The 141,963-nt window shown below is 38.6% G+C and overlaps 1 protein-coding gene across 1 annotated transcript; it reads right to left on the bottom strand.

Moving 5' to 3' along the window:
• Positions 1 to 28,058: 28,058 nt before the first annotated feature.
• Positions 28,059 to 132,887, bottom strand: LOC121877288 (mucin-5AC-like). The gene is made up of 8 exons (XM_042382966.1): positions 132,796 to 132,887; positions 131,318 to 131,384; positions 130,801 to 131,083; positions 130,027 to 130,391; positions 101,407 to 101,538; positions 50,161 to 50,399; positions 48,868 to 49,990; positions 28,059 to 28,229 (listed from the first exon to the last, which is right to left on the bottom strand). Exons 1-8 carry the CDS (start codon positions 132,885 to 132,887, stop codon positions 28,059 to 28,061), a joined length of 2,472 nt encoding a protein of 823 aa, XP_042238900.1.
• Between the last annotated feature and the right edge of the window lie 9,076 nt (positions 132,888 to 141,963).

Below are 141,963 nucleotides of genomic sequence, written 5' to 3'. Positions count from 1 at the left end.
TTTCTGCATTCAGTTCTGGTTTTTGTTTCTGGTTGTACTTGCTGTTACCAAACATACTATTATTCATGTTTCGAAACATATGATAGTCTCAAAAAGCAATAGATTTTAAAATCGTTTTTTAGAATCGACCAACTTTCATCCGTGCTCATTTGTTTGAAAAAGGCGACTTTTTTCTGATTATAGAGAGTTGTGTTTGTTTTTGTTCCAGTCATGATCTTGTGTCACCATGGAGAGTTCCGAAACATTGTGCACAACCATAATAATAGCTATGGTATTAGTACATAGCATATAAGTCATAAATCACTGCTTATAAACTATACATACATTTCGTCCTCAATGAAATGTATATCCATTTCGTTTTGTTTACATATACGCCACAAAACATCTTCTACCACTGTTCCATAAATTAGTAAATTATTGATAACATTTGTTCCTTTATAATACAGGTGAGTGTGAAAATGAGATTATGGTAATTATACTTATATACAAATAGGGATACAGAAGATTTGAGTTACTGGCATATTCATTTTCCCAAATACTGAAGTGTCCACAGCTACTACCATGACACGATTTTTTGTTCCATCTTTCGTCCATTTGTCATTTATATAATACCGTAATTATGAAACAGTAATAATATGTTTTTTTTTGAATGTAGGTATCAGCATTTTAAATGACTCGGAAGTATTAATAGGTCCAATATAATGTCTGAGAAAACATAGATGTCTGATTAAGACGCTATTATTACAGGTAATGCTCCAGTATTGCTTCTGTTGCTTTTTACTTATTACCATGTATTGTCGGGGGGAATTATGTCATGTCAACCTCTCATGTCTTTTCCACTATATGATGTAAATATTTAAATCGGTTAAGGCCGCCCACAATTTTGAAGTAATGGACCTGCATTACTGTGGTCTGAAAATTTCTAGCATTCTCTCCATACCATACTGCTGTTATATGAGTATTATGTTGAAATAAATTGATTTATAACCTTTCTTTGTTCATTGTTCAATTTGATTGATTTAGTGCGAGCTTTTTGTAAAATTTACTAGTACGATAAATAAATAAAAATTTGCACGTCTAATGAGATGTTTTCAAGATCTTTTATGAAATTGGCGAAGGTTTGGTAGAAGGAATAACTAAGAGGACAGACGATCTGTTGATACTGTACTTCAAAGAGTTAGTTTGACCCTCTCTTCTTACCTTTAAAAGGGTGAGGATAATCCCAGGACTTTGATTTACTGCTGAATTTTCTGACCGATGTTTGCTCGAATGATATATACAAGTAGTATTCAGTGACCATTATATAAAAGACAGAACTTGTTTTGGATTAGTCCTAGTCGACACAGAAAGGTATATTTCACACTTCAGTATTTAAGGAAGGGAGGAAACCTGCAACAGGAATAAGGGATGTCATCCTTAAGAAATTGTCATTTTAAACGTATTTCGTATTAGAACTTTTCTGGGAAAAATGTAATTGTGCTCCCCATAACCTAAATACATTTAACCTAATCCTACCTTTCCTAGCTTAATGCATCAGGTTACTTTTACGAGTGTTATATTACCCATCGCAGAGTACAGTTCAGTATGGTTGTGTGATATCAGAAAGTGGAGACGTGAGTTCAAAAATCACAAATGAACTGAACATAGAGCATCACAACCAGAGAACTAGTTTGCTGATTATCACGTTTACACTTTGGCACTGATTTTCAATTTGATTATGTAAGTACCTCACCGTAAAATGTAGCTTAACCCATTATTCTAGTTGTCCTATAAACAGAAGCCCTCTTATTCAGCAATAATGTGTTGATTAATGAATCTTCCTCATATCTGCAAACCCGGAGTGTTGCAGCACGTGATGCACCAGAGGCAGCACTTGAATAATTACATGTTAGTACTTCCTAAATCCGTGGAGTATATTTTTCGCTTTTGCAACTTATATTGAGTAACAAAGGTTAATATGGACACAGATAATCAATAATTTTCTTGAAATTGGTAGATGCTGTTTCGGTTTGTAATATAAAATCTCAAGTGTTATATAAAATGCAGAAGAGATTCAGTAAATCTTTTATTTTTTGTAATTTGAGGCTAAATACTTAGGTAACTAAGAACTCCAACAGTAGAAGATATCTTCGTCCCTCAGGAGTAATTATTATATCCGTAAAATATGTGATGAAGTTGAGCCGAGTTAAAACGGCAGGTCAGCAGGTGCGGAACGGACTACTACCATCCTTTGATCTTGGTCACAAAAGGCCAAACACCAGCACCTCACTTGATGGTGTCGTTACTCAAAGTGCCCTCCTGCTGAAGAATCTCTCTCTCTCCTTTGAACCTTATACTCCACATATACACACTTCTGTCTATATCTTTTACACACACACACACACACACACACACACACACACACACACACACACACACACACACACACACACACACACACACACACACACACACACACACACACACACATACACACACACACTCCTTATCTCCCGTCTGTCTCTTAATCAATCTATGTATTTTGGCTTTGCATCTATAAGTTTGTTGAAGATACAAAGCATTTACAGATTCGTGGTTCTGGTATGCAATACTGTAAGGTGAAATTACTTCAAGTGATGAGTAATTATAGTATATATTGCTCATAGTTAAAACTCTAATCACCAATCTGAACTTTTCCTGAGAGAATTACATTAAAACTTACAATAAGTATTGTTGATGTAATTGTTATAACACCTAAGTACGATTCAACAACACGAGATGAGGATTTGTTCGTGTGTTTGTAGTTTGATGTTATGAACTATTGCTAGAAAACCGCATTGTGCTTTGTATTTGGCGATTAGTGAATCATATACGATGATAACATAGGCAGGGATATTCATGGGTATCGTTGGTGTTACCCAACTTTGTTACTAACTGTATACAGCAGCCTTTGTACACACACACACACACACACACACACACACACACACACACACACACACACACACACACACACTACTATTACTACTACTACTTTGCTGTCACTCGGAATCGAGTATGACGATTATCCAGCATTGATACAATGATATGAGTTATTAAGGATGTCACCTTCGTTGGTGAGCTTTGAGGTGACTAGAGAGGCCGATACGGAACCGGCAGGGTCGTTCAAAGATGTTACGCATGTGGAGGGCTGCATCTAGTGTGGGAGGGGCGGCGGCAGCGTCTTTCACGGTTGGAGCTTCTCTGCCTCGGTTTGCAGTCGGACTAACCGAAATATTGACACCTTTATGTGTGGTGCTCCTCCAAGCGTTACGGTGTGGAGTAATCGCCTCCCAGGTGAGTGGGTCGATTTGCTTTTCAGGTTTGTCTTAAAGACTACCTTATACCTTTTCAGTTCTCCTCACCAACGTTACGTTTATTATTCTTTGGTGACTGTAAGTAGCTGCCACGACAGTCTACTTTTGTCCATGCAGGTAACATGCCCCAGTCAACGTAGTTGTTCATGTGGATAATATGGTAGCCTCCAGTGCTCTTGTTCATGGATAATGGTAGCCTCCGGTGCTCCCTACGGTTGGTGTCAGCGAGAATACTGGCATTTGTTCTCTCTTGTCTTCCCAGCGAACTCGGAGGATGGAACGTAAAGCTACGTTGGTGCGAAAGTTTTCAAGTGCTTTGAGTGCCTCCTGTATGTGACCTATGTTTCGCTGCCATATAGCAGGGTGGGGAGGACCACTGCTCGATATGCGTACAACTTTGTAGATAATTTCCAGTTCCTTACAGCTGAAGAACTTGGGTACAGAGTTTGCCAAAGACTTGGAATGCATGTTGATCGTATGTTGAATATTTTCATCGATGTCGGCAGTGGTGAACTGGTGGAGCCGAGATACTGAAAGTGGGTAACATTAGAAAGAATTAGTACCGTTAAGATGGATGGATGGTAGGGTGTGGCTGAACCAGGGCAGGTTGAAGAGAATATAGGTCTTACATACATTCACCTCAAGACCGGAAATTATTACGCACGCATCTTCGTAGGTGTTCAGGATCTCCTATAGGTTGCGTTCGGTGTGTGCGACAAAGGGATATTCAGTAATGGAAGCCTGCCGACACTTTGTTGTTCCCTGTTTGGAGTCTTATGTGTTGAAAAAGACCCTCCATCCTGTACTGGATGTCCACCCCGCAGGCTAAATTGGCCATGGTATTTTTAGTAAGAAGGCACCCAAGAAAATGGAAAAGGGGGGTTGGTGTGTGTACACATCCTTGTTTTTACCCCCATTCGGAAGGAAAGAACTCAGACTGGGTGCCCTGTGCAGGCCTGCCGTTCATGCCATCGTGAAGTTGCCTCACAATGGAGATGAATTTTGGTGGGCAGCCAAAACGTCTGAGGGTCTGAGGCCACGTACAGGTCACGAAGTTGTTCTCTGCACTTTTCCTGCCTGATGGTCTATAGCCACAGTGAGATTGTTGGAGGAAGTTTTCCGCCTCAGGATGGGGAATTCGCTTGGAGGACTCAGGCTAATCTTGCAGCTACGGACAGCAGTGAGATCACGCGGTAGTTGCCACAGTCTGACCGGGCTCCCTTGTTCTTATAAATATTGACAATGGAGGTGTTTTTAAGAGCAGGGGATTACCTCACTTTTCCATATATTCTCCACGAGAGAGTGAAGATGGCTGGTAAGCAGAGGTCCTCCTGTTTATACACCTCAGCTGTGTTTCCATCAGGCCCTAAGGCTTTGTTATTTTTCATCTGTTTAATGGCAGTAACTACCTCATCCAGGGATGGAGAATTGCTGAGATGGGTCAGCTCTGGATGGTGAAGGACCTGCTGGAGTGATTGGGACATCCATATCGATGTTTCGGTTGAGCAGCAAATGATGGTGCTCTTTCCAGCACTGAAAGATGCCGTCTTCGTTTTTAATTAGGGAGTTACCATCGGATGAGTGGAGGGGGGCTGCGCTATGAGTGATTGGTCCATAAAATGTTTTAGTGCATTTAAAAAAATTGCATATCATGTGTTAATGTGCAAGTTTTTGCATTTCATATGCTTTATTTTTAAACCAGTCGTTCTTTAGTTTGCGAAGTTCACGCTGGGCAGCCGCTTTTTTCTTGCGGAAGGTATCAGCTTTGGTCCGAGACTGAGAATTGTTCAGCCAGTCAGTTAAAGCAGCAAGTTTATCCTCGACAAGTACATTGATTTCCGGAATCATTTTCATCAAACCAGTCCCGGTGTATTCTTCCATCGTGAGAGTCTCTCTGCAGATTTTTTGTCATGACAGTGTCGAGAATATGTCATTCAGCACTGGAATTTGGGTTGTTTGTCAGCCAATGTTCGAGCTGCTCTCTGAAAGCATTTGCTACGCTTAGTGTTAAAACCTCTTCTGGAGGCTTGTTGCCTTCAACCGTTCTGGAGCGACGTGAAGTGAGGGGTTGGCTCTGAAGAGCCGATGATCAGTTTCGCAATGGTCAGAGCCACGCATGGCTCGGGTGATGAGGACATCTCGGCGATCTCTTTCTCTGACAATGATGTAGTCAATGAGATGTCCGTGTTTGGATCGTGGGTGCTACCAAGAACCCTTGAACTTGTCGTCCGATCTAAACAAAGTATTGATGATAGTGAGGTTGTGTGCAGCACTCTAGCTGAGGAGGAGTAGGCCGTTGGAATTACACCTGTCTAGTCCATTTCTCCCTATGGTTCCCTGCCAAATGTCAGCATCTCTGCCAACTCTGACACTGAAGTCACCAAGGAGCACAACCTTATCTTCTCTTGGGATAGAGGTTAGAGAACTCTGTTGAGGTCGGCGTAAACGATCTCCTTGATGTCATCTTCTGCATTCAGTGTTATGGCATTGGTGAAAGAGGCATGATGTGAGTGATTCACTGGGACTCTGAGCGTCATGAGGCGCTCGTTGATCCCAACAGGCATATCAGTTAGCCTGAATAAGATACGTTGGTGGATGGCAAAGCCAACTCCATAAATGCAGTTTCTCTCCACAGCAGGCTTACCCTTCCAGAAGAAGGTATAGCCACACCCTTCTTCTGTTAGTCGGCCTTCGTCTGGAAGACGGGACCCACTAATGGCTGCTATGTCGATGTTCTTCGTTTAGGATACTCATTTGTACCAGTGTCCAGAAGGGTTCTGACATTCCATGCAGAGACCATAAGAGGTTGTATAGTATGTTTTGTTTGATCTGTGATTATGATTGGGTTTTCGACCACATAAGGATGACCTTACTGGGTGCGGTTGCCCAGTCAGGTTGTTTTAGAACACCTTTAGCCCTCCCCATGTGGGGTGAGCAGAGTGGCTCCTCGAAAGACTGCTCAGTCACATATAGGACAGGTGCACTGCTGCCGAGATCTCAGTGTGTAAACGACCATCTTATCTGTGCTGCCCGTGTGCAGAGTTGTGACTAGAGATTCCCGGCAGTCATCTCTACCTGTCCCCGTTGCCACTCATCATCGCCCATAGGACTTTTGGGGGTATAGGGGCTTTGATCGTGATGAGCTGGTTGATGGCTGCGTGTGAGTTGATCTATGTGGTGAGGCAGGAGCGCAGGTTACAACCATACATCTTGACTGTCCTTTTCCTGATCCAGTGGTGCAAGTGTTGCAACGACTGGAGAGAGAAAGAGTTGCAATGGAATGCCTATAGCTCAGTTTATTGGGTTTTGCCTTGGTAGCCTGCTTATCATGCATTTCCTTCGTCTGTCGTATACAGTTGTTGGGTTCCCATGGTGGTCACCTTATCCGCCGATATCGCCGTTGGGGTCTTATTTGGAGCTCTGTAAGCATGTGTCTGCCTGGAAGCAGCGCTCAACCACAGATTTTACACGTTTGTTTATTCCCGTAGCCTTATACTTACCAGGGTTAATCTGCAAGGCAGTGGGCAGTCATTGGTATGAGCCAGAACGTCCACACACGCCAGTGAGCTTCGCCGTCCTCCACCAGGGGCCCACTGCTGCTCGAGATCCCCAGCTGGTCTGGCCTGGGCCTGAGTCTTACTTGCCGTGTGTTGTCACGGGAGGCACAGCAGGAGTCTTGATGGTGAAGAGGCTGTGTATTGGCAGGAAGACTTATGCAAGTTGCTTACCTGTTCGTCCCGGTGCTAGCCAGCGGCGGCGGCTGAAAGCGAAATGGAGAAGCAGTGCCTGCACCTTAACACTAACATGCTGCTTGACTAGACATTATACCATCACACACACACACACACACACACACACACACACACTTTCCTCTTCCTCTCACTCCATTCACACACATATACCCCACTTTTATGACTCCTTGTCTCTGTCTCAATATCTCTTCAGTTCTCTCTCTCACTTCTGTCCCCACCTCTACATTCCCTCTCAAACTTGAAACAGCATCTCCCAAATCTCCTGCTATTCTCGTTTTCCCCCTTATCTTTCATCTCCCGTTTTCGCCCCCTCCACTTTTCTTCCTTCCTCCTCGCTGAATCAGGAACAGACGGAGGGTTATAAATATCACAGTGCACACACTCAAGGGGAGCGACTCTCGGTATACGTCCAAGTGGGGGAGAGTGTATGACAGGGAAGTCTTGCTGAGGCCAGGCAGTCGCTCCCTAGCCTCTGCTGTTGATGTGGTTTGATGTTGTTGAGAATGTTTATGCTGTCGGTATTAGCGATATTGATGTTGACACTAATGTTATTGATGTTGCTAATATATTTTTTTTAAAACCAATACTGTATTGATGATTTTGATAATGATGCTGAGATTGGAGTTATTATTGTTTCTGACGATGATGCCCAGTGGATGTTGATGTGTCACTGATGTTGATATTATGAACATTGAGTTGAAGATGATGACGACTTTGATACTGATTTTATTGTTGATTGCATAGCTTCCTCTTTCTGGAGCTGCTACTGTTATGGTGTCGCCACTGCGACACATATTTAGCTTCCATGCAGTTACTACTACGACTACTACTACTAGTACTACTGCTACCACTACTACTGCTACTATTACTACTACTACTACTACAAAAACAACAACAACAACAACAACAACTACTACTGCTACTACTACTACTGCTTCTTCACCTGCTACAAAAACAACAACAACAACTACTACTATACTACTACAAAAAGTAATAAACAATTACAACAAAACAACAACACAAACTATTGTTGCTACAAAAACAACAACTACAACAACAAAAACAGCAAACTACAACAAGCAAAACAACAACAACAACAACTACAACAGCAAAAGCTTAACAACTACAACAACAAAAACAACAACAACTACTACCAGCAACAAAAACAGCAGCAACTACTACAACTTAACCAAAAGCAACAACAACAACAACAACAACAACAACAACAACAACAACAACAACAACAACTTAACAACAACAACAACAACAACAACAACAACAACAACAACAACAACAACAACAACAACAACAACAACTTAACAACAACAGCAACAACAACAACAACAACAACAACAACAACAACAACAACAAACTTAACAACAACAACAACTACTACTACTACTACCCAACAACAACAACTGCTGCTACTACTACTGCTACTGCTACTTCGCTTACTACTACTACTACTGCTAGCACTTATTTTAATAAAATGGTCTCCAGCCTCTGTGTGCGTTCATGCATACCGTTTTTGTGCCTTAATATTAAATGTCCTGTACATGCTGTGGTAGCTATCTGAAAGCTGTGTTGGGTTGGTTGAATTCTGCAGATCTATGCATTTTACCACCGTTACACTCTTAGCACGGCGAAACTACAACTATCATGGGTGAAACTGCGATTTCTTCTATTGCATGTCATTATTGACTGTTTTTATTATGGTCGTTGATACCGAGAAAAAATCTCCAACAGTATAAAGGATAGATAAAGCAATCGCTCTTTGTGTGTGCGTGTGTGTGTGTGTGTGTGTGTGTGATTTTTGTCTTTCGTTTAGATCTTTTCCTCTGTAAATAGCTATAGTAAACGGATAAAACTTGCTCTGTATGATCATTAGTCGGGGTGCTATTGCCTCTCTCCTAATTCCGGCCAAATTGAATTTACCACTCAGGCGTCATGCTGGGAGGAACAGTGTTCAACTTTGACTCGAGGAGGATTTGCTGCACTCCACTCTTGTCCATGCTGTACTGCTGTTCGTGCTTCGGTTTCACTCTACTAGAATTATTGACTTTTTGCTCCCGGTGTCGCTACTACTTACTAGTGTGGCTGGTGGAGTTTGTGTATTGCTATTTCCACTGTTGTTACTGCTGCTAGTTCTGTTTCTGCTATTTTGGGGGAGATGTGATATTTATGAAATGGAAGTGTTGGGTGGGAACCGATGGAGGTAGTGGTAGTATTGAGGTTGTCGTGATGCTGAGGGAGTGGTAGTTTTGAGTTAGTGGTAGATTTGAGGTGATGTTGATGTTGGGGGTGGTGAAGACATGTTCTATTCTATCATGAAGTTCGGGTTAGATTCCTGGGTCAGCATCCATAATCCATTAACTCTTAACCACCATATGTAGTACAGCTGGTTCCGCTTTCGTTTGCCAGCTGTGCAAGACGGTTAATAATAATAATAATAATAATAATAATAATAATGATAATAATAATAATAATAATAATAATAATAATAATAATAATAATAATAATAATATTGTTTCTTCATTTCACTCACATTTCAGTTCTCTATTTTCTTAAGGAACGACTATTGCTTCAGGCAATTTCCGGGTGCCTGTCCGAATTCTTGAATATTAGAACACTCTATACATTAGGTTTAGAAGATTTTAGACAAACTAAGTATACAAAATTCAACATCTCGATTTATCTACACCTATGAGTTTATCTGAAAAAAGAGAAGTTATTGATCACCAGAGGTACACATACTGAAAGATGGAATAAGGTTTGTCTTGCATATAGAGAGGGATTACCAGTTGTTTGTGTGGTGTTAACAGAGTTAGCTTGGCCACAACCACTCTCAATATTAAACCATATTTTAGCTTAAACATACATCGGCGTGAAGTAGTATTATAAGGGAGCTGTAGAGGGAGAGAAAGAAGTATGACAGTCACATTAAAAAAACAGAGAAGCAGATGTGGAGAAATAAGCAAGTACTGAGAAAAAGAGAGAAGGAGAAAGCATAAATGAAAAGAGATGAGAGACTAGACTGGCCGGTAAATTAAAAGAAGCAGAGAGAGAGAGAGAGATAGATGTTTGATTATAGTGTCATACTACATCTTATATAAAATGTAAAATTAAGCTAGTGATGCTAATTTAATCTCTAAAGGCAAAGAAAACCTATGTTCATGTATATTCACACACGCACACACACACACACAAACACAGTTCATCTCTCTGTGTATATATTTCTAATTCATATTACTGCATCTGTAATATGTTATTTTACACGCTTTCATTTCCTTGCATATAACATTTCATATCTCTTCATCTCACCTTATGTAAATATTTACTTGGAGCAACGAAACACTTTGCAAAATTATAAAACCAAATGTGAGATTTTCTTTAAGCAGTGTTCTAAATCACCTCACCTACAGTTTCCTTTGCCATTGACAGTGATACTCTCGGAGGGCCATTCATCACTTTCCATTACAACACTAAAAGACTTTATTGGAAATGTGTGTGAATACAGGTTAAGCGGTTCTAGCGGATATAGATATAAGTCTATCAGGTGTGTTAATTCAATATATTAATAGGAGAAACCAGCACGACCAAAATTAACAGGAAATTTTAATGTGTGGTAATGCACTTCTGAGAGTTTCGGTACATTTTCTCAATGAGGAAGAACAAGTTTGCCGATTTACATCCTTTTGATGTACCAGGAGATTGGGTCTGCCCGCCCAAAACTCTCTGGTGACAAAGTTGGTTCGGCCTCCTGTTGCTGGAGTTGAGGAAGTGAGGTTGATGTTGGGGAGATGGTGGGTGGTGGTGGTGGTGTTGGGGAAGTGATGGTGCTGGGGAAGTGGTGTTGGGGAAGTGATGGTGCCGGGGAAGTGGTGGTGTTGGGAAAGTTGTAGTGTTTAGGAAGTTATGGCGAAGATGGTTGTGTTGGAGAAGTGGTGGTGTTGAAGAGGTGGTCGTGGTGGTGTTAGGGAGGTTGTAGTGATGGTGATGTTGAGGGGGATGGTGGTAGTGATGTTGGAGAGGTAGTGGTGGTGATACTGTGGAAGTGGTGTTGGTAATGTTTGGGAGATGGTGGTATTGATGTTGGGAGGTGATGGGTGGTGATATTATGGAAGTGGTGGTAATGTTGGGAGCGGTGGTAGTGGTGGTGATATTGGGGATGTGGTGGTGGTGATGTTGGGAAGGTGGTGGTGGTAGTGATGGGGAGGGGATGGCGGTGTTGAAGAAATGATAGTGGCGTTGGGGAATTATCTGGGGAGTTGGTGGTGATGGGGAACTGTTAGCCTGTAACATAGAATGAGATGCATAACCTTATTAACTTGTGATAGTTGTTATATATTGTATGGGTTAACTTAGTATACGAGCTGTATCCTGGACAACTAATTGTTCAGGATACAAAATTATATTATAAATACAACTCTCTGTGGGTCACACCATACTCAACACACAAGCACAGAATATAACCAACAGAAAATTCCCCTCCCACCGATACTCGTGTGTGTGTGTGTGTGTGTGTGTGTGTGTGTGTGTGTGTGTGTGTGTGTGTGTGTGTGTGTGTATTGACTTGACATCGTGTGTATGTGCTTTCCTACGTATTTTTCTGGATGTTAGTGTGTTTACCTGTGTTTGCTTATATACATGCCTGTGTATTTGTATGCTTGTATGAGCACGCGCGAGTCAGGCCTTTAGTAGGGAATAAGAAAGTAACTTGGAATGCTTAACATCATTTTCTGCTGGGATGCACCGTAACAAACCAAGAAATTCTTCCTCCGTCTTAAGACAATACAGTAATATGCAAAATAAGAATAACAACTTCATAGCTAAAAACTCACACACCGTTTTATCCTCAGACTTTGACGGTAAGATCTTGAGACGTAAACATTTTTGTTTCTCTTGTTTGTAGTTGTAATGTACATATAATAATATTTTTGGTTTAAAGCCAAGTTTCTTGAAATTTCTAAACTCTGTGCTTTAGGAGTTGTTAGTTAGCACATTTACTGAAGTTAGTGAACAAGTATCTACCATCAGCGTTATCATCATTCTTCTTATGCTATCTTATAAGATTGAATGCCTTATCCGAAATGTTCTGCCGTCGTCCGAAATTTGCATATCGTCAAAATGAAAAGTACAGAACAACAACTTGTTGTATTTAACGGGTGAATGAGCCTTACCTGGAAACTCTGTACATGAATAATGCACGCTGTCAAATTGATATTAAATTAGGTCATTATAACGCCATAGAATTAATCGAACGTTAAATTAACTCATTATTACGATATCAATCTAGATGTATCTGAGTCTGTCAAAATATCACCAGGTTTAGAAATTAACCTAAACAATATTGTTATTTTATTTTCCTGGACTGTTTGCGTGTTAACATCTCAAATTATTTTTCCTCGTGTTAATCATGATAACATAAATGACTATAACTGCAGAGTTAATATGGAGAACCACAAGAGAAAATGAGAAAATATTTTGTAATAATCTTTTTACTGTTGGTCAAGTTTACGTACAAGTATATATATATATATATATATATATATATATATATATATATATATATATATATATATATATATATATATATATATATATATATATATATATATATATATATATATATATATATATATATATTTGAACGTTGATTTACTTTTTCCTTAATATTTCATAAAATTTATTAAATCTGTTCTTTTTTAGTCTTTATATTTGATTTTACTGATAGTTAAGTTAAATATGAAGACCAAAAGGCAAATGTTATAGTGTTAATAGTATTTTTTATTAATATAATTATCTGCTACGAAGATTTACCTAAGTAAAGAAAATAAATTTGCCAAATATTGTTGGTCTTTCCCTGGGTTGGAGGACGTGTATCTTCGGTATTATCAGAGTGTGACGACAAACTGTCACCTCAGCCGTAGCAACATATTGATTATTGCATGTTAGTGTCCAAGTTGTGGTGTCAGAGTTTGTAAGTACAGTAATACACGTTGGACATTATATCACTCTTAATAATTGACTCGTTAAAATTTACAGCCGAACAAACCTCGCGAGTTACTGTACAGTACATGCTCTAAAACGTAGACACTGAATCTCTTATACAATCCTTTACCTTGGTAATCACTTCATTACTGAGAACCAATATACACTGAGAAATGTGCATGTTTGTTTCTCTCACGGCAGTTGTGTTTTGCATAACGTATCTCACGCGTCTTCAGTCACAGTCTGCAACAAACTGGTTGTTATCTTCTACTAACGTCTTCATCACGTTAGGGCGTGTGACATGTTGCCTAAGTGGAGTGCCAGACTGATGCAATGTTTATGTTTCGTAAAATACGGATAAAAACGCAATGCATGGAGAACTTGTTTTTTAATATGATATAGTTTCAAAATTAAATCAGTTTATAATATTTGAATTGGAGGTCATTGAGTAACTTTATATGAATGTAATCCCGTGGACAAAAATATCTGATACTTGACTCTGGCTGAATAGTATTGCAGAAAACCTGAAAACGACAGGAGGAAAACAAATAATTCTTGCCAACGATCCTGGCTACAGACTCGTAGAAGCACCACGGAGTCTGGTGAAGCCAAGTGACCAGGGCAGTTCTCCAGATGCTGGGTCACGCTCTTCCCCCACACCACCTTTCACCTCTCATCCCTTAATCTTACCTTACAGTTATTTCTTATTTTACCTTCCTCATTCTTCGCTTCTCTGCCTTTTCTTCTCATTCAACATTCGTTTATACTCAGTCCTCATATACTAAAACACGGTTCCTTTGTCATAACTGCTCTCTCAGTCCTTTGTGTCTCATCCCTCTCTCCCTTCACTAACAGCATCTATTACTACACATCTAATGTCGCTACGTACTGTGAGACGGTGTAAGAATTGTTGTTTATTGTACTTGTGACCCTTACCTGGATTATATGTGATGTTTGTGATCTGTCTAGTGTTTGGTTTGGTATGTGATGTTTGTGTCTGTCTAGTGTACCCGTATGCGTTGGTGTGTGATGTTTATGTCTGTGTGGTGCATATGATGGTATATGATGCTTGTGTCTGTGTGGTGCATATGTTGGTATGGTCAGCATGCTCGCCTCGCAAGCGAGCGAACCCGGGCTCGATCCTGGGCAGGGTGAAACTATGGGCAAGTTTCTTTACGCCATTTGCCTCTGGCTACCCAACAGTAATTGGGGACCTGGATGTGCAGTTGGCGAGTTGTCCGATCTTCTCGGACTATTCCTTGACACTGGGTCATGCAACTCGTTAATTTAGGGTGTGGTTGTTGTGTTGGCGACAGCTTCTACACCTTAAACAAATTCACGCTTAGGTGGCTCTTGGACCGGCCATCCTCGTACACGAGGGGCAACCATTAAACCATTATTATTATGTGATGTTTGTGTCTGTCTGGTGTATGTTTTGGTATGTAATGTTCGTGTCTGTGTGGTATGTGTATTGGTGTGTGATGTTACATGATGTTTGTGTCTGTGTGGTGCATGTGTTGGTATATGATATTTCTCTTACCTGTAATATATGTAAAGGTATAGTGTATATAATGATGCGAGAAGCTAACATTTCATTAATGATTTTTATGATACCTAATGTCTGTATTCGTGTGGTGAACTGTGGCGGTTCGTGGTAGTCAGCATTAATCCCATTTTGTACTGTGACGGTTCGTGGTAGTTAGCATTAATCCTGCGTTATATTGTGACGGTTCGTGGTAGTCAGCATTAACTCCATGGTGTTTTGTGACGGTTCGTGGTAGTCAGCATTAACCGTGTTGCCTGTAGTAGTGGTGTGTGATAGGCGATAGTGGTGTTGAGGTGCCGTGGGGTGGGGAAAGTGTTGCTCTGCTCTGGCTCTTATCCTCGCTACCTTAATGGACTCTGAACTTATGGCCATAACCGTTGAGGGCTAAAAAGATTCAGCCTTAACCTCCACACGGCGTTAGCGTCTGAAAAAAAAATTAGTATTTAATATTTTTTTTAAATTGCACGACGATTAATTTGGCGTTAATATTCTGGTGTATGTGTAATATTATGCTTAAATTAGTACTTATTCAGAATATCTGCGTTAATTTACATAAGTTAACAAAGGTAATGCAGCGGCTTTTCTTTTGTTGGCTGAAGTTTGAATTATTTAATGATGTACGTAACAAAGTCGTATTTTGTAAAAGTTTTTGTTTTTATTCTACATTGCAGACGAGATATTTTTCATTAGACAACGAAGACAAGAACAGAGAAGTAGAGAAAAAAAAATGTTTATTTTACTCTTGTTTATGATTCAGTTGTAGCGATCACCAATAAACGGTTATGACACGAAAAGAGGAAATTATGGTGATTGTGGTACAACACTGACCTTTTATATTAGCCCACGGTTATGTGTGTGTGTGTGTGTGTGTATGTGTGTGTGTGTGTGTGTGTGTGTGTGGTTTTGTACATCAATCTGAAATTTGTCATCACAGTTAGTGTTACAATATCACATGGTTCAATTTATAGCTTAATAACCATCATATGTATCTGTCGAAAATATATACAGATTCAAGATTAAAGGTCTCTAGGTTACAAAAAATAAGACTGACCGAGTAGTATATTGCAGCGGCACTAAAAATATTGCCCTCCCAAAGCTTTGCTCCATAGCTCACAGCTTACAAGTTATAGGATTGAAAATATCTTAACGTGCATTGGATAATTTAGCATACCCATTTACCTCTTTATGCTGGTACAGATTCGTATTAATATTATTATTATTATTATTATTATTATTATTTATTATTATTATTATTATTATTATTATTATTATTATTATTATTATTATTATTATTATTATTATTATTATTATTATTATTATTATTATTATTATTATTATTATTATTATTATTATTATTATTATTATTATTATTATTATTATTATTATTATAATTATTATAAGAACATAGAACATAAGAATGGAGGAAACTGCAGTGGGCCTATTGGCCCATACTGGGCAGTCCCGTTTACACCCAACCCCTATTGCTCATATGAGCATCCAACCTATGTTTGAAGCAATTCAGTGTATTCGAGTTAATGATGATATTTGGTAACTTGTTCCATTCATCCACTACTCTGTTTCCAAACCAGTGTTTACCTATTTCACGCCTAAATCTAAATTTGTCTAATTTAAAACCATTGTTACGAGTTCGCTCCTGGTTGGATAGTTTGAGTACCTTTGTAATGTCCCCTTTGTTTAGCCCTGCCTTCCACTTATACACCTCTATCAGGTCGCCCCTCGCTCTACGTCTCTCGAGGGAGTACAAATTAAGATGCTTTAACCTGTCTCTGTACTCAAGGTTCCTAATGCCCGGGATTAGTCTTGTCATTCTCCTCTGAATTCTTTCCAAGGATTCTATATCCATTCTGTAATACGGTGACCAGAACTGAACTGCGTAATCCAGGTGTGGTCTCACAAGAGCAAGATACAGTTTTAGGATGACCTCGCTAGTCTTGTAACTAACACTCCTTTGTATGAACCCAAGTACTTTATTAGCCTTGTTACGAGCAAAAACACATTGTTTACTTGGCTTAAGGTTCCTACTTATCATTACTCCTAAATCTCTCTCGCAGTCGGATTTCTCTATGGCATCGTTGTTCATCTGATATCTGGTTTCCTGTTTACATCTCCTATACTGAGTACTTTACATTTGTCCACGTTGAATTTCATCTGCCATTTTTCCAGACCATTCGAAAAATTTGTTTAGATCTTTCCTGTAGTTTTGCCGAGTCCTCGTCAGATTTGAAACACGTCCTATTTTAGTGTCATCAGCAAATTTACTTATGTTGCTGTCAATGCCGATATCTATGTCGTTTATGTATATAATAAATAATAATGGTCCAAGTACTGAGCCTTGGGGAACTCCACTTGTGACGTTGCTCCAATGGGACTTAGTGCCGTTAATGCTCACTCGCTGTTTCCTGTCCTGTAACCACGCCCTAATCCATTTAAGGATGTCACCTTTGATGCCATGAGCTTCTACCTTTCTAATTAGTCTTTCGTGGGGAACTCTGTCGAAGGCTTTGCTAAAGTCGAGATATACCACATCATAATTGTGCCCCTCGTCCACCGATTCGAAAACTGATGAAAAGAATGTTAATAGATTAGTTAGGCAAGAACGTCCGCTTGTGAAGCCATGCTGGGAATCATTGATCAATCCGTGCTTCTCCAGGTGATTTCGAATAGAGTTTGAAATGATTGCTTCCAGTAATTTGCCTACTATTGATGTTAGACTGATTGGGCGGTAGTTAGAGGATAGTGATCTATCCCCTTCTTGAAAATCGGTATTACATTCGCTATCCTCCAGGATTCTGGTACTACACCTGTTTTTAAGGACATGTTAAACAACTTTGCTAAGGGCATACTAAGCTCTTCCTTACATTCCTTTAATACTCTGGCAAATATCTCATCGGGACCAGGTGACTTATTAGGCTTTAGTTTGTCTATTTGCTTACTAACATCGTTACTAGTCACTACTATCTCCCACTATTATTATTATTATTATTATTATTATTATTATTATTATTATTATTATTATTATTATTGTTATTATTATTGTTGTTGTTGTTGTTGTTGTTGTTGTTGTTGTTATTTTTATTATTTTTATTATTATTATTATTATTATTATTATTATTATTATTATTATTATTATTATTATTATTATTATTATTATTATTATTATTATTATTATTATTATTATTATTATTGAAAGTTTTTGGCTGCAATCAAATTCTTGTTACAGTAACTGTGCGAACAAATTAAACTCCCTGGATTATTTTATCATTTAATGCATTATGCACAAGTGCGTTGACTACCTCTTCCACTTTGTATCAAGTTATGTGAAAAAGATCGTAAATATATTTTTGTGGCGGTAATGCAGACCATCCGGAGCTGGAGGGACCAGTTGGGGAGGAATCTTCAACGAAATGAATCAAGAGAAACTATTATATAACGCTTCAGATTTTTAAGTTTTAATCTTTATCTGTGGATTGAGTTTGTTATTGTTATCACTTGTTGTATTGGTCTTTAAAAAGTGTTGTGGTAGTAAATAGCTTGACTGTTAACAGAGTCTGGTCCCGTATAATACCTCAGCTAAAGGTATTTAGTATTTCTGAAACAGTTCATCTGAGAAAGTAGTTTACATTTGTTTACTTATTTTCAAGGGTAGTTTAATTTTATTACTGGTGCTGGAAATAAGTTCTTAAATATATCCCCTGAACCTTTAGAACAAGTGTTAATTTTTAAGATTTTTCTATCGTGTAACATGTTGAAAGTATGGAAGTGAGTGAAAGTCCACTACTCTAAAGATACATTCTTGTAACCTCATTCTATAATATGTACCCCAAAATTAGTAACACTTTAAAGTTAATTACCTAAAGTGCGAGAGAAGAATGGGTGATGTAACGTATGAACCGCTGTTATGTACAAGTTTGTCACACTACTGTACACACACACCACACACACCACTGTATAATTATTGTTGTGTGTGTGTGTGTGTGTGTTCGTTCTAGTTAGATAATGGACTTGTTTCTTTTTCTAAGCCATTTATACTTAGGTGGAATAAGGACGAACTTGGTGTAATTGTAAATGTAATTACGTAGAGTGGAGTTTTCTATTTGGGTGGTAGTCCAGGACGAGAGGCTGTACGGCTCCCTCGCCACCACGCCTACTGCTCGTGCAAACTTTCTACCAATCGAATTCTGAGAAAGTTTTATGCGATATCCGGGTAACAAGAGGGGAAGTGTTACGTGATGTCTGAAATCTGATATGTAACAGTTTTTTTTAGTTTTTTTATTTTTATCTCTGCTAATTTCAAGTTATCAAAATTTATTGAGTAGAGATATTTCTGTTTATTATTCACTCTGTCATTCTTCCCTCCTTCACACACACACACACACACACACACACACACACACAACGTGCATATATAGAACCCCTTATAAAAACGGGAAAATATCTTGCATTTAAAAATACTAAGCTGCTGTAGAAGTAAGACGAGAAATAACTCGTTCAACTCCTGCGTGAGGTTGGTGGAGTCGCAGGGAAGAGAAAAACAAACCCCTCCGTTACACTATCGACTGTGGTGCTCCTAATGATGATCCCCTCACGACCCTCACCCACTACCCTCCCCAGCCTACCTTCCCCACTCCCTCGTTTGCAAATTGTGTAGGTGGAGGGAGCGTGGCGTGCAGAGATAGCGTGGAGGGAGGGAGGAGGGATACTGGAGGGAAAGAAATTGTTGACAGATAGTGAGAGAAATGTGGTGTAGGAAGAAGGAAGGGAACAACATGAGAAGGAACGGGGAGAGGGCGCAGGAGTAAGGAAGAGGAGGTGAGGCACAGGAAAGAGAGCACGAAAAAGGGAGGGGTGGGTGGAGAGTGTGTACATAACTGACATAGGATAAGGAAAGGGGTATAAGAGGAAGGGATACACAAGAGAGGCAGGTAGTAGATGTGAGGGGTGGAGGGGAGGGTAATGTGAGGCGTCATGGTGCCGTCTCCGTGACACGCGACGTTCGTCCGCCTCTCACGACCGATCTCCTGTGGGCGTGTTTGTTGCACACATTGTACGTCTGCTGTAATTTATTATATGTTTCCCTATAATTCAACCTCGGTGTTATTATATCTTTAGTTACCTCTTCCGCTTTTGTTGCCACTGAATATTGTATATAGCTTTAGTAATATATATATATATATATATATATATATATATATATATATATATATATATATATATATATATATATATATATATATATACACAGTTTAGTATTTTTTCCCATGATATAGCCTCATTTATCACGCACATGCTAAGTTTTATTAAAATCTGAGGGCCTATTTTCAAGATCTGATCAGTACATGCAACGAGACAGACACACAGACAAACAGTGGCATTTAATAATCCTCTTCCTCTCCAGGCTGGGGTTAAATGCAGGTGACATACATGCTCCGGGAAGGGTGTTTGTATGTGTGGTTTACAGTAACATAATCAATTTGGGATTGACATTATGCAAAGTAAGTGATTTTCTTCAGCGAAATTGTGATGATTTTAAATGTTTTTTTTTATTCCCTTTTGCTTATATGATCCCATCAAAAGGTCATTTGCCTGAGTATATCAAAGTGTGGGTGGAGGAGGAGGCCAGTAGGTAACAATTATGTAATTCGGGTAAATTTCAATTCTAAAACATTCTCAATGACTTTAAATACTACATGTTAAATAGAAATTTGTACACTTGTGTTTACTTGGAAACTCATAACTATTCTTGTTTTTAGTTTTAATCCTTGGTGTTGTCATATTATGTACTACTGACCTGTCCAGTGAGGTTCTTCTATAAGAGCGACCTTACTACGCGCATCACAAGGCATCTCGTAAGATATCGCATCATATACTGGAGGGTCATAATAACCTCTTTAAATGATAATAATTTCCATCAGTGGGAACAAATGTTTTCGGGACATCTTTCTCAATATTCACATAGTTTTGTTACTGCAACATTATCTCCGAGTATGAGAATAATAAGATGATGTTACTGTGGCAGGAACCCACCCAACACTTTCCTCATTTTGTGTCCGCGGCGGCGTGTGAGTAAATCAACAACAGTCCTCCTAACACTACCAGTACTGACTATGGTGAAGCAGTCCTCAGCATTCCGGCCTGCACTTATTCTCATAGTATTGGTTATGATGAGACGACTACCACACTCTTACCCAAGATACTAGAAATCAAAACGACCTCCCTCATGCAGCGGACAGTGAGGAAGGTACGGAACACTTAAACTGGCGGTGGTGTGGCAGTTGCACAACTCTCAACATTATTGACGTCCTGTCGTTACGATACACTTCTCGTACTGTATGGTAGTTACTTTCTTTACAGCGTCATTCTGGCTACCGTAAATAGTGATGATTTCCCCGGGGTCATGCCTCCAGCGGCCGCACTATCGAGTTCGTATTTTTTGGCCAGGTTTTTGCTCACTCCCGGTAATACTCGCCCGCATCTTCTTTGCATTGGGATACTAACCCAGGGAAGTATGTCATTACATATTTGGCGAGGTGTTAGTATAATTACCTTTTTTTACTGTAAATCAATGGAGCTGTGACGTAAAGGGGGAAATTAATCATTTCTTAATTTTACCTCCTAAGCAAATATTACTTTGGACACTTGAAATATTTTTCTCGTTATGGAGCAGTCCGGTTTATAGCGTATTTATTCCATATAACGGATCATTACTTTACAGCCGAGTTGTTCTTCTCAGTACTCAGGTAGCAACACAAGTAACATATTGAATTATAAGTGAAAACTTTAAAGAAAATGATTAATGTTCATATTTCATGAGTTGATTTCGTTAATGAAGGTTACATATAGTTAGTATGTATAACTTGTGTGCTGAAGCTAACACAGACGGAGTATAGACCAGTAAATAATACGTCTTCCACCATGTATAATTATATGGCTGGTGTTGTAATGTAGCTGCAGTGTTATAGATTACACTAATACTGGTAATGGAAAGGACAACAATGGTAGTGAAAGGAAAAATAATTGTCGTCATATTGGTAACATTAGTTAGGAAAATAAAGCCTTTGTTATATCATCAATAATATCATTAAGAATAATAGCGCTAATAGTGTGTGTGTGTGTGTGTGTGTGTGTGTGTGTGCGCGTGTGCGCGTGTGTGTGTATGCGTGTGTGTGTGTGTGTGTGGCGCCCCGTATTCTTAATAAGTTTATAATGCCCTAGAGAAATTAACCAGGTATACTGTTGGAAATTAATACTAGGATTCGTTTAGTTCTAAAGAAAAATCCTCATATCAAATTCACGATTGATGGAAGTAATCTCCCCCCCTCCCCCATCACACACCACTTTTTTTATATTATTATTACGACCTTGTTTTGTCTGTTACATTCTCATTCACTCACCTTACATCTCCAGAACCAAATTATTTGAAAGAAACATATTTAGTGATTTAGACTACATATATTCTTTTAGATAAAGGTACAATGTTAGAGAATTTACTTAAAATTTTATATAACACCAGCTTGTAGTTTTTCACCCATGCTTTTCGTAAACCTTGCGAGTTAATATGCGTGAGCAATATGGCCTTCGGGAAGCTTTGTTCTATGATAAATAATATAAGCAAACCTTTGATGAACACATTTTCAAGCATTTAAAAGTTCATTCTTGATTATCAATTCTGAAATAATGAAAATAAATCGCAATTTTCCCTGAGGATGTAGATAATTAACAAAATACTCGTGTTTGAATGCACACATTACAATCACAAAATTATAACGTTATATACTGCATAGAACCTGAAGTAAAAGATGAAAGTGACTTTATATAAAATACCGGTGATTCATTTATAAACTGGAAATATAATTGATAAGTGATATATGAAAACAAGCTAAATGCAGTAGTATACAAAATTTGCTCTAATAAACTATTAGATAAGACCAACAGTTAGTAACGTTGAAATTGAATCGCCCCCCCCCCCCCACAAAAAATATATATGAATTCTGAAATATATAGAACCCATATCAAATTGATTTACTTGCCACTGAAATGACTTATGTACCGCCATATAGGTCGTTACTGGGGGAAGATTGAAAGTTCGGACATTGTGTTGTTGAGTTCCGGCTTCATTCTCTCTCTGAACAACAATCAGGAGATGAAAAGTTAGAGCCCCTAGGTGGAGGAGGTCAGTTGTCTGAAATTTCCACACGTGAAAGGTTTATCTTCTCTCGTAAATGTTCATGGACAACAGAGGTAAGCGACTTTGTGAAGAACATGACGATCCGTATTACTTTCATCATATGTTCACAAACAGTTGAAAACGTGAGGAACTGTCCACATGTCATCAATTAAAACACCAACAAGTGAAAATATACACAACGTAGCATCGTGGTTCATATGGGAGGACAGCTGTGTTTCGGAGAACCAAACCAATAGTGAAACTGTTTCGGAACACAATCGAAACAAAATACGTGAGGATGAACTTGACAAAATATCTTCACGCTGTTATCAGCAATTGAATCTTACATGTACCAGGTAAAGGGATGTAATATATTTGCCTCTAGTCAACGTTAAATTATGGTTGAAAATTAAGAAAAATAAATTTATTGATTGTTTGGAAAAATAGAATACTAGGGTAACCAATTTAAACGATAGAGTTCAATAAATGTTTAATTACTCATCAAGCTGAAAAAAGTATAAACATACAATAGGTTTTACAGTGTGTTCGATTGTTTATTGTGTTGAGGTTAATCTTGCTAAAGCCGAGTCTTACACCTATGACCGAAGATTTGTGGAAATCGTGCGGAGTAAAACAACCGTATGATTTTGAGACGAGAGGAAAGTAAGTTTTGAATCTTGCTCTTGCTTCGAAATTGAATTTGATATCTGAATGTTTTAAATCTAAATAATCTTAAATTGGTTGGATGTGAGTCCGGGTGGTGGGAAAAATCAAAGCCTCTGTTCTATTACTTAGTAAATACCGCAACTAATACATCAAATTACTGTATTATCTGTTTGGATGTATTTTTCATAATTTTGGGGATAACTGACTTTAACGATTGTTTCATGAGATTTCGAATATAATGAACGAACTTTTGTACACATCAACTCGCGTCTGCTGCTTAAATATGAAAATACAACTAATGTTAAGACGACAAGATGTACTTATTGACAGCTGATTTAAAGAAAGGATTTGTGTGTGTGTGTGTGTGTGTGTGTGTGTGTGTGTGTGTGTGTGTGTGTTGGGTAATTCATAATCCAAAAATATTCCTTAGTAACATTAGTATAGTAATGAAAAATTAAGAGGACTTTAATCTTGTTTCCAAATTTTATAGAAGAATTATTGTTTTCTTCCCGAGTGAAATATTTAGCTGCCTCTCTGCCAGTTGGTTACATTCTTTTTAATATTATACCGAAAACCATAAAGGCAGGACGCGTGAGCTGGAGCGAAGCGAGTTTGCAATTTATTGCTTTTATCACTGGGGGCAGTGGCGTGCTGATTTTTTTCTTTTTCTTTTTATTCATACGATTTTCTATTCCTAGCAACCTCTCGATACCTGTATATTGCAAATATATGAAATAAATTCTTCAGTTAACATGATGTGTTCCGCGAGTCACTTCTCAAATACCACCAAGCCGACGGTATATTGTAGGGGCCTTCGTCTTAAGGGACCTACTGTTACTACATCCCCATCAGTGTTTAAGGCTGTGACGGAGGTGGCCTTGGGAAGATTCTCGGGACTGTCTCTGCTGGCATCTTTGTCGTTAAAGTGGAATTCCTCAAAGCCACGTAGAATGAAACTTCAGCGGCCGCATAAACAGGATGTCTAATATCAGTAATGTAAATGTTAAAATTCTATTACTATTATTACTCGCTAAGACAGTCACTGACCCACATCGGGCCTGGGGTACGAAAATTTAATAATAATAATAATAATAATAATAATAATAATAATAATAATAATAATAATAATAATAATAATAATAATAATAATAATAATAATAATAATAATAATAATAATAATAATAATAATAAAGAACCATAAAGAAATACAAAAAGGAAAAAAAGATCAATAGTGAGAAATTATATACTGTATGTCTGTTGTGTTGTCAATAATAAGAGAAACAATTGAGACCCTGTAAGTGTGTGTAAATGAGGCAGAAAGACAGATTAGCAACCTGGGACTTGGTCACAATTTTTGTGATGCCATATGACAGCAGGGTCTACCATTAGACAATACATTATGCTTCCAATTTCTTCCCAGGTGGTAGTACCTCCCTGTTTGGTAGCTGCCTACTACCTACTACCTCAGATATTGAAGGAAAATGTCACCCAAACGGTATAAGGGTGACTGTGTTGGGAATTAAAGAAGAAAATAAAAGTGTGTGTGTGTGTGTGTGTGTTTACATATATAGAATGTGTAAGAAAACAGAAAAGATAAACAAGGGATATAACATACAGGGACGGTAACAAGCATCTGATACACTTTGAGTCTCATCTGTCGACTCACGGTGAGAGACTCACAGGTCTCTAACCTTTGACTTAAAAAAAAAGGAATCACCAAGACATCTATCTATTCAATATGTCACTGATATATTATTATAGATGTATTTTTAAGGTTTGTAGAACTTGAAAGTATTGTCCATCGATTATTTTATTTTAGATTTGTTAAGTGATGGAGTTAATTTCGATATTTCATCAGCTTAAACGAAATTATAAGAGGCATACAACACACAAAGTAAACACTAACTAACAGTAACCCAAATCATTACATAGTAAAAACGACATTGATTTCTGGGCAGAAAAGCTGAAGGTACCGTCGATAACCACATGACATTAATGTGGAAATATGATCTTTAAAGCGGGAGCGTGAAATCCAAGGAAACGATGAATATATGATTAGACGGGTGTGGTGGTGAGGTGCGTGAGGGAGTTGACAGATGAGCTGTGGGGAAGGACGCCATAAATACATATCATTATGTTGGCAGCGGGAGTCGAGGGAGGTGTAAGAGAGGCAAGTGCTGGTGACAAGGAAATAGGAATAGAAAATATAGGCTACGCTGTCAGTGGTTTCACGTGGCAGGGGTGTTGGGAGGAGGAGGCGGAGGGAGGAGAGACGCGGTAAAGAACACGATTGATGAAAAAGATTGGGCCAAAGATTATACCTGAAGAGGAATTTAAAGCTAAAAGTATCATCAGCTATAAACAGGATACATGTATGATTAAATTGTTGTATATCAGTGTTAGTTAGATACATGTTGAAGATGTATACAGAAAAAAAATGATAAATGAAACAGAATGATAGATGCAATAGCAGTGTGTAAAATGAATCATAGTTACCTTAAATAACTCATAACAACGTAACATTAATATCTTGATTACATACTGAAAATAAAAGGTTCTTCGAAAAACAATTAAAAGGATATGTGGAAATGTTGGACACAGGTTGTCAAGACAGTAGGACACGTGTATTGCTGGCCATGGGTTGGTCACTACAATGTCAGAAGGATGAAGGGCGTCGTGTCAAGAAGCAAACCCTGTTACCCAAATCGCTCACCAGGTAACTGTAATAAATTATTTTATTTTGGGATAACAAACAAAGCCTTATCCTTGTGCCTCCGTCAGTATAAATATCTTGTTACATTTGTATTCCGAATGAAGAGAAGAATTTCAGGTATATGTGGAATTCAGGGACACCATTACCCCATTGAAGTTTTCCAGCCGAAATCTTACACACAGGTTTTAAATCTTGTTCAAGTTCATTTATTGGTGGAAATATATCTCCTCTATATAACAACGCTCTTAGAAAATAGCTGTGACAGTGACACGTCGCTTCACAAAGAGGAGACTGAGAGACAAATATGATGAATTGACAGAAGTACGTACAGTATAAGGGCATTTTGATCAAGTCTTAAAAATACTACTTAAAGTATTAAAGTCCACAAAATTATGAATCGGGAAAAAAACTTAAATCGAGGAGATACATTATAGAACACAATCACATCTGATGAAAAGGGAGGAACCTGTCGACAAAAAGATTTGAAGTTAGAGATGTCTGTTGAGAGAAGCAGTATAGTGTGTGTGTGTAGCCCAAGTGGGTCATGTTTTGAATTAAGTGACGCATCATCAACACTAGCCACAGGAGTTAAGAGTGGTACTTGAGTTTAGTTTTGGGAGTAGTAGCGGTAGTGATATCCAATATGGATGATGGTGGATGTTGCATTAGCTAACAGAAATGGTGGCAGAAGTAGCACCCTATTATTATTATTATTATTATTATTATTATTATTATTATTATTATTATTATTATTATTATTATTATTATTATTATTATTATTATTATTATTATTATTATTATTATTATTATTATTATTATTTATTATTATTATTATTTATTATTATTATTATTATTATTATTATTATTATTATTATTATTATTATTATTATTATTATTATTATTATTATTATTATTATTATTATTATTATTATTATTATTATTATTATTATTATTATTATTATTATTATTATTATTATTATTATTGCATTTCGCCCTCCCCCAGAGGTACGATGTGGGTCAGTGATCTGTGCCCGGGTGGGCTAATCCCCCGTAAAAAAAAATTATGTACACATTGATCAGTTTCAGAGAACGACAGTTTCAGTAGTAGCAGTTATAGATCCGGTAGTCAGCAGAAGACTGTTAGAAATACTACTATAGTTGTATCAGAGGGTTGACTAACAAGTTATACCGACAGTGAAATAAAGTGAGGCAGCATGGCTGGGTGTACTGGGAGCGCCCGGGAACTGGAGGCGAGCACTGTATCCATTGGACCTGTGCTCTACACGTACCAACGTTAACACTTAAAAAAAGAAATACATTATTATTATACTAATTGAAATAAAAGGTTTTCAAAGTCTTATAAGTCACTGTAAAATGGAACTAACTCTTAGTGAACGGTGATTAAAAATTGTGCAATGGCAACTTCTAAGTACGAAAATTAGTTTGCAACAAGTTGTAAATATATTCATACTCTGCGTGAAAAATACTTATACCATATCCAGAGTAACAGTAATAGTGTCAGTTATATTAATAGTAACAGTAAACCAGGCGAACAAATCGTGAAAAATGTTCAGCTGGGCAAAGAAAAAGAATGATTATCCCAACATAGGAATGTGTTAAACTTCCGCGAAGTTTTAAAATCACAACCATTTGTATTCGCGTATTTACTATGTTTTTTGTATGTAAGACATTTCGCAACCACATGTCACTGACTCTGATTAATAGTGTATGAGTCTGAAGGAGTCATGTCCCAGTGTTCAGTGTATTGTATTTTGTATGTTATCAGATAATGTTCTTAGTTGTAGTATTCTGTTATTTATCATTACTAATAATTGTTTTAGAATTGACTATGGTAATGTAAACCCTTTATTTAGTATTCTTCAATAGATCGCAATGGCAGCTTTAAGTAGCCATCGATATAGTCAATTTCAGAAGTCGAAAATCCATTAGAAGGGTAAATTGTAACCTTAATAGCACTCTGTAGACTCGGCAGACTTTCAACAAGGTCTCGTTCATCTTTACGACGGAGATTTGGAAAAGTCTGGTGCATTGAAAATAAACTGAGAGAGTATTATATAACGTGAACTAATAACTTTCAGTGTTTAGAAATAAGAGTTTGGGTGATGTGACAACTGATTGATATATTTATCACAGTTTAACACGACATAATGTTTTTTCTGTATCCAACACGTCATCTCTGTCAACATTTAGCGTCGTATTACGAATTTGATATATTTTACCGTAAACCATTGACAGCAATGTTCTATAGCATATACAAATTTTGAATGCATGTGTTGTGTTGTCACAGAGTTATGGATGAACACTTTTGACTCTTGTTTCCATTATTAGAGTTGATTGTTTTCACAAACTGACATGTCCTTTTTTCACTATTTTGCAAACTCGGAGTTCATAGTATTCAGAATTGTTTCATGATTACACTGTATTTACTTTCTGACGTATCGAAAAACTAATTTACTTACCCTCGTCTAAAGTTTTTAATGTTGTGTGTATACAGGGGGTGTTTTAAATTTTTAAGAGATTCTGACCTACATTTTCACTTTGCGTAACTATGGTCAGCCACCCTCATAATGTGGTGGTAACTCGTTGGTTATACACATCAGCGAATCGTCTAAAGGTTTTAGTTATTATTTGATTTTAAGAACCGATGTACAGTATAAGTCTAGGTCAAGTCTGCTCATTAAAGAGGTCAATTATTAATCTTGACATTATGCAGTGAATCTTAAACATTTAAAGAATGTACAAATAAAATTTTTGGGTGAAATGTTAAATAATAAGTACAGTGAATTCGTTTAAGCTTTTTGAAAACTTCAAAGGCTGACTCTCCTAAATAAAAACAAGAATGACCAAGAATTCAATATTGTGTTCGTTGAGCCCCACTAGAATAAAAGGACCCTCACGAGCTAAACATTATCAGTCACATCATGAAGGTGCGGATACAGCACACTGAATAATAAGCCTTGAGACAGAGTTGCCGGCACTGCACTCGACTGTTTTCACTTTCCTAACTAAAGTCAGGTTTTTTATTCCAGTTGGATCGACTGGGGGCGCCTTGGGCTCGATCGAGCAGTCCATTGGACAGGAGACGAGCTCTGTATCCACTCGGTCGTTGCCCCGCACCCCCCCCCAAAAAAAAAAATTATATATATATATATATATATATATATATATATATATATATATATATATATATATATATATATATATATATATATATATATATATATATATATATATATATATACATATATATATATATATATATATATATATATATATATATATATATATATATCTATATATATATATATATATAAATTCGTGACAACAGGGAAAATTTAATCATCCGAATTCCAATGAAACGTTTATTAGGGGACTTTCCTTCACAAGCTAAACTAAATTACTGTTCCCTTTCTGTTCCACTTTTTCATATTGTATCTGTTTCCCTCTTTCTCCTCCACTTTTCATGTCTATTCCCTCTATTCTCCCCACATTATTCTACTACTCTCATCTCTTCATCCACGCTCCTCTATATTCCCTCGTCCATCAGTCGCCCCTTCATCTATCGCCCTCAGCCTCCCCTTCCCTCCTCTTCAAGGCCGGTGGTCCAGGAGCCGCCTATGGTGCCTCCTTTATATGCCGAGCGGTTTTTATGAGACCAAAGAGCGTGCGAGTATTTTATCCCGACAGTGGAGAAGCTCAAATTGTCTTTTCTCCTGGCATAGTCTGCACTTTTCTTTCGTATTATGAAAAGTGAGAAGAAAAAATAAAAAGATGAGAATTATTCCATCTTGTGTCAAGGAGGGAGAAAAGGGGGAAATGGGGCTCTAATTTTCTATTTTCCTCAGAGGATGACAAAGGATTGTGTAATGTAATTTGATGGTTCTCTCTTTTCTTTATTTGTGATTCGTGTAGGGGAAAAACTGTTTAATTGTATTTTTAAGGGAAAATTCTTCTTGCGCATTTCCTTTGGAGAGAATATTCTGAATCGTAGTATTTTCGTTTGAATATAGTTTTTGAGTCCTCCGAGGCAACCAAAATACTTTTAAGAGTTTAAAGATGCACATATGAAAGATATGTTTTCTCTGAGTATATTCCATTACAATTCTTTAACGTTTGTGGATATCAAAGTGACTCACATTTAGTTATGGACGATTGAAGCGATCTTCCTCTGTTTGGTATGCCTATGCCTCCGTAATATGTTGTAATGAATTCCCTTCACTGGAATGCAAATGATGTACTCTTACATATTCTTCAAAGATATTCTGCCGACCATAAGCTTTCCCTCCCCACCGAGGATCTGTAAAATTTTTATGTTTACCATGAGTTAGTTAGTTAGTCTTGTGGGTAACTTTATATCTCTTGTGGGATAAATTTAAAAATTTCTTAGATACCTTTATGATTTGTGATATACAATTATCCGTATGCCTGAATGTTACAGTCTTCGGGCATACCACTTCACTACTAGTCGTTCACGGTTGATGGCATTGTATATAGTGGTATCTCTTCTGGCTGGTGTGCCTTGGTTCGAGTCCTGGATTAGGTGTTTTGTTCTGGAGAGAGAGAGACGGTACAAATCACCCTGTCTAGACTCCTGCTTGGCCAACATTCCACGGCTGTCATCTTGAACATTTGAATCCACGGAGAAGTATGAAGTGACGATTTTAGAAGAAGAATGTTATGGTCAATAGTTCCTCGCCCTTTCTCTACGTTTCTTTTTTTCCCATCATTCTATTATCATTCACTTTCCAGTCCATCTACCTGGTTTATTCCTGTCATAATATTTTCCTTATTCATACTTTATTCATCCTTCACTTCCTGTCTTTTTTTCTTCTTCATATATTGTTTTTGTTATTATTAGTTTCGACAATATAATTTACATTTCCAGTTCTGTACCTCGAGGGATGGATAGAGAGACAGAAAAAATAATGATGAGAGATTTTTTAATTTCTCTTGGAATATATAATCTGAATCACGAAACTTTTAAGGTTAAATTTTATGAACTACTGTATTTCAATATCAGCAATGAGAAAAATGTTAAGCTTACAGATAAGAATCTAAGGAGCAAGATGAAGATGTATAATGATACATTGGACACCTCATTAACCGCTCCAATGGTGATCAACGGGTTTCCTTTTTATACGTATACTGTGCTGTACCTGCGTTATCTATCAGAGGTAAAGATACAGGTGAGGAAGGGTAGTAACCGGTAGCCTCTTAAGGAGTAACTTCTTTTCATCTTTTGTCTCAATCGAAAAAGACAAACAGATTATTTCACGAAGTAGTTTATCTGATTGCAGCTGAAACATATTTACACAATTTCTTGAAATACTCCAATCTGTCAAACGTAGCTCCTTATCTTTCTGGAATATGAATTGCTAATCCATCTTATTCTACTTTACAAACTTGTAAAATTTCTGAGTCGTGATACGTTAAGCGTTTTTTCAGTGTATGATTCACCACGACAAGGCAGGATATGTTTCCCGTCCTGAGGGAAATTAATGAATGTTTCTATAACAACTGAGGAGTGTTGAATATTGCAACCCAGGAGAACACTCCGGTGAATGTGACTATAAAGAGTGATGATGAACAACATACATCTTCAAACGAGAACAAACACCAACACAACAAGTATACGTATTTGTGGGGAATATCTAGAGGACACACACCACACACACACTACAATTAGAGGTTGTTCTTGATGTACGTACATTGCAGTCACTCATCCTTTGCTGTCACATAAGATTCGAGTTACAAATTGAAATGGGTTCATTCCAGATAGGAACACATCCAGGAGTTATGATTAAGAACAGGAACTAAGAATGATTAAACAATGAAATTTGTGTTATTATAGAGATTCAGAGAAGAGCTGTAAATGTATAATGATAAGTAGTGCCATTGCACATATCTGATCATAATTCTTTATATATGTGAAGCGATAAAATATTCAGTATGCTATAAATTAATGTACAATAGATGTGTGATTTATGAAGCATGAAACAGTATTGTCCTAGTTCTCGGTCTGATTATTCCGTAATAGATGCAGTCCATATTGTAGATTCAAAATTATAAGTCTCTCGATAATATTGTAAAAGATCATTGTTGTTAAGTTTTAAATTTGTATTCAAATCTCAGGAAGCGGACGACCATTCAGATAAGTATAGTAAATATATATTGTATATTTATGGCTAATACTTATATAATGGGAGACCTCAATAGCCTAATTTTGCGTAATAATACATGTAATTATTGTAGTGTATTCTTTATTGGAAAAAATACCTTTCAAACCTCCTCTGTCAATATACATGTGAAGTAAGTTATGAATTATTACCTAATTACATGGCAAATATTCAAGAAGGATCTCAATACCCACAGTCACCTTACAGAGGCTTCTCTAGTATGGGGGCTGAACCTGTGTAAATATTCACTCACTAATTTATGTCACCCGTCATGGCATTCCCTCTTGGCACCCCCTCACTCTCACTGACGGTATCATGTGTCTCAGTCCAGTATGTCATCGTAAGTGTTGGAATAAGAGTGTTCAGGTGACACATAACATTGTTGATATTCCATTTTCTTCTCTATTTTCAATTTCTTTCTGTTCTTTTTTTTTTCGCCACCAGGCCCCGTTGTGGGTCGTTTGGCCTGTGCCCGGGTGGGTTAATTCCCGTAAAAAAAAAGATAGCTATCACCTTTTTTTTTTCTTTTGCATTCGTTTCATTAATCTTTGTCATCCTATATTATCGTCCGCTTGACTAACTTCCTATAATATCTGACTATAAATTAACCAATACATAATTTCTCTTATATATTCAATCGTTATAAAAAAAATATTTTGTTAAATTTGGTAAGATATTAAATTAGTCTCATTATTATCACATATATTCATGTTATCACAGCTACTATCATCTTTATCATCTTCTTTACCTTCACAAACTTCCCCATATCTCCATCACCACCACCATCACCACCACCATCATCATCATCATCATCATCATCATCATCATCATCATCATCATCATCACCTTTTCCCTCCTCACCTCCAACATCACCATCTTCGCCTCCATCACTACATTTAGCATCACCATCATCATTACCATCATCATATATTTTTTTCATTCCCCATCAACACCTCCATCACCATCCCTCACACACCACTAACCCTAAGGGCTTTAAACCCCATAACAATAAAAACCACACAAACCAATATTAATAGAGGGAGTGTGTATGAGTTCTAGCCTTGGCCCCTTCTGCTCCCTAGCCCTGATGACCTGCCAGTGAGGAATGACTGTGTTATTCCAAAGTACAGCTTCCCCTCTAATTTAGCTGATAATTCATTTTGATGTAGTGACTTTGTTATTTTTTTCTTTACTTGTTGCTCTCGTGTATACAAAGGAATTCTCTGTTGATCTGTTGGAAAGATAATATTTTTGTTGTGTTTGTTCCATAATTTATGATATAATGTATGTATTGTATATTTAATGTCACTGCGGGGTTCGTGTTATCTTTACGCTTTGTATTTTCTTTGCAGAATTGGCTCTAGTTCTGTGCTATATATTTTGATAATTATAAACAAGATCAGTTTCAAATAATTCGGTACATAAATCATTAGATTTTAGTTCACATTGTGCAATAAGACATGACGTAACACAATAGAACTTATAGCGACAGACGTCTATTATCACATGAAACACACCAAACTTACAATGCAAACCCGACAGTGACTACACATCAGTGAAACATCTGGACAGTGTGAGAGGATAACATTAAATATGCTGACAGATGATAAATTGAACCCAAACATTACAATTCATTAATTAGGCGTCTTAGAAAAGAGGTTGTTGAGTTATTGTATCGAGTAGTTGAGAAAGTTGACTAGACCAGCAGTTGTAAGTGACGTGAGTTACGTTCAGCTGTACTGTTAGTGGTGGGTGGAAGGCTGTCAGTATCTGGAGGGAGCTAGACCTGTTCACCCAAACTAAGGCACTGGTCTACCCGTGTGGGTAGCTTCTAGTTATTTGTATTCTTGTGCCACAATGTTACTTGTGTGTGTCTCTTTAGGCCTATATCTTTTGTTGAGAGTCCAAGATCATCGTCATCTATAGTGATGATCCCAGCATACAGAGACCGTCACGTCACGCCTCGAGTCTACTTGCAGGTCTTATAACACCAGACGCTTTAAATAGTGCAGACATGTAACTGTTAAGTCCATGTATCGGAAAAGGTCATCATCAATATTGCTCATCGGCTGTGACAACACACCGGCAGAGGAACTAAGACTCAACCTAATCTTTTTCATTGATCTTGAAGCAGCCTCGATTATTTACTGTGACTGCTGTTACATATGTCTATGTATTTACATAATATTAAGATGCGTGCTGTATATTCATTTTGTATCAGTCAACGTTGTGGGAGCGGTTTTCTATGGAGTAAATATGAAAGCTGTACTTATATCCTTTGTAATAATTATTTTATTTTTGCATTGGATGTGATTTTTTTTATAAATTATAATATTTTGTAATCATATAATATTGTGTACTTATATAAAGAAGTTATGAGTTAAGAATTATGAGTTATGAATTGTAAAAGATGTACGATACCTCTTTGCATATTTAAGGTACCCTCTTCCCGGGTTCTACACCATGCAGCAGTGGGATCAAGAAAGTGACTGCAATCTTATTCCATCCATTATATTATACATCTTATGTTTTGGCAATAATTTACCCATCAGTATTATGAGTAAATGTTAGGTGATACTTTAGTGAACGGAGGAGGAGCCGTATTATAGGATTAAGATAGTGTTAATTGTTTTAAGTCGGTATTTCTTTGATAGCCTGATCATTTTGCACACTTTATTGGATGATTTCCATGATGTAGCTCCACAGATAGGAGTTGTATTAAATAATTATCATCCTCAACTGTCAACCGAAGGTAGCAAGGATTGTGTACATGATTCTGGTCTGTTAACCGAAGGTTCATGTGCCTAGGAATTGAGGAGCGGCTGAGAAGAGTGCTATTCAGTAGCGGCCGTGACGCTACACATTTCTTCCTCTTGGATTTATATCATGTGTTTCAGCCAGATTTTTCACGTGTTCCATTCATGTTGAGTGAACAGTACTATCTGTCGTTACTTAATGGTTGTTGTCATTGAGATACTTCAAGATTTATTCTGTATTTCCGAAGTCATGATTTTGACGCACTTGAGTTGCTGCTCGCATTGTTCTGTTGTTGTGTATTTCACTGTCTGCACGACACTGCTTATTTCTGAACAAGGAGCTATAGCCAACAAAGTATCTGTACCTCGCTGGTCAGTCATCTTATTTTCGTAAATCACATCAAAACTGAAACTTGCTCAGGTAAAAATACAACCTGATCACGACCGCTTGCGTGGATAAAATAATGACCTCCTTATCCTTAACACAGCACATTACGTTGTGCAATATTGCATATTTTCCCTTTGTTATACCTGTAAATTTATGCTCGATATTCTCTGAATTTTTTTAAAGTTAAAGCTAAACACAATTGCCCGGACTATGGTCATAATTCACAATAAATCACATGAAAAAAAATTATATTCCACCAAATTTATTGCGGTGGATTTTTATCCCGTGAAAAATAAATATTTATAAATTATACTAACCTAGAAATTGACAACTAATTATAATGTGTTCTTGGTTACCCTGTATATTGACTGGGTTATATACAACCCTTAACCTCACTATTACTTGCGTTTCCATATATACCTGTACAGTGTACAGTGCATTATTAACCTTAACTCGGTTGTCTGTCTACCACTGGGCCTCTCACTTACTTGGTGTAAGACTCTACCATTGTTTTCTATGACTCCCAAGAGCAATTGTATAAATTTCACTGATGAGGGACATATGGAAAATAACACTGGATGGAGATAAATTACTCTGAAATGTAAATTTTTGCAAGACTGTAGTGGTCAAGTTTCGAGAGGGATTAAGAAGTGTAACCAACGTTTCTCTCCTTTAACCAACGTTTATCTCCTTAAACCAACGTTTATCTCTTTAAAGAAATGTTTCTCTCATTTAAAAAAAACGTTTCTCTCGTTTAACCAACGTTTATCTCTTTTAACCAACGTTTCTCTCCTTAAACCAACGTTTCTCTTTTTTAACCAGCTCTTCTCTCTCTTAACCAACGTTTCTCTCCTTTAACAAACATTCCTATCCTTCAATCAACGTTTCTTTCTTTTAAACAGTGTTTCCCTCTTTACTTTACACACACACACACACACACACACACACACACACACACACACACACACATACACATATATTGTTACGTGCAACCAATTACTAAATGAGCTGTATGCCCCTGCCGGACGTACTGCTGGAAATGAGTATGTATTCTTGATATATATATTGTATAATTTTATATTTTTCCAGACTAGAATTACTTTGTTTTGTTTTTGTGTTTGTGAATAGTTTATATTCTTAAAGCCAGTAACACTGTAAAAACATTAAGATTGAGACGTTATGTCAAGTATGATGTTTGGGTCAGTCAGCAACCCATAAAAGCCGAGGGTCTCAGAGCCGGCTTTGAGTTAGGACACAAGCTTGGGTAGTCTTCTGACCTCCACCACTGGCCTGTGTTGTCAGTTGACTTCTGTCTTCGATCGATCGGGTGATGTACTTATGGTATTCATTGTTGAGGCTGGCTGGCTGTGTAGTACAGTGTTTTATGTATTTTTGTTCTTGAATCGTGTATTGATTTAGTTGTCAGTGATATTGGCAGCCTTAAAGTAATCTAGTATGTTCATGTGATGAGCTGTATGTCTTTGTTATTAGTGGTAAGCGTTTGTAAATATAGTTATACAATTTATTTAAGTTCCTTTACTCCAATCATCAAGTCTTCAGTTATTAAAAGGGGTTACATTCAACCCATACATTACACCGTAGTTGGAGTTGTTCTCGATACAAATTTAAGAACCATATATTGTAATTCTCTTTAAATACCTTCACTTACCCCTTTGACACGTAATTTTATCAAGATATATATATACGTATATATTTATTTACTTGTGTTTAATGTTATCCTTTTTCAGGGACTTTTTGAAGGGTGTGGATGAATGTAAAATATATAATCATCGAAATTTAAAATGTAATATCACAGGACAGGGAGTATGTAGATCTTGTCGTTTACAGTTAATTAAATGACAGATGTTATATGAAACTGGAACAAATATGGCAAGAGTAAGCGTTCCATTCTTTAAATTAGCCTTTAATAGTAAATTCTAATCACTTAGCGATAAAATTAAAATAACTAGAAATATCAAACAAGAATTTAATTATTATACTATAAATACACACCACTTGAAGACAAAGTTCTCATGGTGTTATCTTCAATATAAAACACAAAATGAACATCCTCAGTGTTTTTTCTACAAACAACAATAGTTTCTTGAGGGAAAATCCTCACAAAAACTAATATTTTCAAGAGAAAAAAATCGCTATACCGTAAACAAAATAATTTCTCCCGGAAGTGTCTTTTAAACGAAAACTATTGTGTTCTCAACAATGGTGCCGTAACATAACTCTCCCGGGTGCCAAGAACCCAAACTTTTGTATGTGTGTTCCATCCCTTAGTTTTCCCGAGTAGCTTGGAACATTTGTGGGAGTGTATATAGGCAAGGTACTGGTAATTTCAAATCTAAATGTGAGATTCTCGGTTAAAGTTTAATGCTGGGAGGAGGAAAGTTATGGGGTCTGAAAGGAAAGGGGGATCTCAGTAAAATGCTCGGCTGAATACAGAGGATCGAACGGGAGAGAACGAATTCAAATATTTGGTGAACAATGTTTAACAAGTGGAAATTTAAAAAAAAATAACAAAAGCGTTAAAGCAAGTAAGAGAGAAGAACAAGTGGAGCCCAGTGGACATTAACGGATGAGAAGAGTTTAACTTTTAGAGTGTGTAGGAAACCAACACCGAGGAGTATGAGTATGGTAGTGGTTCGTGGAGTGATAGATAGACTCTGAGCAGTAGAGACGGATAGACTGTGAAGTATTACGGGAGTTTGGAGGATTGATAGGGAAAGGAACGAAGAAGATGTGAGAGATGAATGTGTGGGGTTTGAAAAGTTTTTGGGAGATGAGAGTGCATTTAGGTGATACGGGAGAAGTGCAGGTAAGAGATTGGGAAGGATGATGATTTATGACAGTAATAGTGGAAGGTATGAGAACAGGAGAAACACCAAGTTGTTTCGTGTATCTTATATGTTTTAAAGGTCAGAGTCTTATTGCCAAGTTAATTAGGGCATTTATATCTTTCTTTTGTTGTGGAGCCATATGTTGCTTCACACGACTGTGAAAACGAGAGAATAATTTTGTGGGTATGAAAGATATATACAATAAAATAATCACAAATTGAATTGTATGCTAAAACTATGATTAAGCAAAGCATATATATATATATATATATATATATATATATATATATATATATATATATATATATATATATATATATATATATATATATATATATATATATATATATATATATATAAATGCAAGAGATATGATAATATGCAAAGCCATGCAGTAGTGAGTAAAAACACACAAGCAGTAACTTTCAATGGGCATTGACATGGCCAAATGTGCAGTAGCGAGATATAAAATTCCGACTTAGGTAATAAAAACGACAGAATACCTCTGGTCTGGAGCTACCAGAGGGTCGGTGCTCTTCTTTATGATTATGGGAAATGAAACTAAGACTGTGAAACTAATGTGCATCAGCCCTCAGACTGTGTGGGCGGTGGCGGGGATTTATTCTGTTTTCCAGGGAGGAAAAATTACGAGCGTGCTTGTGTCTAGTTACGGGGAGGAGGAGAGGCTCGCATTCCTGGTTTTGATTTCATCTTGTGGTTGATGTTTTTGTGTCTGGATATTCTATTTTGCTTCCCAGAGTTAGTGAAAGACTACCACGATATTGCTTTTGCTCTGTAATTTGTTTTCCAGTGTTATTTTTGTTTACAGTTGTGACAAACCGACTTTGTCTGACAATTATTTCCACTTTTCTCCTTTTTGTTATTTACTAAAATTAATCTATCGTTCCTTAGTTTGAAGCGTCTTTTCCTATTGATTTTCTTATTGATTTAATTAAATTTTCATTTTTCTTTTATTGATTAAAGGAAATTTAACATAATTTAACCTAAAGTTTATGTGTATATTAGTGAAAGAATATGATATATACAGCTGGTAAACATGAAGTAATTTTACTATATCTTTCTCAAACAAGTAGTGAGTTCATATTGTATCTACAAATTAAAGTGATTTATTACTGCCCTTCAAAAGGTAATGTCTTTAAACGCGACCTTTAAATTAAAACATACATCCACTTGGCATCAACTATTAAAAGTTAAAGAGGCACTGCTCTCTTGGTCGGTCGGTTACGTTGATTTCTATCATGTTGTTTGAGGAGCCGAATGTCAAGTGTCCAGGTGGAAGAACACACAAAGAAGATTACAGGATTCTCACAAATTCTGTTAACATTGAATCTAAATCCTTAAAATAAATGCTTAGTTCCATCAGACAAATTTACACGGTATATATTACATTTTCTCCTTCACTTCACCATTATGTTTTGCAATTCATTTTCTGTTATTAGTAATTTTTTTTAATGGCTGATCTACTTTATATGTTCCTAGGGATTGTCTCTTTTTTTTTAATCTGAAGTTAAGTCTGGTACCATGACTTTGATGTTTAAAGTAACGAAGTACAGAGAAAGGAGTTGTTATTTTCAGCTTGAGAGAGTGACAAAGCCTGTTAGGAGACCAGAACCGTGTGTGTGTGTGTGTGTGTCAGGGAAGAATCTTACCCAGTGATGAATAAAAGTCACTCAGGCGAGAAAATTTAAATCGGCAATAGAACATTATACGATAAAAGTGATGTGCCGTAAACTTTTGATCCCTAAAAAATCTATCTTATTTAAAGGTTTGGCTTATCGTATGGTATTGAAAGTCTTACTGAAGACAAAATAATGTCTAGACTCAGTTTACTGTGTGGGTCAGTTATCTATCATGAATAATGTATGTATATCCTTAGTAAAACAATTCTATAAGAAAAATCACTTAAGAGAAAACAGAAAGGTAAACTTGTACAAAATATTTTATTAAATATCCTGTGACATTCAGAAATTTTGTGACCACACACACACACACACACACACACACACACACACACACACACACACACACACGCACACGCACACGCACACGCACACGCACACGCACACACACACACACAAATAAACAGGACAGATGGAAACACAATATCACTTGGCTATATTGCTCGTTATAATAAGACCATGACAGAACTTTACTCGTCTCCTGGACGTTGAATACTGTTTCTTTTTTATTTACGCTAGACTGTGACACTCGGCAACCTGGAGCAATATTGCAACACGCCACTGGTCAGTTAATTTAATTAGTGCACTTCCGTCACCTGGAAAATTGGAGCAAAGAGAATATGACTTAAAAAGAAACATTTGTTAAATTTAAACATATCGTTCGAAACTGTACAGAGTAGATGCACTTATATTTATATATATATATATATATATATATATATATATATCCTTCACTAATTGTCTTTTTTATTCATCGTTTTTTGTGAGTGTGAATGAGGAAGAAAACACAAGATAAGTCATTGCAGTAAAGCCACCATTGCTCTCCGTTCTAATTTCCATAGTGTATGAAGGGCTTCAACTTGGTTCTAACTTGGTGTGTTATTTGATAAGTTTGGTAACAAGGCCCGCAGCGTCTTCTCGCTCGTAAGTTGCGGTTCCTTCATTTGTGATGCATCAAATTGGTATGTAAGTATGTATGTGCTTTTTACTCGCTAAAATTTCTCATAGGTTGTCTCACTATGATGGTTATTGGTGATTCCTCAATTATTACGGAGGGAATTGGTTGTAAATCAGTTAATAGTGAATTAATAAAGGTTATGTCTGTATTTTTGGGTTATGCTGTAAGAAATTGCAGGAAAATTTTACCTTATATTTCTTATTCGTGTTATAAAAATAGAACTATCTTTGATAAGCAGGTAGGTGGGTATCTTGTGGTAGTGACTTAATGAACACCTCCGCTTTCCTGGACGAGTCAGTGGATGTCCTTTGGGATTCATGTTGATTCGGACAGTTCGACTTGTGTGATCATGCTAGGATCACTCCCGACCAATTGGCGAGAGCTGTTAGGTCTTTTTTTTCACTTTTTGATCATGAATTCTCTAAAATTTATGCGTCTTAATCCTTAGAATTTTACGGATTGGAGCTTAAATCATGAATTCATAATGAAATATTTACCATTCGATTCCACTGAAAGCCGTTTCGCTTTGTTAAACAAGATGCAGTTCAGTTCTATGGTAACTCGGTACTACAAGAATGATAAACTGCACACGTGCCATCTATGACAAGCAGAAAATATCTTACAGTATCTTCTGCTTGACTGAGAAACTCATGAGGTGGATGATCCAGCCCATGTATATTTATGACAATGAAACTAGGGCGTAAAATCGTCATAATACGAGCCTAATGCATAGTTACGAGGGATAATTGAGGAGCGGATGGCAGATTAGCGTAGCTGACATAGTCTGGAGTGGAGGATATGCAAGAGAGATTTGGAGCAGTGGAAAGCTTATGGTGGAAGAAAGACAGACGCCATGGTAGGGTACAGACCATATATGAAGACCTGAAGCAAATATTCAAAAGAAAGAAGAGACGAAGAGAATTCCTAGAGTGTGTGATCATAGAGATAATCATAATGTACTGTACATGAGACTGAATTGTAACTGAAGGGGGGGGGGGTAAAGAAATGATGTGCCTGATGCAAAGTGACAATAAACTCAAAAGTAAAAAGCTGCTCATCCAGTATATTTATGTGTGTACAGAGAGGGAGGGACACGAGTGTATGAGACAGGGACATTGTGAGGGTTTTGACACAAAGTCCTGACGAGATTATGTTGGTGGTGGAATTCACACTTTTAATGTCTTTTGTATAGGAGATGATTAAACCGAAACAACATACGGTGACCGATCGCCCAAGTGGCTAACAAGCCGATTAGTGGTGAAAAGGATAAAAGTAAAAGTAAGGTATATCAAATACCAAACCTGAGCATTGTAATAATACACTAATCACTGCTTCCTTAATCCCCATTTGTTTTCGTTCAAAAAATTATATCTGCAAAACATCCTTTCTCTTTATTGGTGAATGATAACGAGATTACAAAAAAAAAAATATCATTATAAAACATGAACTGCAGTGACTGGTGTATACGAATACGAAAATGAAAAAAAAAACACTGATGAATGGTAGCGTGACTAATCCTTTTAGGTTTATGAGCAAGTCGTAACCATTTCAGTTTATCAACATATAATTGTCATAATAACGAGATAAATTAGAGAGATACGACCACTATACGACTGACAGCTACAGATTGACCTTGTGGGTGCATACTGCTCTCACTTGTTTGCTTGCTATGTTCTCGAGCGTGTAATGAACAAGGGGGCCTGGAGGTTCATGTTGGTAAGAATGTCCGTGTTACTTAATTGTATTACGGAACAGTTAGAGTTAAATTGATATTCTGAAGTTATGTTGTTGAGGACTTCATTATTTTGATATGTTGTTTTTATTCGATTCCCTGAGCTATTATTTCTACACACACAGCAATAAACACACACACACACACACACACACACACACACACACACACACACACACACACACACACACACACACACACACACACACACACACACACACAGCAATAAACACGTCCAGTACCTTTATATTTGGTTTAAAAATATAAATTTTCTGGGAGTATTTACTAACCTCTAAAATGAGTCGCAGGAAACAAGAGAGCTGTTCCCAAGTAATTTAAACTGTGGAGAGTGAAGTAGTAGTTCCAGGCAAAGCTCTGATCATGGGGGATGAATAGACAATAAGAGAGAAATTTGGTCCACGAAGCAGAGTGCAGTGTTTTGTGTGGGGAAACAAAGAATGAAGAGAGAGAGAGAGAGAGAGAGAGAGAGAGAGAGAGAGAGAGAGAGTGTGTGTGTGTGTGTACTCTTGTTCGAATATTTTGTATGCATGACTGAATTTGTGTGTGAGTTTGTGTGTCTGTGTACAATTTGGTGTAAGTTCCTGTTTATGGAGATTATGTACTTGCTTTTAAATGTATGTGTATGTGTTTATGTGTGATTTGTTTCTCGTGCCAGAGACAGAGAGAGCGCGAGAGGTATTCAATAAACTGCAAATCACCATAATTATACAGTGAGGGACTTTGTGTCACAGTTTGTCTGTTAATAAAACGAAAAATTTCACGCAACATTTACATCAGCGACTGTAAAGATTAAGGTTACATTGATGGTTTGTATACGAGTATATCTTATACTGAACATTATTCAGTAATTTTTGGACCACTTAAAAGTGCTCGCTGGAGATTTTCCTACAAGAGGAAATATGATATAAATTATAGAAGACTTTTTTTATTAGTGAGAGTGACAGGATACTACAGTAGATATGACATGAATATAAATCTATGAAAAATATGCTTTGGAATAAAAAAAAAATAATAAACTTGACTCCTTGTAATCAGGGAAGTTAAGAATGTCTCAGTATAGTTGGTGTTATAAAACAATATTTGTGCACTTATACTTTTATTTTAACATGTAAAGCGTTGTAAAAGTGGCGATGTTTATTTAACTTGGTTTGTTCGTGCATCAAGGCGCTCTTGCAGAAGATTTTGAACCCATTTGATTGGTATTAAATTGAGATATAGCTTCATATGTTACCACCTCCCTCAATGGATCTTCCCTGCACAGCGCTGACACATGAAACAAATCACTGTCAGACTTACAGACAGCCACTCATGAAGGGTGAATTTTGTTGTAAGAAGGGGGTTTAGATGTTGTACTTTGTGTTGGTAGGAGTAAATTATACTTTGGGACATATTCAGAGTAATATGATGGTCTTATTATATCCCCATCCAGGACATTAATTACTCCGCTAAGTTCTATAGAAATCGGTCTCGGTAGATTAAGTTTGACGTTGCTCCCTGGTATAACATATGCCCTTAGGTGTGTACATGTCGTGTTAATCTTCCCAGAAAATAATTAGTTGCTATTTGTTGCTATTTCTTGAGACATTAATATTTTCACCTATAGACACCATTGAGGCACATCGGTCAGGTTTATTGTGTTCACGTGCAAGATGACTGCACCTAAAACCGAGTATTATTGTTACATTTTTGGTCAAGTGGAACGACTGAAGGACAGCATAACCATCTTTGATTCATGTCCTGAGAGCATTCAGTCAGTGTCTTATTTGTTACTGATACTTTTTAAAACAGATATATTTACCCCGACTTATCAATCACGTTCAATCTATTGTGTTGCCAGATTATTTTCCTGTTGTAATTAAATTCGTCATTTACAGATATTTTATAAATAGGTAACAAAGTACAGTACTAATGACCAAATTTAGAGGTAATTGGCTCATATGTATACACAAAACAAGAGACCGATGCGCCACAATGGTCGGTGTGGGAACAATTCTAGAGAATAAATGACTTATCTCAAAAGGTAAGGAAAATTAGAAGGTAAGTTTTTGAAAATATGTTAAGAGACATAAATCTATTTGTGAGAAAAAAAAAAGTTACTACGTGGAACAATTCTTGACGGGGTCGATTAAGAGGATTTTTTTCCCGAGAGAAAAGTAAATGTCGTGGGAAAACTGTAGAGTATTGGTGTCATATTAATCTGGGATAAATTTCACAGTAGAATCGCTTTCACAAATATAGAGTGATTTGTAAGATGTGTCAACGCAGTACTGGAAAGGTTAGTGGAGTGATTTTGTATAATACGATAGAAAATGTGAATCTGTATTCCAGTTTAGCAGAAACGGTAAATATCAATATTATTTGAAATACTGTAATGGCGAAGGGGAGCCTTTAGTGCGCTACAATAGGGGAAATGTAAAACTTTAGGGTCACGTGAAGAAGAGACACCCTAACTTATATCATGTGGTAATTAAACACTCCATCACTTCCTTGGGGAAGTAGGTCAGGTTACGTCAGCGTTAGGTTACGTATTCACAAGGGGATATATATGCTTGGTTGTCTAAAGTTCAGGTCAACCTAACTTTATATTCAGCATTTTGATGTGTGTGTATTTCTGGGGATGACAATCGCAAATTCAGTTGCGTAGGTTGATGTGTATTGCTGGTGTAATGAAGGCATTAAAAGAAGCCAACTAGATGAACGTCAAGGAGGTTGTTGTGGAGGAGCAGCCCCATAGCAGACCATATTCTTATAAGGTAGTCAGAGAGAAGAAATAACAGCAAGTGACGGGAAATTGTTTGTCTTGATTTTGGGCGCCTTGGGCATAGAGAGTTAAATTTCACGAATCAAGGAATTTCATGAATCATATATGAACACACAACCCTACATCTTCGCCTTATTACAAATAGAAATATGGTTATATAATATTATTTACGCTGGTGGCAGCGAAACAATGCTAGACAATTAGTTAGATTGTTAAGAAACGCGTAATTGGTCTAAGAATTTCCTCCTTAGTCAGGCAGGCAGAACTTGCTACTCATTATTTAGGCCAATAAATGTTATACACGACTCTGGCACAATAGAATTAAAACACTTAACTGGTTGGATTCAATACACCTGTATCTATTAAAACAACATGAATTTCCACTTTACTAATTTATTGGAAAAATGCTCTCTCAAATTGCCTTTTTCCTCGTGTGCCCTGTAAATGTAAATTGCGCCACCACCAACGTGAATGGTTTAATAATGTAAATACAGCGGTAATGAGAACGTTTTCATAATGGAGATGGCCACTAATGAAAAAAGTCTCCTGTATCAGAATGGGACGATTACCCGCCAGTCGCGTTTTCTTTTCAATGAGATAAAAGTGGCTGAGTATTGACGCTGCTTCCTCGCTCATATTTTTTTCCTTTCAGTTTTGTTGCGTTTAATTGTGATGTTATCCTACTGCATATTTATGTGTTTTCTATTTTTGATATCGTGTAAATAGGAAAAATGTATAGTATAGGCCTACTGTATATAAACCCCAGAACTTTAATGTTAAGAGCAACAAAAAATACTCTACGTGTTATGTCGATGATAAACTATTTGCATTTGCTAACAACTCACTATAGAAAAAGATACCTTCACAGAACTGACATATTCCTTCATTCGTTCTGGTCTCTAGAAACCCCATTACTTATATAGTCACATATACTATTACATGTATACTCACACACACACACACATAGTTTTCTCTAGGTTTATGTGTCCAAGAGTCCAATAAGGTAATAACAGTGCCGAGTTATTCACCTCCTTAATCAACTCGATGATATAGCACGCCATAAATGCAGACAAAACTTCCTTCCAATGCAATAAACTTAAGTGAGTCTCCCTGGAAAAACTCTGTAAGGTCCTACGTCCAATAATGCCAAAGGATCAGAGTTTCATTGCCTGATATAGGAACATCGACTCTTGGGTATTCTACTGAAGAGGTAATTTGGGGAGATTTGTTGGGTTTTCCGTGATGAGCCACTTGGAGCCCCCTTGTTCTGCTACGTTTAAATTTCTTGATGCGAAGATCCTCCCTAACTTACGGCTCAGCACTAAATTAGGATTGTACACAGGCATCTTTTCTGGTCAAAGAGATCATATGTATTTTCGTAAAGAGGGTCTCGTGTGACTCTCAAATTGGGGTGGGGAGTGTAACTCAGATGCTGGCAAACGTACCGAAAGTTCATTACTTATTCAGGGAACATAGGCTTAATATTCTTAAACGAAAAGTGTGTGTGTGTGTGTGTGTGTACTTTGGGGTGTGTATGGGTGTGAGTGGGTTTAGTTTGGGGTGTATGCGTGTTTGTGATGCGTGTATTTGTTTGTATAAAAGACACACACACACATACACCCACACACACACACACACACACACACACACACCTACACACACACATACACACACACCTACACACACACACACACACACACACACACACACACACACACACACACACACCTACACACACACATATACACACACACACACACACATCTAAACACACACACACACACACACTCGCCACCTCCTGCCACCGGCAGCCCCCTACCCACCTCGCGCAGTCCGCCACTACAACAAAATTCAGCCCATAAGAGCCCCCGCACCGATAGATATAAGAATAGCACTATTCCATCTATTGTTAAAATAATAAACAGCTCCTGATTTATGTACTGTACAGCCCTGTAAATGTGTTCAACGCATATTATATCATTAAGTCTAAATCAAATGTAAGTCTGTATATTTTCAGCCACCGGCTGCAACTCTATTAATTAACCGTTTAGTATTATTATTACACACACACACACACACACACACACAGCCTGCCATGATTTACAGATTCATTATTTCAACGATTATTTTATTTCCCAAATACCAACACAATAGAAATCTTTTATACACACTGATCAATGTGTTATATAACCCATAACGTTAATATAATGATCTGGGATTGTGGAAGTGGGTCCCGTAGGATCAGTGTTAATATCGCACACTATAGACTAAGGCTTTGTTCGGTACTATTTGTCTGACACTGCACTTAACCGCCTTCACTTCTCCAACTGTAAAATTAGGCACCATTTACAGCTGGGTGGACTTAGGGAGCCGCGGACGCCGATCAGTTACTCTTACAAAAGAGGACGAGTACTGTAATTAATGTGAAAAAGGTTCAGAAGAATATCTGTTATATCCTCACGTGAAAAAGGAAAATTCGTAATGTCTAACATGTACTGTATATACAATACGTTAGTGTAAGCTTTCGAATAAATGTCTGTGAGTGTTCAACCCACTACCGGAGTCTCTGCAGCCAAACTCAGATGAGTTCTAAACTAACCACAGATATATTTGAAAATTCGTTCCCAATTTACTTCCTAACAGTGTTTACGGTGGACAACTTTGATTAATTGTCATCAATTTACCCGTTAACGAAATATAATATTTTCATTGTGTTAAGCATAAGTTTGTTTTATTGTGAACATATAATTACCATCTGTATCGAAATAACAGTATACGGTAATGTGTGTGTGTGTGTGTGTGTGTGTGTGTGTGTGTGTGTGTGTGTGTGTGTGTGTGTGTGTGTGTGTGTGTGTGTGTGTGTGTGTGTGTGTGTGTGTGTGTGTGTGTGTGTGTGTGTATATGTGTGTGTGTGTGTGAACGTATTAGTCTTATGAATAAAATACATTATTACATGATTATTATTTCTAGGTCCTAAAGAAATCTTGGAATGCGGGGAATAAATTTAAATACTTAAAATGCGAAATTAGCCTGGATGATTGAAGTGTCTTTCCGAGGAGTTGAGTTTGGGACGCTCAGATAAGGGAAGAAATCATCCGACCCTTGTCCCCACTTCCAGCAAACTTAAGACTTACCCAATTTAACTTTGTTATTGTCCACATTATTGCTTAAATAACACGCAAACTAAGGAAGAACTATTCTATAAATCAAGTCTTTGGATTTTCCTTAAATTTCAACGTCATATTTTTGCCACAGCCATTAATTAATGATAAGAGAAAAGGCGACTCATGTTGACTTTATATCTGTGTGAAATTTACCCGCGGTACACTGTGTCCCGCAGGGTGCTGGTGCGGGCGGTACACTGTGTCCTGCAAGGTGCTGGTGCGGTACACACTGTCGTGCAGGGTGCTGGTGCGGTACACAGTGTCGTGCAGGGTGCTGGTGCGGTACACAGTGTCGTGCAGGATGCTGGTGCGGTACACAGTGTCGTGCAGGGTGCTGGTGCGGTACACAGTGTCGTGCAGGGTGCTGGTGCGGTGCACAGTGTCGTGCAGGGTGCTGGGTGCGGAACACAGTGTCGTGCAGGGTGCTGGTGCGGTACACAGTGTCGTGCAGGGTGCGGTACACAGCAACCTGCAGGGTGCTGGTGCGCGTGTCCTGCAGAGTCCTGCGGTACACAATGTCCTGCATATGCTGGGATGCGGCACAGTATCGTGCAGGTGCTGGTGCACACAGTGTCGTGCAGGGCGCTGTGTGGTACACAGTGTCCTGCAGGGTGCTGGCGTGGTACATGTGTCCCGTAGAGTCCTGGTGCGGTACACAATGTCCTGCAGGCTGATGCGGTACACAGTGCGGTGGGTGCTGGTGCGGTACACAGTGTCGCAGGGTGCTGGTGCGGCACAGTGTCGTGCAGGGTGCTGGTGCGGTACACAGTGTCGTGCAGGGAAGTTGGTGCGGCACACTGTGTCCCTGCAGGTGCTGGTGCGGCACACACAGTGTCGTGCAGGGTGCTGGCGCGCACACAGTGTCCTGTGCAGGGTGCTGGTGCGGTACAGCAACCTGCAGGGTGCTGGTGCACACACAGTGTCCCGGTGCTGCGGTACACAGTGTCGTGCAGGGTGCTGGTGCGGCACACAGTGTCGTGCAGGGTGCTGGTGCTGTACACAGTGTCGTGCAGGGTGCTGGTGGTACACAGTGTCCTGCAGGGTGCTGGTGCAGTTCACAGTGTCCTGCAGGGTGCTGATGCGGTACACAGTGTCCTGCAGGGTGCTGGTGCGGCACGCAGTGTCCTGCAGGGTGCTGGTGAGGCACACAGTGCCTTGCAGGGTGCTGGTGGCACACAGGTAACCCGGCGGGCGCGGCGTGGTACACAGTAAAACGTGGTGGGTGCTGGTGCGGTACACAGTGTCGTGCAGGGTGCTGGTGCGGTACATTGGTGTCCTGCAGGGTACCGGTGCGGTACACAGTGTCCCGCATGTTGATGCGGCACATGGTGTCCCGCAGGGTGCTGGTGGCAGCCACAGTGTCGTGCAGGGTGCTGGTCCTGTACACAGTGTCGTGCAGGGTGCTGGTGCGGTACACAGTGTCGTGCAGGGTGCCGGGTGTGGCACATTGTGTCCTGCAGGGTGCTGGTGTGGTACACAGTGTCCTGCAAGGTGCTGATGCGGTACACAGTGTCCTGCAGGGTGCTGGTGCGGCACACAGTGTCCTGCAGGGTGCTGGTGCGGTACACAGTGTCGTGCAGGGTGCTGGTGCGGTACACAGTGTCGTGCAGGGTGCTGTTGCGGTACACAGTGTCCTGCAGGGTTCTGGTGCGGTACACAGTGTCCTGCAGGGTGCTGGTGAAACGCTGGTGTTGTGCCCTTATATTATTTGTAACCTATTTCTAGAACTATTGAAATGGATTCTCCTGGTCTATGTTGGCATTACTCCTCTCTATCTCTCTCGCTCTTTTACTTTGTTTGTGCAATACGTATATATATATATATATATATATATATATATATATATATATATATATATATATATATATATATATATATATATATATATTAAATGGGCCGTTATTTTTCTTTTCTGATTTTTTGTCTACATTTTCATCTGACTACGAATGATAAGAACAATTCTTAGGTATATACAAACTTTATGCCAACCCAAACTATGGAACCCGTCGATGAACAACTTATTGACTAAACTCAGTATAACTTTCAGGTTTATTGAAAGTTTTTCTCGTTCACAATGAAAGTGTTGTCCATGGGATTAACGGATATAAAGTGTATGGGCGGTGTGAACATAGCATACTGCATACTAAGCCTTTGGTACAAAAGATGGCAGCGTGGCCGGCACTACTCTCTGCCGTGTTTCACTTCATCCTCTGTATTGTTAGGTACACGTTCTGAAACTGAGGTGACTGGGGGCGTCATACTCAGTGGCCTGCGGCAGTTACAGTTATAATTATGAAATGTTCTAAATACCACTGAGAGAGAGAGAGAGAGAGAGAGAGAGAGAGAGAGAGAGAGAGAGAGAGAGAGAGAGAGAGAGAGAGAGAACGAAAGGAAATAAATTATATTTAGTTGAATTAATGTGAAGAGAAACATTCATTTTTTTTAACAGAAACATATAATCTGGCTAAGTAAACGTCTGTTTTTTATAAATTATTATTTTGTCTTAAAAGCGACAAGACACGTACGCTAGGCATCACCTGAGTGGTGAGCTGCAGGTACCAGCATAAACTGTCCTGTGATGTTACTTACGAGGTAATTAAGGAATGAAGATGTATGTGGTGTTTATCCCGTGTGTTCGTCCGCCAGAGACAACTCACATTACTCACTCACACACGCAAATATCCAGAGAGGGTTTTCACCTTGTACGTCCCGTCTGTTTCCCATGGAACGTTGTGCCTGTTGTAATTTTTTGCTCTTTTCGTCTTGTCTGGATATTTGTAGTCTTGTTTGTGTGTGTGTGTGTGTTTGTGTGTGTGTGTGTGTGTGTGTGTGTGTGTGTGTGTGTGTGTGTTTGTGTGTGTGTGTGTGTTTGTCTTCGTCTGTCTTGTTATTTGTTCTTTACTGTGTCTAATTATGTTAATCCTCTCACTCTCTCTTTCTCTGTGTGTCTGTTTTTTCTCTCTGTCTTTTTTTATGTTTTCGTTGCTTCTCTTTCTATACCCCTTCCCTGCCCACCGGACCAACGCCATTCTTTCATGCCAATAAATATTTCCTTCCTACCCAACAGATCCATATCTTCCTTCCCTTCCCTTCCCTTACGCTGTTCAAATTGCCATGCGCTTAAACTATCACTTTTACAAGACGAGCAGCACTTTAGTTGAACTTTTGGGTTGCCCCCTTGACTATCCATCACGGGGATAGGGGGAGAGAGAGCGATGGGAAGGGTGGGAAGGGGAGGACAAGGAGGGGTGGGAGGGGAGAGACGGGGAGGGTGGAGGGGAGTGAAGGGTAAGGGGTGGGAGAGGGAATGATGGGGAAAGAGGGAGGAAGTGAGGGGGGGTGGGAGCCGGGAGTGACGGGGTGACGAGAGGAGGTTGGGGAAGGGGTGGGGAGGGGAATAATGGGGAGGATGGGAGGGGGAAGTGACGGGGGGAGGGGTGGGGAGGTGGAGGATGGGTGGCGGGGAGGAGGAATGATGGGGAAGGGTGGGAGGAGGAATGATGGGGAAGGGTGGGAGGAGGAATGATGGGGAAGGGTGGGAGGGGAGTGACGGGGAGGGTGGGAGCCGGGGAGTGATGGGGGAGGGGAAGGTGGAAGATGGATGGTCCCTCTGCTTGGGGAGCGAGGAAGAGATTATCTTGACGTCTTTGTATGCTAGCACGCGTATAATAGCGGAACAAATTATGCCCTGCAGGAACGCCAACATCTGCGTAATGCCTGAGCCTCCGTACGAAGAATAATGCCGGGCGTAGATCAAGGTAAGTTAAGTAGTTCTGCCACTTAAGGCGACGGAGGTGTAGCGAGGGAGGGTGGGAGGGTGAGGTGGGAGGGGAGAGGATGATACTGGGGGTTTGGGGACTTGGGGAGCTGTCGAGTGCTAATGACGTCACTGTAAAACACTTGTTAAGGTAATATGTTAATAAATGACGATTGTGGTGATGGGTTAACTCTAGTCCCCCTGTCTCCCGCAAAATAATAATAATAATAATAATAATAATAATAATAATAATAATAATAATAATAATAATAATAATAATAATAATAATAATAATAATAATAATAGTAATAATAATAATAATAATAATAATAATAATAAATAATAAAAGCCTAGTGCAGTAGGATCATCGCCAGACTGGAAATGAATTAACATCAAACGAGGAGATTTAACTTTTTATCGGGACGGATTTCCAATTTACAGTTTTTTCCCGTGAGTAAATTACATAAATCATTACGTCGCACTTATACTGAGCACTTTATGGTTTGCTAATATCGTTCCATTATTGTAAATTAGGGCACGGATTATTACTGGCTAAAGACAGGTAGAGGTGTGGGGATCTATGTCACTCGTTGTCTGTCTTTCACACTTGTTATAGCCAACCACGGTTCTGTGTGTGGGGAGAGAAATACCTGTGTGTTGAGTCGTTTATCATTGGCTTTCTTTGTCTGTGCGTTACGTCGTTAGCTGTTATCTCTCTATTTATTGTTTGTGTTTTTGCGTTTCTGGTGCAGAGCGTATCAGGATTTATTATATAATTTTCTATTTATGAATGACGATATTTATTTGTTTGTTTAATATTTTCTTATTCCTTTATTAATGGTGAGTTTTAATTACCTATAGTATATATAAATACAAGAGATATAACGACTAGAAACGTATTAGTAAAAAAATATTGAAATGTATTTGCCCGATACGATAATTTTTACGTCATGTGAAGACATTTTTGGTTTAAATTAATTGAGGTAAAAAAATTATGAACACGACTATAGGACACGAGAGTGATGTATGTAAGCAACATCGTCATCACAGTTAATATTGTTTATGTTAATAGGTGGTTTGGTATACAAGGGTGACTAGAAACTGATTCTATAATCAGTTTCTCAGTGTGGTCAAGAGGATGGTTGGTTCTCACAGAGCAAAAAGTGTCATTGAATGCTTAAGCCAGTGAGTCAGATAGTCGGTCAGTCAGTTAGTTGAGAAACAATTTATTTAAATATCTGATGAAGAAACATAATGAGACGTGCCTGAAGAAAACATTAAGATTGTTATAAACTTGAATCAATAATCTGAGATGATAAAAATTACATAACATACAAAAAAGATAAGATTATATATATATATATATATATATATATTTATATATCGGAACTTTCATGAGATCAAAAAGTGTGTAAGAAAAACCTGGAGTAAGTTCAGACAGCAGGTTAACTACCTCTGTGGATGGCTGCAGGAAACAGTTGTGTTCAGCATAGTCTCTGATTTATATATAACTTGTACAGTATAACAAATATACGTGTGTAACAAAAAACTGCAGGGCACACACACACACACACACACACACACACACACACACACTACACTACGTGTCTGCTGTTCAACACCTCAGCTCACATGATCTACGTGTGTAAACATTAATCTGTATGTTCACTGTATGTTCCTTCACCTTTCTCTAATGAAGGCTTTTGTTAAACCACCAATGTATGTAATAAGTCATTCATGTCCAATGTATATTTTCAGCCTTCGGGCTGCAAACGTTTTCAGTAAACCGTTTATTATTATTATTATTATTATTATTAATATTATTATTATTATTATTATTATTATTATTATTATTATTATTATTATTATTATTATTATTATTATTAATATTATTATTATTATTATTATTATTATTATTATTATTATTATTATTATTATTATTATTATTACACACACACACACACACACACACACACACCATATTTTATTAATATTTATATACATATTAACATTTTTGTCAAACAAATTAAATGCATCCCATTATGTTTACAAGGAAGAGAAACAACAACTAAAATCACAAAAGCTTATGACTCTTGACACCAGGAAACAATGGTCGTGATACAATTATTCTGAGTGATGTCATGCAAACTAACTTGAGAAATGTCCCTTGTTGGTTTAGCTGATTCAGGGAGATTAGGCTGTAATAATCCTTGTGTTTGTTATGAATGAGTTCTTTTTCTTGTACAGTTTATGTTATTTTCTCCCCTCGGCGCTGCTACTCTGCTTTATCTACCCTAAAGAGTGTTATCTTTTGGTTCTGTCTGTTATTCAGTTTTCATTAATAATTTGTTGCTGCAACTCTTGATAGTTCTGAAGTCCAGTTTGTTTATATGTATGTGTGTTGCAGTAATAATGACTCACTTTAGAAATTTCTCAAATATTATTTTTTTGTCTGTCTATCTGTCTGTTTAACTTTCTTTCTTTCTTTCTTTCTTTCTTTCTTTCTTTCTTTCTTTCTTTCTTTCTTTCTTTCTTTCTCTCTTTCTTTCTTTCTTTCTTTCTTTCTTTCTTTCTTTCTTTCTTTCTATTGTGTTTACATTTATTACATGATTAGTAGTGACCTTTACAAGTATCAACTGTGTTTAGAGTAAATATTTTCACATTAAAATTCTAATTAGCCTCAATTGAATGGCATTAATTAAAGCTACATTCATAACAATTAACGTAAATATCAACAGTAACACAAAAAGATATTGACTTAATTGCCTATTTGTGTTTCAGTTAGAGACTTAAGTACTCAATACTAAGAACTTAAAAGAAAAGTAAGAAAAAACCTGAATATTCTCCCCAACTAAAATTTATACAAAATACTGTAGCTTGCTCTTGGCTCTAATTTATATAATGCAGTAACAGATGAATACTAGAAGAACCCGAAAAAGACCCTAAAAGAGAATTCAGTAATGATATAAAATATTTTCCCCAACACAAATGTTTACTTACAAAGAACTGAAACTTTTGTCTAAGTTCGAAATTATAGAATATCATCTTCTCTCCCCCAGGCATGTTTTATGGGACGAGACTCACCAGAGGCTCTGTGGGTCTTTAGTTCGGGTTTAGTTTGTGGCAGAGATGAGGCCGTGGGATGTATGTTGTCTTCCGTACAGTAAGCTGAGGGACGAGAAACAGTCACCTTAGCTTATCGGGGAGGATGAGTTATTGAGAGGTTTTATGGGGATATATTGTCCTGTGTTTTTGTACAGCCGCTGACGACCTGAGGCTGGAGTAGACCTCACCGAGATCTCTCCCCGTAGTGGAGTATTTGTGGTCGGCACCAAGCTAGAGAGAAGTTTGAATGACTCTTATATATGAAAATGATCTAGATGGATAATAGCTGGTCTGACCCAGGATGATAGTTTTTTCTTTCTTTTTTCTTTTGTATATAACGGGTCATTAACCCCACATCTTTAATAACGACCCGTTTGTTATTAGTAAATATAACAATCAGTGTTAAAAATTTCCCGAGAAATGGGTTTCGTACTTTAATAATATTAACCTGGGCATCGAATGCTTATTTACCTGAACGATTAAAATTACGGGAAAAACAATGAAGAGTATAATCATTGTCCAACACGATAACACAGCAGCGCGTATTTACCTGTAAGAACATAATACTCTTGGACAGTGTAATGGGAGCATCCTCCTCGCCGTGTTTTCAAGAATGCTTGCATGGAAGTCTTTTAATTACCTGAATTTCTCACTTGTGAAGGAGAGGCAAAGAGTACTTCCTTACGCTAATCATATCCAATTAGCATTTAAATGAGAATGTCAAGTATTACCCTCTAAGAGAATGTTTTCCTTTCCTGTAACTGCGTCGTGATCTCGCTTTTGTGTTTCCCACAGGCGACCCTTGACACAGGACTCCACACAACCTGTCTGTCTTCCTTTGAATCTTGTTTTCGTAGTTTGTCCCCAAGATTCTCCCCAGAGTTTAGTTTCTCCCGCCGTGGAATCTTTGCTTAATTATTTTTCGTGTTCTCGCCGAGGACTGTCTTCCCTATATGGTTTCATAAATGTTCACTATCTAGTTTAAAGACAATGTTTAATTTTAATGATTAAGTGTACAGTACTTCAAGATAGTTGTGATCGTTATCTTGAGTTCTCTTGGAAATTTCATTAAAATATTCTTGATACCTAAGCCTTGTTGTGTTACCTCTCAGCCCCTCGAGTATGATAACTGAACCTCCCGGGTATAAAATTTTATCTTATTCTAGCGGAAGAGGTCATCATATTCAAAGGGTTAATCTTCATTATCTAATTGCCTTTATTTGAATTTAGAGATGACCGTCAATCTAGCTATAATGACCTGCGTCACTATGGGCAGAGATATTTCCTGCTGCCTCAGAGGACGGGCACACAGCCTTTAGGTTGAGAACACTTTATATGTCGGTTTTCTGGTCTACAACAGTTAATTTGGTGGTGACAATCGTGTTCTAGTGTTAATCAAGGAACCGTGAAACTGTGTAACTAGAGGCTTTATGTCGGAAAAAACTAAAGGGAAAGATCAATTTAAAATTTGTCCAAAAACGACCATATCTTAGAGGCCAATTGAGCTATTTTAATGGGTTAAGGTTGTGACATGACGATCTTTTAATGTTTATATAGATTAATTTAGAAAAGGTTCTTAAGTGGTTCAATCTGACGCCATCCCCTCCTCCGACGTTTTAAAGGGTTAACAATACATATTGTAACCTTTACGAGGACAAAAAACTGAACAGGTCACTTGGGTAATATGACCATTTTGGCGTAAGTAGGTCCATAAATATTTGAGTTTAATCAGGTCGCCGGACTTGTTTAAGACGGTGAAATAAGAATCTGGTATTAAAAAAGTTTACGTTGTTTTATGTAACTCCTAAGTAAGTATGTATTTCTGAGCATCATTAAGTTTTGGTACCAAATATACTTACTTTGTGTTTGGGTCTAGATACAAAAATGTCCTTAATTTCAAGATCACGAACCTGTATAATGTTTATCTGATATATTGTATCCGCTGCTACGTTATGTATCCTCTTGTAGGTAGCTGACATAAAAAGTTTGTGGGTTAAGTTTGCAAAACCCAAATGGTCTTTTCTCCTTTTATTAATGAAAATATACTGTGCACCATAATAATGAGAATACCTTATTTAACGCTGTAAGCTGTGAGTGTAGGCTGAGGACGGAGCTTAACTGGGCTAAGCTTAAGTGATAACTGGCCGAGGAGCGGCTTCAAGAAGCTTGATCAGCATCCCAAGTGAAGCTTCTCTGCCAGTAGAAATTTCGTAGTCACATGTCACATGAGTGACCCTCACTAGCTCATGGAAAATTATGGGGAGGGGGGAGGGTAATTATATAACCCAAATGTAGTAACCCATATTTATATCAGTGCTACTGTTTAATAGACTGTGGCTAATGCAATACTAAGTAAAAGTTTCTAAAATATTAATAAGTTTATTTTATACACACGGATATACTGTATATGACTTAATCCGTGCTTTTCATAGGTAATGCTGAAGAAAAAAATATGGAATGTATTTTTTATACATTTATATCTATGTATACTACGTAATGAATTAAATTCCCCACCAACATATGTAATTAAAATTCAGGAGTCAGTGGCATGAAAATATATCAAGATACAATAGTTGTATTTTCAGTATGACTGTTAACATTTAAGGGCTCGTCCCACGTCTCTCCCACACAATTCTGTCAACAAGTCTCCCACGCACCTCCTCCCACTCCATCCCCAGATACCCTTTTCAATACTTTTCACTCACGCACTTTTATGTCATTGCCCCTTCCCACGCTAATTCCACACACTCTGTCTTCCCCACACACCTCCCTCCACTTACTCCGCCCCACGTTTCTCCCCTCATACACACCTCCGTCAATATGTCCCCACCAACCCCCTCCCAACACCCCTCTAACGGCGGTAGGATTGGTGCCAATAAGTAGTGCCCATTAGTAGGATTTCCACGGGATTACTAAGGGCTGGCTCCCAGTCAGAATTCACTCTGGATTTTGAGACGCCTGCCACTTTGATTATCCCTCGACAAATCCATCATCTGCCGGTCCAGGATTTCTCTAGCCTAGGTAATTAAGTCCTTCCACGTAGGGAAAACACACTGAGCAGCAGAGTTATTGCAACACTGTGCCACGTTTGAAGTGTGTGTGTGTGTGTGTGTGTGTGTGTGTGTGTGTGTGTGTGTGTGTGTGTGTGTGTGTGCTGTTATTACGTTCAAATGTGTTTCACGATATTCTTTATGAAGATATTTACGATCTTCACTCAAACGACGACCTTCCCCCACATACAGTCATCATTCTTCTATAATTCAACGCCTCTTTTATCACTTATCTTCTTCCCTTTGATTTTATGTCTTTCTTGGGAAATTTATCTCTTCCTGTGGCCATTAATGTTTCCTTAACACCTTAATGTTCTCCCTCAGTAACACACGTCTTCCTTTGGATTCACTTGTCCTAAAACACATTAGAAAATTCCCTTGTATATTTTTAGGATTCTTTTTGGGTTCGATTTCCGACTGAAGTGGAGGCTTAGGTTCCCTGCTGCTCCACTAGCCCTTCGTACACTAAACAAATAAATGAGCGCACTATCGGGTACACTGGCCGATGGTGAAACAGCCCCACGCGGGACTAGTGCCTGCTGTGTGGGTCGGGTAACATAACTTGACGGCCATCCTGTTGCACCACACCAGATGAAGAATTGCATCAATGGAAATAGAATTATCATAGAGATAGGCTTGTACGAATATATATATATATATATATATATATATATATATATATATATATATATATATATATATATATATATATATATATATATATATATATATATATATATATATATATATATATATATATATATGTGTGTGTGTGTGTGTGTGTGTGTGTGTACAAATGTAGTTTGCACGTTCGTGACTAAAATAACACCACCACCACTCTTGACCAAGCTATACCTCCACTACTACCACTTTTCCCCATACTATCACCACTACCACCACTCTTGGGTAGGTTAATAGCAGAAAATAAGCACCAGTAGTAGTAGCACGTGGAGCAGTGGTGGGGGAAGTAAAAGGCCGCGTCAGAAACACACGTCTTATAAAAGATGAAGAGTGTCGGCCCAAAATGGCGGTGACAAGTGGTTTTAGAAAGGCGGCGTGGGGACCAGGGAGATGGGTGTAGGTTTAACCTGAATCCGAAACAAGAGAATTCTGAGTTGGGGTTTTTGTTAGCTTAAAGAGAAAGGGAACAGAACATTTACTTGGGTTCTAATTCAAAGGGGAAGGGTTCTGAGATGGGGATTATCCCAGAAAGAAAAGATAAATAGCGAATACTCACTTTCATTCTTCACCGGATGTGCTTTGTGCTCAGTTCTGTTCCGAAAGGAGAGAGAGAGAGAGAGAGAGAGAGAGAGAGAGAGAGAGAGAGAGAGAGTAATTATGTCATGGAGGGGAAGAAACGTTATGGAGGGAGGTAGGTTGAGGGAGCGAGTGTTAGGGAGCAAGTATGGGAAGGTAGTATAATGGTGAGAATGTTATAGTCTGAGTGGGACTACTGTAGGTGTTGGGGAGAGAACTTGGGGAAGGAATGTGAAAGATTGGGCGTTGCGGCAGAGTGTGAAGGAGGGAGTGTGGGGGTGAGAGTGTGAGAAGGACCCAGGTGTGGGGGGTGAGTGTGGGGTGTGGGGGTGGAAGTGTGTGAAGGAGGCGTGTGGGGGTTGAGTGTGGGGAGAGTGTGGGGGTTGAGTGTGGGAGGGAGTGTGGGGGTGAGTGTGGGGAGGGAGTGTGGGGGTTGAGTGTGAGAGGGACTATGGGGGTTGGTGTGGGAGAGTGTGGGGGGGTGAGTGTGGAGTCAATGGGGGGTGAGTGTGAAGGAGTGTGGGGGTTGAGTGTGAAAGGAGTGTGGGGGGTGAGAGTGTGAAGGAGGAGTGTGGGGGGGTGAGTGTGAGAGGGAGTGTGGGGTTGAGTGTGAAGGAGGGGCTGTGGGGGGTTGAGTGTGAGGGTGTGGGGGTTGAGGTGGAAGGAGGGTGTGGGGGGGGGTGTGGGGAGGGGTGTGGGGGGGGTGAGTGTGGGGAGGGTGTGGGGGAGAGTGTGAAGGGAGAGAGGGTGTGGGGGGCGAGTGTGAAGGAGGGAGTGTGGGGGGTGAGTGTGAAGGACGGAATGTGGGGGGTTGAGTGTGAAGGAGGGACTGTGGGGGGTTGATTGTGAAGTTAGGGAGTGTGGGGGAGTGAGTGTGAAGGAGGGAGTGTAAGGAAGAGGAAAAGAATATTAAAGGGAAGGAGGCGACGGTATGATTGAGGAGTCTACAGACCATAAGAGGATAAGGACAGGCTGTCAGGCAAACTGAGGATGGCATCTTATGTGCGTATGTTACGTGATATATTCAGGAACAGCTTGAATCTGGTGGAGACCTGATTCAGAGGAACTGGATACGAGAGTGAGACTCAGAAAGAAAATGTGTGTGTGTCAGAGAGAGAGAAGGGCAGTGTGTGTTTTGAGGAGAGACAGTGAGTACTCGTAGGAAGAGCGAGGGAGGTAGAGAACGAACGCAAACAAGCAAGAGATATAAACAGAGAGAAAGAGAGTGAGTGAGGAGGGGAGCTCGACAAGAGGCACTAAACGAAGGTGTCTCCGGAAATGGTCCTAATGCCTTTTGTTATTATCGTGACACTTGGAGAGGTTTAGAGTAGGCGGGGTGAGTGACGCGGGAGAGGACTGCTGCTCCCTTTCCACACTTCTGCAAAAAAGCTCCAGTCTTCTTCGGTGAGTTTATAACGAAGGAATTTTTGCAATGTTGTATATTTCAGCACCATTTTATATGTATATATACGAATAACAGTAATTGTTTTCTGGATGCCGTAAGTATTATTCTTTATTTAATTTCCCCCTTAGTAGAGTTATTTGTGTTGTATGTGTTTTTGAATGCGTGTAAAATCAGTAGGAAGGGAAGACAGGTGGGAGTGTGTGGTGTTGTGTGGCGTGTCAGTCAACACTGAGATGTGGACATGGGAATGACTCATATGTGCTTAATATTATTTTGCCTTCATTTATATTTTTACTTTTCATTTAATCGTATTCATTAATTTTCTTTAGTTTTATAATTATTTAATCTTCCTAATTTATATTTTTATTACCTTTTGCTTACCTTTTAAATATGAAGTTGAAATACTTGATTTTAGATACTTATTAATGAAGAGTTACAAGAACTGATGAAGTGAAAATGAAAACGAAAAGACATAGAAAAGGAAAGGAGAGGAAGAAAGGGCAAGGAAAGACCTAGAAGAGGTGATAAGACAAGAGTGAGAGAAGGTGCGAGTGAGAGAGGTGTGTGAGGGGTGCGTCAAGGTCCAGTGATGGTAAGGGATTAGGCTACATGGGGCACCTTAATCTAGAATGGAAAACAGAGATATTATAGGTTATGTGTAAAGTATTAAGACCACATATCACTCCGTGTTCTTTTTGTCTTTTAGCAAAATTACCAAAAAAATAAAAACATCCTTCACAAATAAAATATAATCTGCTTTATATTTATATCACTGTACATCTCATTGAAGTATTATTCAATACTCGTCTGGTCATTAGTGTATAGTAAGGTCGATAATATGACATGGTTTATATTACGTTGGTGAAAATGTGGAGTATTCTTAAGAACCGAGACGTTAATATACATTATATACAGTATGTTATATTTCTCTTGGCATTCCTCGTTAGTGTGCAAACATGAGAAACACCGGTGAAAAGATCCTTCTCTTTTGATAAAATCCTAATGAGCTTTCCCAGTCATGCACGTGAATATGATTTGAAAATTAAAAAAGTTTCAGCTAATCTTGGGAGATGACTGTAAGATGATTGTGTTTGCATATCTTAAGAGTAATTCGTTTTATTTGTTACGATCTTTACCAGACTCAACAGTCACCACAATAATGACAGTCTTTACCAATCTTAAGAGGGATTTAGCGTAATAATATTGAGACCAAATTTATTGGAGAGTTCCTTGCGAGCCTTATTTATCATGCGCCAATAATAATCCCTAATATAAGTCATACCTCCTACGTCCACGTTTCGTCTGTCTTATATCTCACGCATCCTATACCTCGTGCGTCCTATATCTCACGCATCCTATACCTCGTGCGTCCTATATCTCACGCATCCTATACCTCATGCGTCTTATGTCTCACATATCTCACGCATCCTATACCTCGTGCGTCCTATATCTCACGCATCCTATACCTCGTTGCGTCCTATATCTCACGCATCCTATACCTCGTGTTTCCTATATCTCACATATCTCATATATCCTATACCTCATGCGTCCCATATCTCACGAGTCCTATACCTCGCGTGTGGCCTCCAGACTCTGACGTTTGATGACCTCTACGTAAAGGAGTCCTTGAGAGGGCGGGCGGTGGAGACGCTCACACTTGTACACTCTTATGTCAGACAACTGTTGAAGTGGAAGACACTAAACCCGTTTCCTCACTCATCATTATTAAACCAGACATCGGTGAGATAATCCCAACGTACTGAAGGTTATATTAATGGGGTACGATATATCCGACGTGTCTGTGATATATCCTTCGTGCCTTGTGTATATCTAACGGGAGTGAGGTATACTTGACGTGGCTGAAGTATATCTCCACCAGGCAGTGATCAACACCGCCTTCATTAACTCGTTCAATAAATAATAAATATGAAATGTGTCAGATTCAGTGACTTTTAATTACAAAGCTTCGTGATTAACCATTCATGGCCGCGAAAATTGTTTATTTGTTGGTCGTGCACACACCTACAGTGACATAGTCGTGAAAAATATGAAGTGTTTCAAAATGCGCATCATCATCATTATCATCACCATCATCATCATCATCATCATCATCATCACCATCATCATCATCATCATCATCATCATCATCATCATCATCATCATCATCACCTTTATTATTTGGTCATCAATATTATCGTCATCATCATCATCATCATTATCATCATCATCATCATCATCATCATCATCATCATTATCATCATCATTGTCATGGGATATAGTAGGGAGATGAATTTAAAGTTTCTTATCAGTTTCTTATTGTTTACAGCATCATCCTTGTTATGTTTTCATCTTCCATACATTAAAAATTCCAAGTTATTAACACATAACACCTGTTGCCTTCTGTCATCAGCATTTATCAAGTAAAGGTAATGACTATTTTTAACTGTGAAATACTATAGTAAGTGAGATTATAACTTTATTCGTATCATGAAAAAATACCTAAATCAAATATTTATATTGTACAGTATATTACAGTCATAGAATGGAGGCGTTACAGTATATAATATAAGTTAATTAATTTCAGCTATCCGTCCACCACGAGATCAAAAGTTACAATGCTTCCTCAGAGCACTGTTCATAACAACAAATAAAAGCTGAAGTATTTAAATGAGAATCAACATTTACAGTACCAACAAAGGGTAGTGAACACTGTCTTAATATGTCACCGTAGTTGAAACTTCAGCATAATTATATTCCTTTGTTATAAACAGAGCATCAATATATAGCCGTGGTTACAGTCCTCTTATATCAACACAGCTTAGTCTTAGCATGTTATTTACGGTGCCATAGTGTACAGGTTCATTCCTTACAGGTAACCAATACTTCACATATAATCATTGCGACAGCCTTAATATTATGCAACCAACCGCTGGTACAGTAAGGTGAATTGATAACATCTTATCATTACTTCCAATTTCATTGATGATAAAGTCATTATGGATCTGAAATTACTGTTCCCTTAAGTAAGTTTATTAAGATGATAAACATTTGGATTTATATTAAATGCGAAATAAATACGCTTGCTCATTTAACGCCATAAATTGTCAGGAGCGACGATACGCATGTTATTAAAAAAAATACTATTGGATTCCAGTAAATATTAGTACTGTTTAGTTTCAGTTGTTTGAAAGCATATTAAATAATTTCCAAAGCTGTGTTAACACTCGGGAACGAATAAAACAAATCCAACATAAACTACAAAAGATTTGTAAATATCAATCATTTTCAATAGTGTCCAATAAATTCCAGTAATTCCTAATATTTCACAATGAGCGCACATGAATTTCAACAACGACTGTAAATTCCATCAAAACGATAATAAATATGTACAGAGGGAGGCTCTGGCCCGCGCCTGGTACAAGTCATGTTAACCATCGCAGCCACAGATGATCAACAGCTCTGGAAACACCATAAAGTATAATAATCATCTTTACTGACTACATACACACAAACCATAACACACAAGTAAACTAAACAAAATATTACCAAACTTTATTAATCATAATAATTTTATTTTTTCTTCAAAATCTCCTACCTTTCACTTCTTTACACACAAGTTCTTTGTATTATTTATCTGATATTAGAATAATGAATTATGATAATGATGTTATTGGTAAAGCCAAAATTTTTAACAATTATTATTATTATTATTATTATTATTATTATGGCAAAGTCATCGATAACTTGCTTCCGTTACTTAAAATCATATATATTTCTAAAAAGTTTGAATAACAAGTTTCCCCCAAAAAAGATGCTCCATGTGGAGAAAAAAAAGTTATAATAAAATTAAAATCTTAAAAAAAAACCCAGTATTGCATTTCCAGTTGGTTGAAATCGAATGTTTGCTTTTTCCAGGCAGAGAAAATTGGATAAAGCAAAAAGGGGTTTCCTTCTTTTGATCGTTGACAACCAGTTTGTCTTATTTTTAATTGAAAGAGTCGTTTGTTATCTTTTGTGACGCCATGATTTGAGGAAACTAACGAGAAATGTGTGTGGTGGCAAGTTTTGTGTTGTGGAATCCTGTTGCTTCTATTTGAATCTAATCTGTAAGTGAAAAGTTTATATGTGATACACTATGATTTTGGAATCCTCAGTGTTGGTTATTCTGTACTGGTGAGAGGAGATGCTTAATACTCATAGGTACTGAAGATTAACAGCTTACAGGAAAATGTGAATTAATAAACACAATAATATTACACCTGTTCAAATATGTAACGCAAAACCCATCTTATGATGCAGAGTTGAGTGCAGATCTCTTAGTGGCAAACAGTGTCGACCTTCACATAAAACACACACACAACCTATCCTCCCCGCCCTCTTAACCTCTTGAGGACTACAACACTACTCATACAGTAGTGTTGGGTTTATAGTACTCAAGGGGTTAGGTCATCATACTTAAGGGGTTAGGTCATCATACTTAAGGGGTTAGGTCATCATACTTAAGGGGTTAGGTCATCATACTTAAGGGGTTAGGTCATCATACTCAAGGGGTTGGGTTCATACTCTCGAGGTTAGGTCATCATACTTAAGGGGTTAGGTCATCATACTTAAGGGGTTAGGTCATCATACTCAAGGGGTTAGGTCATCACTTGGGGTTAGGTCATCATACTTAAGGGGTTAGGTCATCATACTTAAGGGGTTAGGTCATCATACTCAAGGGGTTAGGTCATCATACTCAAGGGATTAAAGTTGATATCAGGACTTATTCACGGCGCAGTGATAGTATTTTGTCACCCTTGATATGACGTAAGTGAGTCTTGTAGATAATGGAATACGGTAATTTTGTTAGGTTACGTCGATTAGTCCTACATCACATTCCAGAGGCTGTTTTCATACAGGAGGAGAAGGGTCAGTTACTGACAAGGTTAGTGTAAAGTAAAGCTTGTGTGTTGATGAAGTGTCCGGGTCATTGATTGCACAGGTGTTACTTGTTTTCATCAATTTAAGTATCAAATTATGTATCCTAATTTATTTACCTATTTGTGTACTTGTATTTGTGTACTTTTTTCTGTTTCAGTTTTCTCCATTTGACTGTATAATAGTAATTCTGTACACGTTATTAAACATCTTATCGTTCGTGAATACCAAGTCCGCTCTTGTGAGGGTTGTGGGAAATATTTATTCACTAGGAAAAAGTCACACGTTGGACAGGGGAGGAAGTTATTGCTTATGACTAGCACAGCTTGTTTGTGTTTTCCGTCCCAAATGGAACACTACTCCTTGCGCCCGTCTGTATGAATGTGTATGTGAATATATTGTTTCAAACTGAGGGAAGCCATTTCGAGGGAACTTAATAAATTAAGGTGTTTTTTTTAGCAAAGAAAGGAATTTATGCATCATGTTACAGGTAGATCAAGGTTGAAAATCAACTAACTCAAGCTTTCAACCTACCGACACCTATCTCAGCTGATTTAACTACAGGTAGATTAATCCTTCAATAATTATCAAGATATTTTATCAAATCGGTGTCGTTGATAGTGGAATTTGATATATCATTAAAAATAAGATCTCTCTTGGTCATGGAAGAAGGTCACATGTACAGTACACTGAACTAATAGGTATTTTTCTGGTTGGTATTATTGATCCATATAGGTATATATATATATATATATATATATATATATATATATATATATATATATATATATATATATATATATATATATATATATATATATATACACACTATAAATTAAAAAATCACAAAGATCATCCTTAAATTATACTCATCTATCATTTACAGACACAAATATTGTCTATCATCGCCATCAATGCTGTATCAAACCCATCAAGGATTTATAATTCTCGAAATACCACGGCCAACTGCTTCTCTTGTCTGTTGTGTTCGAAGCTTCATTTTAACATAGAATTCAAAGCTCGTCTGACACTCACGACTGAGTGATTATACTCAAAGGTTAAATATTCCGTTCTCTAACACGTTCTTATTAGTATGACGACCATTCTTACGTTTGTGTTATGTATTACAGCCTGGGATATATTTTATACCCATCTGTTTCTTTGTTAGTTATGTGTATATAATCCATAACAATATTGGTTTAATGTTTTTTTGTTCTTGTTTTCACACCTTTATCATTTTAACAGTGTTCAATTTCCCCTTTTTGATCACGCTGGCGTGAGGGAGAGATGAGACGCAGCAGAAGAACAAAGACTGCTCACCTCCACTCTCCTGAAGGGGAGTTAATCAGTCGTGATATTGGCAGAAACTTCCAACTTTTAAAAAGCTGTTGATCTGACCCTTCACTGGGTGCGATCGTTTGTGCCAGGTTAATTATGCTCGGTGTTGCCAGAGATTTTTGGCGTGTGAGTCTTAGATTTCTTATATATATATATATATATATATATATATATATATATATATATATATATATATATATATATATATATATATATATATATATATATATATATATATATATATATATATATATATATATATACTACTTTGCTCTCACTCGAAAAGAGCCAATATCATCCAGCTGTGATACAATGATGTGAGTTATTAAGAATGTCATCTTCGTTAGTGAGTTCTCAGGTGAGTCAAGAGGCCGATATGAGACCGGCAGGGTCCTCCACACGTTTGGAGGGCTACATCTACACTGTAAAAAAAGTACCGTAAATTTTACGGTGGAATACTGGCAAGCCCTGGCAAATGTTCCAACGTAAAATTTACTGGCAAATGTATAGCAGACGACGACGGTGTGTCACTGTAAAACGCGGGCTAATGAAATCACCGTAAAACAAATACGGTGGCCAACTGTATATTTTTTTACCGTGAACCACTGTAATATTCACTGTAATTTTTTACAAACTAATCCGGGAGGGGCGGCGGCAGCGTCTTTCCTGCACTGGCGCTTGTTTGCCTTGGTATGCCGTCGGGCTAACTCGAAAGTATTGACACCTAGTGTGGTGCTCCTCCAAGCGTTACGGTGTGGAACAACCGTCTCCCATGTGAGGGGTTGATTTGGCACCTTTTCAGGTCTGTCTTAAGAATATCATTATACTTTTTCCGTTGCCCGCCAACATTACGCGTGTCATTCGTTAGGTGACTGTAAAATAGCTACATTGGCAGTCTACTGTCGTCCATGCTGGTAACATAGTCAGTCCAACGTAATTTTTCATGAATAATGGTAGCCTCGATTTTCCTACAGGTGGTGTCAGCGAGAATACTGGCATTTGTTTTCTTGTCTACCCAGCGAACTTGGAGGATGGATCGTAGACTACGTTGGTGAAAGTTTCAAGTGCCTTGAGGTGCCTCCTGTATGTGACCCTTGTCTCGCTGCCATATAGCAGGATGGCGAGGACCACTTCTCGATATTCGTGCAACTTTTTAGATAATTTCAGCTCCCTACAGCAGAAGACACGGGTACGGAGTCTGCCAAAGGCTTGAGATGCACATCTGATCCGATGTTGAATCTCTTCATCGATGTGCGCTGTGGTGGACAGGTGGGAGCCGATATACTGAAAGTGGGTAACATTGAAGGGTAGTACCGTTAAGCTGGATAGATGGTGGAGGTGTGTCTGAACCAGGGGCAGGCTGAAAGAGAATCTGAGTTTAACGTACATTCATCTCAAGGACGAAGTGTACAGGATCTCCTCTAGGTCGGATTCAGTGTGAGCGACAAAGGTGAGGTTGTCTGAATACAGAAGTTCAGTAGAGGAAGCTGCCGACACCTTTGTTCCTGCCTGGAGTCGTCTAATGTTGAAAAGTCGCTTCATCCGGTACTGGATGTTCACCCCGCTGGTTAAATTGGCACTGCCACGAGTAAGGAAGGCAGCCAAGAAAATGGAAAATAGAGTGGGTGCCAGTACACATCCTTTTTTTACCCCTGTTTGGATGGAGAAGAACTCAGACTGGGTGCCATTGTGCAGGTCACTGTTGTTCATGCCATCGTGGAGTTGCCTCACAATGATGATGAATTTTGGTGGGCAGCCAAAACGGCTGAGGGTCCGCAGAAGGTTTTCCTCTGGTGTGTGTGTGTGTGTAATAATAATAATAATAATAATAATAATAATAATAATAATAATAATAATAATAATAATAATAATAATAAACTGTTTATTAATAGACTTGCAGCCGATAGCTAAAAATATACAAACTTACATGTGATTTAGACATAATAATATACGTTCAGTACATTTACAGGGCTGTACAGTACATAAATCAGGAGCTGTTTATTATTTTAACACTAGATGGGATGGTGCTATTCTTATATCTATCAGTGCGGGCTCTTATGGGCTGAATTTTGTTGTAGTGGCGGACTGAGCGAGGTGGGCGGGGGACTGCAGGTCGCAGTTGGTGGGGATGACGAGGATGGTGAGGTAGTCCACTGCCAAACCCTGCTAGTGAGTGGTGGTGGAGGTCACTGTGTGTGTGTGTGTGTGTGTGTGTGTGTGTGTGATTCCAAATTCGTATTTAATGATCTTTATGGGCAAGTGGCTAAAGAGTCTTTTTGTTTGAATAACTTGAAGAAATTAAGGAAACGGTATCATGATTAGTTTCTCTCCCTTTTAGTAGTTCCTTTTTTATTGTTCCACGCTTAATGTTCTCAGATTTTCATTTTTTTCATCTATCTTTGGTGCTGCCATTTTATCCTCCTCTGTGGTTGGGGTCGCCACATATTCAGAGGACGGAGAGTTAACAGACAAGAGCGACAGTGCGGCGGCCCCTCGCCCAATGTGTTGCCGTCAGTTCACAGGTACAACACTTTGCTATTGTGTTATTTCCCCGTGATAGGGGGAGGGTCTTCACACCTGCTCTCTCATCGATGCTATCTCTAGTTGTTTTTTGTGTATTTCCATCACTTTTTGTGTTTACTTACTGTAATATCTGTAAGAATATCTGTTTTTTTCTGTCTAGTTCCGCCTCTTCCTCTTTTTTTATCGTTTTTTGTTACCCACCCAATTATATCTTATTTGCTTAACAACCAGGTGTCCTAATTAGTAACCTGAAGAAAAATTATTATGTGAAAAGAACGTCTTTAGGTGTATGAGTTAGGGCCTCAACTACTAATGAGCCCTGGATACGTATAACAACAAAGAGAAGAACTTGAAGAACTAGAAGAAAAACTCAATATAGTAGATGATAAAGGACAATAGTCGTTGTCAAGTGATAATAACGTGAGAAGGACAACAAAGAAAACTAAACTGTGGCCATACTGTTTACTATTAAGGGATTGAAAACAGGCGTATAAGAGGCGTGGGGTAGACCTACAGTATATAAGAAACTTCAGATTTTGGATACGAAATGTATTGTTCCAGAAAATGAGGTTAATACTTAGGATATATTTTAGTATTATGGTGTGTTTGGACCAACATCAAACTGCTCAATCGAAGTATAAAATTTATTAATAGTAAATTTTAAGGGGTGCGGCGGCCAAGTTAATACAGTGCTCGCCTCCTATCCCAAGGTGTGGTTTCTCATCCAGGGGACCCCCACATTGTACATTGCCTCGTTGTGTATCAAAGGTTTAGTTAATAGTGTGTTTTACTTAAAACAAAACAACAAATTGTTACTTCATTATGTGTGACTTAAGTGTCTGCAAACAGAAGAAGGACTCACTACTTGAGCACCAGCAACGATCATAAACTGGTGAGGAAAACCTGGACATTGCGCTTGAACGAGTAAAAATCGCAAACGAGAAAGAACTTTCAATTGATTTTAAGTTTTAAAAGGCGAATTACTGAACTGTTATATAAATAAAATGTACTGAAGGTCATGAGGTATGATTATCAATAAAGTGAAATTAAAGAAGCTGTAACAGGAAAGCGTTATCATAGCCACAGGGAAAAACACAATAACACAGGATCATACAATACCAAAATTGTGCTGAAGAAAAGGAGGAAATGAAATATGATAATGATCACGGAGAAAAAAGGTTGAATCTGTGTTGTGTGTTTGTTTTTTCCGCTTTCTACAAGGATGTTACGTAACCTGGCTGCTTCACGACCTCTGTTTCAAAAGACCATTGTCAAGATCACGTAACAGATGCTAGATAAAGATCGTTATCTATTATGTGTAAGAACGACACATCATCTGCTTACAATAAAGTCGACTCAATTCTGAGGATTGAAAGACGCTGAGAGGCCCTTACGGCTTCTGGGACTCTTGCCGAAGATAAATGTCTTCTGTCCCATACTCACTTACCCAGAGAGCCATCAAGTGAAGCTGAAACACTGGGTATCAATTTTCTTGTTACTTCTGGGATGAGAAAAGAATACCTGCTAACTACTGTACTATATCATGTTTATATGGAAAAAAAATTCGTATTGAAGAATGAAGTATTGTCTGTGTGTCCTTTTAAGCATCAGGTTAAGGCAAGAACTTGTTGATAAATTATCAATGATTCATTCACACTCCAACTAATTCTAACTATTCTTACGCTGATGATTCTACTCTTCCTCTTCTTCACATTTTCCCCTTCCTCTAATCTAAACTAAATCTAATTCTAGAGCTGATATCATTTCATCTATCAGTACGGATCTCTGCAGCATCTCCGAATTAGGAGGTAGAAACTTAGTTAAATTCAATAGTAATAAAGCACAGTATTTACCAATTACACTTTCCAAAATAGAAGATCTCCCACCAATCACATTTCAGGACGCAATCATTCTGCCAAATTTTAAAATAGATATGCAAGGCTTCACTATTTCCTCTAATATGTCATGGAAGCCACACATCCATAACATTGCTAAAGCTGCCTCTCGAAAGCTGGGAATGCTGAGCAGATGCCGTAGGTACTTCATATAAGGGATTCATTCGTTCTAACTTGCAGTACTGCTCTCATATCTGGAGCGGCTCTTCTTTCATACAACTGTTACAGACGATGGAATCAACGCCATTTCGTCTTATTAATTCTCCTCCTTTAGTTGATAATCTCTCTTCCCTTTCTCTCAGCTGCAATGTTGCTTCACTCTCTTTTCTCTTTACAGGTACTTTAACGGGCAATGTTCGGTGGATTTGGCTTCCTGTGTACCGCCTGAAAGTCCGTGGGCTCGTAACACTCGTCTTGCCCGAGGTGCCCACCGTTATAGTACACCCTTCTTTCCTCACACAGCCAAACTGTGGAATTCTCTGCCTTCTCCTGTGTTTCCATACTCTTACAATCTGTCTTACTTCAAAACGCAGGGTTCCGGCATCTTCGTGGTGCAGATTAATATAGTCTTTTTCTCTTATATTTTTAATTTCCTTTTACTCTTATTTTTTCGCCCCCTGGTTGTTGTGGGTCGATGATCTGTGCCCTGGTGGGCTATTCCAATAAGAAAAAAGAAAAAAAGATTATGGTGGATGGATAATTGTGGTGGACGGATGATTATGGTGGGTGGATAATTGTGGTGGGCGGATGATTATGGTGGGCGGAAGATTATGGTGGGTGGATGATTATAGTGGATGATTATGGTGGGTGGATGATTATGGTGGGTGGATAAATATGGTGGGTGGATGATTATGGTGCGTGGATGATTATGGTGCGTGGGAGATTATGGTGGGTGAATGATTATGGTGAATGGATGATTATGGTAGGTGGATGATTATGGTGGGTGGATGATTTTGGTGGGTGGATGTTTATGGTAGGTGGATGATTATGGTGGGTGGATGATTTTGGTGGGTGGATGTTTATGGTGGGTGGATGATTTTGGTGGGTGGATGGAGGTTTGGAGAGCTGGAGTCACCCTGCTTGTGATGTGTTCGATAGCAATAAACGGTTTTATGTTCTTGTACTGTGTTATGGACCCCCCCCCCTTTTACCACAGTTTGTAGTTAAGCTTAATTTGGCATTTATGAAAAATAACCACATTGATTACCGGCCGTAGTGTTACAAGAAGTTATCTGAAATGTGGAGAAGCCATTTTTTGAAGAAATGTGTGGAATTAGGAAGCTTATCTCGGCCATACGTTCTCTGGGAGTGTCACAACTCGGTGTCTCGCTACTTACTTCCAAAATTAACTCCCTTACATATATGATCTCAACACTTTAACATTTCAATGAGATGCATCACGACTCACTAGTTTCCTCCATAACAAAATTATAAAAATGGGAGAAGCAAAACACTTTATGCTAATTAATATATATATATATATATATATATATATATATATATATATATATATATATATATATATATATATATATATATATATATATATATATATATATATATATATATCAGAAAAAAAACACTAACCATCAGCTAAGTGCATAACCAATCTTAAATATCCGTGAAGTCTCCAAGATTATTTTTCAAGGACATTTTGTAAATCTTTTGGAAAACCTCCCGGGTTTGAATGGGTCTACGTCAGCAGGGGTAAAATTCACATTACAATCCCCGTTGTTGCTATAAGAAGATGTTCAGTATATGTACATCAGTAGAGATACGCGGAATTCCCAACAAATACAATGAGATTGGCGGAGCACAGAGAGACACACAAACAAGAGACGAAAGAGATTGGTCGAGGTTTTATCTCTTAAAATTTATGATGAAACACTTATTCTTGTGGTGGTGGAGCTATGGCAGCGAGCCTTCAGCATGTAGTGTGTTGGCTCTCCCATGAACATAATGTCTTATTCTCTTTACGTTTCCTGTTACTGAGGACAAGATTAGCATTGTTATATCGTAAGTACAGTACACGTCTGGCTGGTAAAGAAGCCAAGGAGAAGACAATTACTGGGTATTCCAGAACTCGATGGCAAGACAATTACTGAGCATCCTGCGGCAGAATCTCTGCTCCACTTATTTTCTAAAAATATTGTCTTCTTTTCCAAAGTATTATAAGATGAAATACCCGAGTGGATCCTCTGCAGGCTCACAGACTGCCAGAGGATGAGGGAGGCAGACAGGCGAATGAGTTTCATCCCTTCCTCCCTCTCCCTCCCGCTCTTCTCCAGTTTTCTTCCCCCTTTGCTAATATCTTGACATATTTCTCCTACTGACGTGCGTGAGGACGTATATCTTACCCACGCTGACATAATTAGTCAGTTGTGAGCAGGACGTAGACGGCAAAAATATAATAGTGACGAGGTAATATTTGTGTCGCCCCTCTCATCTGTGACAGCCCCATCCCTCCTCGACACACACCTCGATCACTGTTCCCGTTGATGGAAAAAGAAAGATCGAGCATGTCTGTAATATACTTGCATATCAGAGAGGGAACTCATCCTGGGACCTTGATGGCCATATAAATAAGACTACAATAACACCGGATGAAAACTGTCATTCGGGCTGGGGGAACTGTTACATAATTTTTATATCTGTATTTTAGTTGATTGGTCTCACAAGTGAAGTAGACATGAAAAAAAGCGAACATTTATTATCGCAATTTTTTAATCATATAATAAACAGACAATTTCCTTATCCTCTAATCATTATCTTTATTGTGTTGAGTATCTTCAGTTATTATCTCATTCTCTCTCTCTTGCTATCTATGTATTTATAGTACCTGTTTGTGTCTCTAATATGATCATTCGCTTTTTACAGTGTTGATTTTCTTGACCGTATATCTTTTCTTATCTTTAGTACCCCTTCTACCATCTAACGACCTCATTCTTCCCTCTCTCTCCCATACCCCTCTTTCTTTCTTTCCTTCCTTCGTCATCGATAATCATTGACTATCCCTCTACTCTACATTATTATCCTCCTTTGGTTATTACTTGTTTTTCTTCTTGACCTGGATATTCCTTACTCCCATACCACCAAAGTCATCACCTTCTTGACATTTTCCTCCATTTATCATCTCTTACCTCACTCTACCTCCTCGTAATTCATTCCCCTTCCTTATTTTTTTTTCTTTGGGAGAAATGTCATCTTCCTCGCTCCGTTCTCCAGGATGATAATAGAGTATTTTCCCTCGACGTGATACAATATATGGAGGAATGTGTTTGAGTCCTGGCAAGGAGATGGGCAAAAGGGAGAGAGTCAGCAGCCTTCCCCCTCACGACGATGTGTCACCTGCCCTCGGGCTAATGACCGCTCAGGTATTCCCCTGCTCTCAAAAGGAGGGAATCGTTGCGCTGGCAGTTTCTCTGCCTAGTGACTGTGAATTGTTGTTGGTAAAAATGTACACAGGGAAAATATTCATTGTATCTCCCCTCTGAAAACGCAGGGTACATCCCCCTCGCCATTACACGGGCTGTCAGGTAGCGCATTTTTGTCGTCTAATTGGCTCTCTGAAGCGGTTATTAAAATACTATTCAATTGAGGTGTAATAAAGTCAAACATACGAATTTGTCACCTGATGCCTCTCCCCTGTACCTGTGATGAGTGAAATCTTTTTACTGTCCTACCATTTGATTAACACTAAAAAAATCTACATGCATCAGCTCCTCTTTGTGTCGTGTGTACTTTTGTGAATGAGATGGTAGTTGTATGGCAAATCAAAAGGTACGGTGGAAAAACACAGTGAGGGCGTGGCTGAAAAACTCGTTCGTGTTTTTTTTGTTTTTTGTCATGTAAATGTTTGATGACATATTTTACCAGTTTCATTTTATTAATACACCTGAGGAAAAAGAAGTTACAAGTCCCATATTATGAAACAAACACGTTGATTCTCTTGCTTGATGACCGTAAATTATCTCCAGAAATCTTCACTGTTGATGTCTTGCGTTGCTAGACCCCACCATGTCCCGCACACCCCCTCACCCCTCGTGAAGGAAGTATCCTTTTTATATCGGTAAGTTTCCGCCGAGGATGTGGAGGGGCGGGCTGCGTGTCCTCACAATTTAACCTCCGTCTCATTTTCTTTGAGCTCTTAACGATGTTGTCTTAAGCCGGGCAGCACAACCCTTCTGAATTTTTATATGCCTTGAGTCGGACCCTGACTACATGCTGGCTTCTTGAAGAATCTGTGCCTGTACATGTGTGGGTGGGAGGGCGGGGGGGGTAGGGCTTCCCGTGACAATAATAATCCTTATCTCCCCCTTTTTTGTTTATCTCAACTACGTCATTACTGCCGTCCCTCACTCCCTTCCCGTCTTCGTGTTTACGTTCTTTTACATCATAGCCACAACCATACATATCCATCACAACCACAGTTGATCCTTTCCTCCTTCCCCTCATGTCATGTCATAATCCTCCCTTCCATCCCTTTCCACACACTCGTACAGTTTTATCTTCATCTATCACATCCCACCTAACCCATTTCCTCGCCTGCATCTTCACTATCCCGTTACTATCACCTCCATCACTCCCAACCTCTTCCCTCCTATCCTTACCCCATGCCATTATTATATCTTCCTCCGGCCCTCCCTCTCTCTCTCTCTTCTCAACCACTACTCGCGTTCCTTCTGTACCCATTCGAATTTTGTAACGTGCCGTCCGTTTCCATTTTATACGGTATCATTGCTTCTCCTTACTATCCTATTTTTTTGCATTTTATTCCTACCATTCCATAAAGCTTATCCAAATTATTACCACACCATTCAGCGAATCTCTTTTCGCACCTCGACCAGCCAATACGCTCTCATCCTTCCAAGCATTGCTAGAGGTTATCTACTTCACATACACACACACGCACACACACTCACACGCACACACACACAGACAAGGCCCATGTTGTAACCATTCACCCGAAGAAGACACCGGTGAGTGGACATCCCCTTTACATATTGAATCTATCCTTACCCCATCTCCCCTCAGGCCAGTCAACTTCTCTCGGTTGTTTCATAACACATATAAGCACCGGTCCTATGTATGTAGTGTGGTGATTGGCACTATTGCCTACATACATGACTGTTTTCTCGACTAGTGTAAAATGTCCACAGTCAGCGCTTCCCCTCTTTTATACGTTGGAGTTCACCCCTCTTCCCCCTCCCTCTTTCACAGATATTTCCCCTCGCCCGGGTTTGTGCTGGGTGCATACCGCCTGTTACTGTCATTCTGAAGGTGCTCAGCTGCTTTGTCTGTCTGTCTGCCTGTCTGTCTGTCTGTCTAGTGTTTCTCTCTCTTGCTGTTCGGGTTTTCTGTCTCCAGATAATATCCTCTCTAGATCTTGTTCTGTTGCTTGATTGTTTTCATAAATGCAGAAGTAAAGACACACACACACACACACACACAAACACACACACACACACACACACACACACACGCAGGTGAGCACTCATGCAGACACTATATCAAAGGTACAGGACTATGGAGGAAGAAGAGTGTGTCGTGTTGACTGGTGTGCTCCGAGTCCTCCCCTCCCGCTTCTTGCTCCTCACTGGCCTCTCCATTCTTTTTCACCTCTTTCCTTGTTCCATTTTTTCCTCCTATTTTCAGTCGACTTTTAGAATAATCTCGATTTGACTGTCTTTGTTTCTTGTATGTATAATGAAGTTGATTGGTAATTCACTATCTCGTATACTATTGCGAATGTTAAATGTAATTTGATTGTTTTGGGCCGGTAGTCAGAACGCAGGTAAAAATGCTTGAAGTTGTAATAATGTTGAAGAGTGTTATTTTTTCATCGATATGTTATCAAGGTATTTTTTAATTTTCAGGTACGGCTGGATCCTACTGATTTCACAACATATTAATAATTTTCGTGTAGAGAAATATTGTTGATTCACTAATACATCTTAAACAGCGGTGTAGTTCGTGACTCAGTAAACCAAGGCACAACCATAATCCTTGACAACTAATTAATTTCACAAACTGTTTGCTGTCACAATCAACTGCCGAGCTGAAGTAACTCTCGAGTGTTAAGTTCCGCTGTTAGGTGTTTGGAAATAAGATTTGCTACTATGTAATGTTCAGTTCCATGTTCTTATGGAAGGTGATTTACCAGCCTTTGAGTTCTTTGTTCCTGTAGACTTATCACTTCTGTGCTCTTGAGGGAGACTTATTATTTTGTTTTATTATTTTCTTTGTTCTTGAAGGAAGTGTAAGACAGGTAAGTACCACAGTATATGACGTTTACCTTAACTGGAATTAGGATACACCATAACCCCCCTCCTCACCCCACCCCTCACCCCCCCCAACTCCATCCCCTCCAGCCTCCCCGTCAGCGTGGCGTGACGATCTCATGTCCTCCTTCCCCTCTTGTCTCTGTTACTTTGATCTTTTGAGCCTTGTAGTTCCCCTTCCTCCCCTCTTCCAACCCTTTTCTTCTTTTTTTTATTAGGTTAACATCCTGCTACATGTATACTCCCTTTCACCCCCTATCTGTCACTGCGTGCACCCTCCCCCTTCTTTCCTCTATAACCTACGTCCTCCCCCTTGTTCCTGCCTTCCCCTCCAGACTGTTTCTCCCCTTCTCCATCGCTCTCTCGTTTCACTCACCATCCCCTCCTCTCCTTTCTTTCATCCCTTATCCCTCCTCAGTCCCTCTTCCTGTTCTCCCTCAGCCTCTCCCTCCCTCCCACCCCCTGCCCTCCCGCTGTACACGTGCCCTCACCCCTTCCCTCCTCTGTCAGCAACTTAGGACAACGCCTACTAAATCCGCCTCGCATTGTTGGAACTTTCTTCACATCCGGTGGCTTTGCATTTTATTGCCGCTGGGATGACCGGCCGACCTGTCTCCTCTCACAAGGGGAAGAGGCGCCATCTTGTACACACACACACACACACACACACACACACACACACACACACACACACTTTTTCACCTGTTCTGTATCGTTATCAGAGATAACGGTTAATTGGGTATTGAAAGTACTTGAACACCAGTGTAATTGGAAGTTAAAACTGCAGGTTCTGAGGAAATATACACCTGATGATCATAACGTAATTAAAATATATATTGGTAAAGCCTTTTTAATCATACCTGAATATTTGTTGGTAATTTTTTTGATAATAGGAGCTGAAGGAATATAGAAGGCGAATATTTTCTAACCAGTAAACCAGGAGGTGTTTTCACTCTTCACAGCCTGTTTTTCTTACCATATAACCTCCGTCACTTCAAAACATCCTGCTTCAGATGTTTTCAGTCTCTGTCGAGGAGACGCCTTAGTGAATAGATCTGACATTGATATTTATCTGATGTCTCCATCACTGTTTTTAGTTGCTTGAAGCAAAACAAAGATATAGAAATACATTGATAAATACATACACATATATTACTTTCTTGGTGGTTTTGTGTTTTAGAGCGTTAATAAAACAGAATCTTCCCTCAAGTCGACATATTCTTTGGGATTTTCTTGTGAGCCGTTGTATTTCATGTGGTGTCGTGTACAACAGAAGGGCGAGAGAGAGAAGCCTGTCTCCTTTCAACCCCTTGAAGACCATGTCTTAACCCTTTGATCACATTGGTTTAACCCTTTGAAGGCTAAGGTTTAACCCATTGAGGACAATAGTTTGATCACTTAAAGACGATGGTTTAATCCTTTGAGGAAGATGACTTTACCATTTCGTCTTCATGAGCTTAATGCAACTCACTTGTACTTTAATATCTTATAAGTGAGTGCGATCTAAAATATGTAGATAGATAGATAGATAGATAGATAGATAGATAGATAGATAGATAGATAGATAGATAGACAGATAGATAGATAGATAGATAGATAGATAGATAGATAGATAGATAGATGGATGGATAGATAGATAGATAGATAGATAGATAGATAGATAGATATCTAGTTAGATGGATAGATAGATAGATAGATAGAAAGATAGATAGATAGATAGATAGATAGAGAGAGAGAGAAAGATATGTTTATCTCACAAATGAAAGACATATTGTTGTTACCTCTTCTTTCATTCCCTGCTTTCTTTCTTTCTTTTTTCTTTCTTTCTATATTTATTTGTTTCCTTATAACTTAATTTGTTTTCGTCTTTTTCTAAAAAAATAATCTTCTTTTTACTCGTTGGTGCTTCTGATCTTATCTCACTGTTCTTTCTTACATCCAACTCTAAAACACGAGAATGAAATATATTACTTGGAAAATTTATCGTCGTTTCATTTCGTCTTATTAACTTGATTCTCGTTCAGGATATGAATGTCATGATCACACCTCACAGATTTATTCATTCTGAGTTATTCATTGTTTTTATACTTATACCTAGTAGTAGTATATACAGTATAAACATGTTATTTAATATCAAACTGAGGTATTCATTCCAGATATTGTGTTATCCTTCTATTTTAAACCTGAATTATTTTGTTTATTAAATTACATCTGCATTATTGTTTTATTATTTCAATATTTTGTTAATTTTTTCTTTTACTTTTAACCTGTTATTCATTATTAAACCTGTGTGGTTTTGGCCGCAGATTTTATCAAAAGAATTTGAACTCATAAGGTCACGCAGGAGGTACTGTATATTTGCATAGGTTGCTAAAGAATATCCAGTTGCTAGTATTTTTGTAATTACCGGACAAGATTGATTCCCCAATTCAATACTACACTCTAAAAAGATCATTGAAGAGGAAATGCAAATATTGGTTGAGAGAAATAATCTGTAGCGAGAGACAATTATCTGGAGGTGCAGTTAGTGATATGATTGTTGGTGTTGTATATGGAACAATTATGCTAGATAGTGGCAAGACTACCAACATACACCTGAGTAGGAAATAGTCTAGATAAATTATATATACCGCAGGTTGAATTTCTTCATCCTTTTGGAATTAAATATAACCATGTGAACGATGAAGCTTCAGGTAACAATAGCGATTTTAATTTACCTTTAAATTTCAGTAAGTTCACTACGACAATTAATTGGAATGAACGAAAAATTTCCATTGTTTATAAACACATTAATATAAAGATACAGTAACACCTTTCCTGTGAGGATCTTAAAAGGAAAGTATTGTGAACAGAAATTGTATATCATATTAAAAAAAAACCAATAGTCAATTCTTTTTCTACTTTGACCAAAGACATACTGAAGGCTTGTGTACCATTTATCCCCCACTTTACCGCTTTGGCATGTGAGGTGTTGGGTGTGTGCTGTTGTGATACAGGCACTGGGTAATATGTACCAGGTTTACTAAAACTTATGTAACACATTGGTCATATATGACTGGGGGATAACTACATCAAAATGAAGGTCTTGTATCATAATGTCGCAGAATAAAAACATACTGTATAATTGTTTTCATTCGACATGTAGTTTGAGCTGCTATTAAACCCTCGGGTGATAGTGTAATGAGACCGTATGATAGATTATAGATATAATTCAACTAGAACTGAGAGACGACCAGTTGACGCCACTGCCGCATGTGCAGTACATGCAGTACATTAAAAATGGTACCTTCATTTTCTCAGCTTAAAAGTTCGTACCTATTTGTTAACTGATATTGAAGGTGGCTGTTATCCCCGGTGTGTCGGTCAGAACAGGTAATGGCTCAACTACATTGATAAGCTCGGCCATCTGCCCGCAGGTAATATTACAACAGGGACCATTATCACTAAAGCTCCTGCCAACGAGGGGCTCAGAGGCGCGTCTTAGGTTAAAAATAATTGGTGTGTGTTTGCCATATGCAAATATTTCCTCAATGATTATCCTCTGCCGTATCTATTTTTTCTTTCCTTACAACACTGTCAATTTTGTAAAGCTCCACACACACACTTAGCTTACTCTTTTCCTACACAGATATGTTATAATATACTTGCCCAGACACTCACATACACAAGCACATACTGTACATAAACGCATGAACATTCGCTTACCCTCACATAAAGGAACGCAAACACATTAACACACAAAAGACTTACGTGGACAAACACACATGTGTATAAATATATACACACAAACATAACAATACACACTACTATAAAGACAATTACTTTACGTTTCATATATATACCTGGATCACGCTCACCTACAGTGATTTATTTGCATATATATATATATATATATATATATATATATATATATATATATATATATATATATATATATATATATATATATATATATATATATATATATATAATAAATCATGTAGTCTGTACTCACCCTGAAGAATGAATTACACAGCCTTGGGAACTTCGTGTTTTCTTCTTTCCTTGTGGTTATCAGCATATATATATATATATATATATATATATATATATATATATATATATATATATATATATATATATATATATATATATATATATATATATATATATATATATATATATATATATATATATATATATATATATATATATATATATATATATATTCAAACAGGACTTAAATGATCAACAGAGATAAAACGGAACTTATAACATCAGTTAAATGTAGTAATCATAGTGAGGTCAAGGGGAAGTGCAGGGCGGTATGATTCCATGTGACCTTGACCGATGAGAGGTCATTAGAGGTCAGGCAGGGGAGCCGCTTGACCGGTTATCCTGACGTATGGTTTTCGTAGAGTTGTTATAGGTTTAGCAGCTGTTTCCCCTCATCTCTTAGCTCGTAAACCCTTCGTGCTCTGTTTAGACTGAAGTTAAGCGCCTCTTACCTCGCGCTTGAGACATTACACAAGTAGATATTTGTGTCTTAAGGATAAAAAAAGAAAAGATAATAAAATGTATACAGGCCTGTGTGTGTGTGTGTGTCATATTTGTTAATATAATTCTTACTTTCCTTCATGCTATCTTATATTTACATACGATTTGTGATCAGATAAAAGAGCGTTAATACACAACTTATTTTCTCATGGTACCGACTTTATGTAATATGTCCGCGATAAAGCTTATTACAGCATCATCACCCACTTATGAATTTCAGGTCTTGTGATCATAAATCGTATTACCGTTTATGTGTTGATAGAACTGTAAAGCGGAGGAAACTGTGGTAGACACTGCACAAGGTCACATGGGCGTTCCTCTATTACACTGCACACTGTTACGTAGGTGTACCTTTACTACACTGCACAAGGTTACGTGGGTGTACCTTTATTACACTGCACACTGTTACGTAGGTGTACCTTTACTACACTGCACAAGGTCACGTGGGTGTATTTTAACTACACTGCACAAGGTCACATGGGTGTACCGTTATTACACTGCACACTGTTACGTAGGTGTATCTTTACTACACTGCACAAGGTCACGTGGGTGTACCGTTATTACACTGCACAAGGTCACGTGGGTGTACCGTTATTACACTGCACAAGGTCACGTGGGTGTATTTTAACTACTGTACACTGCACAAGGTCACGTGGGTGTATTTTAACTACTGTACACTGCACAAGGTCACGTGGGTGTACCGTTATTACACTGCACACTGTTACGTAGGTGTATCTTTACTACACTGCACAAGGTCACGTGGGTGTACCGTTATTACACTGCACTGTTACGTAGGTGTACCTTTACCTACACTGCACAAGGTCACGTGGGTGTACTTTAACTCTACTGCACAAGGTCACGTGGGAGTACCGTTATTACACTGCACAAGGTCACGTGGGTGTATTTTAACTACACTGCACAAGGTCACGTGGGAGTACCGTTATTACACTGCACAAGGTCACGTGGGTGTATTTTAACTACACTGCACAAGGTCACGTGGGTGTACCGTTATTACACTGCACAAGGTCACGTGGGTGTACTTTAACAACACTTCCTTCCTTCAGACTTTTGTGTTTTTCACATCTACAAATAAGAGAAGTGAGGGAGTAACAGTAGGGTCGGTTTTGTAATTTTATTTTTCATGACGGAAAGTGACGGGTAATTGCACTCAGTTAAAAGAGTTTTGCATGAAAACCAATTAGTTTGTGTGTGTGTGTGTGTGTCTGTGTGTGTGTGTGTGTGTGTGTGTACACACATACACACATAAAGAAAGATAATAGCCCAACGAATATTGTTTCTTTAAAATGGTAAGCAAGCCACCTCCTCTCCCCCATACCCCTCCCCTCCCCATCCTTCTTCCCTCCCCCATCCTCCTCCCCTCCCCATAATCCTCCCATTCCCCATTCTCCCATCCTCTTTCCCTCCCCATCCTCCTTCCCTCCCTGATCCTCCTCCGCTCCCCCATCCTCCTCCGCTCCCCCATGTTCCTTCCCTCCCCATCTCCTCCCCTCCCTGTCATCCCATTCCCCATTCTCCCATCTCCTTCCTCCTAATCCTCCCATTCCCCATTCTCCCCTCCTCCTTCCCCTCCCATCTCTATCCTCCCATCCTCCTTCCCTCCCTGATCCTCCTCCCGCTCCCCATCCTCCTCCACTCCCCCATGTTCCTTCCCTCCCCATCCTCTCCTCCCCATAATCCTCCCATTCCCCATTCTCCCATCCTCCTTCCCTCCCCATCCTCCTTCCTCCCTCATCCTCCTCCCTCCCCCATCCTCCTCCCGCTCCCCATGTTCGTTCCCTCCCCATCCTCCTCCCCTCCCCCCACCATCCTCCCATTCCCCATTCTCCCCATCCTCCTTCCTCCCCATCCTCCTTCCCTCCCCATCCTCTTCCCTCCCCCATCCTCCCTTCCCTCCCTGATTCTCTCCACTCCCCATCCACCTCCCGCTCCCCCCATCCCCTCCACTCCCCATCCTCCTTCCTCCCCCATCCTCTTCCCTCTCCTGTCCTCCCATCCCATTCTCCCATCCTCTTTCCCTCCCCATCCTCCTTCCTCCCTCATCCTCCTCAAGCTCCCCATGTTCCTCCTCTCCCCTCCCCTCCCCTCCCATCCTTCTTCCTCCCTCATCCTTCTTCCCTCCCCATCCTCCTCCCCTCCCCATAATCCTCCCATTCTCTTTCCCTGCCCATCCTCCTTCCCTCCTCCATCCTCCTCCGCTCCCCCCATGTTCCTCCCCTCTCCTTACCCTCCCTCCCCATCCTTCTTCCTCCCCATCCCTCCTCCCCTCCCCACCAATCCTCCCATTCCCCATTCTCCCATCCCCTCTTTCCCTCCCCCATCCTCCTCCGCTCCCCCATGTTCCTCCTCTCCCCCATGTTCCTCCCCTCCCCCATCCTCCTCCCCTCCTCCCAAAGAAAAATAGATAGAGCAGCACCAAAACAATACCAGGAAGGTTGAGGAGAAAGGAAAGTGTGGAGTGAACACTGCGACACGCGCCACCACACACTGCCGATCTGTCACTTCCCTTCAAGAGAGAGAGAGAGGAAGTTGCCCAAATTCTGTAAAAAGGGGGAAGAAAGTCATAAATTAAAAAGAAATACAGAATTATTAAGTAAATATGATATAAAAATGATGAAATAGAAAAATGGGTTTCAACTTGATTTGTAATATTTCTGAACGTCTGCTATTATTGACCACTGCACTACGACGGAACGTAACTCCACATACGTTGCTTCTAATATACCCCCCTTCCCCCATCTCTCTCTCTTATCATTTTTAAGCTCGTTCTTCATCAAGCAATTTCCTACAGCCTTTCTGTTCATAGGATCATTTACCCTTTCATCTTCCCTCCCTCTTGATGACAAACCTCCAGCACCCGTCATCCCCCTCCCTTGCTCTCCCTCCATCACCTCGCCGCTCCAACACACACCAGCCAGGGGTCAGGAGCTATTCGCGTATTCGGCTAATTGCCCGTTACCCTCGTTCGTCCCCTCGTTTGAGAAGTGTAAACAATTGGTGGTGGCGTGTGTGTTGGCTAGTCCCCGGACCACTGCTCTCTCTCTCTCTCTCTCTCTCTCTCTCTCTCTCTCTCTCTCTCTCTCTCTCTCTCTCTCTCTCTCTCTCTCTCTCTCTCTCTCCCAGGTGTTATTTGTTTTGTCTGATAGTTATTTATTCACTTGATGATTGTGCAGAATATTTCTCTAAGGTGATGTTTATTCAGCTGTATTGAAAAGCAATGTATTCTTTTTCTCAAATCCACACTGTTGGTAACTTCACTTGTGTGTATGAATGTGTATGTGTAACTAAAATTATATATATATATATATATATATATATATATATATATATATATATATATATATATATATATATATATATATATATATATATATATATATATATATTATATATATATACAGTATATATTATATATATATATATATATATAAATATATATATATATATATATATATATATATATATATATATAGTACATATATATATAAAATTGTTTATATATTATATATATATTATTATATATATATATATATAATAATTATATATTTATATATATATTTATATTGTATATATCATATATATATATATATATATATATATATATATATATATATATATATATATATATATATATATATATATATATATATATATATATATATATATATATATATATATATATATATATATATATATATATATATATATATGTGTGTGTGTGTGTGTGTGTGGTTGTGTACACGTATGTTTTAGCTTATACATTTGCCTATATACGTGTATGTATATTCCACTTCAAGCCATATATTATCCTAGCTGGAGTATTGTCACTCAAGAGCTTTGATTCTTATGAATTATGCTATTTATTTTGTTTAATTTTCATCATGAGGTAAAATCACTTTCCCTCCAATCCACATTGATGTTTCATGTTAGATTTGCAGTTATCGAATGGACTTTTGATAAAGTTACTAAAACCTGTTAAATAAATGTTACTGGGTTAGTCAACTAGGTGTGGGTGTTCAGTACTCCTTGATACTCTTATCAACCTACAATAAAGCATCCTTCTTCCCTTTAGTAGAATTAATATTTGATATCTGTTTTACACAATTTTAAACGCATGCTTTCGTTAACTGTGACTCGATATGGAGGAAAAAACGAATGATGCCGTAAATTCGTTGGTGAAGTAATCCTCTCAACTAAATGTATACAAATTATATCATGCTCACTCAGAGGATAATAAAATAATGTATTAAATATTTTTTTTAAAGCTGTAAGTTATAATAAGATCTAAATACACTGATTCTCTTTGTCTGTCTTCAATTTGCTCACCATCTCTCAACCAGAAGGCAAAATATATTTGTCAGATAATCATATTCAAAACTCGGTGATGAAATAGTCTAGCAGATGCCTCGCTGACAGCAAAACTACTTCTGAGAATTCCTCCTCTGAGCACAGAGTCTGAAAACAGTATAATTCCCCGATGAAAAGATTCTCTAAATATCTTAAGTAAATACGACCTCCAAATGTCAAAATGTGAAGTTGTCTACCCGAGAAAGTCAAGGAAAATGTTACTCGTAAACATTGTATCTCCTCTAGCTAACTTCGTATATTTATCCCAACACTAACAATTTATTCAAGCTAACAAAATTTTCAGGCGGCTTCTCCAGGCGGACAAAATCTTACGGGAATTTCGGCACACAACTTTAGATCTTGATTAAAGCTACGGGCGATTCTGGTTGAAATTGCGAGAACTTTTGAAGTTTTTATTAACTACGCAGAGCAAAAATCCCAAAGTTTGGAAACGGGTAAAACAGGCGAGTAAATAGCTGCTGGTATAAGAAGACGGAGGAAGATTTTGTCCATCGGGGAACCTTCGTCTCTCTCTCCCGTAAACCTTTACTTAAACTCTTATAAACTGCATTGACACGTAGTATTTTAGCGTCCCTTCGTATTAAGAACACAAATAATGGTAATCTCACATTTGAATCGGAATATAAAGATTTAAAGTAGGGTTATTTATCACTCCAATAGAGCTTCACAATTGCATCACTTGAATAACTTGGGGATTTTTTTTTTTTACAAATAAAATGTTTGCTCCATCATCATTTGCCTTATTTTGTGTGCAGTTAACAAGGTCTGCACAAGTTTTATACCAGCCAACAACCCAAGAATCATCTTAATGTTGCCCGTGCATCTCATTCATAAAAGAATATTTGCATAATGATACAGTATAGAAGCGAGTGAAAATATCCCGAGAAACTAAAAATGTGGCGCAGTTGATATACCGGGAGTCAACAGTTGGTAAATTTACCAAGTAAAAAAAATATAATGTGAAAATTAGGGACGTCATTATTACAGAACCTCTCGATTATCTCCTTTGTGTCCCTGATTCTAAAGTATTTTTGTCTTTTTAAAGTAAGAAAATTTAGTTTTTGCTTCAGAGGAAGAGGAAACTATCACGTGTGTCACCGTCAGACGTCATTCTCAGGGTTTTAAATAAAGTTTCAAGGAGTAGTGTAAGTGTTGGATAGTCACAAACAATATTAAATATGTCATATATCAACCACATTTATACTCGAAGAGTTATACGTATATATAAGGAATTCTTTAATCCTTATATCATAATCGAAGTTCGATACCATAATTTTTTTTTTACAAGATATATTATTCAGTGCAAATCATTTATCATACAAGGGGAAGAAAAATATTGTGAGTATACGTATAAGACATCGATAAAAACACGAGTTATAAACATGTTTTCCGGTAAGATTTTCAGGACGGGTGATTTACTCCTTAACACATCGTTAACTACGTTGTTAGGGGAAGAAATATCGTTAAGTAAAGCAAGAGTGAGGGAAGCGAATCTAATCTGCATAAAAAGTACATTTTCTAGCCAGTAGTACTGTACACTGGCTTTTTACCCAGCAGTTTACCCAACACTTTATGCAACACTTTTCCCAACACTTTACACAACATTTTACACAACACTTTACCCAGCAGTTTATACAACTCTTTATACAACAATGTACCCAACACTTTACACAACACTTTATACAACACCTTACCCAACAGTTTCCCCAACACTTTCCTAACACTGTGCGCAACACTTTACACAACACGTTTCGCAACACTGTACGCAACACTTTACTTTATACAACACTTTACCCAACACTTTTCCAACACTACGCGATACTGTCAAGGCCATATAGGATCTTTGATGGTAGACTGTTTATCGATCCTGAGGTGCTAGAGGGAAATTGTCCATTGAAATATAAATTTAATTACAATATTATCACACATGCACACAAGTAAATTTACCAAATTAACCTGGGAAATATTACCATTCGCTGACATATAACAGCTCCGCCAGCGAGTTGTCAAAATTGGTACAGGGAGGCGAAATATTAACCAGAGTATTGAAGATCCCGCTCCCCGAGTAGCATACTCAAGGGATGGGGTTAGTGGACTAAAGTCTCCCCTGAACTGGGATACGGTAAACTCTGATCTGCTGGCCCCCGCTAGTCCCCACAACTAGACAGATCAGGTCATACATATAGTCACCCTGGATGACAAAGACTGACGAACACTGATGAAGACGCCTCTCACGCCTGGACCCTTGACGTGGGTAGAGTCCTCCTAAACAACGTATTAACATAGCCATAATATTCCGGCAAAATCATAAATAAACTCAGTACCAAGCATTAAGTACTAACAACACTTGACATATTGAACATTAAATCATAATAGAATTATATCAATAATCAACAGCAGAAATGAGTCACAAAATAACATAACATAGACAAATCAATAATATAAGTGGAGGGTTCTCTTACCGACGCTGAGGGAAGGAAGTCTTGTGACCAACCCATTAACCATTCCAGCGCGCACATCACCTCTGTTCCGGGGTCATAACACCTCGAATACTTTGAATGAATCACCGAGATCCCGACATTCTTGAACCTGTACGAGGCTCATTAGCGCTCCAGATGAAACGAATCCCGGTGAATGAGTAACCAACACTTTGAATAGTCCTAAGCAAATTACCTAAACCACACTCTCACCAGTTTCCCTCACAAACACTGATTAAACTGATGAGTACATCGGTTTAATCAACACTTTAACCAGCAATGTACTAACACTTGACATATTACTTTATTAAACACTTTACCAAGACTTATACAGCACTTTACTAACACTTGCGCAACACTTTATCTTCACTTATTCAACAATTTTATACTAAATCCAACATTTAACGCAACATATTATCCAACACTTTATGTAACATACTTTTTTCATCAATTTGCTGAATCCTTTACCCAACAATACTTAGAAGTGGAGAAGGATAAACACAGTTTAGTGTATATATGACAATCTGTTTTACTTTTTTAATGGTTATTTTAGACATCATCACACTCACTCACTCACTCACTCAATAATACACACCTCTCTGGCCATCTTAGGGTAGTATACTGATTAATACTTTGTGTCGGTCTCACTATGAATCAGTACGAAGTTTACAGAGGAGGAAAAATAATACCACTGGGTAAAGTATGATGAAGTTGGTAAGTTGATTTAGATATGACTTGTGTGTTGTGATGGATGGATTTTTGATGCGTCTTCAAGTGACATTTTTGTTGTGGCCTTAAGATTATCTCCTACTAAGAGTAACTAATTTCCTAGTGTTTAGAGCAGTGGTTCTTAACCTTGTTTGCCCCATGCACCCCTTTCACCATATGTCAGAATGTCATTCCCCCCTCCTTTCCAAGATTGTCTGCCTCAAAAAGTGCATTCCAAATAATATGCATATAATACTGAAAATCCTTTATTTTTTCCATATTAGTACATATACATTTACAATTTTACATGGATTATTTTTATAGTGGAGTTTTACAAATTAAATGCCAATTGAAAATGTTGATGGATTTATAAAACTTGAATAAAAGTAAAATAGTTTTTTTTTTATTTATAATGAATTACTTAACAGACCAAACTGAAGCATAATGCAATAAACAAAAAGTTCAATAGAATACCAGGATATTGTAAATTTGTAATTAATTTTATTCAGATGAAGATTACAGTCAATGAGAAACCTGTGATTGTTTTTTCTTCGCCAATTCTGGGATACGCGGAGGAGTGCTTGAAAGGGCACAACGCAGGTCATTTTCTACCTCTAATCTACTCCGTTGCTTCGTTTTAATCTGCAACAGAGTTGAAAAGCCTGACTCACAAAGATACGTCGACACAAACGGAAGCAATGCACGGATAGCTCTTTCTACCACTTTTGGGTAGGAATCGCACATCAAGGCCAAAATTCTGTGATTGATTTCTCATCGAACATATCTCTTGCTCCCGAATCAGTTCCCCCCCCCCCCTGAAAACCTGAATTCCCCCCCTGGGGGGAATTCCCCCCTGGTTGAGAACCCCTGGTTTAGAGTGTAGTAACAATGACCACGATTTTACAATGTAAATGCCAAAATGTGTCTTGAAATCTAATTTTTACACCATGATTAAATTTTTATATGTTGTGGTATTAGGTGGAACTTTATTTCATTCTGCTCTGTTATAAAGAATACGTCAAGCAATAGATTATATGAAGGTGTACAACTGTGAGTTATAAATAGGATTTTTTTTTCTTTTAAGCGTGATGTTATAAGTAATAATTTATATAGAGTAAGAATTTTTAAGTCATACACGAGTATTTCATCGCGTATCTGCTTTCCTTTTGACAGTGTCCTTAAAGTGAAATTTTAAAAGTAACGTTTTTTCTGGGTCTTAATGCCTTATTGGGAATCCTCTCTTTGTCTCTCATAATTTGTATGATATCTAATTTATCTTGAAACACCACATTCAGTCTTTATTTTGTTAGCTCATATGCAGATATAACTTTTTCACCTGTGTCAAGTAGATACAAAATTTACCAATAAAATGTACAATCTAACCTGTGATTGGGTTCTCCATAGCAGGATATGACAAGCTATGTTATATGTATTATTTGAAGAGCTTAAAATGTCCTGAAAGATGTATCGGAGAAGCAAAAGCAGATCTCGCGACTATGATGGGGATGTTTCTTGGGTGTACTGTTTGGCAGCCGTGGGCGAGTCAATAGCAGCTAAAATTATATGAATATTCAAGTTCTCGAAATAGCGAAATTGTGATTAGAATATTCATATATCTTGAGTGAAGTCTTTTGCCTGCTTCTGCACGGCCAATGATTTAATGAATGAATTATAGTTGCTTGATGAGGAATCAGTATTTCAACTATTCTTTTCTCTCATTCTTTTACTCTCCTAATGGTGTCAAAACTCTGTCATGTATTTCTTTTGTTTTTGTTTTTATTAATCTTCCTCCTTGCCTTCATATGCTCGTCTTGCCTAAACAAATTACCCACTTTTCCATCTATCCCTAAACTATTCGTGATTAAGACCAAAACATCTGGTATTCGAGCACTGAGGCACAACACAAGTGAAGTTTATTGTGTTCCCACATACATTCACCTTGTTTTCCTTATGTGACACATCCAAACTCTCTCTCTCTCTCTCTGCTTCGTCACTCCTTCGAGAGAAACACTGACTGCCGTTGTTGGCATACTGAGACAACAAACAGTCTGTCCCTTCCACGTTTTTCTGTTACCTTCATCATCGTTATTACTAATCGTCTAAGAATTGGGTTGATGCAAATATAAAAAGAGAGAGAAAACATGCCGGGGAAGTGTCAGATGAAGTAATTCTTTCACTCACACTCTATATATATCTTAGTTAACCCGTTACTTAAGTGTCCCAGGCTCAGTAAGTGGACTTCTTAAGATAAGTTGTTAGATTTCTCGTCTTCTGAAAATTTGGGTCAGTAAATTTCATATGTTTTACATCTGTTTCTGCTTTAGTTATCTTTTAAATCTTTATCTTACTCTCTTATTCCTCTGTCGAGTAAATGATAATTTTTTTTTTCTTCTAAAATATCCATCTTCTCTCTCTAAATTGTTTGTTTTTCTAGCTTCCACTCCCTCTGTGTCTATGTCCTTTCACTTTCTTCTTCTTCCTTCTCTTCCTCCTCTTCTCCGCCTTCCCCCCCCCCCGTATCTCGTGTTTGTGGGGAATCAAAGCCCATCTGTTGGCTATTTCACCACTAAGCCTTTGGTGATCGTACATAAAACGTGGCGTGTGCATCAACCCTTGGTACACCAAATGAATCCTCGTCTTATTTCTCTCCTGTTGAATATCCACCATTAGTTGTGTTGATCGTGTTGAGGGGGAGTTTATTTTTGTGTACTGTATCTTAATGTGGCGGCGCTCGATTACGTAGCGGAAATAATGGTGCCCGCCAGCGTGCGATGCAGCGTTTTTATTATTATTTTTTTTTTTTTGTTCCGGAGTAATTACCACCATGAAGCGTCCCCAATTGGAAAGTCCCAAGTGTGTAAACAAGTAAGGTTTCATCAACAACTATGTCCTCGGTGATTGATGACTGTGTGGCGTTCTGCAAAATATGCTTTGTTCTTCTGTCGGCAAGGATTAATTGCTCTAACTGGCTAATGACACTCTGAGCAATACATTCCACGTCACTAAAAACAAACAAATGTATTACACTGCACATATATACATCACAGCTCAGTGTGTTACAGTGTGTATTACTATCGTAACTTTTAAAAACACTCAAACACCTCTTTTTGTTTGTGTTTTACGTATTTTGGGTGGAAAAACTCACGATAAAATAGTTTTTGCTTCTCGTCATGAACCCGGACAAGATAAACATGATGAGGGAGTGGGAGGCGGGACGAGGTACGGCTGAAGTCTCTGTCAAAACGAGGTGTCGGAGTGAGATGGATGGCTGCCCGCTCTCCTGCCTGCCTACCCACATCGGTTGGTGGCGGCACTGCCCGCCATTCCCAGGGGGAGGAATAGGCGAGAAGAGGGCGAAAGGCTGGAAAGTAGGGTAGGGTAGGAGGAAAGGGAGAAGATAAGAGAATAATAAAACAAGTGTGGAAAAATAGAGGCAAAAGGATAGAGGACGGAGAAAGGGTGAAACCAACTTAGAGAAATAAGGGAATAAAATGGATAAGGATAGGGAGGGGAGCAAAGGTAAAGTTAGATGTGAGGGAGGATGGTGATGAGTGGGGGGAAATGTTGAGGAGGACTTGAGCGTTAGAGTGAGAAGGAAATTAAGAAAGCTGGGGTGAGCGAATATAGAAACGGAAGGGGAGAAAAAAGAGAGGAAGACTAAGACAGGATAGAAAAGAGGATTAAAGGGGGAACATAGATAAAAATAATAGAGATGGAGAAGGGTAGAAGGTTAAAGAAATAATACAATTTACAGAGTGACGGGGATAGGATGGAAGGATAGAGAAGGGATGGGTGGTGGGATGGAAGATATTAAAGAATGTCTGGAGACTATAAAGACAAATAGACATATTACAGAGAAAGGCTGCTGGTTAATGCCTGAACATCATTTCATAATTTTACTATTACACAAGATAACAGAGTTACAAAATAAACAATATTATAAGACGTACAACAGTCAGGTCAACAGTCTGGGGAGGAGTGATTGTAGGTGTTTGAGTAAAAGTGTGCTGGGGAGTGATGCACTGGTGTGGCAAGGAAGTACATAGTGTGTATACGTGTATGCATACACACACATGCTGTATATATATATATATATATATATATATATATATATATATATATATATATATATATATATATATATATATATATATATATATATATGAAGGCGAGTTTGTTGAGCAAAATTTTCAGTACACAAATAAAATTGTTTGGCACATCAGTTTGTATGATGAAAAAGCATGTTTGGTGTACTGAATTTTTCAACACAGGACTGTGACATATTGGTTTGTTCAGCATGAGAGTTTGATATATTGGCTCGTCCAACGTATAGATTCAGTCGATTCGCGAGTTTAGTCGACTTTTGATCAGTGCGGTTGAGGATCTGTAGACTTAGAGATTTATATTACATATTACATGTGTGATATAATTTAATGAACTTTGGTAAATTATAATATCTGGCATGCCGTATATTTTACAAGATATTTATGTGAGTGATTAAGAATTCTAAAATAATTTGTAAAGATTAAAAAAAGACTACTTGAGAGACACTTCAATAAAAGTCTGTAATGATAAACACATGAAAATATCCGTGTTAGTGAATGTCGGGTTAAACCTCAATCTGATATGCATCTACAGTTTCTGATTCTCTTTACACTCAGAGTGAAAAACGGCTAAATGAAAACGTTATCGTGAATTATTACAACACTGAAGATGAATTTATGAAAATATTACCAACTTATATAACAAAGTGTTTTTATTGTTTGTTTTAAACGTTACAATACTGTAATTATGTTAATGTAAAGGAGATTGAATTATTGTTGACTTTAGGATAACATTATGAAGACAAGAATAAAACAAGAGACAGACGATGATTTGTAGCTGAGAAGAGATAAAGGTTGCGAGAGTAAGAGAAGTTCGTTGGTGTGGCGGGAATATGTAAAGTGAACAGAAAGGGAGAAGATAAATAAACCAGATGTGTAGTGAGGTCAGTAGAGAAGAGGGGAAGGCAAGACGCGGTGGAGTGGCAGCTAGCGTGTGTTATTATTATTAAGGAAAGGGAAGGGGGGTTGGCCCGGTAGAGTGTGAAGTATGTGTTATGGGGTATCAAGGTAGATTGAAGGAAGACTGAGATGCTCTGTGATTACCAAGGTGTGTGTGTAGGCCAGAGGGAGGGAGGGGGACGTTTGCCCACTCTAATATTACACTGGCCAGACCACCATATGTAAAGGAAAGAAATAATGCGATAAAAGCACTTGCATAATTTAATGATAATTGTAAAGTTTGTTGTCAATTTGATTATTATGAAGTTTGATAAGAGTTTCTTCTTAATGAATTGGTTGAATTTCTTAAAGAATTACAAAATGTTGTGATTTGTTAATTTAGTAGCAGTTTCTTTATATTGAGGCTTTTACAAATTGAAAGTTTTATTAATTCTTTTTTTTTGTGAAAGCATAAAATATTATGAATTATGAAAAATGCTTCCAATGCACAATTGAAATTACACAGTTTACCAGATTTACAGAAATTTTATAAGTACAGGGATAGTATATATAGAGACCCGATACATTAAGGATCGTTAATTACTGTATGTCAACTTTAGGAAGGATAGAATTACATTAACAATTCTACGTAGTTGATCTGTTAAACTCGGGAAATTACACGACAGGCAGATGTTACCTTAAGTAATGAGTGTTCTGTAGTTGAATAACCTCCCTGGAATTTCCATTATACTGAGCATTTAAATTAATGAACAAATGTGTGAGAAATAAGTAAGTTTGACCAAAATGTGGTTTGTTATCGCACAGTGAATGGTAAGAGAATGTTTACAGAAGAATGAAGATGAAATCTTTTAAGCAAGCAAAGGATCATCATTCAGACGGACACTGTTGTTTAACTTTCTTGTCTACTGTAAGCAACACCACCATGAGAACACACTCAGTTTCTTCAGGTATTTAAAGATATAAAATATGAGATATAAAATGTCTTCACCCGTCAGTCATCAATTCTTTACGGTTGGAAGTTTCCTGACAAAATACATTATTCAACAGGTAGTTAATATATGTTTACCTTATTCATAGATACAGCTTTTATTAACCTTAAAGGTGAAGGTTTCGTAAATGTACATCCATATTACGGTTAAAGAAAAACCAAATATAGAATTTAATCGAAAAGAGAAGATGAAGAAACAAATCTCTTTTACATGGATGAGTTCTAATTGGATATTCTCTTTTACCAGATGACGCATGAGAGATCTGAAGGAGGGTGCCTTAAGACCTTCAGTGAAGGAGGACAATGAGCCTCCCGTTATATATATATATATATATATATATATATATATATATATATATATATATATATATATATATATATATATATATATATATATATATATATTTATATATATATATATATATATGTATCATGTAGATCCACAATGGAAACGTGGATAAGATAAATCTTGATAAAATCACACAGGGAAAAGGGAAACAATGGAGAGCGTTAGTAATAGTTGAGTCATACTTAAAAACAACATTAATGTTTAATAATTTAAGGGACTGAACTAACGGGTCAAATTCATTGCGATAAGGTAGAGTCAAAATATTCTTAAATGTAGGAACTTGTCTAGTTTGAGTAGAATAAAAGGATTGTTTAGCCCTTTTAAAACAACGATCAACAAACAATGAAGAGTACCCAAGTTTTTGTGCAATGGACAATGAATGTGTTGTTATGTACATAAGTTCTCTCTCAGTCTTTGTAATTCAGTTGCTTCTGAAAATTTCTTGAATAAAGACGAAAGCTAAGGTGCTCCATTGTTTCCCTTTCCCCTGTTAGTTTTATCAATATATATATATATATATATATATATATATATATATATATATATATATATATATATATATATATATATATATATATATATATATATATATATATATATATATATATATATATATACACTGTATGTGTGTGTGTGTGTGTGTGTGAAAGGAAAATTAAAACTCGTTCGTTTTGTCTAATATATCTTATAACGCTAGGTTATATTGCAGTAAATGTTCAAATTTATTTATGCTAACTTGTATACACTTGGCATTTTGCACGTCCTTGTACATCAGTAATAATTGCAGCGCACTCAAACATTTTGGTATCGAACAGTTATCGTGTTATAAAATACACTCTTAACTCTTCATGACCTGTGTGGCCTCCCAGTGGGCCAGTAAATCAATATTTATTTCAGTGTAAGAAGAAAAGTTTTCAAAGTTAAACGATCGATCAAAAGTGAGAACCATATCCAATATTTTATCGATATAATAATTTGTTGCTTTTCTGAAATAAAAAGCTGAAATATTTGCCTTCGAGAGTAAATGATTCAACTCCTTAGCAATTGAGATGTAACATTAAAGATGACCAAAATTATTCCGTGACTTACGACAGGAAAGGAATCACCATAAACTTGAAACAATCCAGAATTGCGCCATGACAATGACATTCCCAGTTTATAGTAAATAGTAATTCTCCCGATGTTTCTTCCATGTTAATTTTTTATATTTTCTTCTCTTCTTCAAAACTAGTTTTTAGAAAATTAACAAGGTTTTGTATCCATTAAACTCTATGAGCACTTGATAGCCCTGGTGAGGTGTGCACCTAGCCCCTCCTACACTTCTCCTGAAAGTATTATGCGTCATATAAGAGTTGCAAGAAAACCCGAAAGCATTAAGACACGAGAGCGTCAATATTTTGTTTTAACTCATTGAATGAAAACATCATTGGCCATCAACTAGAGTTTGAATATTACAATATCGTCACTTTAAATTTTGCAAAATAAATGAAAAGATAACACAACAACAACTACATTACACAAGTAGTTCACTCAGATAGCCATAAACGCTTTGCAAAAACAAAAACATAAAACAAAACAGAATTGACACCATTATCCCGGCTGTTGTTACTAGACACTCACTGGTGTTGTATTACTGGATGAGTTTACTTGTATTAAATGAAGAGAAGGAAACAGCGTCACTACTTATAAACACCTGTTACAATAATTTTTTTTTCGAAGTGAACCACGTCATAAATCAACAGATGCAGGAGGGGGAGGGGGTCAGAAATCTCATATTGTATGATGATTTACTTCGAATTTCTTCATTTGCGAACATTAAAACTTGTCTTCTCTTGGTCGACTGTTGCTATCTTGAAATTACAAAACAGAAATCTCTTAAATCGAGTCATCTTCCTCGTACAGTATACTGTATATGATTTAAGAAGTAGTGATTATCGTTGTAATGTATTCTTCTTTTGGTGGGAGAGTGTGTGCGTTCTGTACAGTATATCAGTCTCATATCTCTTGCCTAGGTAAGTTAAACAAAAAAAGAGGTGTTTCCATTTAATGAAGAACATTTTGCCCTTGTTTCCGGCCACGATGATAATATTAAGAACTTTAATAAACCACTCATGAAGATGCAACATTTCACCTAGAACGAGATTCAGTGTTTTCGTATCGTACATAACACCCGCCAGAACGTAGCCTTGAAATACACATTAAATTTCTCACAAGTGTATGTTTAATGCTCACCAACGTCAACACATTTGATTATAAACAAACACACACGCAAATAAATATTCGAAAGCGCACAAATATTGGCAAATGCAGACACAAGCGGTCGTACACATGTATAAACACATACACCACATGAACAAACACACATACACAAATATACACAACCACGTACACACACACACACACCAAGGAATTCCTGTATGTGTATGTACACACAATACCTGGCTGGTTTCTTGAAAACACATGCATATATTTGTGTGTAATAATAATAATTAACGGTTTATTGAAAAAATTCTGCAGCCCGAAGGCTGAAAATATACATTGGACATGAGTGAGTGTGTGTGTGAGTGTATGTGTGTGTGTGTGTGTGCGAGTGTGTGTGCGAGTGTGTGTGTGTGTGTGTGTTTGTTCCATCCCTGGATGAGGTAGCTACTGCCATCAAACATATAAAAAATAACAAAGCCTCAGGGCCTGATGGAATCTCAGCCGAGGTGTATAAAGCGGGAGGACCTCTGCTTACCAGCCGTCTCCACTCTCTCCTGGAGAATATATGGGAAGAGGATGAAATCCTACAACTCTTAAAGACGCTTCCATCGTCAATATTTATAAAAACAGGGAAGATCAGTCAGACTGTGGCAACTACCGTGGGATCTCGCTGCTGTCCGTAGCTGGCAAGATTATCGCCCGAGTCCTTCTAAACAGACTTCTTCCTGAGGCGGAAAACATGCTCTCAGAATCTCAATATGGCTTTAAGAACATAAGAACATAAGAATGGAGGAAACTGCAGCGGGCCTATTGGCCCATACTGGGCAGTCCCGTGTACACCCAACCCCTATTGCTCATATGAGCATCCAACCTATGTTTGAAGCAATTCAGCGTATTCGAGTTAATGATGATATTTGGTAACTTGTTCCATTCATCCACTACTCTGTTTCCAAACCAGTGTTTACCTATTTCACGCCTAAATCTAAATTTGTCTAATTTAAAACCATTGTTACGAGTTCGCTCCTGGTTGGATAGTTTGAGTACCTTTGTAATGTCCCCTTTGTTTAGCCCTGACCTTCCACTTATACACCTCTATCAGGTCGCCCCTCGCTCTACGTCTCTCAAGGGAGTGCAAATTAAGATGCTTTTAACCTGTCTCTATACTCAAGGCCCTAATGCCCGGGATTAGTCTTGTCATTCTCCTCTGAATTCTTTCCAATTCTATATCCATTCTGTAATACGGTGACCAGAACTGAACTGCGTAATCCAGATGTGGTCTCACAAGAGCAAGATACAGTTTTAGGATGACCTCGCTAGTCTTGTAACTAACACTCCTTTGTATGAACCCAAGTACTTTATTAGCCTTGTTACGAGCAAAAACACATTGTTTACTTGGCTTAAGGTTCCTACTTATCATTACTCCTAAATCTCTCTCGCAGTCGGATTTCTCTATGGCATCGTTGTTCATCTGGTATCTGGTTTCCCTGTTTACATCTCCTATACTGAGTACTTTACATTTGTCCACGTTGAATTTCATCTGCCATTTTTCAGACCATTCGAAAAATTTGTTTAGATCTTCCTGTAGTTTTGCCGAGTCCTCGTCAGATTTAATAACACTTATGTTGCTGTCAATGCCGATATCTATGTCGTTTATGTATATAATAAATAATAATGGTCCAAGTACTGAGCCTTGGGGAACTCCACTTGTGACATTGCTCCAATGGGACTTAGTGCCGTTAATGCTCACTCGCTGTTTCCTGTCCTGTAACCACGCCCTAATCCATTTAAGGATGTCACCTTTGATGCCATGAGCTTCTACCTTTCTAATTAGTCTTTCGTGGGGGACTCTGTCGAAGGCTTTTCTAAAGTCGAGATATACCACATCATAATTGTGCCCCTCGTCCACCGATTCGAAAACTGATGAAAAGAATGTTAATAGATTAGTTAGGCAAGAACGTTCGTTTGTGAAGCCATGCTGGGAATCATTGATCAATCGGTGCTTCTCCAGGTGATTTCGAATAGAGTTTGAAATGATTGCTTCCAGTAATTTGCCTACTATTGATGTTAGACTGATTGGGCGGTAGTTAGAGGATAGTGATCTATCCCCCTTCTTGAAAATCGGTATTACTCTTGAAAATCGGTATTACCATCACGTGGCACCACTGACTTGATCTTTGCTGCCCTCTATATATGAGATATGTGCAGAGAACAGCGTCTTGACCTGTACATGGCCTTCATTGACCTAACCAAGGCCTTTGACTCGGTGAACAGGGAAGTCCTCTGTCGGACCCTCAGCCGGTTTGGCTGCCCACCAAAATTCATGGCCATTGTGAGGCAACTCCACGATGGCATGAACGATAGTGTCCTACACAATGGCACCCAGTCTGAGTTCTTCCCCATCCAAACAGGGGTTAAACAAGGATGTGTACTGGCACCAACTCTCTTTTCCATTTTCTTGACTGCCTTCATTACTCGTGCCAGTGCCAATTTAGCCTACAGGGTGGTCATCGAGTACCGGATGATGGGTCTTTTCAACATAAGAAGACTCCTGGCAGAAACAAAGATGTCGGCAGCTTCCATTACTGAGCTTCAGTGTGCAGACGTCCTTACCCTTGTCGCTCTCACTGAACGCAACCTCCAGGAGATCCTGAACACCGACACAGATGAGTATGCACACTTCGGCCATAAGGTGAATGTAAGTAAGACTCAGATTATCTTTTAGTCTGCCCCTGGTTCAGCCACACCTCCACAATCCAACTAGCTTAACGGTATTACCCTCTCTAATGTTACCCCTTTCGGTATCTCGGCACCCACCTGTAAACCCTTCATAAGGTAAGGACGTGTGTAGTCGGCGCTGCCCGCTAACGCGGCCGTGGTCTCTTGACCATGGGGAACAGCTGCCAGCCTGGTTTGTCGGGCCCTCTCCTTCCCCATCTCTTCCTTCCAATCTGGATTTGTCAACATCCTCCCACCAAAGTATAGTGCAAAGATTGATGATCAACCCACAAGTGATATACAAAAGTGACAATTTCAACTCGAAACAAAGAAACAAATGGTAGTGACAATTGTGTTTAGTGTTTAACTTGCATTCCCTAGAAAGACGAAGAGTGCGGGGAGATATGATAGAAGTATTTAAGTGGGTGAAAGGAATCAATCAAGGGGATATAGATAAAGTTCTTATAATATCCGAGCAGGATAGGACTCGGAGCAACGGATTCAAGTTGGATAAGTTTAGGTTTAGGAGGGAGATAGGAAGAAACTGGTTCACAAATAGGGTGGTGGACGAGTGGAACAAGCTTAACTTTGTAGTAAGTGCGGGAACTCTGGAAAGTTTCAAAAGGAGGCTAGATAGATTCATGGATGATAGAGAGTGGTAGTAACTCTCGACAGGAGCTGCCATGCACAGGCCAACCGGCCTATTGCAGACTCCTTATTTTCTTATGTTCTTATGTAGTGGTCAGTGTTGACCTGACCCTTGACGTGACACACCCAGCCCGAGGTACACTCGCCACCACCAACACTAAATTAAAAGCCAAGAAACACTCCAAACTACACCAGGAGAGAAGTGAGGACTCCCTACTCCACCCAGGTGAGGAACTATGAATTCCTAACTACATCACATGAGGAACAAGAACCATCTCCAACACGTGGTGCATCTGCAGCTGTAGTGAGGTAGCGGCTTAACAGCCAGGCTGGCGCCGACATCAGGTCACAAGAATGTCTACAGACCAACTCCCACAGTACCAGATCAACAGTTAATCTATATGTTGACACCATGTTACTTATGTTTCTGAATTGAAAGCTTTTATCAATCAAGTGACCAACTCCCCGATTCCACCATATGTAACTTATCATCTCTGTTCATTGTTTATTTTCAGCCTTCGGGCTGCCATGTTATCTTAATAAACCGCTAATTATTATTATTTTTATTATTATTATTATTATTATATTATTATTATTATTATTATTATTATTATTATTATTATTATTATTATTATATTATTATTATTATTATTATTATTATTATTATTATTATTATTATTATTATTATTACACACACACACACACACACACACACACACACACACACACACACACACACACACATTCCTTACTTGCCATAAGTGTGATCAGAAAGTCATTTCAAATTATAAAGTTTTACATAAAACAGCTAAAAATAAAGCAAAAATTTCTCAAATTCAAAATGAGTCACATTTACGACTGTGTGTATCCAAACTTCTTTTTAAATTAAATTTCCATCATCTAAAATACGTCTCAGTTTCCACAAAAGTTCCCTCTTAATGATCTCCCGCGGTTGAATCCAGAACTGGTCGTCAGTGTGGCGACAAAAACTGGGTCTCTGGAATACTCTGGAGACAAAGGGAAGTTGGCCATCCTGGAGGAACTCATTTATCTCCGTCTTCGTCACCAGGGACAAGATACGCTAATGCTTAAAATTCTGCACGACTTTTAGAAATACTGTGCTTCATTAATCAACTCTGGAGTTTAGTTGTGGAGGGGCGGTGAGGGAGAGGGAGCCGAGGGAGGGGAGAGACGCATTATACTTATGAGTTAGTTTTATTTATAGCATGCTGATTTATTTCAGAGTTATTAAGATATTAAGTTACTATTAGACATCAGCTGTTAGTGAACAAGTTAGCCTTACTCTGTGGGATACAAAATATCATCTGAATTAAATTGATTAACCCCTTGTAATTTCATAAGAAAATTTACATAACTTACGACAACGGCACAGACTAGAATATGTGTTGTACAACGATGCTAGGAAATATTTTTCTGTAAGTCAGATGTGTATCTGTGAAAGTCATTCAAGATTAGAAATAACCCTGTCAAGTTTATCTGGCTAAATGTAGGGGAGGGCGATTTCTCCGTGGATAGTGTTTGTCAAGGTCAACTTGACTGGTTAGGGTCATGAAACCAGAGTAAAACATGCCCAGGGTCTTCTTTTTACTTCGTCTATGTCTGAATATATATTGTATATACTTACATTTTCTTCTCAGCGACCTGGACAGTCCATCGTATCTCTACAGGTTTCCAGAAGTTGCACAGCTAGACAGCCGGAGATCACCTGCTTAGTATAAGAAGGGTGAGGAAGTGTTGACGAAATTAATCTAAACACAGTCTAACAGTCGAGTACCATTTTGACTATCAATGAATGACCTACTGGGGACATTTACTATAGTAAGAGTGGCAGGTAAGAGCTGACTGATGGTCTCACTAAAGGGAGAGGTGATGTGAGGAGAAAACTGCCTGGTTAATGATCTATAGCGGCTTAAATGAAACATGTATAACAGAATCAAGGAGAGTTGATGGATATCCTCCTCCGTGTCTGGAAGCAGCGATTAGTATATGTAGCATAATTCAGAAAAATGAAGGAGATAGAAAAAATTATGGAAAATAACGCATTTACGAAAATGAAAAGAGTCAGCGATTTACAAAAAAAAGAATATTGGTGTTAGAAATGAGAGAATCAGTCATTGGAGAAGATTGTGGTTGATTACTGCTATTATCGCGAACAATATTTATATTTAAGTGTATTTGTTGTGCTGAATGTGAAAAGTATAATGTTGCCCCATTGACATTACGGTGGTTGCGACCTTTTATTGTTTTAATAAAACATTGGGAACAGTGGGAGGAGGAAGAGCACCCAGGGGAGAACATTGTGAACATCACTTAAATTTACATAGAAAAAAATGCATTAATATGCAGACTGACTTAAGCGCTTTAATAATTCCTGCTGCTAGTATTCTTTGACACCTTTGTGACTAAAGATGTATCTCTTGACATATCACTCTGAGTTGTTATGAATATATTAATTGTGAGATCATACATAAAGTGTGAGTTGACAAATGTCATACAGAGATTGTCTGCGTTATAGACCTGATAAATATTCACCTGCGTCAAGATCCCGAGGCATGAAATTTTCATAATTCCAGTGCGAGACTGGGACAAGCTGTGAAGACCATCAATATACGTGAGGATATAAATCGTACTGGTTCCTTTCTTATGGTCTTTTCACTTTAAAATAATTCGTACTGCCTGTGGAGACTTAGTGTGTTATTTAGACACGTGAGTTGGTGATTCCCAGCCATGGTGTGTGGGTGTGGTGAGTCCCTGCCATGGTGTGTGGGTGTGGTGATTCCCTGCCATGGTGTGTGGGTGTGGTGAGTCCCTGCCATGGTGTGTGGGTGTGGTGAGTCCCTGCCATGGTGTGTGGGTGTGATGAGAATCCCTGCCATGGTGTGTGGGTGTGGAAGGTCCCTACCATGGTGTGTGGGTGTGGTGAGTCCCTGCCATGGTGTGTGGGTGTGGTGATTCCCTGCCATGGTGTGTGGGTGTGGTGAGTCCCTGCCATGGTGTGTGGGTGTGGTGAGTCCCTGCCATGGTGTGTGGGTGTGGTGAGTCCCTGCCATGGTGTGTGAGTGTGGTGAGTTTCTGCCATGGTGTGTGGGTGTGGAGTCCCACCACCGCGTGTGTGGGTGTGTGAGTCCCTGCCATGGTGTGTGGGTGTGAGTTTCAGCCATGGTGTGTGGGTGTGGTGAGTCCTTGCAGGTGTGGGTGTGGTGAGTTTCTGCCATGGTGTGTGGGTGTGTGAGTCCCTGCCATGGTGTGTGGGTGTGGTGGTTTCTGCCATGGTGTGTGGGTGTGAGTCCTTGCCATGGTCTGTGGGTGTGTGAGTTTCTGCACTGGTGTGTGGTGTGGTGAGTCCTTACCATGGTGTGTGGGTGTGGTGAGTTCTGCCATGGTGTGTGGGTGTGGGTCTGCCATGGTGTGTGGAATGTGTGAGCTTCTGCATGGTGTGTTAGGTGTGGTGAGTCCCTGCCATGGTGTGTGGGTGTGTTGAGTTTCTGCCATGGTGTGTGGGTGTGGTGAGTCCCTTGCCATGGTGTGTGGGTGTGTGAGTTTCTGCCACATGGTGTGTGGGTGTGGTGAGTCCTTGCCATGGTGTGTGGGTGTGTGGAGTTTCTGCCATGGTGTGTGGTGTGTGGTGAGTCCTTGCCATGGTGTGTGGGTGTGGTGAGTTTCTGCCATGGTGTGTGGGTGTGGTGAGTCCCTGCCATGGTGTGTGGGTCAATGGTGAGTCCCTACCATGGTGTGTGGGTGTGGTGAGTTCTGCCATGTGTGTGTGGGTGTAGTGAGTCCTGCTGCCAGGTGTGTGGGGTGTGGTGAGTCCTTGCCATGGTGTGTGGGTGTGGTGAGTCCCTGCCATGGTGTGTGGGTGTGTTGAGTCCCTACCATGGTGTGTGGGTGTGGTGAGTTTCTGCCATGGTGTGTGGATGGTGAGTTCTGCCATGGGGTGTGTGGAGTGTAGTGAGTCCCATGCCAGGTGTGTGGGTGTGGTGAGTCCCTGCCATGTGTGTGGGTGTGGTGGGTTCTGCCATGTGTGTGGGTGTGGTGAGTCCCTGCTGTGGTGTGTGGGTGTGTGGTCCTGCCATGGTGTGTGGAGTGTGGTGAGTCCCTGCCATGGTGTGTGGAGTGTGTTTCTACCATGGTGTGTGGTGTGTGAGTCCCTGCATGGTGTGTGGGTGTGATAGCCTGCTATGGTGTGTGGGTGTGGTGAGTCCTTGCCATGGTGTGTGGGTGTGGTGAGTTTCTGCCATGGTGTGTGTGGGTGTGTGAGTCCCTGCCATGGTGTGTGGGTGTGAGTTCTGCATGGTGTGGGTGTGGTGAGTTGGTGATTCCTTGCCATGGTGTGTGGTGTGGTAGTTTTGCATGTGTGTGGGTGTGGTGAGTCACCATGGTGTGTGGTGTGTGAGTCCTGCCATGGTGTGTGGGTGTGGTGGTGGTGATTCCCTGCCATGGTGTGCTGGGTGGTGAGTTTCTGCCATGGTGTGTGGGTGTGGTGAGTCCCTGCCATGGTGTGTAGGTGTGGTGAGTCCCTGCCATGGTGTGTGGGTGTGGTGAGTTGGTGATTCCCCACCATGGTGGCTGGCCAGGTGTGGTGAAGTTTCTGCCATGGTGTGTGGGTGTGGTGAGTCCCTGCCATGGTGTGTGGGTGTGGTGAGTCCTACCACCTGGTGTGTGGGTGTGTGGTGGTTGGTGATTCCCTGCCATGGTGTGTGGGTGTGGTGAGTCCCTGCCATGGTGTGTGGGTGTGGTGAGTTTCTGCCATGGTGTGTGGGTGTGGTGAGTTTCTGCCATGGTGTGTGGGTGTGGTGAGTCCCTGCCATGGTGTGTGGGTGTGGTGAGTTTCTGCCATGGTGTGTGGGTGTGGTTAGTCCTTGCCATGGTGTGTGGGGTAGAACGGGAACTGGGGAAGATCTAGGAAGCATGATAGGACGAGTCGATGTTCGATTAATCTTCAAATTAGGCAGTTCATTTAGCGCTGGGTATTTTAGGAGTAGTGTTCTGTCTCCAACTGCCTTAGCCCCCAGTTCGAACCGGGTCCATGACAAAAACCCCACCGGACAAAAACCCCAGGACAAAAACCCCAGGACAAAATCCCCACCGGACAAAAACCCCTAGGACAAAAACTCCACCTCTACCGGACAAAAACCCCATCTCCACTGGAACCTAACCTAAATTTAAATGAAATTTGTATGAAAGATGAAAACGAGCTATCTAGCTTCCGACTGTATTCAAAGACTGCTTAAGGAAAACTGAATTAGTGCACAAGTGAACAAGGTTTTTATACAGTTCGCTTCATGGTACCACACCTCATTAAACAGACCTGAGAGACCAGAGATTGAGAGTTCACGGGTCCCCTAAGGTCTCAAAAAGTGAGGACAGTAATGGTAAGATCTAATATCAATGTGGATTTGTAAGAAAATAATTGCAAACTTTAAAAAAAATTTGTTTTATTTTTTACTATGTGGGGTTTTTGTTCTAGGGGATTTTGTCCGGTGAGGTTTTTGTCCGGTGGGGATTTTGTCCAGGGGTTTTTGTCCTAGGGATTTTGTCCGGTGGGGTTTTTGTCCGTATCCCGTTCGAACCACACTGCTGGGGTTGTAGGAGATTCAAACCCCTGTACGCAGGGGACAAAGAAATTATGAAGTGCATTGGAAGGGTTTAAGACAGAAGGCTGGTGGGAGACATTTTTCACCCTCCGTGAAGGTGATAAACACAGTATATGATGAAGTCAAAACCACTAAGTTCTAGACCGACACCTGACTGTTGAGACCGAGAGCTTAAAAAGTGCGTGTGAATGTGTGTTTGTGTGTGAGTTAGTCCCAGGAGGATTGTATGTGGTGGGCCAGCCTCCGCCACCAAACTCAAGTGACATTTAATTTCCACGAACAAGACTAAGAACTCACTTTTCACGACTGTTTCATTTCACGTCGTCATGGTATTTATTTTATTGCCTCTTCTATCCACATAGTGATTTCTTCTTTAAAGGTTCTGTCTTTTCCCCCCGTGATTTTCTATTTGCTCATATCTTAATTATAAACATTTTGAATCTCATTGCACTTTCGTCCCCATGAAGAGAACATAATTAAGGTCTCACTATATTTCACGCGTGGAAGATACTGCCTGACAAATTCTGCATTGTTTGAAAATGTTTTCCATGAAACTACATCAAATTAATTGAATATAGAAATAAAGCAAAATTACAACATCCAGTGAAATAATCCACACTTGGGAATGAGACTTTGCACTACGCTGTAGGAAGAGAAGACCATTTTCTAATATCCACGTAACGTGCTCAAAAATCCTTATATTTTTTGCATGTGACATTCAAAACTTTACATATATGCGGTTACTTCAAAAACTTATCCTGGCATCTATCACTGGCACTCATGACTCATCATGTCAAGTCTCGTCACTCAACACTTCAAATACTTTTATGACATGATAAGAAATTCATATGTGCACGTAGCCCGCATATTCATGATGCATCTGGGTTTTATGTACGGTGTAACCCTGGCCAGCCCCTTACACTGTACATTTACAACAGTTTTATGACTCAATAAGAAATTGAGATATGTAAGTATCCTGCTCGTACACATATACAAGTATACACACACGCATATATATATATATATATATATATATATATATATATATATATATATATATATATATATATATATATATATATATATTTCATGTAGCTCCACAATGAAAACGTGGATAAGATAAATCTTGATAAAATCACATGGGCAAAGGGAAACAACGGAGCACCTTAGCTTTCGTCTTTATTCAAGACATCTTCAGAGGCCGCTGAAGATGTCTTGAATTAAGACGAAAGCTAAGGTGCTCTGTTGTTTCCCTTTTCCCCGTGTGATTTTATCAATATATATATATATATATATATATATATATATATATATATATATATATATATATATATATATATATATATATATATATATATATATATATATATATATCAACAATCCATATACACGCAAACTTCCATATACAAACATTACGTCCCACCCATGGTGTATAGCGAGTCCCTGCTATGGTGTGTGGGTGTGGTGAGTCCCTGCTATGGTGTGTGGGTGTGGTGAGTCCCTGCCATGATCTGTGAGTGAGGTGAGTCTCCGCTATGGTGTGTGGATGTGGTGAGTCTCTGCTATGGTGTGTGGGTGTGGTGACTCCGTCCAATGGTGTGGCGAGTCTCCGCCATGGTATGGTTTATCTCCACCATGGTATGGTGAGTCCCTGCACTGGTGTGATAAGTCCTCGCCATGGTGTGTTGAGTCCCCGGCATGAAGTGATGACTTCCCGTCATGGTGTGGTGAGTTCCCGTCATGGTGTGTTGAGTCCCCGGCATGGTGTGATGAGTCCCCGCCAAGGAGTGATGACTTCCTGTCATGGTGTGGTGAGTTCCCGTCATGGTGTGTTGAGTCCCCGGCATGGAGTGATGACTTCCCGTCATGGTGTGGTGAGTTCCCGTCATGGTGTGTTGAGTCCCCGGCATGGTGTGATGAGTCCCCGCCAAGGAGTGATGACTTCCTGTCATGGTGTGGTGAGTTCCCGTCATGGTGTGTTGAGTCCCCGGCATGGTGTGGTGAGTCCCCGGCATGGAATGATGACTTCCCGTCATGGTGTGGTGAGTTCCCGTCATGGTGTGTTGAGCCTCCGCCATGGTGTGATGAGTCCCCGTCATGGTGTATGGGTGTAGTGAGTTTCCGCCATGGTGTGTGGGTGTGGTGAGTCTCCGCTGTGGTGTGGTGAATCCCCGCCATGGTGTGTGGGTGTGGTGAGTCTCCGCTGTACTATGGGGATTCAGGGAGCACCGGGAAGAGTGCCTGTGCTCGGGCTGAGAGTAGCACAGCCTTCGCCATTTGGTGAAATATAGTTTGCTCACCTTTGAGGTGTAGTTGTATTTTACTCTATTACTGAAACAATGTGGCGAGGAAAAAGTATTATATCGATGATTCAAATATCTGTGTTGGCGGAACTTGTGAGATGATGATAAGGTTTTCGGTGAAGTGGGGAGCTCTATAGAAAAGGGTTGAGAAAGTGTTTTCTCCTCATACTCAACTATGGGGAGGAAGAGGAAGGGTTTACGGCTAAATAAGAAGTCGAAAGACGGAACTAGTGTCCCTGTATTGTGGGAGCGAATATACTCACGGATGTCATAGGTTGAGACAGGGATGGCGCGATTGTAACGGTGGTGGAGGGTGTATTAGCACTGTGTTACTGAACGCTTTGGATGTAATTAGGTCACCTTATATTAAGGCCTGGGACGAGTTATGCCGTATGGATGATTGTATGATTAGTCACCGTGTCTACAGGTGGACGTACTGTAGTGTTGGTATGCTTGAGTTCAGGAATGTTATATACAGTTAAACAACACGTCTGTCATTAATTTTTGGTTGTTATGTATAATTTTGCCAACATTAATATTATATAGGCTGATATTATCGTATGTCTGTCATTACTGTTATTGTACTATAATTTGTGTCCACTCTTATCCTTTTTAAATTTTTTTTCGTGTTTCTTTCTTCAGGACGGTTCCTGTTGCCTGCTGTGCTGCTTTTCTTTCTGTACAAATAAAACCGAAGTTTTGGACGGTGTGTCCTGAGTACCAACACACACACACACACACACACACACACACACACAGTAAACTATTGATGAACGCAACAATACTTGATATGAAAATAAAATAAGCGCTCACCAACACCTTCAAATGTCCCAAGTGCAGGAAATTGATAGCTAATCAATACACCTGCTGGTCAGAAGAAGTCATATCATTCCAACATGATGAATGTAGTGTATTACTTTACCTGAGTCATCTACCCTCTTAGTTTCAACATTATCTGTACATTACTAGAGACCTTTAACTAAATGTTATTTCTTCCTGCAGGTATGTGTCCTGTATCAGTGAGCTGGAGTAACTCAGTCGTGGTAAGTGTGAACGTCTCCATTAACTCGTCCAATGTAAGTCAATTTACTTTTTTTTTCGCCATTGGTTTCTCGTCATCTGTTTAAAGGCACTGAGGTGAATGATGATGTTGGTGAGGTGACTAATGTGGTGTAGAGTATTGGGTTATGGAGTGATGGTGACGAGTTTGACCTCGATACTGTGGTGGTGGTGGTGATGGTTGTAGTGGTGGTAGCAATGGTTTTCCTGGTGGGTAGACCTCTCAACTGATGGCATTGACTGTGCTGATGATGATGGTGGTGGTGGTGGTACTGGTAGTCGTGGTAGTGGTAGTTTTGGTGATGGTGGTATGATTATTGATGGTGGGGGTGGTGGTTGTAGTAGTGGTGGTATTGGTGGTTGTAGTATTGCTGGTGATGGTGGTTGTAGTGCTGGTGGTGGTGGTGGTGGTGATAGTATTAGTGGTGATGGTAGTAGTGCTGATGGTGGTGGTAGTGCTGATGGTAGTTGTGGTGCTGGTGGTGGTGGTGGTGGTGGTAGTGGTGAGGTGATAGTATTAGTGGTGATGGTAGTGGTACTGATGGTGGGTGTGATGTAGTGCTGATGGTGGTTGTAGTGCTGGTGGTGGTGGTGGTGGTGATAGTATTAGTGGTGATGGTAGTAGTGCTGATGGTGGTGGTAGTGCTGATGGTGGTGGTAGTGCTGGTGGTGGTGGTAGTAGTGGTGATGGGGTGAATCAATGCCTTTTTAATGACAATGATGGTCATAGATACAGTGTTGCTAATTGTGGCTGCAATGGTTTTGATGAAGGAAATTACGATGTAATTTTTTTGCGTGTGATATCGCTGGCATCGTTGTTGATAATGATACGACAGTCAGAGGTAATAATTGCAGGGGCGAAGGTGTTGTTGACTGTAACGACGATGAGTTTATTGATGTTGATGATAATGATTGTGGTGGTAATAATGATGATGAAGGCAGTGGTTGTGGTGGTGTTAATGAGTGGTGTTTAGGTTATAGCTTATTGTATTTTTGTGGTTGTAGTTGCGTAGTCGTTGGAGATAAGGAAGTTGTATGGGCTTAAGCTTGGTGATAACGAGGGAGGAGGTGTTAATGGTGATACTGGCGTAAGTTAGTACTAGATATTTTCAGAAAGGTAGACTCTTTTTTTTCTTCTTTTTTTACGGGGATTAGCCCACCCGGACACAGGTCACTGACCCACATCGGGGCCTGGGGGGCGAAAATGTAATAATAATAATAATAATAATAATAATAATACACACACACACACACACACACACACACACACACACACACACACACAATAATAATAATAATAATAATAATAATAATAAAAATAATAATAATAATAATAATAATAATACTAATAATAATAATAATAATAATAATAATAATAATAATAATAATAATAATAATAATAATAATAATAATAATAATAATAATAATAATACACAAAATAATAATAATAATAATAATAATAATAATAATAATAATAATAATAATAATAATAATAAATACACACACAAAAATAATAATAATAATAATAATAATAATAATAATAATAATAATAATAATAATAATAATAATAATAATAATAATAATAATAATAATAATAATAATAATAATAATAATAATAATAATAATAATAATAATAATAATAATAATAATAATAATAATAATAATAAATAAGTCATAATAATTCATAATAAATAAAATATATGATAAAACAAACAAAATTAAATAATAAAATAATGATGATAATAATACAGTAACTGTAATAATAAAAATAATATTAATAATAAAGAACTATAAATACAAAAATGAAAAAACGATCAAAAGTGAGAAACGATATATGCATGTTGTGTTGTCAATGGTAAGAGAAACAATTGAGACCCTGCAATTGCGTGTAAATGATAATCTAACCTGTTTTGCGGTAACATTGTTGTATGAGACTATCTAATTAATCATTGCTTCAAGGTGTTTGTAAGAATCAAATGCTTAGAACATTTACCGACTCCGCCAGCGCCTTTAGTGAATATCTACATTAACTCCAGACAACAATATACTAGCCTTAAACTTATTAATTTCATTTTCCTAAACAATAACCTGAGGAAACAGCTCTAACAGTGCCTGGCGAAATACCTGTATGAATAGGAGGTTCAATTCGTAAAGTAAGGTAACACAATCGTCTGGCCAAGATATTCGCAATAAGGTGAGGCTGCTCCACTCCTCTGACTTTGTTGATCATAACTGAGAATATCACTGGGTTTTGTTTGGTTGTTGTTGTTGTTGTTGTTGTTGTTGTCGTTGTTCTTATTGTAGGTCCCCGGGATACAAAGAGCTTCCTCCTCCTCCTGCAGTGTTCTCCATTCTGGGAGTGGGGGGTGGGTGGGGACAGGGATCTCTCTCGTCTCCACATTATCCTCGTTAATTTGTGGTGTAATTATGTGGGAGTTCTCCCTTATCTTGTTACTCTATTGTTCATGTTAGTAACTCTATCCTGGCAACTTCTCCCCCCCCCCCTCCCCTCACAAGGTACTCTGTCAGTTTATACGGATATAGCAAATTGTTATTGCTGTTTGTGCATTTTTTAATTAGTGGGCAAAACAAAGTAATTTGACAATAAAATCCACATCTTCCTGGAGGTAAACTCTTTGCTATGTACTGTACGTAGTAGACCTAATACCTGAGATGCGGTGATGGTACGGGAAACTCAGCAGCAATGTCAACACATATGTGATTCGTCAAAAGCTGCCAGTTATTACGTTTTGATATACTGTATATTTGTTTGGGACATTCACTGAATTGACCAACTGTTATAACAAGCGTGTTTTGATTGGTTGATGCAAGCCAATGACACCAAATTTTATTGTTGCCTGCATGTGTGTGACTGGCTGACAATAAGTCAAATGTTTGTACAACATCGGGAAAGTGATGTAATATTTTATTAGGACAGGGTACATCTCTCTGTGTGTGGAAGTTTGTGTATATTGCACGCTTTTTATGTTCTATCCTTGGAATGGACTGTACAAAATATGACATAGCTATACGTGTGTGTATGTGTGTGTGTGTGTGTGTGTGTGTGTAATAATAATAATAATTAATGGTTTTTTGAAAGATCATGGCAGCCGGAAGGCTGAAAATATACAATTACATAATTGGGGAATGGGTCTCTTGATTTACAAATAATATACAAGTAACATAAGTGATACAAATATGATATATAATAAGTAGGTGGGGAGAAGGTTATACTACAGGATATTTCAACATAGTAACAGTGTAAAAAGGTTAAGATTGTCTGTTAGTGAATACACTGGTTGATTACGAGTTGTTGATAATTTTTACAATGGTTGGGACTGGGCTGTTCTTATAACGATCAGTACGTGCTCGTATGGGCTGGATGCGGTTGCGGTGTCGAACTGCAATTCGCAGACATGGGATCTCAGGTGGAAAGTAGGAGCCGGTATCGAGGATGGTGCAGAAGCTTCTCACCAAATTTGCAGATGAGATCGTGGTGATGGTCAGTGAGAGCCGAGAAGGTCAGTGTGTTGAGCGCTTCTTGATATGTGGAGTAGGAAGGGGAGAGAATAATCTTGCATGCCCTCTTTTGCACTTTTTCTAGGTGTTTACGTTGTGTGGCATTTAGGGAGGAAGACCAGGTAGGGGAGGTATAGGTAAGCTTGAGAAGTATGAATGTTGAGTAAACACTGAGGAGCTCGGGCGCAGGAACTACGAGGGACTTGAGTCGGCAGAGGAGGTGGAGATGGAAACTGGAGGATTGACAACTTTATTGACGTGTGTTCTCCAATTTAGTTTGTTATCTACAGTGACGCCGAGGAGCTTAGTGTGTGTGTGTGTGTGTGTGTGTGTGTGTGTGTGTGTGTGTGATAGCTGCTTTGGTATCACACTAATTATTTTAATTAAGTTCTCGAATTCTTAAGTGGCTGGGCTTGATGTAAACACTTCTTGGCGTTTTCTGTTTTATTGTTGACTTGCAAGTATATACACAGGTACAATCTGAGAGAATATCTTGTGTATTCTCTCCAGGGAAGTTTTGTAAATAACACTTTGAGATAACACTTTGAGGTAAATGCCACTCCATGAGCGTGTGGGAGAATTTGAATTTTTAGATTTTGCCAGGCGAGGGGGCTAGTTTATTATGCCCCCCTTGAATCGTGTGCAAGGTGAAGGGCAAAAGAGTTTACAGCGCCCAACTGGGAAGCATGAGTAGTTCATGCTTGCCTTCATGACTCATGCATTAAGGGCGTAAAAGCCTGAAGGGTCATGGGTTTTGTCAGCAAGTTATATAAAGTGACAGGATAATGGGTGTATGGAGGGAAAATTCCCGGTACAATTCATCTGTTTATGGCAAAGCGAGCCAGTGTTTGCCAAATCAGCTGACCCTGGCTCGACCCTTGAGAAAGATGAAAGCTAAGTGATCTCGTAAATAACATGATGAATCACTTGGCGAATAACTTGGTGTTAGTCATTTGGGTGTATATATATATATATATATATATATATATATATATATATATATATATATATATATATATATATATATATATATATATATATATATATATAAAGCAAAGGTGCTGTTACATGTGTGTGTGTGAGTGTGTGTGCGTGTTTTTGTATGTGTGTGTGTGTGTGTGAGAGAGACTTCACTATTTTTCAGACCAGTTGAGAGAGGAAAATTCATATTCACAAATTTGATACATTAAGAAAGTCTATATCAAAAGGATAAATTTGCGACATATTCATATATTTCATAATATGTACAGTTGCTGAAATGTGTTCCTACATCCCCCGTGGTAGCCCCTGTCACCAAATGGTAACGTCGTGATTGGTGGATAATTTGCTACAGGTCATATAGGTTGGCATTCGTTATAATTAGGTCTTTGAATATAACATGACTGTAAAAAAATGCATATAAAATTGTATTCTAATAAAGGATGCTAGAATAATTAACATCTGTGTAAAATATGACCTATCTATACTATAAAGCATGTTCCTTTCACGGTTATCACACATCAGCCTTGCTCATTACGTCTGAACACTGGCTGTGTCATTTATATGAGTATGTTAAAATGGATGAACTGTTCCACACCATCAACATGAACTTGATCAAATGCTTGCTGTTAATTTTCTGATAGCCTTTTCATAAAAAAAAAATGGTCTAGAGTAAGGCATCTACAAAATATTGTTTGGAATACGTAAGGAGCTGTTTCAAAGAAGTAGCAGTTCGAATCTGTATCCGACCATTCCATTTTGATGTGAGGCCAATGAGCCAGAACTTGTCATACACTTCCCAATATGTGAGGTTAGGAAATACACTATTATGATAGCGAATATATAATTGAGGCAATATATTGATGGAAATGTATACAGAGCGACATATTCATAAATAAATAGAATCAGATAAAGGAAGTGAAGTCAGGAGAAACTTTAGTTAAAGAGAGAGAGAGAATTAAATAATAATCATTATGACCGGATATACCCTACAGTATTTATCTTGTTATTCTATACATCTCTACAAAAGATACAGAATTGAAACACGTTATGATAATTAGTCCAGTCCTTAAAAATTAAGTAACGTAGAGTGTATGGGGTAAAATTACACTAATATTTACATCATCAGCAGATTAGAAACACTTCTGATAAAGAGGGTGGCTTCACAACATTGAGTGTAATAAGCGGACTTGTCCCCAACTTACATTATGCATATGTATAAAGTAGTGTTATTTGATATAAACCGTAGTTTTAATTATTTTTTTCATTTATTCAAAATTTATCAGAAGTGTTTCTAATCTGCTAATGATGTAAGTATTAGTGTAATTTTACCCCATATACTCTACGTTACTTATTTGTTATGGAATGGACTCTGCCTCTCTCATTTTATGCTGTTCATACTCTCCCTCTGCCTCTTTCACTCTTTCATACTGTTCATACTCTCCCTCTGCCTCTCCCACACTGTTCATACTCTCCTTCTGTCTCTCCCATACTGTTCATACTCTCCCTCTGCCTCTCCTATACTGTTCATACTCGCCCTCTGCCTCTCCCACACTGTTCATACTCTCCTCTGCCTCCCATACTGTTCATATGCTCTCCCTCTGCCTCCCACACTGCTCATACTCTCCGTCTGCCTCTCCCACACTGTTCATACTCGCCCCTGGGCTCCTCCCACACTGTTCATACTCTCCCTCTGCCTCCCACACTGTTCATACTCCCTCTGCCTCTCCCACACTGTCTGCTATACTCACCCTCTGCATCTCCTCCCCACTGTTCATACTTCCTTCTGTCTCTCCCATACTGTTCATACTTCCTCTGCCTCTCCCATACTGTTCATACTCTGCCTCCCACACTGTTCATACCTCCTCTGCCTCCCACACCATTTATACTCGCCCCTCTGCCTCCCATACTGTCTATACTCCCTCTGCCTCCCACACTGTTCATACTCTCCCTCTGCCTCCCACACTGTTCATACTCTCCTCTGCCTCCCACACTGTTCATACTGCCCTGTGCCTCTCCCATACTGCTCTCATACTGCCCTCTGCCTCCCATACTGTTCATATACTCGCCCTCTGCCTCTCCCACACTGTTCATACTCTCCTCTGCCTCTCCCACACTGTTCATACTCTCGCCCTCTGCCTCCCATACTGTTCATACTCTGCCTCTGCCTTCTCCCATACTGTTCATACCTCTGCCTCTCCCATACTGTTCATACTCTGCCTCTGCCTCTCCCATACTGTTCATACTCTCCTCTGCCTCTCCCATACTGTTCATGCTCTCCTCTTCTGTCTCCCACACTGTTCATACTCTGCCTCTGCCTCTCCCATACTGTTCATACTCTCCCTCTGCCTCTCCCAGCCCACACTGTTCATACTCTCCCTCTGCCTCTCCCACACTGTTCATACTCTCCCTCTGCCTCTCCCATACTGTTCATACTCTCCTTCTGTCTCTCCCACACTGTTCATACTCTCCCTCTGCCTCTCCCATACTGTTCATACTCTCCCTCTGCCTCTCCCACACTGTTCATACTCTCCTTCTGTCTCTCCCATACTGTTCATACTCTCCTCTGCCTCCCATACTGTTCGCTATACTCTCCTCTGTCTCTCCCACACTGTTCATACTGCTCCTCTGCCTTCCAACACTGTTCATACTCGCCCTCTGCCTTCCCACACTCTCGTTCATACTCGCCTCTGCCTCTCCCATACTGTTCATACTCTCCCTCTGTCTCTCCCACACTGTTCATACTCGCCCTCTGCCTCTCCCACACTGTTCATACTCGCCCTCTGCCTCTCCCACACTGTTCATACTCGCCCTCTGCCTCTCCCATACTGTTCATATCTCACTCTGTCTCTCCCATACTGTTCATATCTCCCTCTGTCTCTCTCACTCTCGTATACTGTCCATACTGTCAAATGAATACACAATGAATAATATTTCCTCACGATCTCGACCAATGAGCGTGTCTATTCATCCTTCGTGATATTAAGACAGAGAATGAGAAGTATATCGCTACAAGCTATCCCTTAAACAAGATTACTTGCATTTTGTTAATTCACTTCCTATTCAATTTCCCAAAAAAGTAGAAAAAAAATGATATGTTCTTCAATTTTTATAGGTTTCAGTTTTCATTAGAATCGTCGGAATAAAAGAAACATTTTCTAGTATCTTTTTAAAGGTATTTTTTATTATTGTGGATTCGTTATTGTTTCATCATCTTGACTTAGTATTTTTATTTATATTATGAAGATATTGAAGAGACTCGAGTAGCAGATTGAAGCAGAGTTAGTGTAGATTTAAATAATATTCTTAAAAGACATCATACGTATTGTTTCCGTGCATACCGATGTTTGTCCTTCGGTTCTGTGTTCCACTCATATATACACAAGATAACACATAAAACACAAGATAACACATTAAACACAAGATAACACATTAAACACAAGATAACACATAAAACACAAGATAACACATGAAACACAAGATAACACATTAAACACAAGATAACACATTAAACACAAGATAAAACATGAAACACAAGATAACACATGAAACACAAGATAACACATTAAACACAAGATAACACATTAAACACAAGATAACACATTAAACACAAGATAACACATGAAACACAAGATAACACATGAAACACAAGATAACACATTAAACACAAGATAACACATGAAACACAAGATAACACATTAAACACATGATAACACATTAAACACAAGATAACACATTAAACACAAGATAACACATTAAACACAAGATAACACATTAAACACAAGATAACACATTAAACACAAGATAACACATTAAACACAAGATAACACATTAAACACAAGATAACACATTAAACACAAGATAACACATAAAACACAAGATAACACATTAAACACAAGATAACACATTAAACACAAGATAACACATAAAACACAAGATAACACATTAAACACAAGATAACACATTAAACACAAGATAACACATTAAACACAAGATAACACATGAAACACAAGATAACACATTAAACACAAGATAACACATTAAACACAAGATAACACATGAAACACAAGATAACGCATGAAACACAAGATAACACATTAAACACAAGATAACACATGAAACACAAGATAACACATTAAACACAAGATAACACATTAAACACAAGATAACACATGAAACACAAGATAACACATTAAACACAAGATAACACATTAAACACAAGATAACACATTAAACACATGATAACACATTAAACACAAGATAACACATTAAACACAAGATAACACATTAAACACATGAACCGGCTGGTTAATTCAAAGCTAACCTGGTTGGTACATTTATATTATATTGGGTTTTAGTAACGAAACCCAATTGAAGTTTCTTCTTTTATTAAAAAGTATTGTTTGTATAATTCCTGAGTGTAGATCAACCGTAACTTCCACTATTTATGAGCGTGAAGAGAGAGGACGGCGGCTATGTAAATAGGCATTGTAATCAACGTCTGTTCGATGTAAGTGTATGAGTCTGACTAGCGTGAATGCCGGCTTATACCCCAGCTGACCAATGTGCTGACATACAGTCAAAGGGCCGCACCCTAGGAGGCCACCAATCACGTGATATGAACATGACAACTCATAGCCAGTGGAAAGTTACAAGGGGTGAATTTGAATATAAATCAAATGTAAAGAACCCATTTATATAATGATTCTGTTGATGAGACAGGGGCCATTGCACACAAGATAACACATCAAACACAACATAACACATTAAACACAAGATAACACATTAAACACTAAACTATACATTAAACACTAGATTACACAATAATTACTGGATAACAACAACCAATAGACAATACATTAAATGCTATTAAATCACTTACTTGTCATATCATAGATATACTCATGCTTAAGGTCAAGACACGGTAGTGTACAGTCGCCTCTCCTGCTGTTCCATGAACCTCGAGATTCAAAATCGTGAATCCGAAGCATTGATGAAGAAATTAAACCATCAGTGTCTACTGCCTCGGGTTCACGAGTCTGAATCTTGGGGTTCGTGGAACAGCAGGAGAAGCGACAGGACTTAACCGTGACTGCATTCACGGAACTTTACATTTATTTTTGAAATGGGAGATAGAAGGAAAAATATTTTAAAGCTTTTTCTTCATAAATTAGAATTTTTCGAGTCATCTTACCTTTTCTTATTGACTTAAGAATGTACAAATTGGAAAAATTTAAGTATTTCCAACAAGTTCGTGGGATAGAGTGTTGACCTTTTACCCACGTCATATGATTATGTCTTGCCAATCTGAAGAAGTCAAGCTGTCACATGATACACCTGCGCATGCGCAAGATTTTGTATTTGAAAATGTTAGTTGTAAGATGTCTTCCGTGTGTTATGGGTGTTCCTCGAATCCCAATTAGAATAGCAAACCACTCAACGTGTTTTCAAGGTTAGGCAGGTTTTTCGCGTATTTTTACCCCACCGATATTCACTACTGAATCTGTGCCTGAGTCCTGTTTTAGCGGTCGGTTGTTCGATTCCCGGGCTCTCCCAGTTCACTCAGCTGTAAATGGGTACTTAAGTTTACAACATGGGGAAGTGAATGCGGTCGAGTACAGTGCCGGCCATGCTGCCTCCTTGTGTGGAGCCATGCTTATGGGCCCCACCTGCACTTCACCACGTGGACGTTAATTTTGTTAAGAAAATATGACGCATCGTACGAGGTACTTTGGCAACCTTACCGAGACAACAGGAATCGCAGTGCTCATTCATAAATTCCTTACCCCCTCCCACAAGTGACTGTTACACTACCGAATCTACCGCAAGTTCTATTTGAAGAAATTAAGTTTCAAAGAATGCTCAAGTATGACACATAATGGGGATATAGTTCTCACTTTCACTGTTCAGTCATAAAGCATGTGTGGGAATGTGTTCTTAGAGGCCTGGTGATAAACGGCAACGTTTAAAGGAAATAATCGCTTGTCTGTGTAATGAAATAACTTTACTTTTTATATAAAGAATCCAATTTACCTTATCAGTTATATTTATTTTGTGATATATCATTGAAAATGTATCTTAAAGCTGCTATTGCGAGAAATGGACAACGGCTTGGCGGGGATCTTTGCTGGCTGGAATATGGCTCAAATGAGCTTCATATAATTTCAAGTAAAAATTTAAATAAATCATGAAACAATAATAATTTAAAATATAATAAATAAACTGTGACATATTTCTATTTATTCGTCACGTTAAAACTTTTTTAATATTATTAAATCATTATTCAAAGTCTTCTTTGACCAGCCAACCACCGCCACTTCTAAGGAAACTTCACGAAGCACCCATTTTCTTGTACAGACGCCTCACTTGCTTCAGCAATTGAAGAACTATAGCACAATCCTGCAAGACCTCAACTGTAGTAACGGGACCCATGGCGAACCTCGTCTAGACGCTTCGTTGTTGATTTCGTTGTGTTGGGCCAACGAGCCAACAAAACATGCCAGTGTGACGAAAAACGTCCATTTGTTTTGCTGGCCTGACCGTGTTTGCCAAACATGTTTGGAGGAAAGTCCCCAGTGTGCCGCTTCCTTTAACTAAGTTTAAGTAAAATGATGATTGCACTTTACATCACTTACTTGTGGTACAGTTAAAAATACTTTAGGACTTCGAAAGTATTTCATAAATTATTTTTATGCAAAATTTTTGCTCAGTTGTGATTGGTTGGCGATAACAGCTTTTGATTGGTTGGCAAGAAGAAATTGGGCGAATCAGAGACAAGATATTTGAAAAAGACCGCTGCATCTGCACATGCGCAAACCATAGCCTGCATTATCAGTAGTCCGGGACCATTGGGAGCATCGGCTAACGTGATGAAAGTTTGTGTAACAATAACTGGTTACAAGTACTACCTTAGCATACGATACCTAGAGACTGTATTGGTTTTGAGTGTGCCTGTGAATCATGGAAGAGTCCTCAAGTGATTTTACTGATCAACGACCGTCATGATACATGAGGAAGTGGACTCCGACAGGACATCCGACATGTTGATTTCCAAGTGACAGTGAGGTAGTGCTTCTTTAACACCAAGTGAGTACCGGTACCGCCCTAACATGGTTATTATGTAGCTTAACTGGTTTAAAAGAAGGTCACTATCTAACCTCAGGGTCATTTTTCGTTAACCACTCTTCACCTTTTTTCACGTGAAAAATATATTTTTTTTTCTAGATTTCGTGCTGTGTTAGATGATTCTGACATTTATCTTTGGGGCAAATCACTTTGTTTTTGTTTAGTTATTCCCACCCCTCTTCGTCCTCAACAATATAGGAGGCCACGTTGGGAATGCGTTTTTTTTTTGCCGGGGGGGGGGGCTGAAAACGAGTGATTTTCAGCAAAAATAAATATAATAATCATCTAAAACACCAAGAAAACTAGCGAAAAAATATATTCTTCATAGGAAAAAAGATTAAAACTAATGACGCCGTGTTCCTTAGCCAGTGGGATGAAATCACTGCCAGTGTAATACTGAAAATTTACCATAACCTATTCAACCTAACCTAAACCTTTCGGGTGGGAATAACTAAAAAAAATATATATATTTGCTCCAAAGATAAATGTCCGAATCATCTAAAACAGCAAGAAAACTAGCGAAAAAAAATTCACTAGTCTGGATTTATTCATATTTTAACACAGTCGACAACCTCCCAGTGCGTATATGAGCCTTTTTTTCCCCTGCGCTGCGCCATCATTTCTGTGAATATACCATTTTTTTCAATTAAACGTTGTCTTATTTTATTAGAAACGATCACCCGAGTCCTGCCAATGTCCGATAGTTTGTGTGCTAAAATCAGAGGCCTACTTGCCCCTTCACAGGAGTAAATCCATAATATGGACAATAACATGTCATTGTCAATATTATGGCATCTCGAAGTGAATTCTATTAAAAGGAGTATTATAGTATATTTTTCAATGACATAATAATAGATGCGCACGCAACTGAACTTAGTTTAAAGAAGTAAATGAGGGAGGCGGTAGCCACGACTTAGATATGCAGGGGGGAAGGGGGCGGAGGCCCCCTCTTTAGGAGGTTAGGTCAGGTCATTTGCGAGGGAAATGTCATAGAATAAAAGTGTCTTAGAATTGTCAAAACTATTGATTGCAAAGATAAAATTTCTAAGATTCCAGGGATGACCGAAACTAAAATTTTACCCATTTTCTTATCCACAACGACTTCGTACGAAAGTCATTTCGTACGAGTCATATAACGCCACAGGTCTGTTTGTCAGAAAATCAATATAAAAATCTGGCAAAAAGTAATAAATGTATGGATTATAAGACTCGCCAAATAGAGGGAAGTGAACCCTTTATTTGTTGTTGATACTGTGGTTGATGGCCAGTTATAAAGTATGGCAAACATTACCTCATTCCAGACAGCAATTTAAGTGACAAATCATTGACTTTGGTGAGGAGGGGATGTCAGTACCTACACTCTTACTGTGTTCGTAAGCGGCAACATGCCCGAAAACTTGTGTATTTCATGCGTGGCAGAGGTGTAGCCGCGTCAAGAGGCATTGAAATTAATATATTTGCAGTGATTGGCAGCATCAACGTTTGGTGCTGAGGTTATCAAGACGTTCTACAGATGCTACGTTCATAACTCAAAGGAATTAAACTGAAAATATACTGAATATTAAAACTTTGAGCCTACTCCTTAGCTCGGCAACCTACTGCAATGTGTATCATGTTATTTATCATCGTTGAATATGGAGGCACATGAGTCATATAATATTTAAGTTGTAGATAAACCGCAATAATAGACCATTTGTTATACACATACTCCAGGTAGCATATACTGTACAGTCGACAAAAAATTATGCACCTTTATGGTGTTATACAATATGACACAAGAGACCAAGAATTATGAACACTCATTTACGTGGGTGATTTCATGTTAATATCTCTGTATTAACTATATGTGATATAAAAATACATCATATTGGTTATACAATGCATCACACAACCATAAATACCAACCTTACCAAATCAGCATGGCCTCAGTCAGTGATCGTTGCAGAGGACATCAGACCAAGGGGGTGCAGAAATATTTTTGGCTGACAGTCGCTCCTGTGTGTGGGGTCCAGTCAGATTGATAGTATGAACGTGGATGACTGTGTGTAATTAATTATCTATTATTAATTTGTTTTCTTTGCGTATGGGGTAAAGTTATGTCAGGATCTGTCGAGTACTAAACCCTTGATGAACGTAAATTACCGGAACTGAGGTATACAGTAATGTGATTTGCGACTGGTTTGGGATGAGTTGGCGATATGTGATTTGAGCTTTTTTTTTTCTTATTTTAAAAATATATTAGTTTGTATTTCTGGGTGAGGGGCATTTACTCTTACCTGCTCTAAGTGGGTCGTATTCTTACGTACTGTATGACTGAGATTAATAATTATACGGTTGTGTATGAACGTGGACAGAGTGAGTTTGTTTATTTTTACTGTTAAGCCTTATGTTTATTCGTATCTCGTTTCGTTTGTTTTATTATTTCTTGTCAGTTATTTTCATTGCAGTATTGTTTTATCTGTTCATTACTGCGGACTCCACAAAATAACTATCATACATCTAGATCAAAGGTTTTCAAAGCATTTTTAACCTTGGGCCACTGACAAATAAATTTATGTAACATATCAGTTTTGAACTGACCATCACTAAGGTTTATTGATTTTAATTCCTTAATCAAACTAGCTTCAACCAGAAGTCTTTCTGTGACACAAGATGATTTAAATACTTCTTAGCTTTTTTCCCAAGCAATGGGGTGATTATTATTCCTAACATGAACGAACAAGGCACTGCTTTCAAATGCTGTTCTGATATTATACTTATGTTGTTTGATTCTGAGCTGCAGTGTTTTTCCTGTCTGTCCTACATAATTACAATTACATTTGCTACATGGAATACAATAAACACTTCAATTTACATTCAAACTTGGGCTATTCCTTATTAACATATTGGTAATGGTTGAGTCATACTTGAAAACAACATTAATATTTAGAAGCTTGAGGGACCGAACTAACGGGACAAATTCATTACGATAGGGCAGAGTCAAAATATTCTTAAGTGTAGGAACTTGTCTGGTTTGAGAGGAATGAAAGGATTTTTTAGCCCTTTTAAAACAACGATCAACAAACACAGAAGGGTACCCGAGTTTCTGTGCAATGGAACGAATGTGTTTCAATTCATCGTCAATAAATTCAGAGTCACAAATACGCAGACATCTTAAGAACATAGCAGAAAAAACTGACATTTTGGTAGACTCAAGGTGATTCGATAAAAAGTGAATGAAACTGTCTACCTGTGTGGGCTTTCTATATACCTTAAATTTATAGTTTTGGCCATTTCTCATGATAAGCATATCAAGGAATGGAAGGGATTCATTTATTTCTCTTTCAATTTTGAAGTAAGGTACCCCGTTGTTTTCTTTTCCGTGTGATTTTATCAAGATTTATCTTATCCACGTTTTCATTGTGGATTTACATATATATATATATATATATATATATATATATATATATATATATATATATATATATATATATATATATATATATATATATATATATATATATATATATATATATATATATATATATATTAGTTCTGGAATTGATAAGTGGCAGGGTTGAAGTATACACTTTGTTGGTTTTTCTTTATTGTTGAGAGTATATTGTACCTTCTCTGCTAAGGGAAGTGTCTTCATGCACTTATAGGAGAACACTTAGTGAGGTGTTCATTGGGTAGCAAGTGATATGAGTCTCATGTCCCTGACCAAGGGAGAGAGGGAGAAGCAGGCCTCACGAATGTGATAAAGGAATCGCGTCAGCTATCTTGTTCCGCTAATATGCGCTGACCACAACCTGCCCTCACTCCCTCCCCGAAGGAACTGCAACCTCAACCATGCATAACGCCAACAGCTGTGAAACTATATTTTTCTACAATAAAGAAAAACCAACAAAGTGTGTACTTATGTACTATATATATATATATATATATATATATATATATATATATATATATATATATATATATATATATATATATATATATATATATATATATACATATATATATAGCTATATATAGAAGAAAACACAGTTCCCAATATAATTCACATATATACATATACATATACATATATATATATATATATATATATATATATATATATATATATATATATAATATATATATATATATATATATATATATATATATATATATATATATATATATATATATATATATATATATCAGTTGAATAACTTGGTGAATAATTTGGTATTATACATTTGGGTAAATATTTATATAATACAAATGGTGCTGTTACATACTTACCCCTAAAGACACAGAGCTGGACAAAAGTGATATTACTAGAGCTAGCTTTAAGTAGGGTAGACTTCATGAGATACTCTTTAGGTGTTCCCAAATCTCAGTCATGGCTGAAGAATAAAATCCTAAGTGAAAAGGACCAAAGAAACACCTCGGTAAATCTACCTTATTCACGAAAATTTATAAGACATAATATGAATTCACACCCTACCTAAATGGGCCTCAGCATAAGCACCACTGACTTCCACCTACCATTCCAAAAACAGATCACACAAATGAAAAATTTGCTATATTGAAATTTTTAAAATTCGAAGATATTAATACCTACTTCTGTGCCCTCTTTGTTTACAAATCTATCAATCACTTGCTTGACAATAATTATTTCCAGTTCCGGAATAATCAGAGATAAATTTAAGGCACCCAGAGCTACTAAGACCACCCCCCATGCTCTCCTCTCAGTCCCTGACCTCCATAAAATATCACGGTGTGAAGGTGTGGAACAACTTACCCTCACACATCCCAGCAAAGACTATGCTCCCTTCCTTTAAATCATCTCTTAAAAAATATCTATTGTCGAAGTATTAATATTTCTTGTAACACTTACTATATTTACAGTACCTGCTTTTATTGTACCATCAAAACCGTAATTTCTAGTGTTTCCGGAGTATTGATAAAACAAAACATCACGTATAATTAAGTATTACCAACCAGTTCATCCTTCAACCCAGAACTCTTACTTTGGAGAATTTAAAAAAAATAAATCATTACCTCTTTTAATTCCTTCAAATAATATATTCTTGATTGACGTCTATTTGGTGAGTTAGTTTGTTTATCTCCGCAAATGTCCCTGATGTTTGTGTTTTACAAAGCTATTTGACTGGAAGGGTAAAGAGCTGCTTCTGCATCCTTTTAATTCTTGATTTCCTTTACCGCTTCAGTGGGTGACATAAATTGTAGAGATTAGTGTTTTCCCGTATCTCCTCACCCAGTTGATAGAAACTTGGAGTGGTTTTCTTTCTTCTCCTCAGTAATTTAACTTCGCATTCGAGAGAAAATTTCGTGTGTTTTCTGGGAAGGTTGAGGTGTGCTCCAGAGAACTGGTATGTGTGTGTGTATCCTGTGTGGTTTCCAGCTGGGATCAACGAAACTCATTGTGTTAATCCAAATTATATCAAGACTATTGGCACTACATATAACACGCTGTTTTTTTCCTAATACAAACAACTCTATTCAACGAGACACTTGACAAATCTTGTTGCACTGTGTATGTACAGTATATTTGTCCTATCATTTAAAAGAAAAAAATCTTTGACGTCAGAAATGGTCCTAAATTGAGCCAGGACGTTCCAAGTACAATTTATCAATTACAGCTGACTATTGCACCCTGTGTTATGGCTCTGTTCTCCGGCAGATGGGTTTTCATCTTCATTTGTATTTCGGAAGAATGATGTAATCTTGCTCACGTGTGTGTGTGTGTGTGTGTGTGTGTGTGTGTGTGTGTATTCTGCAGCATTCTTACTGCTTCAATTTACTCCAACATTGCAGTCAGTGTGGTGGTTGTGTGAGGTAGAGGAGCAGATAACATTTTCTGTAATTATAAAATGTTTCATAACTTAGAAATATTAGTTATCTCTGTTTGTAAACTTATTAGCTTTCTTCCTTTCTTAGCGGATTATTTAGCGCGAAAGTAAGGGTGTTCTCTGACAGCTCCTCTGTCAGAGTGCTGCTCTAACCAAACTCTTCATATTAAACTCGAAACACAATTTCAGGGAGCTGGAGGAAGAGGCGACAACCCAGCAAGATATTGACAAAAGTAAATTGACGTCTGCGTATTTACGTGAAAGGAAAAAGTTAAAGCCTTCACACCTGCACGGAGTTCTGTAGACGACACATCCTACCTACGGTACTAATATTTGGGGGTTTTAATGTGATTATCTGTCATTCTTCGACGACACAGCTGCCAAGTGACACAGAGCCAGTCCATGTATGATAAAAAAAACTTTTCTGGTACATAAAAGCAGCATTTATATATGTGTGTGTGTGTGCGCGTGCGCGTGTTGGTGCAGCGCATTTCAGTGATAGGGGGCGCTGTCAGCCAGCTGCATTCCCTCATTAGTCTCTGGCTCCGGGCGACGCTTCTTCTGACGCCCGCCGTTTCCCAGCAGCTTACTGTGTTGATTGGGTGGATTACCTCTGTCCTCTTGCCTTCTGTTATTTCAGTTTTGTATCAGACCTGATTGCTGTTAACTCTGTTGTCGCCACATTTATGGACATCACATTTGTGTTACTTTCTTTTCAGATTATTCCTACTCTTTACAATACTGTATTTAGGTAATCTTAATTTTGTAGTTTTATAATTCTCGTTTTAAATATTAATATTTCTTTGCATTTTAAATAACCTGTCTTGAGTGATCTGTTTATCTTATTTTTGTTTAATTGTTGTCATAGTTATTTCCTCAAGTTATATTCATATTTGACGTTGTTGTTGCCTTGTTTACAGGCGCTGGTTGCACGTATCGCATTTACAGGCGCTAGTATACATGTTTTGTGTACACGCGCATTTGTACGTGTTGTCTTGTGTACAGGCGGTGGTGTACTCAAAGGTACTCAAACTATCCAACCAGGAGTGAACTCGTAACAATGGCTTTAAATTAGACAAATTTAGATTTAGGCGGGAGACAGGTAAACACTGGTTTGGAAATAGAGTAGTGGACGACTGGAACAAGTTACCAAACATCATCATTAATTCAAACTCGCTGGATAGCTTCAAACATAGGTTGGATGGATATATGAGCAACGGGACTGCCCAGTATGGGACAATAGGCCCGCTGCAGTTTCCTCCATTCTTATGTTCGTATGTGTACGTGTTGTCTTGTTTGCAGGCGCTGTTGTACGGGTTGTCTTGTTTACAAACAGGGGTGTTCGTGTTGTCTTGTTTACAGGTGCTGGTGTACGTGTCGTTTTGTTTACAGGCGCTGATGTATGTTTAGTTTTGTTTACAGGAGCTGGTGTACGTGTAGTTTTGTTTACAGGCGCTGACGTATGTGTAGTTTTGTTTACAGGCGCTGATGTATGTTTAGTTTTGTTTACAGGAGCTGGTGTACGTGTAGTTTTGTTTACAGGCGCTGATGTATGTGTAGTTTTGTTTACAGGCGCTGATGTATGTTTAGTTTTGTTTACAGGAGCTGGTGTACGTGGCATCTTGTTTACAGGTGCTGGTGTACGTATTGTCTTGTTTACAGGCATTGGTGTACGTGCTGTCTTGTTTACAGGTGCTGGTGTACGTGATGTTTACAGGCGCTGGTGTACGTGTAGTTTTGTTTGCAGGCGCTGGTGTACGTGTTGTCATGTTTACAGGCGCTGGTGTACGTGTAGTTTTGTTTACAGGCGGTGGTGTACGTGTAGTTTGTTTTGGCATTGGTGTACGGGTCTTGTTTACAGGCGGTGGTGTACGTGTTGTCTTGTTTACAGGCGGTGGTGTACGTAGTTTTGTTTACAGGCGGTGGTGTACGTGTAGTTTTGTTTACAGGCGGTGGTGTACGTGTTGTCTTGTTTACAGGCGGTGGTGTACGTGTAGTTTTGTTTACAGGCGGTGGTGTACGTGGTATTGTTTACAGGCGGTGGTGTACGTTTTGTTTACAGGCGGTGGTGTACGTGTTGTAATGTTTACAGGTGCTGGTGTACGTGATGTCTTGTTTACAGGCGGTGGTGTACGTGTTGTCTTGTTTACAGGCGGTGGTGTACGTGCTGTCTTGTTTACAGGCGGTGGTGTAAGTGTAGTTTTGTTTACAGGCGCTGGTGTACATGTAGTTTGGTTTACAGGCGCTCGTGTACGTGTTGTCTTGTTTATAGGCGGTGGTGTACGTGTAGTTTTGTTTACAGGCGCTGGTGTACGTGTAGTTTTGTTTACAGGCGCTGGTGTACATGTAGTTTGGTTTACAGGCGGGTGTGTGTATATGTGGCGCCGCTATACTCTAGTTACACACGCCCAATTACTATGCAGTTTTAATAATTGTTTCTCCTATTTTGCGAAACTACAGTATACGAGCCAGATAGAGGTTTTTACACACCCACTTTTATCCACAACGTTACATTTCACTTAGCTGTATATGCAAAATGATCCCATAAAAATTGACGGACGAATTGGAAAATAGAAAATGTTAAAAATATTAATACTATGAAGTTTGTTTTTGACTATTGCCTTGGCTGGTTTGTTATCAGTGTGGTAGAGCGGGTCCTCTATTTGCTTGTGTAGCTTCCCCTTGGTACTGTTAACGAGGACGTGATGAGCTCGATGGAACCCCACATGTCGGGTGATTGTCATTCGTCATTTGGTGATTGATCTGTTATTGTAGTTACCATAGGATTTTTTTAGGCCTGATTTATAAAACAAATTACATATCTTTTTATTTACTTATGATCATTACTATTATAGTTGATATTCATTTCTTGTTGAATGAGAGTATTGAGATTGTCCTGTTTGTATACATTTATTTTCCAATGGCAGTATTGGATATACCTATAGTTTTTGCTATCCTTGAATGAGTTACTACGTTTAAAGTGTTACACTCACTCCGTGTCGCAATGAACATAGAATTCATCTCTGCAGTTTGCAGGGTGGGGGGACCGGTGGTAGATGCGGTAACGTTCTTGCATCGCAAGCGAGATGTCACGGGTTCGATTCCCGGGCCGGTGGAAGTTGTTTGGACTTACTTCCTAGCCCCCATTAGTCCCTGTTCACCTAGCGGTAAAGTAGGTACCTGTTGTAAGTCGAAAGTTGCGAATTCGTATTAAGGGAAAGTTGTTGGAGCTTCCAATAACTTCATGACATAAACCACTGACTCTTCAGGCTTCTACGCCCTTGACTCTTCAGGCTTCTACGCCCTTAACTCGTGAGACATAAAGGCAAGCATGAACTTAGCATGCTTCCCTGTTGGGCGCTGTAAACGCTTCTGCGCTTCACCTTACACAAGGATGTAGGGGGGGTGCCCAATAAAAAAAAAATAAAAATAAAAAAAAAAGTTTGCAGGGTGTTGTCTGTTTCACTTTGAGCATATGTAAATGTGTTTGAATAAAACTACTATAAAATACCATTTGATGGATTTAAAAAAAAAAAAGTTGATGGGTCGTCTAGTTGCCAAGGAAGAGTTGGTCAGGTTTGGGAGAAATTGGGTCAAAGGTCAAGGTCATCCTTTAAGGTGAGGTTTTGCAAAACAGAATTGTTGCTGTGTTGAGTCGATGTTTTGTCATCATGGTAGTTTGATATTAGTTTTGTTTTTACCGTGATGTGTTATGGTGAGATTAAATTTATTTTATATTGCAACCTTTACAGTTTACTCTTTCTCCACTTATATCAAGTATGTAAAAAGGTTTTAAAAAATTAAAAATTCCATATGACAGTAGTTACATTTAAATTTCTTATTCGGTGTCAGAAAAAAAGACAAGTCGGGTGTAAACGTTTTTATCTCTCAGTAACATAATGACATGTGACAGTATCACTGGTCTAAACATTTTGTGCTTCGGAGATAAAATGGTTTTCCCTTTATGGATTTTGGGGCGGTGAAAACGAATACAACCATAAAAACATTGATTGGCAATACTGTAGTTTCTACGAAAACTTAATTTTCACACTTTGTATATATGTAGACAATATATTAGTAACATTCAATGGTCACTTACTTATCTTGAGTAAACTTGGCGATTTTTGCTTGTCTCTTGTATTCAAGTTCTGGGGCATCTCTTGTTACTGTCCAGCAGTAGTCTGCTAACATTGATTGGCTTCATTTCCCCTGGTAACGTTTCTCCATCGCTGAGATGTCCTGGTGGAAACGCTCATCATGTTCATCGCTGGCTGCTCTGCAGCTGGCCAGAAAAAAAAATTCAAATGAGAATGGAGGAAATGTATCTTCAAAGACATATTGCAGCCCATTTTATGATAGGACGACAGCAGGTTTTCCACCAGCTTCCTGTTATTATCAGCTTTGATATTTCCGAGAAAATTGATTGTCACTAACCGGAAAGCATTCCACGCTGTCTTCTCACCGCTCAGGATACGGTCAAACTCCTCATCACTGAGGAGCTCGGGGATCTGTGGACCAACGAAAACACCCTGACAGAGCTTTCAGGATTATGTCTAGTTGGCAATTATGTTTATTGCAATGGTAATTACTTATATATTTACATAGTAATTTCCGATAAAACGGTTTTGATGGTACAATAAAAGCAGGTACTGTAAATATAGTAAGTGTTACAAGAAATATTAATACTTCGACAATAGGTATTTTTTAAGAGATGATTTAAAGGAAGGGAGCGTAGTCTTTGCTCGGATGTGTGGGTGTAAGTTGTTCCACACCTTCACACAATGATATTTTATGGAGGTCTGGGACTGAGAGGAGCGCATGGGGGGTGGTCTTAGTAGCTCTGGGTGCCTTAAGTTGTATCTCTGATTATTCCTGAAATGGAAATAATTATTGTCAAGCAAGTGATTGATAGATTTGTAAACAAAGAGGGCACAGCAGTAGGTGTTAATATCTTCGAATTTAAAAAAAATTCAATATAGCAAATTTTTCGTTTGTGTGATCTGTTTTTTTTCAAGTAGGTCATTGTCCGTACAACTCTCTTTTGTGCAGTAACCAGAGATTGTGTTTTTGAAGAGCCAGAAGCCCCCATAGTGTGTGACAGTGTATCAGGTGTTGGTAAACAAGATCATGATAGATTTCTTTCATTGCTGTGAGAGTGAGTGACTGTCGAGTGTGATACATGATACTGCAGTGTTTATTTATTTTACTGTGAATGGCTTGCATGTGGTTTCTCCAGTTATGTTTCTCATCAACAATAACTTCGAGGAATTTAGTATTTTGTTCGCGTTTGAGGACTATATTACCAAGGTACAGGGGGTCCAAGTCTGGGGGTAAGTTTTTTCTTCTGTGAAAGATCGTGTAGTGGGTTTTCTCAAGGTTTAAGGTCAGTTTATTACGTATTACCCAGGTCCCGACTTTAGTTAATTCAGTGTTTATAGTTCTCATCAAGGAATGGAGGTCTGAGTTGCTGGCATAGAGATTACTATCGTCTGCAAATAAGTTGTATTTTATGAGTGAGCTGGCGTGGACTATGTCGTTTATGTACAACAAAAACCGTACTGGACCGAGAATGGAACCTTGGGGTACTCCATACAAGATTGGCGAGGAGTCAGATTGGTGGTTATTATAGCAGACATACTGCATCCTGTTGGACTGATATGAGGTAAACCAATTGTAGGACAGGCCCCTAACGCCGTAATGTTCAAGCTTTGAAAGGAGGATGGTATGGTCGACGGTATCGAAGGCTTTAGAGAGGTCCAAGAATATACCGACTGTGAACTGACTGTCATCAAAGGAATTTAGGATGTCATTAGTAAAGGATAGCAGAGCACTCTCAGTTGACCTTCTAGCTCTAAATCCAAACTGGGAGTCTGTAATGATGTTATTGGCATTGCAGAAGGAATTTAGTCTATTACATGCTACCTTTTCCAGTATCTTACTCACGGCTGGGAGGACTGATATGATGGCGGTAATTCTTGAAGAGACCTTTGTCCCCAGATTTTTTATATGCCTGGTGGACTTTAGCAATTTTCAGTTTATCCGGAAAGACACCACTAGTGAAGGAGGAGTTACAAATGTGGAGGAGAACAGGTAGTAATAAGTGGGCCACTTTCTTAATGATGCTCATTGGTATATTGTCTTCGCCTGCTGCTGCATCTTTGGACTTTTTATGATGGCCAGTAATTCATCTGCTGTGACAGAGGATAAGAACAGCTCATTTTGCTATCTGTTTTGCAGGTAGGCTCTAAATTCCTCATGGTGATCAGGGATGCTCTCTGCAAGATTTTTGCCAAGATTAATACAATATTCATTGAACTGGTTGGCAATGGAGGAGGGTTCCATTACAACTGAATCATTTATCATAAAAGCTGAGTGAGGGGCCATAGGCTGAGTGTTCCTGTTCTGAATAGAATTTGACATTCCAGGTTTTCTTACTGTCGTCTGATGCTGACTGGAGCTTATTTGTATAATAGTTACGTCTGGCATTTCTAACTGCTTGAGTTACTCTATTTCTGATACTTCGGTAAGCATCACCGAAAGTTATGGGTCTTTTTGCAAATTTCCTTTGGAGTTTGTGTTTTTCCTTTATCATTATCTTAATTTCACCTCACTTCGTATACACAGATTCACCAGTAAATTGACAAACATATCTACTTAGGGGGATCATAGATAGATACTGTACTAGTAACGACACTCACTAGTCACTCACGAATCAGATTTCCTGGAAATCAGACTGGGTACTCCTGGAAAGACCCTGCTTTTCGACGAAAAACACGGAGCTCCCAGACACACGTCCCACTACCACGAACACTAGGACCTCAAGGTTGGCAGAAAAGCAAACATTGCCATAACCAATTTAAGTCGCACAATTGGTCCATTCAGTACAAGCCTGCCCCCACCCCCCCAAAAAAAAAAATTAGTTTATTCACCCCCACCACTCCTTCTCTAGTCAAGGATACTGGCTACGGGCCTGATGCCATATCTTCGTAAATAGAGCCAATTGGCAATTATAAGCATAATTTTTGTACTCGGCGCCCCAAAATTAGTAAAGATTGACTACTCTCATTTGTGAAGCCAACACCGTCGGTGGAGTGGATATTTAGATTGCTCAAACCGTGCATCTTGCTCCAGAGGTAACATCGAAAAGTGGTGATCTTTTCAACTGTTTGTATGTTTATATTCCTGTTAATATCAATTTGCACAAAATAACATAACCAAGCGATTTCCGAAAACTTAAAAAGTTACCCAGTAACACTTTCGAAGAGGCGCAGGTTGAGTTAGGTTGGAAAAGTCATGTAGCCCGGTTTATGAGTCATCAGGTTTGGTTCCTTGGGTTTTTGGTTTTCCATTTTTTAGGTTAGGTTAGTTTCTTAATGTTGCTCGTTAACATCTCGGCTAAATAGCCTCCAGTCTGCCCAGCCGAGAATTCCCGGCTAAGAAGCCACATCCAATTCAATTAACTCCTAGTGAGTAAGATAAGTTTTGCTTCATCATTTTGGAACTTTTGGAGGCTGACAGCCTCAGCACATTTCCTGGTGTACGAGAGTCATGATGATTCATTTCGAATCATTCAGGCCCAAGGAAATTTTTATTATTTCACTAAATAGAAGTCTGGTATAGTACCCGTAAAGCACACAAAAATCGCTCTTAAGCAGCAAACAATCTCCTGAATGTTTCGGTAGGAAAGTTGTAAACGAAATCGCTTCGAAAAATAATATATATTTTAATACAGTAGTGGAGTTCCTAATAATAGCCAAATTTATCTCATTATTAAACAATATTTTTTTCTGTTTATATTTAAACTTGTACTACATATAGACGCTAGTAAATGTATAAATTATGAGCACATTGTTTCATAGGGTTTACTATTGGGGCACCCTACCCCTTCTCATGAAGATTCCAGTAATCTGTAGACAGTGTCTACGGATATCCGCATGCAGGCAAAGACCACGCCGTCACCTTTCACTACACTTCTTGAATGCCAACTGTAGGCACTGCCTAGAGGAATACCCTACGGTCCACGTTCTGGAGTCCGGTCGATAGTAACAAACTACCAATTTTAATTTCCTCTAACCAAACTAGTGCATGTATCCACCTAGTAACCGTATGATTATTCCTGGAGGATTTTGACAGTGCTAGCTTTAAAGACTAGGAGCAGAGGTGTTCTAGTGAATCCAGAAACTAATTAGGCAGTTATGGATACTAATTAGAGAGTTGCGTGTCAGCTCCAGAGACTCTCTGTCTTCAAATAAACCGACTGACTTTGATGTAATGATTAGGATGAATTACAAGGAGGCGCACAGCAACCTGGAAATTCTTGTAGAGTCATTCTTCACCAAGGTCTGCTGTTGCCGGATTAACTCACTCAGCACGATGGTCTACTTGGTCGACTGCTAGCATGAGTATCTGTTCATGTTGATGATGCACGTATTGACCTCACTCTGTTGGTGGTGAAGTAAGCATGTACTGGTTCGGATGTATCTCTGTCAGGATAAATATTAAACAATCCTAAGGTAGCATTTTTATAATCGCAAACTCTTCATTGCTATTTTAGATCACGAAAAGTTTCCAAATGTTCGCATATTTGCTTTAATAATTTAATCAACAAAATTTGATGTGAGAATCTTGTAGCAGCCCTGGTTGTAGCTGAGTTACCAATTCGTTAATATATTTTTTTTATTATATAAGGAAACGATCTTAAATAACGACGAATAGTTTATTATTATAAAAATACTACCTTAGGATTGTTTAATATATATCCTGACAGAGATACATCCGAAAATAAATCCACCAATCACAATCCCCATTACATACAGTACATGCTTACTTCACCAAGTATTGCCAGGTAAAATTGCGAATACGAGAGCCAGGGTGAGGTCGCTGCATCTTTGGTTGACTGTACATCACCCTGGCATGGATGATTCAGTGATCTATTATTGTGATGTGGATTTGCAGAGAAAGCGTTGTATTAGCTGACCATAGACAATAAGAAAAATGTTTTTATCCCTTAGTGTTTTGTCATTGTAATGTGATGTAATTGATGATGATAATAAACTTAAGATGTCATTTTGTTACGCCAGTTGCAGTATACCAAGCGAATGTTTCATTTTTTAATCGATAAGTAAACATAATACTCCAGAATTTAACGAGTTTTAAATATTGTGTAAATGAAGTACAAGACATTTTATGAAACAAATTTGTATTAACATTGCATTGTCAAATTGTCAATTTCGTAGTTGATGACGATTGAATTATCAATTGAAACTGTTATTGTAATTATGAATCCTAATCTTGGCTCAAAAAGTCTGAGTCCGTAGAGTTTTCCCATACCCGGTTAATCTATTGTGACACACATCTGAAAATCAATCTTCACGAAACGAATTCTTAAACACTAAAACACAAATCAGTAAATGTCACGACCGCAGCTCAAGATAAAAATACCAAATTCAGTAATGGGAGTATTAGGTACCTCTCTCTCTTACATCTGAAGGTACAGTACCTCAATAAGAAATATGTTTTTCATTAATAAGTGCAAAATATTTAGTTAACATTATTCCCTAGTTGTAATTTTTTAGATTCTCTGATATTTAAGAGGATGTACTGTGGTTGGTTCTGGGGGGTAGGGGGCGAATGAGTACGTTATGCATAATTCCAAGGTATATTAAGGGCAGTTTGGACCGGCAGAAGTCTATACGAGACATGAACCTCTTGGGGAAGCAATAACCCGGACGGAGGTGGACTTTGAAGCACTCTTGAGTACCATCTTGATCACTCACCCGCTTCTCCCCCTCAAGACTCGCACATCCACATCTCCCCTCAAGACTCGCTCATCCACGTTTACCCCTAAAGATTCATTCATCCACATTTTCCCCTCGAGATTCCCTCATCCATATTTCCCCCTCAAGACTCACTCATCCACATTTTTCCCTCGAGATTCCCTCATCCATATTTCCCCTCAAGACTCACTCATCCACATTTCCCCCTTAAGATTCACACATCCACATCTCCCCTCAAGTCTCGCTCATCCACATTCTCCCTCAAGACTCACTCATCCACATTCTCCCTCAAGATTCATTCATCCACATTTCCCCCTCAAGATTCATTCATCCACATCTCCCCCTCAAGATTCATTCATCCACATCTCTCTCAAGACTCACGCATCCACATATCCCCCTCAAGACTCACTCATCCACATATCCCCCTCAAGATTCACAATCCCCCTCAAGATCATCATATTCTCCCTCAAGATATCATCTCCTCAAGATTCATTCATCCCCCATCAAGATTCCCTCAAGACTCATTCATCCACACATCCCCCCTCAAGATCCCCTCAAGATTTCATCCACATCTCCCCCTCAAGATTCATTCATCCACATCTCTCTCAAGACTCACGCATCCACATATCCCCCTCAAGACTCACTCATCCACATATCCCCCTCAAGATTCATTCATCCATATTCTCCCTCAAGATTCATTCATTCACATTTCCCCCTCAAGACTCATTCATCCACATCTCCCCCTCAAGACTCGTCCACCCACATACCCTGAAGATCACGTGCATATCCCCCTCAAGACTCATTCATCCACATCTCCCCCTCAAGACTCGTCCACCCACATACCCTGAAGATCACGTGGCTGCTGCTCTAAGTCCATGTTAAACAAAGTAATGTTACAATATACGAGGTGGAATTTTATATGTAGCGACTTCGTTTGCTAATAATGAAGTATCTTTTGCGATGGTTCATTAGATTCTTTACCCTATTGATATTATACGAGTCTTATTTTCATGGTAATATAGTATAAAAAAAATTATATACTTAAGGCAAAACTTCCACCAGATAAAAATGAACAGCTTAAATGCGATTGTGTTCCATAAAGCAAATAAAGTTAGTTTTCCTCAGTTTTCGTGATAGATTAAGTTCGGAGGAAACATAATCTTGTAAACATGAAAAATAATTAAAACATTAAAAGAAAAGAAGAGATTTACTCCAGTGTGCTCAGAACGTTGCCGTCTGTCGTATTTCAAGATAAAACAGTTAGATAACTTAATGAAATATACTGGAGGAGTTGAGTTGTCAGGCTGGAAATTATTTGAGGAAAGAAACGGGAACAAGAAATAATAATGCTTTTGGCTGGTGCGTGTTATTCTCCCCGCGAGCTGTTACGGCCCAGCTACAACTGACAGTTTTTGTCGGGGAAATTGACCGGTCATCACAACAAGTTGTCATCATAACCCAAACAGACTGACCTAACCAGACAGGAAATATTATGTAGTCTTGGTATATTTGATCTGATCGAATGATTTTTGTTTTGTCTTACAGAAACATTTTGTATCTTCAGGTAGCAGTTATTAAAAAAAAAACTTATTTCTTAAAGCAATGACTGTGCGATTCTCGTAAAGGTGACATAAATTTTGTTACCCGGTTGTGTTCCTCCTCTTCCTGCTCCTCCTCTTTCTATATTGCTTAGAAAAGATTTTAAACCCGATTCACTCTTGGCTGTCATAGATCAAGCTCGATAAATCACGCATACTGACATACAAAGTTCTAGATCGTAGGTGAAAGTTAAGATCATAGTCATTGTTATTAAAACTTCTTGTGTTTCATATATCTTAAGACGGAATAAACGGATCTTGACCAAATTATGTCTTATTGGGAGCTCATGGGTTAAGGTAGAAAGGGAAGAGGTACTAAAAATACATCTGTCTCAACGAAACTGTACAGTATCTTGAGACAGGATGAATGGATATTGACCTTTTAAGTATGGAAAAATGAAATATTTAGGCTCCACTAACAGTGTGTATCAGGGGAGGTTTGTGTGTTTCACAAACTTTGTTCATGTTCTTTTTTAATTAAACTTATTTTTATATTCTTACCTCCTGATTAAAGAATATGTGAACTAAAGTCCCCTTTTTCCGTTCGTGGTCATTTTTTTTTCCATAAAGACTGCTGGGTAAGAACAGGGGGTGTGAAGGTATTCCCTGCACGTTCCTCTGGACACAAGGTAATTACTTTATGCTAGTGTAAAACTAAAGTACAGCTGGCCTACCAATTAGGAGTTACATCCCACGAAGAAGAAAAAATTACAAACTTGCTCCCGGAAAGATATGCAATTGTTTCGACAGTTCTAATTGCTTTTATAAATTGGTTCTGTCATTTATTTCAGTGTTTCTCAATGCCTGTCTGTATCTAGTCTCTCAGACAGATTGAACAAAACAGGGTGAACTCCCTAAAATCCGCACGTTCATCATCCCTGCAGATCCTCCACACTGACAGACTTGACGTACATACTTCGTGGCTGAAAAGAATCCCACAGGGGAAAAATAGATTATCCTCAGATGATACCCACCTAACTTTCCTACTACCTAATCGACGCCTATCTCTACCCATCTTTCTTCCGTCTCTCTCTCTCTCTCTCTCGACATTCCTGGCTCTCATTCATTCCTTCTCCCTCCCCGTTATTCGTTGTCTTTCCTATCTCCAGTCCTTTCATTTTTTTTGCTTTTCCCCTGTTCTTCCTTCTTTTTTTCTCTTCTGGCTTTCTTCTTTCCATTCTATTTCTCTTTCCTTTTTTTTACTCACTCATCTAACTTGTTTTTTTCTCTCTACTCTTCCTCTCTATCACTTTCCTTCCCCTATGCCTCTGTTTCCGTCTGCCTGTTTTTTCCTTCCCCCCCCCCCTCTTTCTCTCCACAATTTCTTTCATCACCCCCTCCCCGCTCCTTTCGCCTCTTCTCTCTTCATTCCCTTTTCCCTCCTCTCTCCCTTCTCTCTCTCCTTCATTCCCCATGATCCACCTCTCCCTTCTCCTTCTCGCTACCCTCTCCGGCCTACACTACATCAGTATACGAGGATGGTTAAAATGGGCTTTTATTTCCCAAATCTCTCTGAACCGAATCTCAAGAACCTGCTGGTGAATAATGGAGGAGTTACGAGGAGAGCTTAAAGGTGCAATAATTCTGTGGGCTGAGTGTCAACTCGTAATGTAGCGGTGAGGAGCGAGGGATTTGTAAACATCCCAAGTTCCGCCGCTCTCCACTCTGCTGCCTCCGCCCCCATCGTCGCTGCCACCAACGCCACCCTCCGCTGCCTGGGAAATGTATTCCTTCTCCTATACTCGATACTATAAATTCACTGATAAATATATTCCCCGGAGTAGATGTACTGTATATTCGTGGTAGAATGGCGTATTGTGTATGTTTGTTGATGTCTGTTTGTTTGAGTTTGTGCATGAGTAAGTGTGCAACTGTGGATGTGTGTGTGTGTGT

This window comes from Homarus americanus, unplaced genomic scaffold (assembly GCF_018991925.1).
Source record: "Homarus americanus isolate GMGI-L3 unplaced genomic scaffold, GMGI_Hamer_2.0 scaffold367, whole genome shotgun sequence".
Lineage (NCBI taxonomy): Eukaryota > Metazoa > Arthropoda > Malacostraca > Decapoda > Nephropidae > Homarus > Homarus americanus.
This window is presented reverse-complemented; position numbering and strand designations above follow the sequence as displayed.

Excerpts from the sequence above, each read along its gene's own strand:
- LOC121877288 (XM_042382966.1), bottom strand. The coding sequence starts at position 132,887 with ATGTTAGCAGACTACTGCTGGACAGTAACAAGAGATGCCCCAGAACTT. Across the intron at positions 130,392-130,800 it reads GCCTGTAAACAAGACATCAC|CACCTGTAAACAAGACAGCA; the intron begins GTACACCAGCAC and ends CACGTACACCAG. Across the intron at positions 49,991-50,160 it reads AGCACCCTGCAGGACACAAT|GACACCAATGTACCGCACCA; the intron begins GTGCCACACCCG and ends GGTACCCTGCAG.